Raw genomic sequence first — 144,179 nt, 5'->3', positions numbered from 1 at the left:
GACCAGGGGGAAACACCAGGCTGGCCATAGTGGCCATTTAGGGCGTGAACCAACGGACGGAAGACCTTTCTCTTTGTCTCTCTCTCTTTCACTGTCTAACTCTGCCTGTCAAAAAAAAAAAAGAAAAAGAAAAACAATGGACACTCTAAACATGAGAATTTTGTGCATTACTCAAAGTATACCAAAAACTTTTTATTTTTTTAAAGATATATCTATTTATTTGAAAGGCAGAGTTACAGAGAGGCAGAGAGAGAGAGAGAGAGAGAGAGAGAGAGAGAGAGAGAGAGAATCTTCTGTCTGCTGTTTCACACCCCAAATGTGTGAAATAGCAAATTTAGTGGCTGGAGCTGGGCCAATCCAAAGCCAGGAGCTTCTTCCAGGTCTCCCACATAGGTGCAAGGGCCCAAGCACTTGGATGATCTTCTACTATTTTCCCAGACAAATCAGCAGGGAGCTGGATTGGAAATGGAGCAGCTGGGACCTGAACTGGCATCTATGGGATACTGGCACTGCAGGTGCTGGCATTATCTGCTATACCACAGCACCAGTCCACCAAAATCTTTTATTAAATAGTTTTATTAACATAAGCAGTTCCAGTACCAAGCCCCCATAAAGAGTGTTATCACAGAATTCCAACATAGCTTTGAGGAAATGTGAAAATGAAACGTGCTAGAAACTCTATTAACAGTCTCATTGTAATTTCATTGATGTAATATTTTTATCAGACTAAGGCAGATCTCTGGAGATTACAGTACAGTGTTTAAGAACAATAAGAATCCATTGTGTACTTAAAAAATAATCTTTTACTACTTCATAGACTCAGATTTAAATTCAGTCACACAGCTCCTTTGGCCTGATAATGAGAGTAATATAATTAAGTGAAAATTCCTTCAGTATAGAAATAAATGCTAGGGAGATATGTGGACCTTCTCAATCTTAGAGAGTCGCACCAGGAGTTTGATGACACAGGCTCTCATTTATGACAAGGGGTAATTAATCTTAGAATTTGTACTGCATGAGTTCATCAATAGCCTCCTTCTCTGCTGTTGCGGACACTCAATATATGTGTCCAGAGTTTCAGTTGCTTGGTGTAGGGGTCAATAATTAAGATCAACTGCTATTAACTAGCTAAAGGGATCCTCCACTGTGTTGTTTGGTGCCAATTCTATTGCAAATGCTTTCAAGTGGCATTACAATGAGATACACTTCTCAGATACCTTCATATTTACCCACTTGCCTTTAGTCAAATACTATTTGTCTCTTATTTCCTAGTCCTTTTACTAGGAGCCCAAGATATACTAGCTGTGCTGCTAGCAAGTGGCTAGGGATCTGTGTATATTTCAATATTGGGCACATCTTCCAGAGAAAGCTAATTATCTATATACTGTAAAAAGCTTCACTTGTTACATTTTACCACTTTTGCTGTTCTTCAAGATCACCCTAATTATGGCTGCAACATAGCCACTGTTCATTTTTACACTATTGTTTTCAACGTATACCCATTCCATACACCATGCTCAAGCTTTTCTTCCTCTTTTCAGCTGATTAAATGGAAATCCTAAAAAGTTACACTTAAAACACTGGGAAGGGGGTACTGGCCGAACTAGGTGCTAAGATGCTCTCTGCTACTTTCTCATGCAACTTACTTGTGTAGTCTAATCTGATCAGACTTGATAGCAAATGTAGGGTTTCCACTTCATGGTGGAATTTTCTTAGGCCAAATCAGTTAGTATCCTCTCACACACAAGGATCAGTTAATCACTGATGCATGATAAAGGATTCATGATCACTTGTTGCTTCCTTGTTAAGGATCTTTATCAGGGCCCAATAACAAAGTAAGAGTTGCTTTCAAAGGCATATAATCTACTACATTTATGATTAGGTTTCAGTAGTAGTAAAGTTGTTTTACATCAGTGCTTTAGGAGCTATCCTTATGATCCTACCAATGGGATTGTTCATAAATTCTACACACCTTATTTGCACAGGAACAATACTCCCAATACATAGAGTCTGCAGGATATTATAGTCTAAGTGGCTCGATCCACGACAGCCTGGACAACTACAGGGACCTTTTCTACTCCAAACTCAAAAACAGCTGTACGTCTTTTGTGTCACTCAGTAAATGGATGACAGTAATATTCCCAGGTGCAGAATTAGATGCTTTCAGAACCTAAAGAGGCCTACTTCTTTAGGTAGCCATTTTGCTTCTGTTTTTACGTAGAGGAGTACAAATTCAACAATTTGCTGCTTATTTTGGCTTGGATATTGCGACACATTCGTAATCACTCTATCTCATTACTGAAGTTGCAGGTCCCCAAATCCTCATAGCATTGATTTCCCGCCTTCTGGAGAAAATGTCTCTTACTGAGGCCTCGAAGGTACCAAGCATCTCATTCTTACCTTGTCTCATCAGCATGATGCCACAGATGTCATGGATCAATATTTTTTGTTGGATAGTCAGGTGGTCAAGATTTGTTTATAAAATATTATGGTGAAAGAAGAATTCACCTCACCTTAGGAAAAACTGTAAATAAATATTATTGACTATTCCACATGAAAGAAGATAACTTCTAATTCTCTTTCAAACAGAATATAAAATAATGTGTTCACCAAATCAATAGCCTCATGCCAAGTATTGGAGGCCTGATTAATCTGCTTTAGCCACATACATCAATTATATACAAAGCTATCACTTAAACTTTTAGTAATCCACCAGCATTCTCCAGGATCAATCCAGTTCTGTACTTGTCAGATTGGCAAATTTAAATGGAGAAAGGTTGGAAACTATCATCACTGCGGCATTTAGGCCTTTAATGGTGGAAGTAAATTTTGTTGTCCCCTTGGGATGCAATATTGTTATGACCTTACTGTCTGTGATTGAACTGGAGGCTGTTTTCAGAGCCTTTTCATTTGGCCTTCCCCACTAAGGAGGTTACTCCAATAATCAACTATGCTAATGTTCGTTCCTGTGTTCCACTTAGTCACTGGGGAAATGATCAGAAGACGGGACTGTGAACCCAATGGAGTTGAATACAAGACATCACAGACATGGCTGTTAATGAGCCTGGCCTGTGACAACCTCACTTACTTTTAACCTAGCCTGCAGAAGGAGAAAGAGCACATTCCTGGTGATCTTGGCAAAAACTATATCCTCTGGAGTTTCTTGTAACATAGAGGGCATGTCAAAATGCTCACAGAAAGATGAAATTACAAGATAAGTTTATTTGGGGGCAAAAACATTTGAATTCATTCACTCTTATTTCATAATATGCATTTTCCAGAATTTTTTGAAGCCTTCTCATACAATCTTCTGTTCATCTTCTGCCCTACATAGTATGTCCATTTCAGCATGTTGACTTTCCTCAACCTCTTTTTATCTTTCTCGACCCTTATGATAATTTAGGAATTGATTATCCTCTCAATAAAGATTTTCCTTTCTCAAGACTTCCAAAAGTCAAACCAGCAGGACACTGGCCCTATGACATGGGATCCATTTCAGGATATTAAATGGTATTCTAGGAAAGTATATGCAATGAATTCATGCTTATCTGGTTGTCATTCCATCTCTCCCCCCATTACTAAGTACTGACAAAATTCTCTAGGTCTTACCAGTATGTACTAGCAAAGTCCTCCATCTACTTCCATTATGATCTATAATCTTCCTCCTTTATCATTTCTTATCATGTTGGGATGTAATCCTAGTTATGGGTCTTCAAGGATAGTAAGGGAGGCATTGGGTTGCCATAACGAAACATCATGAACTGGGTGGTTTACAAAACAGAATTATTTTGTCTCAGTTCCGGAAGCCAGACGTCTAAGACCAAGATGTTGACATGTTTAGTTTTTGCTGGGGCTTCTCTTTTTGACTGAGAGATAGCTGCCTTCTTTCTCAGTGTCCTCACATGGCCATTACTTGTTCTTATACATGTCTTATGTTTCTTCCTCTTATAAGGCAATTTCATTAGGGTTTTGCACTCATGACTCACATAACCTTCATTACCTCTTCATACTTTGTATCTACTAACACAGTCACATTGGGAATTACAGCTTCAATATATGAATTTGGCATGGAGGCATACAATTCTGTCTATATCTGAGGGACAGGTCTGAGGAAGCATATAGGGTTATAGAAAAAAACCCAGCTTTAATAAATCCACAGGGGACCATGCTAGTTCCTAGTATGAAAAAGGTGTGTCACTTCTGCAGAAGCAAAATACCCCAAGAACTTCATGCAGATGAAGCTATTCTATTTTAGGGTTCCACATTTTCTCAACTAGGTCCTTGACTGGTGTAACAGATCTGCTTTGATTAAGGTCTCTGGAAGGTTGCTAATATTTCTAACAATTTGTCCAGTTCTAATGTATGTGCTTGCTTCTGAATGACCCAAGCATTTTTTTTTAATTATTATAATCCCTTTAACTTTAATATTGGCTTCTAATCATTGGCAGCCTTTGCTTTTTCATTATTCTCTAATACAGCCAATTTGGTAATAACCTGTCAATACTGTTGCACTTCTAAGCATTAGGCCCCCTGTACCTTAAAAATGCCTAGATCACCCAGCTTGAATCCTTCCACCTGCAAGAGAATTTCCCATTTTCCCTGATTACTACTCATAACATCTTTAGCAGTCATAGCCTATCATATTTCAGAGACTATCTGTACCCAATATAATACACAAAATGGTGTTTTCTTTGCTACCTGGGCAAAGAGATTGTAAGTGATATAATTCCTACCTTATTGTCTATTTGCCCATATTACTCTTGCTATCACCCCAGTTAATAAGGCCCTCCAAGAAGTAGATATCAGGAAGAGCATCAGATGTGCAGAAGATGCATTGGAAGAAACTCACGTGAAGGACAAGGACAAGGATCGTGCAGAGGTATTGAGATCTCCAACCTATGATGTTGTAGAAGATGAGAAAGATTGAGAAAAGTCTCACAGAACAGCATGGTTCAATACAAGTTGGATCAGCCCAATTTGGGGATCCTTGAGCCAAAGTTGCTCCCTACAGGCATCTTGTATCTAGTAGTAGTGAGACAGCACTAGTAGTTCTATTGTGCTTAGTCTGTCTCACAGGAGACTGCACAAGAGAAACACAATCTCCTTGTGAATGGTAGTAGATCCATAGGGCTGATAGTGAATTATGCATCTCCAATTTGTCACTTGAAGAGATCAAAGTCATGCATTTCTGTAGCTGATATAATATTTCTGACAAAAAGTCAATTATGCAAGGAACTAAAAAGAAAAAGACATAAGGAAATCTATTCAAAGGAAAATCAGTGTGAAAAAAAGACTAAATCAAACATAAAATTAATAGGCAAAACTATACCATACTCATAGAATGGCGGATGTCCTAAATAGCACTCTGGCCTCAGAATCAGCCCTAAAGGCACTCGGATCTGGCTGAAAAGCCCATGAGAGTATTTCAGGCATGGAAAGCCAAGACACTCTGGCAAAAAGATCTCTGTGAGTGAGATCCCAGTGGAAAGAACAGGTCTTCAAAGAGGGAGGTGCCTTTCTCTGAAGGGAGGAGAGAACCTCCACTTTGACTATGACCGTGTCTAAACAAGATAAGAGTCGGAGAACTCAAGGGGCTTCCATAGCCTTGGAAACTCATGACTGGTGCATAGGGAGATTACTGATGCCATAAACAGGAGTGTCAATTTGTAAAGTCAACAACAGGAGTCACTGTGCACTTACTCCTCATGTAGGATCTCTGTCCTTAATGTGCTGTACACTGAGCTTAATGCTATAACGAGTACTCAAACAGTATATTTCACTTTGTGTTTCTATGGGGGTGCAAACGATTGAAATCTTTACTTAATGTACACTAAACTGATCTTCTGTAAAAAAAAAAAAAAAAGAAATTATTACTCCCAACTTGACTCTCACTGGGATTAAACATGACAATAGGTCTGATCTGATTTCATCATCATTTAAAAAAAATCATCTATTATTTTTCACTTTATGTTTCTGTGTGGGAGCAAACTGTTGAAATCCTTACTTAAGGTATACTAAGCTGATCTTCTGTATATTAAGATAATTGAAAATGAATCTTGATGTGAATGGAAGGGGAGAGGGAGTGGGAAAGGGGAGGGTTGTGGGTGGGAGGGACGGTATGGGGGGGGAAGCCATTGTAACCCATGAGTCGTACTTTGGAAATTTATATTCATTAAATAAAAGATAAAAAAAAAAAAAACTATACCATAAAATCTAGTAGATCATACACTTCAAAAGAGCTGTAGAGTAACATGAGTAAATTGCCTGATAGTATGAAGTCAAATTTCCTTTGAGTACAGGTATACATTTTTATAGGTATACATGTAATACACACACACACACACACACACACATATATGCATAAATGTGCACAGTAGAATTTCTTCAAATAATGAGATTTAAAATAGCTACAGGTCTTTAGATTATCCTATAAATGATCTTCCATGAACATTAAAAATATTGTATAACAATTATTATAGCTAGAAAGTGATACCATGTACTACCAATGAACAAGATTTTTGTCTGAGTTTACCAAAAGCCAAGTAAGGGTCAAAAACAAGCCTAAATCATTCCTCCAGGCATGGAGGATTTTTTTGAAGCAATGTAGGGCAGGGCCAAGACTTTCTCTGACAGGAATTCTAAGTTTACACCATCAAAATGACAAACAGGCAGCTGAGGTCCTAATATTTTGCTTCCCTTAAGGCAAGTTTGCAAAAATGTTAACTTGAAAATATTAATGTGCCACTAAATACATGCTTTAAACAAACAATTTAGAGAACATGGAACAAGTAATGCATTGTCCAGGTTTAACCCTTTAAAATAAACAGGTTACCAAAAAGTACTACGAGGTAATTGAATAGACTGGTTTCTTCTGTGACATTGTTAACTCTAAGCTGAAGGACACTTACAAAACAATAATTTTGACCTTGGAATACTTATCTTTAAATAATTATTTCAAATAGTAATTATGTAGAAGTGTCAGTTATCTCTTAAAGTTATTCCTAATTTCTAATAATGAAATAATATCATCTAACTATGAGTGAATATTTAGACTGCTTCTGTTTTCTAAGGGGACAGAGAAGGACACTCAGCTCATCCAAAAGTGGAATCAAACCATTAAGGGTTGATAAAAATTAAGTTAGGGCAGGAACACATTTCTCTTTATTCCAAATGGATATCATTATCCAGTATATTAGGAAATTATTCTTAGTGACTATGATTTTCAAGGTATCATTAAGGTAATATCTACTTAATATAAAAAGTCAGAAAGTTAATGCGAACCTACAATGAATTTTTCAGCTAAAATCATAATAAAGATAAGACTGAAAAATCTACCATTTATTGAGTGCCTGCTATGTATCAGGCAGTGTGTTAACCACAAAAGGCACCTCTCTTTCTCAACAATGCTATAAGTAATCTTGTGTGCATTTTATACAAATGGTTAACAGAAATACATTCTCTCAAGCCACTTCTCCCAAGGTCATACAGCTGGAGAGTAGAAAAGTCTGGAGACAAATTCTATCTGGGTCAAAGATCTTATGCTTCTTTTTTGTCTTTTGCCACTTTAAGCCTTAAGGATTATGTGGATATTTCTAGGCAAATATATTATTTTGCTTAACAACATGTCTACGTGTTTCTAACTACATAGTTTGAATTGTGTTGACTTCAAAATATATTATAAAATTATATAATTTCCGTTCTGAAATTATTTTGTGATTGTGGTGACATTAGCCTTTGCCATCCTTCGTAAAGTTGCTATGGTCTTGTGATTTCAGGCCAGAGCAATGTTAAAGTCATCAAATAAAATATTTTTGTCTTGAGATGTTCTATAGGTCATAGTGATGTGGATGACCATCTCAATCAATATCAGTTGTGGCCTGCTGCTTTCCAAAATAAACCAACCTCTATGAACTCTATTTTACTCACTGGTCTATGTCGAACTGCCAGTAGCAGATGTTTTCATCACTCAGAGTGATGCAACACTTTTTTCCTTCCTGCAAATACATTTAAATGAATCTGATATTAAACAAAGCTAAAGTTTTGCTCATCGGTCATACCCATGATATTTATCTACAGTCTCCATGCCTTGTACCTTTACACACTGTACTTCCAACAGATATGATTAAAGAGGTTAAAATGTTCACATTGAGAGACATGATGCCCTTTCCTTTACCTGTTGGTATTGCTTGTGTAACATCTGTAAGTTTTCTATTCTCACTGGTGTTCAAAAAACTGAGCAAGAACACTATGTCTTCTCTGTCTTTTTTGATTAAAAGCAATCCACTTTAGTTAGCAACCCGATTAAATCAGCATTTCATTGATAATTGATTTCCTCTTCATACTTCTTACTTCATACTTCATACTTCATACTTACATTTGTGACCATCATATAGTATTTGGCTCTCTAATTTTCACTGAGCACTTGTTAACCTGCTTGCAACTGCTGTGTTGCATTTAAGGTCTGAAATTGAAAAATTTGCTTTTCCACACAAAAAGGAAGGGATCCATTCTGTAAGATTTTATGCTTTGTTTTGGCATGCACCCCATCTGGTAATACTTGAGCACAAGTACTAAAATTTGAAATTACTTTGAATGTTATTGGGCTTCTAACATGTATTTTGAAATGTATTTCAAAAATACAAATATTCAGTTTCTAGAATTTAACATGTTATCTCATATACAATCTCTCAATGCTTACAGCAATGGTGACTTATATGATTTTGTGGGCATATCAAAAATCATTAAAAAGAAATTTCAATATTAGTTTATCTTTATGCAAAAACTGTTGAAAACTATGCAGTTTTTTCAAAATACACATTTTCTATGAATTTTTGAAAACCCCCCACAATATAAATTTTGTAAGACATAAATATAAATCTGTTTTTAAAACTGAAGAATATATATCTGAGAACATAAGTAACATAAATAAAATACATTTTGGATTCAAGAATATAACACATGACTATATTACTCTAAAACTGCAAGATAAATTGGGACATAATTAACTTTGTCTTCAAAATAACATCTATTACAGGGTTTATAGAAATAGAATAGAAAAATACATAAAACATTATTGAAAATAAAGCAATAATAGTACTGACTTTATATTAAGATTCACCATTGTACTTAAAGGTACTTAACACTTTTGCAAATGCAGACATAAAGTATCCAGAAACACACAATGTATGAGCTTCAAAAAAAAGAAAAAAAATGCAATGTGTTACCTGAGTTGAAAAAAGAAATGGGGAGAAATTTATGAAGAAAGGAACCTCGGAGGTGGCCCTTTAAGAGCATGCAAGCTTTCAAAATGAGTGGATGCAGAGTATACAACAAAGGAATTTAATGAATTATGTTTACACAGGCTAATTAAAATAATTTATAGGGTATTTAATTCCCCTTGCCCTTAGCATGGTTTACCTAAATTAAGTTTTCTTTAATACTGTAGCTTACTGAAAATCATAATAAAGTAAAGGATCCCAATTCATTATGTATGTGAAGAAGATAGAAAGGACAACAATCCCCAAAATCACATTTATAGCCCTCGAGAAAAATATACAGTACATATGCTTTAAGTATGCGTGTGATCTAACAATCAAAGCACTTTACACAAGTTTATGGGTCATAGCTAGTACATATGTCCCCTGTTTTCTGTCTAAGCATATGGAGAGCAGGGGCTGAAAAATCAGGTTAGGTCTCAGATACTCATGACTAGGGGAGATGGAATTGGAAGCAAACACAAGGCTCTACCTTAGGGCCAGGGCTCTGAATTTTTTTATAAATCTTTTTTTTTTTTTTTTATTTGACAGGTAGAGTTATGGACGGTGAGAGAGAGAGAGAGAGACAGAGAGAAAGGTCTTCCTGCTGTTGGTTCACTCCCCAAATGGCTGCCACAGCCGGCGCTACGCCAATCTGAAGCCTAGTAGCCAGGTGCCTCCACTTGGTCTCCTATGCGGGTGCAGGAGCCCAAGGACTTGGTCCATTCTCTACTGCCCTCCCGGGCCATAGCAGCGAGCTGGATTGGAAGAGGAGCAACTGGAACTAGAACCCAGAGCCCATATGGGATGCCAGCGCCACAGGAGGAGGATTAACCAAGTGAGCCATGGTGCTGGCCCCAGGGCTCTGAATTTTTATTATGCTCCTTTTGCCAGTCGTGTTTTGAGTTTCAGAACAGATTCAGTGTCTCATTGTTCCTCTTCTCCAAGAGATCAGAAGTATGGGGTCAACACTCATTGGATTATTTCCCCCAAAGAATAGAATAGTTTCTTTATCTTACTTAAAGTATTAAATCTAATACAGCTAACCAAATTTACCAAATTTAAGGTGGAATATTCTATGGACCAATAAGATCCACATGAAAGTATTAATTTGTAAGTAAGAGAAATGGAATATATTGAAAAGGCAAATGAAAGACATTAAAACTTTTTTTGTGCAGGAGGGATAACTAATGAGAATATTGCAATAGATAAATTAACCTGGCAGCTCGGTTTAGTTATCACCATAACACAGAGATTCAGGTGGTGGTAGGACACAAGTCAGTGTGAATATTCCTGGGACAGATGATGACAGGATTTTAGCCACAGTGGAGCAGAAGGAAACAGCTGATAAAACAGCTGACTTAACCTCCCTGTTTTACTGAGGAATGTCCTCTATGCCCAGCATTTCAACCACTCCCAGAACAGCGACTTTATCCACCTGCTACTTTGGGGTCTGTAGCTCAATCTTCTGCAAATTCTTAACATTAGGTCATCCTGACTATTTGTGTTTTCCATTTCTGTACCAGGCAATGACCATGTAGATTATTACAGTAACAAATAAATAGTCTTTACCTTCAACTGGATCTAATGATACCATTTGGAAGAAATTTTGTTTTCCCTTATTAGTTTCTTCTCTTTTATCCACCAATGCCTCTTTCCAGTGTAGACCACTTTCCTCTGCATATCATTTGCTCATCATCTTTCATATCACTTTTAGCCAATGAATTCAAACTAACTTAACAGAAAATAGCAGCCATCTGTCAAAGCTTCGTCTTCCTATATCCTGACTACAAATGAATTCTTACCATAATAAGCTGTTTCTCCTTATAGCTAAAACACAGAGCAATTTTGTTCCTGTTTCCAAACAAATCTTTAGGATAGGAGTAGCCATTGTGTAAGGATTTGAGCAAGTCTTTTCATGGGACTTAGCATGTATAGCTGATACTGTCTATTACAAGATATGTGGCTCCATATCAGGAATCATTCTTCTTCTGGGCACCCAAGTGGCCCAATTATAAAAGTTGCAAGCAGAAAGGAAGACAGGAAAGAGCTAACACTTTAGATCATAATAACATACTCCATTGGAGAACGATTGCCTTGTAAAAGATAAAGCATTGAGCAGCTACTAAAACTTCTCTCTTCTAATGGTTTTGGGTGTCTTTATCGCTAAGAAAATTTGTCCTCAGTAAAGAAATCTCTGTGTGTGTGTATGTGTGTTAGAGACAAAGACAGAGCTACACACACACACACACACACACAGAGAGAGAGAGAGAGAGAGAGAGAGAGAGAGAGAGAGATTCCCTACTTCTGTTAAACAGAATCAGAGAGGGGAAATACACTGTGGGACATAGCAAGCTCACACCCACACCCACTTGTTTTTGAGGTTTATTGTATCCACATCTCACTGGCCTGTTTCTTTTCCATATCCTCCCTTTCCAAAATGATTTCTTAGGATATGGATTTTCAAAGGTAACTTCCTACACCTACCCAGTAACTGACCTACATAAAACATTAGAATAAATATTACAGACATGGGGAAGAGTTTTTCTTGAGGATGATATTACTCTCTATGATTATGGGGAGGCGTATGAGTGGGAAACTGCATGGTAGTGATGAGAAAAATATGCATTTCTGAGAGGAGAAATATAATGGGCAAGTGTTTGGATGAAGTATGCATACCAGACAACTTAAGAAGACTGAATTTCCCTGTATTGCTTTGGAATAAGGAGAAACATCATGTTTGTGACAGCTTCCAGGATTTTTCTTCCATTGCTATACTATAATTTTTCCAATAAATGTCATACTTTAGCCTTATGTGGTGATGAAACAAAGAAATCTTGGAAGGCTACTTGTGCAACATCTGCCTCTATGTTTGCTTTTGGGCAGGAGTTCCACTCTGTTGAGTGAACTATTACCTGAAATGTCAGGTGAGGAACAACAAGAAGATGAGCAATGTGTCCTGAGAGACATGGGGGTACTTCACAGGAGAATGAGGCCTTGCTGTGGAGAAAGTTTAGGAAAAATACTAAGTTCAAAACAAGCAATATTCACTACTAGAAGTTACTTTAGCCAGAGGCTGGGGAGGGGTATGCCTGCATCTCCACACACGTTTCCATTTCTTAGGTGAAAGACACCATTTCTCATACTATAGACCACCTCACCTCTTCCTAGCGTCCATATTGCACTAATTACCCAGAAAGATTACCAAATATTTTATCTTATATTTTTTATTTAGGATTTAATTAATAACATGTCTAGTAAATGCAAAAACTAGTAAGAATAAAAAAAAAGGTCAATTGTAGCTTGACTGCTGCTCTTTGCAAACAGAATTTCTATAAGGACCACTTGTACCATTCTCAACCAAAGCAAGAGAATCTTGGGGAGTACCTGAATCAACTAAGCAGGTTTCTTTTCTTTCCAAATCCACGCCCATATCTTGTGTTATCACAACAGAAAGTGCATTTAGTTTGCATAATATAAATTCAATATATGTGTCTGCAGACAAATGTGTGCATTGAAGTACTTGGATATGGCCAATGATTCTATCCAGGTTAAGAACAGTAATTTCAATTATTATCTCTTGATTTTTGAAATCATTGCTGAGATAAATACAACACTGTAACAACTGCTTCAATAAATGGCCATTTTGACAATATTTATTTTGCTATGGTCCCTGTATTGATCCCTCTCTTCTTAGCTTCTCCAGCATGGATTCATAACAAGCAAGAAAGTGTTGTATACTCATCAAAATGATAGGTACCCGGGGCAGGTGTTTGGTACAGACGTGAGGATGCCATTAGAGAAACTAACATCAATATTGAAGTGGCTAGGTTCAAGTCTGATCTCGGTTTCCAATTCCAGATTCCTGCTAATGCAAACACTTGGGGGCAGCAGGTGATGACTCAAGAAGCTGGATCCACATCACCCATGTGGGAAAACTGGACTGAGTTCCAGGCTCTTGACTTCAGCTTGGCCCAATCCTGGCTGTTGTGAGCATTTGAGGACAAACCAGAGAATGGAAGGTCTTTATATGTATGTATTTCTCTGTGTCCCTCTGTCTTTCAAATTAAAGTCATATAAAAAATGTTATTCTGTCTGGGTTAAAAGTCTGGCTCACTTCTTGACTATATAATCTTGACTGGATAATATTACTTTTAGGTATGTTAATAAGTTTAACCAATAAAATGTGTGAATTATTATAAAGGTTAGATTATATATACATATAATTATATATATATAATTACATATATACATATATAATTACTGAGAATGTAATATATATATAATTACTCAGAAAATGTTGTATCTTGCTCTGATAACAAATCTCTAAACCTCAAGAATTCAATACAACAATATTTATTTCCTACCCATGCCATATGTTCAATGTCAGTTAGAAGCAGAACTTTTCTCTACGGTCAGTCAAAAACCCATGGTGATATTGAATTTCTATCTTATGGCTGCACCATTTGGAGCATATTGCTTTCTAAAAGGCAGGAGCAGGGAAAGAGAGAATAGAATAGTAAATGGATACCTCTTGAGTGACTCATACTTTTTATACATAAACAACAGTAGTACTAATCTCACAGCTTCCCTCAACTATAAGAGAGCTAAAAATTCTATGAAGCAAAAATCACATCTGGTAAACATCATTGCCTCAGAATGCCCTTTTGGTGAACAATTCTGTTTTTTTTTTTTGTTTGTTTGTTTCAAGATTTTATTTTTGTAGATTCTTCAATTTGGTTTTTTTTTTACTTTTATTTAATGAATATAAATTTCCAAAGTACGATTTATGGATTACAATGGCTTCCCCCCCATACCGTCCCTCCCACCCACAACCCTCCCCTTTCCCACTCCCTCTCCCCTTCCATTCACATCAAGATTCATTTTCGATTATCTTAATATACAGAAGATCAGCTTAGTATACATTAAGCAAGGATTTCAACAGTTTGCTCCCACACAGAAACATAAAGTGAAAAATAATAGATGATTTTTTTTAAATGATGATGAAATCAGATCAGACCTATTGTCATGTTTAATCCCAGTGAGAGTCAAGTTGGGAGTTGATAATTTCTTTTTTTTTTTTTTTTTTTTTTACAGAGGATCAGTTTAGTATGGATTAAGTAAAGATTTCAACAGTTTGCACCCCCATAGAAACAATTTTGGTTTTTATCCATTTTATGCAAACCGTACACAGGATCCTTAACTCCTCCGAGGGAAGACAACACAAAGATATTCATTCATGTTCCAATGAAATCCTGGGATCTTTGGATGATTTATGATTATACAAAGCAGAGGATAATTAGAGGTACATTTTGGAAAGATGCTTATATATAAAATGCTATAAATTGCCTAACTGTAGATTGTGATAAATTTAACTTGTACAACAAAAACTCTTAAATAAACCACTAAAACAATTCTACAAAACACTGTAGCTGAATAGCTAAAACAAAAGATAAATGGCATAATAAAAACACCTCATGGGGCCAGAGTCTGGCACAGCAAGTTAAGTTGCTGCTTGCTATATATACCATACTGGCCTTTCATATAACAGTATAAGTCCCTGTTAGTCTGCTTTCAATCAGGCTCCCTGTTGATTCACCTGTGAAAGCACCAGAAGATGGCCCAAGTGCTTGGACTCCTATCACCTAAGTGGGAGACCCAGATGCAGTTCCTGAATCCTGGCTTCACCCTGGCCTGGACCACTGTAGCCATATAGGGAGTGCGATCAGCATATGGAAGATCTCTTTCTGTCTCTTCCTATCACTCTGCCTTTCACATAAATACATAAATAAGTATTGAAAAAACTTAAATATCAATAAAGCCAAAACATAGAAGTAAAATGCAGCCATATGGTACAAAAACAAAACAAATAGCAAGTTGCCATATTTATAGCCAACTATATCAACAATCATATTACAAAATTGTCCACTTTAATTAAATCATAATCTAATTATAGTTAATTTTTAAAGAACCCAAGAAAATACTGCTTATATAAAATCAATTTAAATATGAGGACAAAAATAGAATAAAAATAAAAAGAATTTAAAAGGAAATATTGTGACAATATTAATTTTAAGAAAACTGGAGTGGCTTCATAGCTAAGATCAAATGATATTCTTCCTCTAATAATAAAGGTAAAATCACATGAAACCAACAGTGATAGAACTCAAAAGATAGCTAAATACATCCACAGGATAACTAAACACCATCCTCTTAACAACTAATAGAATGAGCACACAGACAATAAATTAAAGTATATTCATAGATGACTGGAACCACAGAGTAATCTATCCTGACCTAATTAGTGATTACAAAACTTCCCACCCAACTGCAGATGATTTGTTTTTCATATTCATAAAAAGCATTTACCCGATGGATAACATTCTTGGTAATAAAACAAGTCTCAAGAATAATCAGTTGTGTGGAAAGAAAGCTCCTTGACCAGAGTGAGAAAAAAAAAAAACTTAGGAAATATCTAAAGGGCCGGCGCCATGGCGCACTTGGTTAATCCTCCTCCTGCAGTGCTGGCATCCCATATGGGCGCTGGGTTCTAGTCCTGGTTGCTCCTCTTCCAGTCCAGCTCTCTGCCATGGCCCGGGAGGGCAGTAGAGAATGGACCAAGTCCTTGGGCTCCTGCACCCGCATAGGAGACCAGGTGGAGGCACCTGGCTACTGGCTTCAGATTGGCATAGCTCCAGCTGTAGCGGCCATTTCGGGGGTGAACCAACGGAGGGAAGACCTTTCCCTATGTCTCTCTCTCTCACTCTTTAACTCTATCTGTCAAATAAAGATAAATAAATGGAAATACCTAAAAATTCAGAAAACAGATAAAAGTTATCTAAACAACCCATGAGTTAACATTATATAATAAATGGATATTAAAAATTTTTCTGATCAGAATACAAGTGCAAAAATTTTGCAGGATGCAACTAAATAGTGCTTAGAAATGTTTACAACACTAAATACCTACATTAGAAAAGAAGAAACATTTCAAATTAATAACTAACTTCTCCCATAGTAAACAAATAAAAAAATCATAAATGCAAAAGAAAAAGCAGAAGAAAGGAAATAATGAGTAAAAATCAATGAAACAAAATTAAAGAAATAACATATAGGGGCCAGTGCTGTGGCACAGTAGGTTAAGTCACCACTATGGTGCCGGCATCCCCTATGGGAGCCAGTTTAAATCCCGGCTGCTACACTTCCCATCCTACTCCCTGCTAAAGCACCTGGGAAAGCAGCAGAAGATGGGACAAGTGCTTGGGCTGCTGAACTGAAGTGAGAGACCCAACTGAAACTCCTAGCTCCTGGCAGACTGGCCCAACCCAGGCCTTTGCAGCCATTTGGGGAGTGAACTAGCAGATGGAAGACTTCTCTTTCTCTCTGCCTCTGGCTCTCCCTCTCTATAACTCTGCCTTTCAAATAAATAAAGAAATCTTTTTAAAAAAATGCATGAAAAGGTAATAATATATAAATTAATGAAACGAGAGTTTGATTCAATGGAAAGATAAATAAAATTAGTGTATATTTTTGCAGACTAATAACATAAAAATTTAATTGATGTTACACAATTTGCAGTTTCAAGACTGATATAGGTACATCAGGGCCGGCGCCGCGGCTCACTAGGCTAATCCTCCGCCTAGCGGTGCCGGCACACCGGGTTCTAGTCCCGGTCGGGGCACCAGATTCTGTCCCGGTTGCCCCTCTTCCAGGCCAGCTCTCTGCTGTGGCCCGGGAGTACAGTGGAGGATGGCCCAGGTGCTTGGGCCCTGCACCCCATGGGAGACCAGGAAAAGCACCTGGCTCCTGGCTCCTGCCATCGGATCAGCGCGGTGCGCCGGCCGCAGCGCGCCAGCCGCGGCGGCCGTTGGAGGGTGAACCAACGGCAAAAGGAAGACCTTTCTCTCTGTCTCTCTCTCTCACTATCCACTCTGCCTGTCAAAAAAAAAAAAAAAAAAAAAAAGATATAGGTACATCACTACAGATTTCAAAGGATAGTAAGGGAATATGCAAATAACTTTATACTGTTAAGTTTCACCAAGTTAAATGATATAGACAAAGTCCTTGAAAAGTAAAATAAATGTCCATGCAGAGTAAAATTTAGTGTGTGTATACATACATCTCCTAACTAGTTTATATATTAGAAATACTGTATCTGTAATTTAAATCTTTATGGGAAAAATAGTAGGGGGTCAGATATTTTCAAGGTGAACTTTACCAGACTTGTGGTATTCAAGCCAGTCTTGCTCAGATTATTCCATAAAATTGAAGAAAATATAATCCAATATATTTAATGATGCTAGAATGACTATGCTATTAGTTGTAGCCAAAGACAATACATAGAAGAAATAATACAGACCAATAGCCCTCATGAAAACACATAAATTCTCAAAAACATTTTAGTAAACTGAATATTTTAAAATATAAAAATATAATATTTAATAACAAATGGCTTAGCCCTGGAATGCAAGGTTGTTTTAATATTAAAAAATCAATTGGCTTATTTTATGTTACAGTCAATATAATTTATCATGTAAGCAATATGATAAAATATCAGAATCATCAAAATAAATACAGAAAAAGTTGGTGACATAGATAATGTCTACTTCTAATATTGAAACAAAATACAAAAAATATCTCAGCAAACTAAGATTAGAAGGAATTTCCTCAAGTTGATAAAGGACTGACATGAAAAATCCTCAGTTTACATCACACAACTTTCGAAGGCCCTAAAATGACTAAGAAAGCAAGTATGTCCATACTCACCATTTCCATTAAACAACATCAGGAAGGTTTAGTCAGGATAACAATGTCATATAAGTATTCAGAAAGGAAGCATCTTCATTTACAATCCTCAAAATTGCTGGTGAAGAAGCTATGGAATCCACTAAAACATTTACTAGAACTGAAACCTGAGTTTCACAATTTTGCAGAATATAAAATTAACATATAGAATCAACCATATTTTTACATACTAGCAATGTACAATCCCAAATTGAAACTTATATATCATGTCCAATAACATCAAAAAATGAATACTTATATACAAATGTGATTCACAGGAAAACTATACTGAAAACTAAGCAATATTTCTAGAAGAAATTACAGAGTACATAAATAAGAGATGTAGCACATTCATAAAGTGAATAGCATAATAGTGTTAAGGTGTCATTTTTTCCACAAATTCACATATACATCTACTCAATCTGCCCCTAAGCCTATAGAGTGCTTTGTAAACATTGAAAAAGTGGTGCTGGTGTTGTGGTATACTGTAAGGCTTAGCCCTCTGCCTGCAGTGGTAGCATCCCACAATGTACCCACATGAGAGACCTGGAAGAAGCTCCTGGCTCCTGGCTTCAGATCAGCCCAGCTCTGGCCATTGTGGCCACTTGGAGAGGCAATCAGTGGATGGAAGACCTTTCTCTCTGTCTCTCCCTCTCTCTGTAGCTCTACCTCTCAAATAAAAAAAAAAGTTTAATATTTATATGCCAATACAAAAAATAAAAGTGAAAATAATGAAAAAAGAATAGTTTGAGAATTCATACTAACTAAACTGGAGATGTATAAAGCTACAGGAATCAAAATGTATTATTGACATAGATAGAGAAATACAATTATGAGACAAAATGGGAAATGAAAAAAAGATTCTTATAAGGGATCTTGATGTTAGTCAAAATCACAAAAGTAATTTGTGCTATTTTAGGTATTTGCCATTGGCATTACATAGACTTGTACATGATTTTTCATAGTAGCTTCATTTGTGATAGCTGCCTAATGGTATCAGTCCCAAAAACAAACTAACAGAATTGTCATGATATAGTAGTAGGTGTATTGTGCTGTTCCCCCAACCAACCCCGCCCCTGCCCCTGCAGTACAAAAACACTCATTCAAACTACCTAGAGACTTTGCTGAATCTATGTTAAGTATCACCTCTGGGCTTAGGTCAAAGGTGGCTTTCTAGCCTTGGGAGCTACTCACATTTAATAACCAGCTGATAAAGGAGTAAAAAGGCTCAACACCTTTGCTTTAGCGTGGGGCATCTTTGAAAGTACTCTGAAACCCAATACTCTCTGTGGGATCAGCTGAATGCATTATATATATTATATATATTAATATAATATATATATATATATTATTCTCCATCTTCCCAATCTTTCTTGATTCATTCTCTCACATTTTTGTTCCTAAGGGTATTCTTCCAAATAAACCTCCTATATACAAATGTACTCAGACTCTGATGAAAACATGGTTTCTCAGACATCATGACATATCAAGAATTACAGAATTGATCATGAGTTTTTCACAGCCTCAGTTAATGATGGTATTTGTCATTTCTGTCTTTAGATCATTTTCCAGGAGTCACAGTTTATATGAGAAGCAGGAAATATGCAATAAGCCTATTCTACCCTACATTTCCCTGTGGCTGGGAAAAATGTCTTATTCCCTTTTGGAATCCCTAAGTTTTAGGCAAAAGACTGGCAGTACTTGGTGTTCATCATGTATTACCCATCTGCTAACAAATACAGTTTAGAAGAGCCTAGGCATGAACATTTAGTTTAGCTACTTAAGACATCAAAGTTCCACATCAGAGTGCCTCATTTGGATTCCTGGCTCTGAGTCTTCCTGGAGCTTCCTGCCCTAGGAAGCTGAGTGGTGTCTCAAGTGGTTAAGCGCCTCCCACTCGCATAAAAGGCCTTATTGTTGCCCCCAGCCCACACAGGAAGCTGTGGATATTTAGAGAGTGAAACAGCAAATGGAAGCTCCCACTGTGTCTCCCCCTCTGCCTTTCTGTTTCTTCCTATCTCTTCTTTCTCTTTATCCCATTGCCTTCTTCCTCCCCTTCCCTCTCTTCTCTCCTCCACTCCCCTCCCCTCCTGTCTTTCCTCCCTCGCTTCTCCATCTCCTGCTCCCTTCCCACATCCTTTACTTCCCCTCTCCTCCCTTCCTCTCCTTTTCCCTCCTCTTTTTCCCTCTTCTCTCCCCACTCCCCTCCTCCCTCCCCTTCCCTCCCCTCCCCTTCCCTCCCCTCCCCTTCCCTCCCCTCCCCTCCCCTCCCCTTCCCTTCCCTTCTTCTCTCTCTCCCCTTCTCCCCCCTCCTCCTCACCTTGTCCCTCACATAAATAAATTTTAAAAACAATAATTGCTTATTTATCACATTTAGTGGAAAAACTTTCAAATACTTCCAAAATCACTATGAAGTTATACATCTCTGTAAATAAAAAAAAGTGAGATGGTTTGATTTTAAGGAAAATATGCAGAATTTTAATTTTAAATCTGTGAATTTAGAAAGCTATCTAGGTAGAAATTCTGCATGTGTTAGGAGACAGAAGGGGACTTTAGGTTAAATCATCAAATGAGGTGATAATTCTACTGATGGTGAGTGAATTGCCAAAGTTCAAAAACTTAGAAAAGCTGCTGGTTCAAATGCATTGTTAAATGAAGCAGATGCCTGTGCTGCTATTAGTACTGAAATTTGTTAACTATTCAAAAATGAAACGTAATATGTCTTTATTAAAAATGATGAAGTACTCTTGAGGGAAGCTTCATCAGATACATAATATTTATGAAAAAAATGATTTATCTTTAGCATTCCCTGATTAATACCACTTGACTGGGATCACTCCCTCACTTTGCATTTCGAGTACTTATACCAAAGCTAATTTGGGCTTGTTTGTATATTGCCTGGTAAAGTGTTTTAAAACCATTCCTGTATGTGTTTTATCTACCCAACCTAATTTTGAGCTTCTAAGATACTGTTTTCTATTTTACATGCTTTCACCCCATTTTAAATGTAAGAAATACTTATATTGGGCACAGTAGGTACCAGATATGGTTATAAGTACTTGTAAAAAATGTTTTAGTATCTTTTACAATAATAACAATAAGAGGTAGGTACTATTACGTTCTCCTAACAGATAAGGAAATTCAGGCATAGAGAAATTAAGTTACTTGCCCAGTGTCACACATCTAGCAATTGGCTGAGCCAAAATTTAAGCACAAGCAGTCTCTTCTCCATGCCTAGTCTCTTCTCCATAATTCTCTGCACCCTATGTCTTAGAGGTCTACATCAAAATCAATGCTAGCTTTCCTTCAGGGTCCTAAGTACACAAATACACCTACTTTTTCTCTACCCTTGAGAATTTACAGTGGTGTACCATCCTGTAATTCCGTGCAGCACTCTCTAACCAAAAGAAAATAAAATTTGTAAAACATTATCTTCCAGCCTTAAATAATTAATTTGTTCAACCTCACAGAAAAGTATAGTGTATTGATATGTATATCAAAAGCAATATTACGCAGTGTCCTGGTTTCTCATCAAATTATATGGTAAACTTGATTACATTTTTCTAAAAAATAAATTTTGATAAAATTTGACATTAAAAAAGTTGAAAAAGTTCAGTAGATATCATATACCCCATATACCCAGTATTCCCTAATTGTAAACTGTTGCATACCAATGAACAAGGATAAAAAGTTAGAAATAAATATAAATTGATATAATGTTATTGGCTGAACAATGGGCTTTTATGTATATTTCTAAAAATTTCCACTAGTAACCCTATTGCTGTTGGTGTTGTTCCAGATTCCCAACAAGGATATGGTACTACATTTCACTGTCTTGTCTCCTTAAGCTCCTCTAATCTATGACAATTGCACGGTATTTGTTAACTGGTCTATCTTAAGGATTATTCATTTAATAAATTCAATCTCTGCTATTGTTTTTATGGCCCACAATTAAATGATATGTAAAAACTTAAATCTGCGTGTCTTGGGCAAATTGTAAGAAGCAGACTGTCATGCTTTCACTTTGAACACAGTACCTAATCTGAGTGATGACATCTACGGAGACAAGGGTTGCTGAGAAGTCAATAGGATTATCAAGGTTTGTGGCTGAGAATCACAGTGGTAAATGAGTAACTTTGTTGACAGAGTTTATTGATATCCAATATTTGGGTAGCGAATATTTGCAAAATCAGAACAGTATCATGGAAGTTCATAGATAAGCAAATCTATACCAAAAGAGACAGAACTGGAACTGGAATGAGTAGGTTTTTTTTTTGTTTGTTTGTTTTTGTTTTTGTTTTTGTTTTTGTTTTTGTTTTTTTTTTTAAACATTAGAATGCCTGGCTACATAGGCCAGCCTGGGCCCAAACTAGGCAGTAATAGAATCTATTGCTTGGGATGACAACATTTCCAGCCTTTTGTTTTTCTTCAGTTCCAGGAGCTCACAAGCTGCATTCCAATTGCTTAGTGAGTTACACTTAGCTACTCTTTGAAGTTCAGTGTTTCAATGTGAAGCACACTGTTCTGAAAGTCATTCATGAAATAAGGTCTGATGTGCACCAGCACAGTCAATTTCTATGAGCATCTAAAATTCTGAACTCCACTAGTGTTTCCTCTGGGGCCCACAAATTGAGGGCACTCTATTGCATCTGGGCTGATCAACACTGTGAACAGCAGCAATTCTTAGAATGAGAACTTTAGGAATGATGCAGTCTTGGCTTTAAAGATAGATGAGACTTCAGAACTGACTCATTTAATAAATGAGATAAATTGAAAAAAGCTCATGCTACTTATGTATATGTCACAAATAATTTGCAAAACAGTTATTTTGCAAATCTTATTTCACTAAAATTTTCCTCAAAACTCTATACCATGAATTTTTGCCAGAACAGGACAGCAGAGGCTACTCTCAAGTTCAGAAAAAGTATAGGTTCTTTTGCTTCGACTGGGGCAGAACAGGAAGAAATACTGGGTTGTGACAATGAAAATACCCCCTCTTCTGCCCTGAAGAAACAGTTAATTTTCTTAAATGATAAAGTTGATGAGATTTAGAGACTTCATTAGTGAGGGAACAATTGCAAGCATTAAAATAGAGAAATAGGGGTCTAAAATAACTAAAAATGAAATGAGAACTTCCACAATAATTTTCTCCTCTGATTCTCACTAAAGATACAAGCAATTGTCTGTGTTTTCTCTTCTCACTCACCTGCCTCTCAAAATACAGCAGCTTTTCTCCTCACAATTATATTTCACAGGAAGGGTGTGAAAATAAGTGAGTTACCATTTGTAAAACACTTTAAAGTCAGAGGTGCTATACTTGATGATAGTGAGAAAGTAGAGGGAAAATAGGTGACAACTTGCTGAAAAATCTGTCATTGTCCATTTATGGATAACTTCAGGGTGGCTCATAGTAAGGTCTTTGCCCAAAGGTATGTGGATCTATTTACACAAAGTAGTGTGCTCAGCATTGCGTGAAGCACACTAACCACCTTTTATATCACTCTGAAAATGGCAACAGTTTCAACGAAGAACATTAACGAGGCTTTGCTGCCACACTGCTGTATCTAAAACAACTGGGAAGAACATATTTAGCCAAAAATAAACTTTTAAAATAGCATTAATGTCCACACATACACAATGAGCACAGGAATTACACTTTTGTACATATATTGCAAATTCAATGGGTCCTAATGTAGGTTTTACACATTCTCTGAGGTACATACCGTGAATAATATCTATATTATCCATTCAGTTTTCCAAGTAAGAATGGAGTACTAAGCCATGACTCCTTTTTCTTGCTTTCTTTTATCAGTCATTAAATTCAGATGTATCTCTAAGTCTTCATAAAAGTCAACTGCTAGTTTTTTTCCCCAAGTTCTTTTTTTTATTTTTATTTTTTTAGTTTTTTGACAGGCAGAGTGGACAGTGAGATAGAGAGAGACAGAGAGAAAGGTCTTCCTTTTGCCGTTGGTTCACCCTCCAATGGCCGCCGCGGCCGGCGCACCTTGCTGATCCGATGGCAGGAGCCAGGTACTTATTCTGGTCTCCCATGGGGTGTAGGGCCCAAGCACTTGGGCCATCCTCCACTGCACTCCCGGGCCACAGCCTCCCCAAGTTCTTAAACTCCAAGTCTGTGAGCCGGCTCCGCAGCTCACTAGGCTAATCCTCCGCCGGGTTCTAGTCCCGGTCGGGGCGCCGGATTCTGTCCCGGTTGTCCCTCTTCCAGGCCAGCTCTCTGCTGTGGCCAGGGAGTGCAGTGGAGAATGGCCCAAGTGCTTGGGACCTGCACCCCATGGGAGACCAGAATAAGTACCTGGCTCCTGCCATCGGATCAGCACGGTGCGCTGGCCACAGCGCGCCAGCTGCGGCGGCCATTGGAGGGTGAACCAACGGCAAAGGAAGACCTTTCTCTCTGTCTGTCTCTCTCACTGTCCACTCTGACTGTCAAAAAAAAAAAAAAAAAAAAAAAGAGTAAACTCCAAGTCTGTAATGAATCCTAATTGCCATCTATGCCTTTATATTAATCCCAGGATTTATTATTCAGAGATCTAAGAAACCAATAGAATATAAATATATGTGAGGAGTCTGTTATGAGGAATTGGTTCAAAAGATTATGTTGTTTAACCCAATAAAAAGATGGGCCGGGGACCTTAACAGATATTTTTCAAAAGAGGAAATCCAAATGGCCAACAAACACATGAAAAAATGCTCAGGATCCCTAGCCATCAGGGAAATGCAGAACAAAACCACTATGAGGTTTCACCTCACTCTGGTTAGATTGGCTTACATACAGAAATCAACCAACAACAGATGCTGGCGAGGATGTGGGGAAAAAGGGACACTAATCCACTGTTGGTGGGAATGCAAACTGGTCAAGCCACTATGGAAGACAGTTTGCAGAGTCCTCAGAAACCTGAATATAGCACTACCACAGGATCCAGCCATCCCACTCCTTGGAATTTACCGAAATGGAATTAAAGGGGGAAGAAAAAAAAGAGCCATTTGCACCTCAATATTTGTTGCAGCTCAATTCACAATAGCTAAGACATGGAAGCAACCTAAATGTCCATTTACGGATGACTGGATAAAGAAACTATAGGATATGTACTCTATGGAACACTATACAGCAGTAAAAAACAATGAAATCCGGGCATTTACAACAAAATGGAGGAAGCTGGAAAACATCATGCTGAGTGAAATAAGCCAGTCCAAAAGGGACAAATATCATATGTTCTCCCTGATTGATGGCAAGTAAACGAGCATCTAAAATGATACCCATTGAAATGAAATGGACACTATCAGAGACAATGACATGATCAGCCTTTGTCTAGACTGTTGAGGAACAACTTACTATTTTATTCCTTTTAGTATTTTGTTGTTGTTGTTGTTGTTGTTGCTCGGTTTGTTCTACTTAATACCACTGGTTGAACTCTGTAATCAATACACAATCAGAAAAGTGATCTCTGTTAAACATAGGAGTGGGAATAAGAGACGGAGGAGATATATAGCTCGGCACAGGCTCACTAGGACTTACCTCCAATGGTGGAACTAGAAATGTGCCAGGGGATTTCAACTCAATCTTATCAAGGAGACATGTACCAATGTCAGCACACTTGGAAAAGTGATAAGTGTAAGTACACAACTGATCAAAAAAGATAGGGTAAGTGTCGAAGAGATTTTACAAACAAGACCAGTGTAAGCAAATAATGAAGGATAGAATTAAAAGGGGGAGAATGATCCTGCAGGGGAAGCAGGACACACAGCAGACTCATAGAATGGCAAATGCCCAAAACAGCACTATGGCCTCAGAATCAACCATTGGGGCATTCGGATCTGGCTAAAAGGTCCATGAGAGTCTCATAGGCATGGAAAGCCACAACATGGTGGCAAAAACAAAACAATCTAAATGAAAGATCCTGGTGAATTCACATTTATTAAATAATAAAAAGAATGAAAAAAAAAAAGATTATGTTGTTTAAAAAACCCATGAGGAGATTCCAAGATGGCTGAATAGGGAAAAGATGTACTGCTTTAGGCGAGGGGAAAACAGCTGAAAAAAGTGGAGGAAGTGTATTCCCCAGGGGAGAGATGGAGCGAAATCTGCAGTGGAAATTCTTCAGAAGGAAGGGGACACCCTGGATCCATGTGGAAGGTATGGACATGTAGCAACAAGCACACACAACACACAATCCACACAGCCAAGAGCCAAATCACATGTCAGCTATGGAAAGCCAGGTGAGAGCAGACCGCAGCGGCTCATGCCACTGGTGATATTGCCAGAGGAAGAGTGCACACTGAGTCTGGACTGCAGTCCTAATTGGGGGCAGGCTATCCACCTACCCAAACAAAATATGGGCACAGTTATTTCCCTTTATTCCCCAATAAAAGTGCCTGGCAACCAGTGGTCGGAAAGGTACCATTTTCACACCAGTTGTGGCTTTGGCAGCTCTTGTGTATGCAGGTAATCCAGGGATTTTACCAGAGGGAAAAATCCGTGTTCCCTATTGATTGTATTTCTGGCTGGGAGGAATGACAGGCGGTTGGGCACCCATGTAAAAAAACTGTGAGATGCCCCCAGCATCTCAAAACATCAAAGGCTCTGGGGATCAAAATGCCAAGGTGGAGCACCCACAGGCAGCTGGTTCTGAGAATGTTTCTGCTCTCTCTGCTAGTGGGGCAGGGTGGATCTTCTTCACTCTGTGATTGTGGGAGCCTTATATGCTGTTTGTGGGAGCTCTGTGACTGCACAATAGGGCACAAGGTATAGCTGGGTCTCCGAGAAATCACTTGTGTGGCGCCAGAGGCTCAGAACTCCCTGATAGAATGGCGTGGGTCAATCAATACCGGGTCTTTGCTCACACCAGCTGCATATATCTTTTGTGCAGTTCAGGCAATAATGCAGTTGAGTGTTGAACCCACTTTGAGCTAAACCTGGGCATTGATCACCTTGGAAGAGAGGAGGTAAGGGTGTGATTACACCAACAGAGGTGATCATAACCTGCACATGCTGACAATAGAGGAGATGTACCACACTCAACCTGGGTGTCACCATGGATACTTATCCCACATTGGAACACTGAGATCTCCTTGGCCACACCCATCACACACCTCTGGGTATTCACACTGAAAGAACAGATACTCCACTAGGCCACAGAGCATTGTTGAAAAATAAAAACCATTAGAAGAGAAAACTCATAAATATTTCCATAAATACCTAAAAATAAATTCAGAAATTCAAGAAACAAGAATAAGGAAGGCAACAAGAAAACAAGACTCACCCAAAGGAACACAACACTACTTCAATATTAAAATGTAAATTAGAAGGCAAGAGGAGAATGTAGAGATATCGTACAAGTCTCAAAAGGAAAAAAAAAAAACTGTCAACTCAGAATACTGTACCTTGCAAAGCTCAAGTATACATGAAGGTGAAATAAAGGCCTTCCATAACACAAAGAATTGGAAAGAATTTGTCACCACTCATTCAGCCTTATAAATGAAGCCTAAGGATGTGTTACACACAGGAACAGAGAAGGAAACTCATCATGAAAACAAGGTGAAGGCTGAAAATCTCCCAGAAAAATGTACAAAGGAAATCCAAAGCAAACAATCAGAATATTAACGGAAAAATGGCAGGACCAAGTCGTTACTTATTAATAGTAACCTTGAACATAAATGGCCTAAATTGTCTAATTAAAAGACACAGACGGGCTGAATGGATTTTAAAAAGACTTACTTATTTGCTGTCTACAAGAAACACACCTCACCAACAAAGATACATGCAGACTGTAGTGAATGGATAAAAAAGGATATTCCATGCTAGTAGAAAGATAAGCAGGTGTAGCCATCCTGCTTGTGCTAAGAGGGAAGTTTACAGAAATTGGTGTCTATATCAAGAAACAGAAAAGACATCAAATAAATGATCTATCAGTACATCTTAAGCACCTAAAAACAACGAACCAAACCCAAAATTACTAGGAGGAATTAAATACTTAACATTAGAAATAAAGTTGAAGTGAAAAAAAAGTACAAAAGATTAGTGAAACATAGGCAGAAGTATGAAACAAGACCCATACTTTACACATTATCCAAAAATGAACTCCAAATGGATGAAGGATCTAAATCTATGATCTGATGCCATCAAATTACTAGAGGAGAACACTGACAAAATTCTGTAAGATATTGGCATAGGCAGAGCTCCTGAAAAGACCCCAGAAGCATAGGAAATCAAACAAAAATAAACAAATGGGATTGCATCAAGCTGAGAAGCTTATGCACTGTAAAGGACACACTCAGTAAAGTGAAGAAGCAACAGATGAAATGGGAGAAAATATTTGCAAACTATGAAATTGATACAGGACTAATATCCAGAATGTATAAAGAGCTCAAGAAACTCAACAACAACAAAACAAAAGATACAGTTAAGAAACTGGCTAAGGACCTGAATAGGAATTTTTCAGAAGAGGAAATTCAAATGGCCAACAGACACATGAAAAACTGCTCATGATCACCACCCAACAGTGAAATGCAAATGAAAACCACATGAGGTTTCACCTCACCCCAGATGGAATGGCTATCATATGGAAATCAAAAAATAAATAAATAAATGCTGATAAGGAAGTAAGGAAAAAGGTAACCTAATATACTGTTGGAGGGAAAGCAAACTAGTACAGCCGTTGTGGAAAACAGAATGGAACAGAGTCCTCAGAAAGCTGAAAATAGATCTATCACTTAATCCAGCCATCCCACTCTTTGGAATTTACCAAAACAAAATGAAATCAGCATATGACAGGGCTATCTGTACCCACATTTATTGCAGCTCAATTCACAACTGCTAAGAGATGGAATCAACCTGGATATCCATCAACTGATGACAGGATAAAGTATGGTTTATATACACTATGGAATACTATCCCTCCATAAAAAAGAATGAAATCCTGTCTTTTGCAACAAAATGGACACAACTTGAAACCATTGTACTTAGGCAATAAGCCAGTACCAAAAGGGCAAATACCATATTTTCCCTGATTTGTGGCAACTAATATAGTGCTAAAATTGTAACATATAGGAGTGAAATTCACAGTCAAATTTTATGACTGTTTACATCCCTTGACTCTATCACTGAGCAATGATTATTTTTCTTCTTGCCATTGGTTGAACAATTTACTTAGTATAGAGTTAATCTTATAAGTATAAAGTAAACTGCAACTGGATCATTGTAAAAATTAGGAAAGGGAATAAGAGAGGAAGGGAGAAGAAAGGTTGGAGAGTTTGAGAGGAGGAGGGGAGGGTGGAAAGTACCACTATGTTCCTAAACCTGTATATATGAAATATATGAAATTTGTTTACCTTAAATAAAAAAATTAAAAAGAAACCCAATAAAATCATCTATAAGCCAGAAACCCAAGAAAGGCAGTGGTATGATTTCATATGAGTTGTAAGGTCTGTGAAAACCACAGAAGATAGGATGTCCCAGCTCAAGCTGAGAGGCAGGAAAAAGAGTGGAATTCTCTTTCTTCCCATCTTTTGTTATGTTTAAGCTCTCAATAGATCAAGTAAAGACAATCACTTCGAGGAATGTCATCTACTAACTTAGTCCACCAGTTCAAATGATAATCACATCCAGAAACACATTCACATATATACCAGGTAGCCATGTTTGAACTTAGTACCTCTGTGGACAACTCAAGTTGACACAACATGAACTGTCACATGGCTCAACCTTACAACTCATTCTAATAACTGTTACCAGAATTCTGTTGGCTCACACACACATATGCACAAACCACATATACACACACCATATCTGATGTAATTCCTCCAAAATAATCTGTCATTATTCCAAAAATGTTTTTCACCAAGCTTTTTGAACTCAGTAAGCCTAGCACTGCAGCTGAGCATGCCCTATATTGCTCATGTGTCTCTGAAGATTGATTTCTTATTTTTCTTCCACTTCAGGCTTAAGTTCTGATGATAACCAGAAATTTGCAATTCTCAAATATGTCGTGCTTTACAGTATTATTATCATTGAACTGGCCCTTTTATGACTATAATGGTATTTTCCCATTTCCCTATGTAGGAAAAAAAACCTTGCCCTAGTTAGGTTAGGACATTTTGTACAGTTTTTCGGGATTAGGAGGGTTTTCTCTCTTTTTGCTATACCTTCCCCTGATACTTTACTTACAGGATTGTATTGTAGTTATTCATTTATGTATGTATGCATGTAAGTAGGTATGCACTTACTTATTTATTTGCCTGCCTTCTCCACTGTGAGCTCTTTAAAGGAAGGGTAGTTTATCTCATACCTTAATCCCCAGAGCCTATCACATGTCCTGCCACATAATTCATACTCAATGAATATTTAAGGAAGTAAGGGAGGGAGGGAAGAAGTGCATGGGAGTGGGGTAGGAGAAATGAAGGTAGGGAAGAAAGACTGGGAGATGTCTCGCTTTTATGTAATGCAAGGTGAACTTCAAAATGTTTTTTCCTGGGAATCACTTTTATTATGGTAGACCTGGAATTTAACACAGCATAATTTAGATGACAAAATTCACTCAAATTTTCCTACTTTTAAAATAGCATTATTTACACATATTTCACTTATATTGCTGACATCATTGGTCATGGGAAAAATATGTCCTGAAAAAAGGACTTTAAAATGTTCTCTTTATATATATATAATATATATTATATATTTTATATATATAAAATATATATTTATATATATTTTATTTATTTATATATTTATATATAAATATTTATTTATATATTTATAAATATATATTTATATACATTTATATACAAATATATTTTATATATAAAATATATATATTTATATATATATATAAAATATATATATATAAAAAATCAGTCCTGTCAACAAATATGTTTTGAACATGAAGTATCTAACAAAATGATTTTGGAAGCATATCTTATTTGTAATTTATATGAAGAAATGTAATGCACAATAGCAGCTTCTTCCTTATCATGATAAGAGCCCAAGATCTAGAGACATCCTTGGTTTAACATTTAAAATTGAGAAAATGCAGTAAAGAGATTTGAGAGAAATTATTAAGATAGTACACATGAAGATACTTCATTTCACAAGGGAAATATTTTTGAAACATGTAATCCTGTCATATTGGGGGGTGGAGGCATTTCCTAACACAATAGAGAGATGAACCAACCACTTAGAGCTATCCTCTAAGTCTTTGTGGGTTTCTAAAAGGCAAGATGTAGGTACTACAAAAAATTCTTGGGAAAATGGAATTAAAAGATTATTTTGTTGCAAAGTATTTTGAAAATTTGTGCACTGCATTGTTTTTGCGATATATGGATTTTCCATGAAAATCCCTTGCATACTTCCCAAATCTGGAGCATATAAAACATAAACAAATTTATAAAATGTAAACCACATAAAGTTCCCCCTTATCACTGCCCTATTAGATATTTATACTTAAAATATATAGGATATGAAGTTAAAGAATATGAAGACTGATATTTATTTCAAGTTTTTGAACATGTATTATCAGTGTCTGAATTTCAGTAGTCATGTCCCTTTGGGATGGTGGCATATTTCAATGTAAATAACAGGCTATCATTTAAAAATCGATGATTTTTAAGATTAATATTATTATACTTCTCTTAATGAGACAGTGCTTGAAGCTCTCTCATATGGCTCCAAGATTAATTCTGGATAAGGATTATATTAGAGAAAAAGCTCTTTTCCCTTCTAATGTCACAGTTCCTCATTCTTATTTCCTTTCCATCACTGTTACTTTCAAGAAATTAAAGTACTGGCTAGCATACTACAGCAATCATCACATTATTATATGGATGCTGAGAAGCACCACCAGCAGCAGCCCATAAGCAGGAGTCCAAGGACTTGCGAAGCTGTGGAGCCAGTCGTACAAGGGCAGAAGAACTGGGATCCTGCAAATTTTCCTTTTCCTCCATCTCATTTTCTTTTTATGCCTTCGCTGGGTTAGATGACACTCACCCACAACAGAAAGAACCATGTGCTTTACAGAGGCTACCAATTTATATATGAACTTGATCTGGAAACACCCTCATAGATATACCCAGAAATAACAGCTAGCCAAATCTCTGGGACCCCTCTGGTTCAGTCAGGGTAACACACAGAAAGCAGAAAGCAACTATGGTGTATTGCCCACATCCACTATTAATGTGTTTGAGCATAAAAATTATATGTAAAAATTACATATAAATTTCAGGAAAATAGAAAGAAATATAATATCAAAATGGAGAGCAGATATTGCGAATTACTGTGAAATTCACTAACACCTCTTTTTCTTACTTTTCTATCCAAGTATGATTGCAAAAGAAGCAATGTATCAACCATAACCCAAGAAAATTTGGTGACAGAGGTTCATCCTACAAAGTAAGTCATACAGATCAAAACAGAAGGAACCCGAGGAATGGCAGAATTTAACATAGGTAGGAGACTCAGGGAGAAAATAAACAGCTTGGGGTTCTAAATTCCAATTAGTGAGGGAATGAGAGTACTTCACAAGGCTCCTAGACAATAGAATTAAAAATATATTTGTGATTATTTTAAAATTTACTGAATATCAATGAAGTTGAACATAATTTTATTTGATTATTGTTATCAGCTCTTGCCTATTTATATTCCTGCTGAATTATGTTTTTTATTATTTTTATTTGTTGAACTATATTTAGTAGAGCATTAAGCCATTGACTACAACGTGAATTTAAAAATATGTCAGAAACCAAAAAAGAAAGTCAGGTAGGAAGAGGGAGGTGCAGTGGGAGGGAGCAATGAAAGAAGGAGGCGGGGAGAAAAGGAATGTCATTATATCCTTGGAATTATATCAATGAACTGCATTGAATCAGTTCTCTTTGTATTAATATTATATTAACATGAAAAAACAAATCAGAGTGTATATTTTAAAAATGTAAGTTTATTTTGGTGTAAAGTATTTTGAAATGCATATAGTATGTTTTCATAATACATATTTTTCACTAATTATTGAAAATTCCTCCTATAGTCCACCCAATTAACCTTCTTCATTTTAAGTTGCCCAGGGATAAAGATCAATGATAATACTGGAGGAATAGTTCTCCAATGGGGTTGAGTAGCCAGAGAAAGTAGAATCAGATAGGGCAAGGGTTAAACCATAGCAGATGCTGTGGCAAACCTCTGAGAGCCCACTCAGCTTCAGGACTGAGCGTTCTGCTCACTAACTGCCCACACTGTTGCCTGCTGACCTCTCAGCCTGGTGCCTTCTCAGGAATCATGCTTAATTGAAGGAAGCTGCCTTACATGGTTCCACACCTTCTCTGAAAGCAACCCCTATCCAGTGACTGGTTATTATCAACATACAAAGTGCCACCCCCTCACGCCCATTGAAGGTATCTCTGAACCACGATTCCATTCAGGCATAACCAGTGGGATTGTTTAACGTCCTGCCCTGTCTCCTCACAGTTCAGCTTATTCTGCCCACCTTTCTTGCTCATTCTCTGTAAGTTGCCTCATGTAAGTCTTAAAGCAGCCTAGTTCCAGGGGGACCTGACACACACAGGGAAAGGGAGGATGTAACTGACAGGCACATGCATGATAGAGGAAAACTGTACATAGTGTTCTTATTGATCAAGATGAGAAATAAACATTAACAAGACTGATTTTGCCTATAAAGTCTGCCGTTCCCAATAAGCGTCAAAACCTAAGTTTTGCAGAAGGGAAAACTGAGGTCCAGAAGAAGTGGAAAATAATTAAGCTCAACAGTGATTTAGAGGAAAATTATAACCAAAGAACCAGCTCATTTTTGTTTGTTGTTTTTTTTTGGTTGTCTTTTTTTTTGGAGGGGGGGTGGATTTTTGACACTGGAAGAATTCATATTGCTTTTCTTGAGCAGTGGTTTACAAATCTAACTCTGCATCAGATTCACAGACCAAAACTTTTGTTTGTTTTATTCTTGCTGATTTTTTAAGAAAACAATTTGCCAGAGCCAATCCCAAACTTATGGAGGATCTGTATCTATGGACTTGTACCTGTGTTCCAGAACTGCATAACTGTGAGACAAACTGAGTGGCTTAAATAAGAAAATATTTTCTCACAGTTCTAAAAACTATAAATTTAAGATCAAGGTGTTGGCAGGGTTCATTCTTCCTGAGGGCTGAGCAAGAAGTCTTTTCCTTGGCTCCCTCTAGCTTCTGGTGGCTTGCAGACATTCTACTTGTATGTGTCTATCCATTCATCTTCAGTTAGGGGCCCATCCTGCTCCATGAAGTACGATTCATCTTAACTAAGTGTATCTGCAAACACCCTATTTCTAAATGAAGCCACATTCTGAGGTTCTATAATTTAGGACTTCAATATAAGAATTTTGGGAAAACACAATTCAACCCTTTCCAGAAGTCTATAATTTATACATATCCCATTCTGATTTTAGACGAGAGAACAAGCAGGACGGAAAGAAAGGGAGAGGAAAAGAAAGATAGCTAAGCAGTTAAATAAGAAAAAGGGAATTAGTATTAAAATAATTTGCCTCTGGTTTGAAGCTTTAGGTTTAGCAATATACAAGGTTGCAGGAGGTCTCAGTTCCATCTTACATTTGGTAGTTTTAATTCTATTCTCTCACATCTTATTGGGTGCACTTCACTCCATTCCATTACTGCCTCTTTAATGGCCAGCACCATCAGAGAGGCTCTCACTTTTAAATCAGGCTCCCATTAGCAAGGGTTCTGTCACTTTGATAATTTATATCTAACTGCTTTAACATTCTTTGATTTTCCTATGTTACTACTATTTAGTATTATTTTTCTTTCTACTTGAGCTTTTCATAACCAATATAAGCCATAAAGTACACATTATCCAGTGCTATAAAGGTGCTGCTTTAAACAGTACAGTACCATGACAAAATATCTAATTTTAATCTGGTCTCAATGAGTTTACTAACTGAGGTAAAAGTTTAAAGCTAATAAATATTTATGTAGTCACATAACTGATGTAAGTGATTTTAATGTCACATGCCATTACTTTAAATAGCATTTGAATTCACTTTTCTCTTGGTTTTCTAGACTGTACTTCTGAATGTCACATCAGATAAGATAAATTTCCATTGCCTTCCAGACATGGTCTAATAAAAGGGAAAGGTATCATTTTTGGAAGATAATCAATACACTGACATTTTTCAAGAGTGATGCTTCATAGAGATTTAATACCTCAATAAATAAGCAAAGCCTAATATGTAATACCACCTCTATAATTTAAGAACACTTTTTCTCAGGACTCCCAAAAGAGTTAATTTTAATTAGTAGCCTATTAGAAATTTAAACACCATGGAAGACATTTATAAGATTTTTGTGGAAGGAAATCATTACGTTCTTATTTCCTCTATCCTGAGAGACAAATAGCCAACTATATTTTTTAAAGGTTAAACTATCAGGAAATTTTTAAAGGAGAGTTTTATTTGTTCTATTAATAGTATGTTCTATACAAAAAAAATTACATTCTTCAAGAAAATAGAAATAAGACTGACAAAGATCACTGTGAACTTCTTAAGAAACATGTTTTCAACATTGAATAAATTTTTTTCATCCTGTCCATGAAAGGAAAATAAATCTCTTTGGGACTTGTCTGCTTGGTCTTCAACTTGAATAGTTCAGCCTGCCCATAGCCTGTCAGTTCCAAACTTGTTTTGTTATCTAATTCTGCAGAATTAGGGAATAATTGTGAGAAGTAAGAGGACAAATTTGATTAAGTGTTTTCAGAGCTAGAGTCATCCACCTCCTGGGATGATGGTTTAAATCTAAATGGAATGTAGAGGGAGGATGAACAACATCCAGAAGCCAATACTACAATCACTATGATTCTTCTTTTAATCACCACTCTCATATTTTTGTTACATTTTCCACACTCTTTCCAGTGTATGAAATTATGTATAAAATCAAGAAATCAAAACAATTCAAAAGTAATGAAACTAAAGAATATTTTCTTTCTTCACTCTCCATTTGGCAATGACACTAGCTTTATGTTTCTATCAGAGTATATCAAGTTCCTTCACCTACTCAGGTTTTGGGAGGATAGTGGCAGTTTTTTGTTGCACTATATGATTTCTGGGCTTCTGTTTCACATTTACAAATTTATTTGGGTTTGAATCTCCTGGGGGTGTCAGAAGACCTGACATTCCTGTCTTTAGAATCTGTTGTCTTTCAAACAGTTTCACCTGATGCTGTGAAAATTCCTTCCAAAATCCTTGTTTATCCACTCAGCAAATCTAGTTATGGTTATTTGGTATAGTTGCAGGTTATGCAGGAAAATGAAGTGGAGACTATGAGCTAAGCTATTTATTCCTATCAAATGCACATACGTGAAACAAGCTAAGCAGTATTCAGAAAAACCTCCAAAATCAAAGGAGTATATAAACCTTTAAGCCCTAATCATGTACCAATAACATTATGAGGATGGAAACTGACACAGCACCTCTTCTTGCAGGAAATATCACAGCTTTCTTTATATATATTGAGGCAATTATTTGATCACACTAAGCCAAGATGAAAGCTCACAGCTACATAAACTTTGCTTCTTCATCAAGCTCACCACCTCAAAGCTCTGACGCACAGAAGCACAAAGGTCTACTTATAGGACTATGCATCTTCCAGTTAGAGAACATTTGATTTCGTATCTTAATCATTTGCAACAAAGGATTCCTTGGCCACTGCTACGTAGATAAGTGTACATTTGTACAATCAGATTAGTATTATTTGAATGAAATTGTTCAGCATTGCTGAAGTGTAAGTCAAGGTCATCCTAAAAGCACTGAATGTAGAAACTGTACAAGGAGAATCAGTCAGCAAAAACTGAACAGAGAGAAGCAGCTACTTCAGCTTTCCAAAACCTGTCCCCAGAATAAGCAGAGAGATGTATTCTTCTCTTGGCAAGCAGGTAGATAAACAATTCAAAAATAAATATAGAAATCCAATGACTAATACAGTAAGACACACTAATGTTATACTTTAAAAATATGATGGTTCCTGACTATAATACATTTAATAAAAACTATACTAAAATTTGCATTTTAATCTTTTCCAGGGCAAGCAATTTGTAGTGCCATACACTCTCAGTGGATATCAGCAGTGAACTACAGCTTCTAGTCAGACACATGATCACCATACATAAAACATGCTTTGGGTCATATAATTTTGCCCAACTGTAAGCTAATGTGTTACAAGCATGTTTCAGTTAGGCTAGGTGAAGCTATGATGTTTAGTAGGTTAGGTGTAATTGCATGTTTGATGTATTTTCAACTTACAATTGGTTTGTTGGGACAAAACTCCACCATAAGTCAAAGAGAATTTGCAGTACATAAGAGTATTCCAGGGGCAAATGCTGTGGCACAGTGGGCTAAGCCTCCACCTGCAGTTCCGGAATCCCATATGGGCACCGGTTGAGTCCCGGCTGCTCCTTTTCTGATCCAGCTCCCTGCTAATGACCTGGTAAAGCAGCAGAGGATGACCCAAGTCCTTGGACCTCTGCACCCACATGGGAGACCTGAAAGAAGCTCCTGGCAACTGGCTTTGGATCGGCGCAGCCTGGCTGTTGTGGCCATTTGGGGAGCGAACCAGTGGACTGAAGAAATTTCTCTCTCTCTTTGTTTCTTCTCTGTCTGTAACTCTATGTCTCAAATAAATAAATAAAATCTTTGAGAAAAAAGAGTATTACACATAACTGTAGCATAATTTTATTATTCTGTAATTTTTAGATATAAATTTATCTTTTATTTTTACATTTTTTACTTTATTCTATAAGTCTAATATATTATTCATATCTAGTAACTTTTAACTCTAATTTAAATTTCTTGTTGGTATATCAAAATGAAGAAAGTTTGAATATTAAATCCCTGCTTATATCTTGAGCAAAATCTCATATCCAGTTGGACAAATTTCCATGAAATTCATATAATGTTTTATGCATTTGAAAATTTGGTTAAATAACTAAATTATTTTGGATGGAACACCAGAAAAATTCTGAATAAAAAGGCAAGAGTCAGTTGATACAGGACTTTGAACTAAAGGTCAAGAAACATACTTTAATTTAAGTGATTGGAAGCTAAGAATATTTTTAATAAAGACATAAATTACATGATCACATATGCCTTTTATATGACTCACCTTATGATAGTGGGGGAATGTATCTTGGTGGAAAAAAACAACATCAAGGACAATGACAAGTTGATGATCCATACAAGCTGCCATATAAGGTTAGCAAAGACAACACATATGAGAAAGGGTTGAGAGGATGCTTCCTGATAGATACCTTTCACTAAGACTTAAGAAACTTAAGTTGGTACACCTCTTGATTGTAATTTCTACATTATTCTATATTAGATATACAGTAACCTTGAGATGTTATCTCAGTATAGTATATAAACAGGATCCTAGGTAGAGATATCAGAGCAGGTTTTTGAGTAAAATAAATAGGTACTTGAAAAGAAACTAAGAAACAGTGTCAGAGACACAAGCTGAGGTCAGGAAGGTTTGAGGATCCTGGAAGATAAGGTCAGCAACACCTAATGTTTAGAGTAAAGCAGCTACTGAAAGCAGTGGCTTCCTCAGGTTCCTCTACTTCCTATTTCATCAAAAAGCTGACAAAATCATAACGTTAAAGGGAAAATATGATCAGTGAATATAAACCTCTGAGAAACTCTTGGTGATATTAATAAGATGGGATCACATCAATAAATTTTTAAAAACAATCCATCCCAAATTATAACATAATGTTCAAATATGGATTTTAATGAGACTTAAACAATTCAAATATCAAATTGAAGATAAAATCTTTAAATTAAACAATAAATATCAGGAAATAATTTATAGTATATGTGCAAAACTTTCAAGTTATTAAAATAATTATTTACATGTGTATAAAATTGAAATTCTGTGCAATATTGATACAGATGTAATAGCACAAAGGGACAGTTCACAATTAGACCTGAAATAGGTTAATTTTTATAATAAAGATAATATTAACATTCACTAAGCAATTATAAATTGTTCAATGACTAGCTTAGGATACTGTTTTTCCATTAGGAGAAAAAATATTAGAACATCGATTAGCAACACACACACACATATATATGCCAATATATGAATAAAATGAATGTTCAGGAATTAAGATCTAAACGTATAGCAGCATAAACCATAGTGTAATGTTTTATGACCTTCAGAAGCATGCCAGTCTATATAACACAAAAAAATTTGATTACAAAAATTTTTAAATCTCATATAGAACACTATAAAATGTTTAGCAATCCACAGCATCACAGGAGAAATATTTTAAATATAGAAAAGATGAAAGATATATGTCATTGACTTTAAAATCTCCTACAAATTTGTTAGGCAAACCATTGTATAATAGAATTAAAAATATTATAAAGTAGAAAGCAATGTATCACATAGCCAATGACTATAGAAAACGTGACTGATTTTACTAATAAGATACTTTTCTTTTTTTTTTTAACTTTTATTTAATGAATATAAATTTCCAAAATACAACTTATGGATTACAATGGCTTCCCCCCCATACCGTCCCTCCCACCCACAACCCTCCCCTTTCCCACTCCCTCTCCCCTTGCATTCACATCAAGATTCATTTTCGATTATCTTAATATACAGAAGATCAGCTTAGTATACATTAAGTAAGGATTTCAACAGTTTGCTCCCACACAGAAACTTAAAGTGAAAAATAATAGATGATTTTTTTTAAATGATGATGAAATCAGATCAGACCTATTGTCATGTTTAATCCCAGTGAGAGTCAAGTTGGGAATTGATAATTTCTTTTTTTTTTTTTTTAACAGAAGATCAGTTTAGTATACATTAAGTAAAGATTTCAACAGTTTGCACCCCCATAGAAACACAAAGTGAAATATATTGTTTGAGTACTCGTTATAGCATTAAATCTCAATGCACAGCACATTAAGGACAGAGATCCTACATGAGGAGTAAGTGCACAGTGACTCCTGTTGTTGACTTTACCAATTGACACTCCTGTCTATGGCATCAGTAATCTCCCTATGCTCCTGCGTGGAGAGCGTGGGAGCCCACAGTTCGGGACACCAGCGGCAGACTCAACACACCAGCACTGGAACGCGAGGTGAGCTGAACCTCAATAGCCCGAGACACCGGCAGGCAAGCGGAGAGAGGAGACTAGAGGGAACGACCCCAGGCGGGGGTGGGGGGGAAGTTCACCAGGCTAACTGGAAGAGAGAGAGAGAGAGAAAAAAAAAAAAAAGGTGACTGGTATGGACACGGGTTTCTCTCTCTCCGCTCACCTCTCAAGGGCGAGCAAGACAAAGAGCAGGTGCCATCTTGGACATAAGTCATAAGCAGAGCGACCTCAGGTCTGCACCGGCCCTGAGCCTAGCAGAAAAACCTGACTCTGGGCGGGGCGAATTAACAGGAGATTAGGACCTAGTAAATCTGTGGTGCTAATAAGATACTTTTCACAATCAGATACTCAATAACAAAGAAGCATAGTTCAGATGCAGGAGTACAAGGACATAATGTCCTATTCTGCTTTATCCATCTCCCCTGAACAACAAATTCACATACCAAGTGGCCCTGTTTAGTGCCTAACTTTTAAATGTCTCATTTTTCTGAAAGGCAGTATCAAACTTTGGTTTTTAACTCATATACTAGCTTTTATATCTCTGTCTCAACTTCCCTTTGTCTGAGGTTAAGCACTTTAACAGCAGAGATTTTGCCATAAAGAGTGGAGAAGATGGCACTGAAGGAAGGATTATACCCTATTGAATGAATGGTTCCCTGAACCTTTTGGGATAAACAGGCTGAAAATTGTTCTGTGTTTATGAAATCCTCCTTAGATTTCTGATTATGCTCTTCTCTTTTCAGAAGTGTTCTTTGCTATTTGATGTCAGCTTTGAGAAGCAAAGCTTCACTTTTAATTAGTCTACTTAAAATAAAACTCATCTGGAAGAAGAGCGGTCTAGTTCAAGCTATTCTTTTTTGTTTTTGTTTTGTTGTTGTTGTTTTGCTTTTCTTGTTGCTTAGAAATACACTTTTAACTCTTGAAGAATATTAACCCAGGGATCAGCCCACATTTACAAACACATGAATAAAATTAGAACCTAAATGCCAAAAGTAGAGGGATGTGAATGAGCAAAGGGTTTATATTTTGAGGTAAGGATTTCATCTCAATGGTTTGTGGATGTGTTTTCCAATCTAGCATGCATTATTTATGATGTGGACAGTTGTTAGGAGCATATATTGTTCACAGCCAATAAGCGGTAACAAAGCAATAGACAGAGGGTCATTAGTTACACTTGCTCTTTCTATGCACTGGGTTTTATTTTTGCCACATGAAGCTACTTGGAATTTAACCACAGATTTATAGAGGATGCACTGCACAGAATAGCATGGCTGCAGTTTTCCTAGAATTCTCTACAGCACATTTTACTAATCCATATAGGTTTAGCTTTTACTGCTTCCGGGGCTGGGAAAGTCAAAGTTCTGAACTCAGAAGTGAAGATAGAAATGCTGATTATTTCTCTCCCCTTGGGAGTAACCCTCTGGCCTCCAGGCAGTTCTTTTAAAAATAGCTTCTGTCTGCCTCTTGCCATTATTATCACAGATACAATTCCCATTCTGACTGTCCATAACAGAAATCAGTCTTCTGTATTCAAGAGCAGCTCATCTGTGCACAAGTTGCTTTTATATAAGTCACTGTAGTATATGTCAGCTTGAGTTGCTGGTGTTTTCAAAAAGTGTTTACTTTGGGTCTCCATTACATATATGGAGAAAAAAGCAATAAAAAGAATCTCTGTATCTCTGTGCACACTATCTTACTTCTTCACAGAACCTATCATCATTGATGCATTGTCAGCTCAAATAAATATCAGAAGGAAGGTTCCTATATTCACCCATGAAATGTAAGTATCTCATGGGGTCTATGCATAAGTTGCCCTTGTGTATAAGATGACCATTTTACCAAGGAAAATAAATAGCACTATCTGAACTGTGTATTTTCAACTGAAAAGAAAGAAATAGCTAAATGAAAGTGAGCATGTGGTTCAAGGACTATAAGCTTTCTGAAATGGGGCAATGTGACAAAAATATGCATATCATTTTTTATTTTATTTTTTGCCTAGAAGCTTTTTAATAAAAGTACGAAAATTTCATGCATTTCATATATACAAATTCAGAAATATAGTGATTCTCCACACCCTACTCTACCTCTCACCTGCACCCCCATACTTGTTCCTCTAACCTCTATTCCCATTTTTATTTTTTACAATAATCTATTTTCAATTAACTTTATACACATAAGATTAATCCTACACTAAGTAAAGAGTTCAACAAATAGTATAAAAAAATCCTGTTACTCGAAATTAAATAGCTCCAAAAAGAATTAAATATCTTGGAATAAATTTAACCAAGGATGTCAAATATTTCTACAATGAAAATTATAAAACACTAAAAAAACAGAAGAAGACATTTTAAAAATGGAAAAATCTCCCATGTTCATGGAGAGGAAGAATCAATATCATTAACATGCCCATTTACCAAAAGCAATTTACAGATTCAATGTCATTCCAATCAGAATACCAATGACATTCTTAACAGACCCAGAAAAAAATCATGCTAAAATTCAAGTACATTTTAAGTAGAGATACAGAGGATGTGCAAGAATTGACTAGCAAATGAGGAGAAAAGAACAGAATAATTAATGGTACATCCTTTTGGTAGTCTCTGGGTTGGCAGGCAATACTTTGAATCTGGGGACTGAAGAGGCCCAGTGATGCTTGATCCTAAATGGGAAATAGCATGGCAGAAGATGAAGCAAAGATTACAGCAAGAACTAGAGCAAGCAGAACGTTATGAGTCAGTGAATGAAACTGTTATTTTCTAGGACTGAAGAATTTGTTATTCCATCCTGTACCCGCTTTAGTGACAAATCTAAAACTTCCTCAAATTCATGTATGCAATTTACCTGGATTTGATTAACAAGTTCTACTATATTTTGGATTTTTAGTGAGCATCCAAATCAACTGACATTTAGATACTTTTTTTTATTGGTTTTGTTGTTATAGGGAGGTTCTTGATTATTGATTCACTGTTCTTAATATTGGTCTGTTTTGATTTCTGATTTCTTCATGACTCATTCTCAGCAGGTTGTGTGTTTCCAGGAATTTATAAATTTCTTCTGTTATCCAATGTGCAGCCGATGTCCAATTGTTACAGTCACTTAAGAGACACTACACATAATCTCTTCTTTCATTTCTGATTTCAATTATTTGAATGTTCTCTGACTTTATTGTGGTTGTTGTTAGTATAGCAGTTAGTTTGTTAATGTTTTCAAAACACCACCACTTGATTTTGTTGCTTTTCCACATTTTTAAAAATCTCTTTATTTCTGCTCTAATCTTAATTAGTTCTTTCTTTCTGCTATAGGCATGATTTATTATTCTTTTTCTCATTTCCCATGATACAAAACTGCGTTTTGTTATTTGAAAACTTTCTTCTTTTTAAGTGTATGCTTACTGTTACAAACTTTTCTCTTGGAATTGCTTTGCTCCACCCTTTAAGTTTTTTATGCTGTGTGTCCATTTTCACTGGTCTCAAGGTTTTATTTAATTTATTTCTGAGTTCTTCTTTTTGACCCACTGGTTATTCATTGGTGTGTTGTTTAATCCCCACATATTTGTCAGATTTCCAAATTTATTCCTACTATTGATTCTTTTTTTTTTTTTTTTTGACAGGCAGAGTAGATAGTGAGAGAGAGAGACAGAGAGAAAGGTCTTCCTTTTGCCGTTGGTTCACCCTCCAATGGCTGCCATGGCTGGCGTGCTGCAGCCGGCACACCGTGCTGATCCGATGGCAGGAGCCAGGTGCTTCTCCTGGTCTCCCATGGGGTGCAGGGCCCAAGCACTTGGGCCATCCTCCACTGTACTCCCGGGCCACAGCAGAGAGCTGGCCTAGAAGAGGGGCAACCGGGAAAGAATCCGGTGCCCTGACCAGGACTAGAACCCTGTGTGCCGGTGCCGCAAGGTGGAGGATTAGCCTATTGAGCCGCGGCACCAGCCACTATTGATTCTATCTCATACTTTTGTAATACTTAACAAGATTTCAATTTTCTTATCTTGGTTAATACAATAGAATGTGACTTATCCTGGAAAGTGTTTTGGGAGCACTTTAGAAGAATGTGTACTCTTTTTTTTTTTTTTTTTTTTTTTGAGAGAGAGAGACAGAGAGAAAGGTCTTCCTTTGCCGTTGGTTCACCTTCCAATGGCCGCCGCGGCTGATGCACCATGCTGATCTGAAGGCAGGAGCCAGGTGCTTCTCCTGGTCTCCCATGGGGTGCAGGGCCCAAGCACTTGGGCCATCCTCCACTGTACTCCCGGGCCACAGCAGAGAGCTGGCCTGGAAGAGGAGCAACCGGGACAGAATCCAGCGCCCCGACCGGGACTAGAACCTGGTGTGCCGGCACCACGGGCAGAGGATTAGCCTATTGAGCTGCAGTGCCAGCCAAGAATGTGTATTCTGATGTAGTTGAGTGCAAAGTTTTGTATAATGTCTGTTAGGAACATTTGATCTATAAGATATGTCTAAGATGTCCTTATTGATTTATTCTGACACATTAAAGTCAGATATTAAAGAATCTGAATAGTTTTTCATTGCTGCTTATTTATACTTTTATATGTTAATGTTTTTATATTGAGGTACTCTAATGTTTGATGCCTATATATTAATACTGGCTATAATCTGATTATGAATTGATGCTAATCATAATACAATGAACTTGTCTCTTCTGACAGTTTTTTGTTTGTTTGTTTGTTTTACTTAAAGTCTACATTGGCTGATTTAAGCATGGCTACTATCCCTGCACTCTTTTGGTTTCCATTTGCATGAATATATCTTTTTGCATCCCTCACTTTGGGCCTACATTTGCCCTTTAACAATAAGAAGTCTCATTTAAGCAACATATGGGACCTTGTTTTCCTGTTTTTGAACTTATTAATCTACTTCATGTCTTTCAGTTGGAGAGTATGATCCATTTGCGTTTAAAGTGATGAGTGATCATTATGGAGCTAGCATACCCTTGTGTTATGTTTTGTTCTCTCACTGTGCTATAAACCTTTTATCCCTTTAGTCTTCTTCTGCCCCCTTCTTTGGTGATTATTTTGTTTGCATATGTGTGTGTCTATGTATACGTGTCTGTGTTTGGAAGGGCAGTAGAATTCTTTGAATTTTGTCTTTAATATTTTACGTGCTGAGTAGAGATTATTTTTTCTTTGTGGTTACAATAAGGCTTACAAAAAAAAGCTTATATTCATTACAGTCTATTATTACAGTATAAAAGACTACATTTTAATTTTTCTCCTTCTTAAACTTATTTAAATTTCATGTCTGAAAATACTTATATTTTGTTTTTGTTGTAGATAGATATTTTGGGAGCCAAGGACTAATAATTTTATATTTTTTTCAGTGTTTTAAATATATTAGTTTCCTTTATTCTGGACTACATTGTTTATGATTCAATTTTACAATTTAATCTCTAACTTTAGCAATTGTCCCTCTGTATATGTCTGTTCTCTCTGAGTGCTTTTGAAATTTTATCTTAAGTCTGTTTTAAGAGGATTGATATGAGAATTCAATATTTCAAATAAAAAATACAATGGAACACTTTAACAACAGACTTCGTGAGGCAGAAAAAAGATCCTAGCTAGAAGATAAGTCTTTGGAAATATATGTCAGACCAAAAAAAAAAAAAAAAAAAGAGAGAGAGAGAGAGAGAGAGAGAGAGAACAAGAAATTAGAAAAATTAAACCCAGAGTTCCAGAGTTTTTTGGGATACTATCAAGTGAACCAACTTTTGAGTCTTAGGAGTTCCTAAAGGTGTGGAATGAGAGAATGGATTAGAAAGTCTACTGAGTGAAATAATAACACAAAACTTACCTAACTTGGAGAAAGAAAGGGACACCCAAGAATGGAAAGCACACAGAACTTCTAACAGAATGTCTAAACCTGAAAACATCTTCACCATGACACATTATAGTTAAACATTCAAAAGTAAAACATAAAGAAAAGATGTCTACAAGAGAAACATTACACTACTTTCAGAGGATCTCTAATTAGATTGACAGGAAGATATGACGAAAGTAAATGCATATGCACCAATTACATTGTGCTTGGCTATTTAAAACAAATGTTAATGGATCTAAAGGGAGACATTCTCTCCAATACAATATTAATGGTGGATTTCAACACCCCACTTTCATCAATGGACAGATAAATTAGACAAAAGATCAACAAAGAAACCACAGAGATAATCAACACTATGGACCAAATGGACCTTATTGGTATCTACAGAATATTCATCCCAGAGATGAAGAATACAAATACTTTTCATCAGTGCATGGAACTTTCTGTATGATAGACTACATGTTAGACCATAAAGCGAGTCCCAGAATATTAAAAAAAAGTTAAAATCACACCATGTATCTTTTCTGAACACAATGGCAAGAAGCTGGAAATTAACAACTCAAGCATCTCTAGAAAATACGTAAACAAATGGAGACGGAACAACATACTCCTGAGTGAACAGTGGGTCATAGAAGAAATAAAAAGGAAAATTAAAAATATTCCTAGAAACAAATAAAAACAACACAACATATAAAACCTTATAGGATACAGCAAAAGCAATGTTAAGATGGAAGTTTATAGCAATAGTGGATACATCAAGAAATTGGAAAGACACCAAATAATGAGCCATCAATGTATCTCAAAAACCTAGAAAAATAACAGAACAAACCCAAAAATATTAAGAAAGAAATAATTAAAATTATAGAAGAAAAAAAAACAAAAGTGGAACAAAAATACAAAGAATCAGTGAAATCAAGAGCTGTTTTGAAAAAATAAACAAAATTGACATACCATTGGCACTACAGTAACCCAAAAAGAGGGAGAAGACCCAAATTAATAAAAACTGAGATGAAAAAGGAGACAATAATGGCTAACAGAGAAATAAAAAGAATTATCAGGAATTACTATAAACAGCTATATTTCAACAAATTGAAAAATTTAGAAAAACAGGAAAGATCATTTAACACATGCAAACTATCAAAATTGAGGTAGGATGACACAGAAAACCAAAACATATCAATACCCAAAATGGTACTTTAATCAGTACATAGACCCTCCTAGTGAAAAAGCTCAGGACCAAATGGCTTACTAATGAATTCTAATAGACTTTTAAAGTAGAACTAATTCCAGTTCTTCTCCAGATATTAAAAAAAAAAAAAAAAAAAAAAAAAACAACTGAAAGGGAGAGAATCCTCCCAAATTCCTTTTATGAAGCCAGCATAACATCATTCTAGTTCTAGAATTATGTTCCAGTCCCGGTCAGGGTGCCGGATTCTGTCCCAGTCGCTCCTCTTCTTGTCCAGTTCTCTGTTGTGGCCCGGGAGTTCAGTGGAGGATGGCCCAGGTCCTTGGACCCTGCACCTGCATGGGAAACCAGCAGAGGCACCTGGCTTCTGGCTTCGGATCAGCGCAGTGCACCAGCCACAGTGCGCCCGCCACAGCAGCCATTGGGGGGTGAACTAACAGAAAAGGAAGACCTTTCTCTCTGTCTCTCTCTCTCACTGTCCACTCTGCCTGTCAAAAAAAAAAAAAAAAATACAAAATCCTTTGATGATAAGAACTATAAGCAAATTGGGTATAGAAGGGACATCCCTCAACATAATTATGACAATTTATGACAAAACCACAGGCAGCATCCATATTGAATGGGGGAAAGCTAGATGCATTTCCACTAAAATATGGAACCAGACAAGGATGCCTACTTTCACCACCGATTTTAAATATGTTCCTGGAAGTTTTAGCCAGAGCCATTAGGCATGAAAAAGACATCAAAGAGATACATACTAGAAAGGAAACAGTCAAATCATCCCAGTTTGCAGGTGATCCTATATAAAGGGGAACCAAAGACACCACTAAGAGAATATTGCAACTCATAAAATATTTTGGTAAAGTTCAAGATATAAAGTTAACACACACAGAAAAATAGCCTTTGTATACACAGATAATTCCATGGCTGAGAAAGAACTTTGAATATCACACCCATTCAAATAGCCACAAAATTTAAATATGTTGAAATAAACTTAGCCAAAAAGGTGAAAATATCTATAATGAAAATTACAAAACATTAAAGAAATAGAAGATACAAAAAAAGAAAACCACAAAATTCTTCCATGTTTATTGAATGGAAGAATTAATATCATCAAAATGTCAATTATACTGAAACCAATTTACAGATTCAATGTGATCCCATTCAAAATACCAATGACATTCTTCTCAAATCTAGAAAAAAATATTGCTAAAATTCATATGGAAACACAAGTGACCCCAAATACCTAAAGCACTCTTAAACAACAGAAACAAAGGGAGAGGATTAAAATATCAAATTTCAAAAATACTACAGGGTGGTTATAATCAAAACTGCTGATACCTGCACAGAAATAGTTATGTAGACCGATGGAACATGATAGAATCCCTACCATGCATCTACAACCAACTAATCTTTGACAAAGGAGCTACAATAAATCCCTTTAGAAAGGACAGTTTCTTCAACAAATAGTGCTTGGGAAATTAGAATGGCTCTTATACAGTAATCAACAAAGTAAATGCTGGGGCAGACGTGGGGGAAAACGTACCCTAATCCATTGTTGCAGGGAATGCAGACTACTACAGCCATTGTGGAAGACAGTATGGAGAGTACTTAGATAGCCAAAAATAGATCTACCATATGACCCATGCCATCCTTGGCAATTAATTCAAACAAAAATAAATCTGCATGTGAAAGAGTTATTTGTACTCCCACGTTAACTGAAGTTCAATTCACAATAGCTAGGATATGGAATCAACCCAAATGCCCATCAGCTGATGACTATAGAAAGAAACATATACACTATAGAATATTACTCAGAAAGAAACATATACACTGTAGAATATTAGTCAGCCATAAAAAGAATTAAATCCTGTCTTTCAAAACAAAATGTTTGCAACTAGAAACCATTATATTTAGTGAGACAAGTCATTCCCCAAAAGATAAATCACCATATGTTTTCACTGATTTTAACTGAGATCAAAAAATGTAGTATATAATTATCTGCATTGCAATCTGCATAAAATTATTTCTGTGTATAAACTTTTGAGAGCAAATGGCTTAAAATCTAAATGAAATTAATTATTAACTTTTAACCAAAAGGAAATATTTAAATGTTACATTGTCATTGGCTCTATTTCATTGAAATAAATTATGAATGAATAATTGACAAAAAAACTGTATATAGGTGAAATGGTAATTCACACATTCAATTAATTTTTATAGCCATTGTCTACATTCCCAATAACCTATGACCTTTTTGCTTTTTACTTGTTAAACTTCTTATTTGGTAAAGTATTAAGCCTTTTTACTGTGATGTAAATTTAAAATATATCAAAAACTAAAAAAAGACAAAAATGAAAGTAGAAGAATGGAGAGTGGGTGGGAATGAAGGCAGGAGGGAGGAAGGGAATATTATTATGTTTTCAGACTTTATCTGTAAATCATATTGAATCTGTTAAAAATTAAATAAAACTAAATAAAGAAATAAAAACAAAGCCAGAGACTTGATAAGATGCTTTTTAGTGCAGATTTCTGTATTTTTCTTATACATCCATTTCAATTAATTTGTTAAAAATGTAGACTTACATCAGATTTGGAAAATTATCTGCTACTATTTTTTCAAATGTCTTTTCCTCCTCCTCCCTTTCTCTATTCTTCAGAGAAAACAGTTACATGGGTATTGGTCAACTTTTAACCTACAGCTGAGGAAATAACTGGGTACTCTTAACCAATGCCCTTCGAATTGTATTTTCTCAAATTGAATTCTGGGAGTTTGTACCGGGCCCCTGTAATTATTACTTCTCCTACTCTTTGGTAGCACTTTTCTTAGCTTCTAATTTCCTTATATCCATGAACAGACAAGTACTCAACTAAAGACTTTAAGATTAATCTCTTCAGACCTCTGTGGCATTCATTCTTTGTAGCTCTCCCTTTGTATGTGTGTGTGTGTGTGTATGCGTGTGAGTATTTGTGTGAAGTACTCTTCTTTCCTGAACTCTTCCCTATAATTCTAGTTCTCTTGGCCTCCCCTGAAGCCCTGTTCTCTGTTCAATCAAGGAGAATTGCCAGGATCTGGATATACCCTTGTACTTCTCTTGGAGTAAAAATTTAGGGCAATCATTGCCTTGACCTTGTTTATTTAACCATTCTTAGACATTACGGTCCAGCACCTACTAAAGTTCAACGTATGCAAATTACTATTTCATGCCTTTTCTGGCTGTTTCATATCAGAGTATAAACCTAACCCTCGACCTCTCACTGCACCTGAAGAAACGACCTTTATTGTTCTAAGTTTTATTGTTAACATATGCAGAAATATCTGATATGTCTAAAAGTCTTTGTTTTATTTATTTGATCACAAAATGGTATCTTAGTTAACAGCTGTCAAATCACAATCAAATTTCTAAGAACAGGATAAAATTTAGGAATATAGAAAAATGGTAGTTATATACATTTCCAGTTCTTTTTGTCTTACATTAGTATGAATATTAAATAGGTATTTTTACAAATCTGAGATTGTACGAGTGAATGCATAAACTTGTATAAATCCATTTTCTTATTTTTTAAATTTTTGCATGATATCTGATGTTACATGGGAATGCAACAGACTTAAGTTTTTCCTTTGTATTTTCTTTATGATTTTCTAAGATGATTCTTCTGATTATTTTAAATTCAGTGCCCAATTGCTTTAGCTTCTTGGTCAAATAATCTTTCTGGCACAATACTCAAAGCCACAATACCTATCAAGACTTAAAATAGCTTCAGAAACGCATTTATTCTCACAATATCATGAAAGCACAGCTTAAGGAAAACTACAGGAAGAAAGAAACTGAGTATCTAGTGCATGCCTGAAGCATTAGGCTTGAAGTAGTGTCAAAGTGAATATATTTGGACAACTTTGCTCCCTATGCTGCCGGCATAAGATCTAAAAATATTTCAGTGACAAGTTCAAATCATTTATCCCCAAACACATACATTTACCTTTTTGAAGGTTAACATTCTGATTGCCTCACTTAAACAACTTGAAATCAGCAGTAAATTGAAAGGCATATGTAGTTACTATCATGGTGTCATTATACATTACAGAGTTCCTCCAAATACATTTTAGATACAGATGTATTTTCATTCAAATAATCTTAAGAACTTTTGGACCATATTACCACCTTAAATGGCTGCATGTTCTGCAGTGTCTGCTATCTTCCTAAGTGATACTGCTTTCAGTTAGGGTTTACTCTACTGCAGCCAAACTTAACATCCATAATTCAGTACAGTAAATTTACAGTAGAAAGCATAGTCCCTGTTACCAAAGAGCTTAGATTCCAACAGTGGAGACATATACAGGAGCAGGTAATCTCAGCGCAATATATTTTCTCCTATGAGAGACATAAGCAAAGGGTCTTACAAGGCATGGAAATGAGGCTATCTAAGGTATCCTGTTGTCAGTAGCAAGTAAAAAAGGGTCTGATAAAGAGGACATAAGGTGCTACAGATGTATTGCTTGCTAGAGCATGCATGTTGATGAAAATGCAAGATAATCCAGAACACCATGCCTGCACATCCACACACTCTCTCTCTCCCTCTCCTCCTCCCCCTCCCTCTCCCCTCCCCCTCCCCTTCCCCCTCTCCTCCCTCCCCTCTCATACTCTTTCTCTCTCTCTCTCTCTCTCTCTCACACACACACACACACATACACTATGGTAGCAATTAGGAATGTCAGTGTATACATAGCAAATTAAGAAGTAGAATTAGATTTTCTACAGAAAAATGTAAGGGCTTGGAGATACTGTGATAGCATAAAAAGAAAAGACCTACAGGTTTTAGGATATGTTGTGAAGAAACTGACATGTCAATGAAAATGCTCAAGCTTATCATAATATACAGATTGGAATTCCTAGCTAAATAAGACTTTAGGGTTAAGTTGGTTATCAGGAATGAACAGAGTAAAAGCTGCTGATTTTGTGGCTTACAGATAACAAGAAATGGTTTTAAGAAAGACTCAATTTGAACAGGAAAGATTGAAATAAACTTATGATGAGATATTTGAAGAGTTTTTTTTTTTCAAGTTTAGGGATAAGAACACACAAAAAATTGAGTAAAATATTTACATCCAAAAAGAATGACTATGTAAGTTCAGACACTATTCTTCAAACCTTAAAAAATATCAATATAAAAAATATAAACCCTTAAGGACTTATAAATGCAAGTTTAAGACAAGCAAATATTGCTATTTTCATTCTGTCCAAATATAAAAATAACATGTATATTGCTAGTTGTTAAATCAAATATAATAAACATATAACACATAATAAACAATAAAATCTCTGTTTAATGAAAATTAGAAATAGGTAAGTCACAGAGAAAGCCTATAGGAAAAACCATCTATTTTCAAAGACATTAAAGGAAATAAACAAAATTGATGAAAATGATTCTACAGAAAAGCTAACAACTCTCAGCTTGACTGGAAATGCACACTATTATTATTCAAACCCTTTTATCTCCACAGATTTTTATATAAGCTTTAGTTTCTACATAGAAACTACACTTGACAAAGTAAACCTACCTTAGCAACAGTAATATATTACAAATATAACATATGCTTTGCATACAGTTGAAAGAATTAGATATAAAATATCACTTGTATGCTCTGAATAATGTTGTACATAGAATGTGTGGAAAATTCCAGAGATATTTAAAATAGACTTATAAAAATGGAGCTTGCAATCTTTCTGAGAAATAAGTGTGAATGTCACAGGAAAAAATGCACTTATTGTGGAACATCATCAGAAAAAAGGAGATAGTTTTTTTCAAATACCTAAACAGTCCAACAGACCCAGAACAAAATAACGAGCTTAAGAAGATTAGGAAAGGACAATCTGGTACCCAAGTTTATATAAAGAGAACTGATGTCTTCCGCATACATCAGGGTAAGGGCTGTTTTCCAACTTTTGCTTTTCTTTCTTTCCTTTTTCTTTTTCTTTTTAATTTACCAATATAAATGCAGCTCCAATTGTCACTGACAATTGCAAAGATGAGTGATATCAATCCAGAAAATACAATCATGTGGCCAGATCAATGATGATGTCTTCAGGAAAGACAATAGTGTACATTGTGACTTTATTTCTGGTAACTTCCTGCAAATCAAATAATTTGGTAAAAAAATTCTACTTGTGATACTTGTCAATTACAGTAATTCTGTATAGTCTGTCAAAATAAAAAAAACTAACATTCTATAGGAATAGGAGAGAGAGGAGGAAGAAGGATGGAAATGCAGGAGGGGGGTGGGATGTTCATAAATTTGTATATATGAAATGCATCAAGTTTGTATACCTTAAATAAAAGGTTTCTAGATTAAAAAATAAAAATAAAAAACTAACATTCTAAATGCTGAATAATGTTAATAATAAAGTTTTATTACCAAGCTGGAAGAAAGGAAAATAATCATCACTTCAAAGTCATGTTACCTTTATTTATGTTCTTGTATGTAACTGATGAGAAGATGAGGAGGATTTCTAAGATGGCAGAGCAGGGAGGGAGCTTACTGCTTAGTAGAGCTTACTGTTCCAATCCAGGAGAAGGTAGTTTAAAAAAAGTAGAGAGAGTGCAATCTCAGGGAAGAGTTAGGGAGAAAATGGCTGAGGAAATTCTATGGAAACTAGAGGGACATGATGGGTCTACGTGGAAGGTGTGGACAGGTACATTATTCCAGTAGCTGAGAGCCTACACACCAGTGTTGGAAAGTGAGGTGCAACCAGACCACAGCAGCCCAAGCCACTAGCACTAAAGCTGCAAAAAAAGCTTAGAGGGAACCCAGCTTAGAGCCCTATGAGGGATAGTGTACCTACCATGCTAGAGGAGGAAAAAAAATAAAGAGGAGGACGCATTTTTCTCTCCCCAGTCACTTTGCAATGGCGTCCTATAACAAGTTGATAGAGCAGGAACCATTTTGGACATACATATCAGCTGGGCCAGCTCGTGCCCCTGCCGAGCAACCAGCAGAGTGGAGACTACTAACTCTGGTGAGGAGGACTAACAGGGGCTGGGAGCTTGTGACTATGGGAGGCTTTTTTTTTTTTAACTTTCATTTAATGAATATAAATTTCCAAAGTACGGCTTATGGATTATAATGGCTTTTCCCCCCAATAACGTCCCTCCCACCCGCAACCCTCCCCTCTCCTGCTCCCTCTCCCCTTCCATTCACACCAAGATTCATTTTCAATTATCTTTATATACAGAAGATCAATTCAGCATATATTAAGTAAAGCTTTCAACAGTTAGCACCCACACAGAAACAAAAGTGAAAAATACTGTTTGAGTACTATGGGAGGCTTTTGTGCTGGGATTGTTAAAAAAAAACTGAGGCTGTGAGGGAGGAATCATGGTGTGGCTGAGACATTGGGCAGTCGCTGTGGAAGACTACACAGGCTCAGAGCTTCCTGGTTACCTGGTAAGGAACACTGCTGGGAATCTGAACTTACACTGAGAACTGCACAGAAACTTTGTGTGGTCCTTGGGGCAGAGTGGACGAATATTATATCCGATGGGGCTAGTGCTCAGGCACTGGATCCTTTAACGAGATGAATTCAGCTGAATAGAATAAGCTTCTCTTCTGATAAAAAAAAAAAAGGTGGGGGAGGGACAGGAGATTTACCATGCCAACCTGGGTATGTTACCTTAGACACACTCTTCACCCTAGGGAACTGAACAGAGCTCCCTGGCCACACACACTACAAGCCTTTAGATGTTCACTGCAAGCAGACACGTCACTGAAATACAGAGGCATGGTACAAAGATAAAAGCCACCACAGCAAAAAACAAATTAGAAACCAATGAGTAGCTCCACAAATGCTGAACAACAAATGTCAAATTCAAGAAATAAGAATAAGGATGAAAATACGATGGCCCCAAAACGATGTAACATTTCATTACTAGATTGTGAAGGTGATGAGATGGAAGAAATGCAAGAAATGGAATTCAAAAAATTGATCATAAGAATACATACAAGTAATTAGAAGCAAATACTAGAACTACAAAATCCATATAGGTCATGAAAGAAAAGTTCTCCCATGAAATTGAGATCTTAAAGAGAAATCAAATTGAAACAAAGGATATAATAGAAAAAATAACAGATGGAGTGGAAAGCACAGGAAATTATACAGTCAAACAAAAAACAAGAGCAATTAGGAAACTAAAAAATAGGATACTATCAAATGACCCAGCATATGGATTCTAGGAGTTCCTGAAGGTGTGGAAAAAGAGAAAGGATTAGATGGCATATTTAGTGAAATACTAACATAAAACTTCCCTAGTTTGGAGAAAGAAATGGACATCCAAGTATAGAAAGCACATAGAACTCCTAATAGATATGACCAGAAAATATCATCACCATGACAAATTGTATCAAACTCACAATTAAACATAAAGATTCTAAAATAGGTACCACAGAAACACCAGATTACTCTCAGAGGATCCCCAACTAGACTCACAGCAGACTTCTCATCAGAAACGCTGCAGGCTAGGAGAGAATGGAGAGATATATTCCAAGTCTTTTTTTTTTTTCTTATGAAAACTTTTTATTCACAAAGAACTATACACTTACTTCTATTTGGCATAATTCAATAACCAGACTGGCTAGAGGGTATCAGCTTCATTGTGCAGAAGAGCAGAGACATTGTTCCCATATTTATTTAAAAAAAAATATTTTTCAGAGGGGGAGAGAGGTTGATCTTCCACCCATTGGTTTGTTTCCTAAATGGCTGCAACAGCTGGGCTGGGCCAGGTGAAAGCCAGCAGCCCAGCATTCTCCATCCAGGTCTCTCACAGGGGTGGCAGGGAGCCAGATCAGAAGAGGAGCAGGCTGGATCCGATTGGTGCCCTTACATGGGATGTCCACATTGCAAGCAGCCACCTTAACCCACTGTGCCACGACCCCAGCCTGTCCTCGTATTATTATGACAGATCTGAGGTACAAGGCCTGTGTTTTCAGACTCACAACTGTTTTTCCATGACTTGGTAATACATCATTTTAAAGTAATCCGATTTCACAATGTTTTACAGTATAAGAGTGACATCTTCTGCTAGGTGAACTCTGGAGCCAACCATCCTAATTAATTACCTCACAACCTGGCATGTTTTAATGCATTGTTTTACTGCTAACTCATTTCACAGCTATGTTTAAGGACTCCATGAGCCAAAATTAAAGCAAAGTTGATTTGAAGGGACCCAGGAACACAGCCCTAAAGCAGGTTTTCCTGTTTAACTTAGGCCTGGCACATCCTCACCAACTGCTTAGATCACAAGCTGAGGCAATTTAGGGCTGGACCGCTGATGAAAGATAAAGATGTACTGACTGACTAACCCCTCCCTCCCCAGGATTAATTTCCCCATAACTCTTGTTGCTGGCCTATTATGTCATCAACAGTATAAAATGCAAGACTTCTGGGTCTAGAATATGAAAGGAAAAGGTCCAACTAAGCTGTTTATTTGGGGCCTTAAAAAGCCACAGTGCAAGAGAGAAAAAACTGTCAACCCAGAATACTATATCCTGCAAAGTTCTCATTTATGAATGAAGATGAAATAAAGACCTTCTATAGCAAACAGAAAATGAAAGAACTTGTCACCACCCATCCAGTGCTACAAAAGATGCTTAATAATGTGCTGTGTATGGAAACACAGAAACATGATCATCAATATGAAAGAAGGTAAAGGCAGAAAATATCTCAGTAAAAGTTCAAAGGAAATTCAAAGTAAAAATTAAGGATATTTTTTGGAAAAGAAGCAGGGCAAAGTTATTACTTATCAAGTCACCTTGAATGTAAATTACCTCAACTCTCCAGTTAAAAGACACAGAATGGCTGAATGGATTAAAAAACAAAACTTATCTATTTGCTGCATAAAAGAAACACATCTCACCAACAAAAATGTACAAAGAATGAAAGTGAAAGGATGGAAAAAGATATTGCATGACAACAGAAACCAAAAAAGAACTGGTGTAGGCAACCTAATATCAGATAAAAAAGACTTCAATGCAAAAAGTATAAAAGAGACAAAGAAGGGTACTATGTAATGATTAAAAATTCAATTCAACAGGAAGATGTAACTATTATAAATGAATATGTACCTAATAATAGGGCACCTGGCTATTTAAAATAAATGTTAATGGATATAAAGGAAGACATAGTCTCCAGTACAATAGCAATGGGGGATTTCAATGCCCCATTTTCAGTAATGGACATAACAACCAAACAGAAAATCAGCAAGAAAACAACAGATTTATGGACACAATAGACCAAATGTACCTAACAGATAACTGCAGAACTTTTCATCCAACAGTTGCAGAATATACATTCTTCTCACCAGTGAATGGAACTTTTTTAGGATTGATGACATACAAAGCCATAAAGCAAGACTCAGCAAATTAAAAAAAAAAAATCATACCATGCATCTTCTCTGACCACATGGAGTGAAGCTGGAAATCAGCAACTCAGGAATCTGCAGGACATATGCAAATACATGGAGACTGAACAACACGCTCCTGAATGAACAGTGGTTCATAGAAGAAATAAAAAGAGAAATCAAAAAAATTCTGGAAACAAATTAAAATGACAACAAATATATCAATACTTATGGGATACAGCAAAAGTAGAGATAAGAGGAAAGTTTATAGCAATTGATGCCTACATCAAGAAATTGGAAAGGGACCAAATAAATGAGCTATCAATGCATCTCAAGGATCTAGAAAAACAACAGCAAATGAAACCCAATACTAATAGGAGAAAAGAAATCATTAAAATTAGAGAAGAAATCCACAAAATTGAATCCAAAGAAGCAATGCAAAAGATTAGCAAAACAAAGAGCTGTTAAAAAAAAAAAAACATTGAAACACCATTGGCCCAACTAACCAATAAATGGAGAGAGAAGACCCAAATCAATAAATTTAGAGATGAAAAATGAAATGTAACAACAGGCACTACAGAAATGAAAAGACACTACAGAAATGAAAAGAATCATCAGAAATTACTACAAAGAATTGTATGCCAATATACTGGGAAGCCTAGAATAAATGGAAAGACTCCTGGTTACCTACAACCTACCTAAATTGAGGCATGAAGACATAGAAAACCTAATTAGACCCATAACCAAGATGGAAACTGAATCAGGAATAAAGCTCCTCCTCACAAAGAAAAGCTCAGAACTCGATGGCTTGAATGTATGGCAGAATTCTACTAAGCATTTAAAGAACTAACTCCAATGCTTCTCAATTTATTCAAAACAATTGAAAGGGAGGGAATCCTCCCAAATTCTTTATATGAAGCCAGCATCACATTAATTCCTAAACCTCAAAATGATGCAGCAGAGAAAGAGAATTACAGACCAATTTCTCTGATAAACATAGAAGCAAAAATCCTCAACAACATTCTAGCCAATCAAATCCAGTAACACATCACAAAGATTATTCACCCAGACCAAGTGGGATATATCCCTGATATTCAGGGATGGTTCAAAATTCTCAAATCAATAAATGTGATACATTACATTTACAAACTGCAGAACAAAAACCATATGATTGTCTCAATAGACGCAGAGAAAGCATTTGATAAAATACAATGCCCTTTCATGATAAAAACTCTAAGCAAATTGAGTATAGAAGGAATATTTCTCAACACACTCAAGGCAATTTATGACAAATCCATAGTCAGCATATATTGAATGCAGAAAAGTTGGAATTATTACCACTGAGATCTGGAACCAGAGAAGGATACCATTCTCTGTAATGCCATTCAATATAGTCCTGGAAGTTTTAGCCATAGCCATTAGGCAAGATAAAGAAATCAAAGGAGTATAAATTGGAAAAGAGGAAGTCAAAATATCCCCATTTGATGACAACATGATTCTATATATAGGGGGTCCAAAGACTCCACTAAGAGACTATTGGAACTCATAGAAGAGTTTCAAAATTTAGCATAATATAAAATCAATACACAAAAATCAATACCTCTGTATACACAGTCAATACCAGAGCTGAGAAAGAATTTCTAAGATCAATCTCATTCAAAATGGCTACAAAAAATGAAATACCTTTGAATAAATTTAACCAAGAATGTCAAAGATCTCTATGATGAGAATTACAAGGCATTAAAGAAAGAAATTGAAGATATAAAAAAAGAAAAAATCTTCCATATTCATGGATTGGAAGAATAAATATCATCAAAATGTCCATTCTTCTGAAAGCAATTTAGAGATTCAATGTGAAACCAATCAAAATACCAAAGACATTCTTCTTAGATCTAGATAAAATGATGCTGAAATTAATGTGAAGGTCCAGAAGACCTCAAATAGCTAAAGCAATCCTATAAAACAAAAACAAAGCCAGAGGCATCAGAATACCAGATTTCAAGATATAATACAAGGCAGTTATAATCAAAACAGCCTTGTACTTGTACAAAAACAGATGGATCAACCAATGAAACAGAATAGAAACACCATAAATCAATCCAAACATCTACAACCAATTTATTTTGACCAAGGAGCTAAAATCAATACCTGGACAGTCTCTTCAACAAATGGTTCTGGGAAAACTGGATTTCCACATGCATAAGTATGAAGCAAGACCCCTAACTTATACCATACACAAAAATCCACTCAACATGGATCAAATATCTAATTCTACAATGCAACACCATCAAATTTTTAGAGAAAATTGGGGAAACCCTGCAAGACATTGGCACAAGCAAAGAGTTCTTGGAAAAGACCCCAGAGGCACAGGCATTCACAGCCAAAATTAACAAATGGAATTACACCAACTTGAGAAGTTTCTGTGCTGCAAAAGAAATAATCAGGGGACTGCCGCTCTGGCACAGCAAGTTAACGCCCTGGACTGAAGTACTGGCATCCCATATGGGCACTGGTTCTGGTCTCGGCTGCTCTTCTTCCAATCCAGCTCTCTCCTATGGCCTGGGAAATCAGTAGAAGATGGCCCAATGCCCTGGGCCCCTGTACCCACGTGGGAGATCTGAAAGAAGCTCCTAGCTCCTGGCTTCGGATCAGCACAGCTGCAGCCCTTGCAGCCATGTAGGAAGTGAACCAATAGATGGAAGAACTCTCTCTTTGTCTCTACCTCTCTCTGTAACTCTGTCTTTCAAATAAATAAAATAAATCTTTTAAATAAAGAATAAGGAAAGTCAAAAAGCAACTGCCAGAATGGGGGAAATTATTTGCAAACTATGAAACTGATAAAGGATTAATTACCAGTATCTACAAAGAGATCAAGAAACTCCACAACAACAAAACAGACAACCCAGTTATGATATGGACCAAGGACTTAAACAGATATATTTCAAAGGACGAAATCCAAATGTTGAACAGACAAATGAAAAAATGTTTGGAATCAATAGCCATCAGGGGAATGTAAATCAAAACCACAAGGAGCTTTCACCTCACCCCAGTCAGAATGGCTTTCATGCAGAAATTAACAAACAACAAATGCTGGCATGGTTGTGGGGGAAAAGGTACCCTAATCCACGTTTGGTGGGAATGTAAACTGGTAAAACCACCATGGAAGACAGTAGGGAGAAACACCCAAAATCTGAATATAGACCTACCATATGACACAGCCATCCCACTCTTGGGAATTTACCCAAGGAAAATGAAATCAGTAAGCAAAAGAGTTATCTGCACCTCCATGTTTATAGTAGCTCAATTCACAATAGCTAAGACATGGAGTCAACCTAAATGCTCGTCAACTGTAAACTGGATAAAGAAATTATGGGATATGTACACTATGGAATACTATACAGTGGTAAAAAATGAAATCTGGTCATTTGCAACAAAATGATTGAATCTGGATAACATCATATTTAGTGAAGTAAGCCAGTCCCATTGTTCTCCCTGATCTGTGAGAACTAATAGATTAACTAAAATGAAATCTGTAGAAGTAAAATTGAGACTTCAAGAAGGGATAACTTGAGCTGCCTTTGTCTTGACTGTTGAGGAACAGCTTCATCTTTTTGTTTTTTTGTTTGTTTTTTCTTCCTACTATTTGTTGAACTCTTTACTTAACATGGAGTTAATCATATGTGTAGGGGGCCGGCACTATGGCTCACTTGGTTAATCCTCCGCCTGAGGCGCCGGCATCCCATATGGACACTAGTTCTAGTCCCGGTTGCTCCTCTTCCAGTACAGCTCTCTGCTGTGGTGTGGGAGGGCAGTGGAGGATGGCCCAACTGCTTGGGCCCCTGAACCCACATGGGAGACCAGGAAGTAGCACCTGGCTCCTGCCTTCAGATCGGCATAGTTCTGGCCGTAGCAGCCATTTGGGGAGCGAACCAATAGAAGGAAGACCTTTCTCTCTCTCTCTCTTTCTCATTGTCTATAACTCTACTTGTCAACTAACTAAATAAATAAATAAAAGACCCTGATGTCTAGGTTATTGTTTAAAAAAAAATCATATGTGTATACAGTCAATTGAAAACAGGTATTAGTATAAATAAGATTGGGAATAAGAGAGGGAGGAGGAAGTTTGTAATTGTGAAGCTGTATAGTTCTGCATACATTCCTATGGACTTCTAAGTGTACAGTTTAAAAACTGATCATGGGACTCCAAATCCCATTAAAATTGGTGGTAAAAATGCCATCTTCATTGTTAAAGTTAACATATTAAGTGTTAAAGTGAACATATAGACAGGATTAAGTGTTAAAGTGATCATATAAATAGGATCAAGTGCCTGGTAATAATAATAACAGAATTAACAAGGATAGAATGTTCCAACTTGGAAGCAGTTCACACAGCAGACTCATAGAATGACAATTGTATTAAGTAACACTCTGACCTCAGAATCAGCCCTTAAGGCTTCCTGGTCTGGCTGAAAAACCTGTGAAGGCATTTCAGGCATGGAAAGCCAAGACACTGTGGCAAATATGTTTTACCTGAAGGACTGCTGTGAGACCCCAGCAGAAAGAATTGGCCATCAAAGAAAGATGTACTCTTCTCTACAGGAAAGAGAGAACTTCCACTTTGTTTCTGTCCTTATCCAAGTACTGACAGAGTTCGTAGACTCAAAAGGCTTCCAGAGCCTAAGCAGTTCATGTCAAGAGCCTCAGGTGCTCACGAACACCATACATAAGAGTGTTAATTGTTAAATTAACAACAGCAGTCACTGTGCACTAACTCCCCATGCAGGACCTCTGTCCTCAGTTTGTTTTATTATGAGAGGTAATTGTAAAACCTGTTCTCAAAGAGTTTTGTGTGTGCATGTGTGTGCAAATTGTTGAACTCTTTACTTAGTATAGAGTTGATCTTCTGTGTAAAAAGTTAACTGAAAGTGAATCTTAATGAAGAATGGGACTGACAAGGGGAGAGGGGAGAGCAGGAGGGGTAGAGTGTGGGTGGAAAGGGAAGGTATGGTGGGAAGAATAACTATATTCCTAAATTTGACTTATAAAATTTGTATTCCTTAAAAATAATTAAAAACAATTTAATTTAAAAAAGAAAAAAAAGATGATACAAAAGTATAAGAAGCTCATCGACATCTCTAAATCCTTACTTAAAATATTTGATTCTTAATTCCCATATATAAGCAAAAAAGTTTTACAAAAAGAAATACAGAGATATATAAGTGGGAAATTCCAGAAAGAGTTTTATTTTTGATTAATCTTGGTTTGGTTCTTCTGAAACAGAGGCATGTGATAACAGATGCACAGTGTGGAAGCATTTATGACTAACCTAAATGTTAGGAAATGTTGCATAAAATTAAATTAATGCTACCAATGCCTAAGGTAAGCCTATGTATAAGTTAACAGGTACATGAGAACTGTGTTCTATATAGCAGGTAGCTGCAGCTCAAGTAACCTGAAAGAAAAGGTATGAATGTTTCCTTTATTTTAACTTGTTTTTGTGTGTCACTGCCATACTAAAAATGACTGAAACACATATTATTATAAGCTATATAACATCTTAAAATAACTAAAATATATTTTTAAAAATACAAGATATACAAAAAGCATTTACTCTGTGGTCAGTTGTTGTCATAAGCCATTGACAATTCCTTGCACTGATTTTTTAAAATGCTCTTCCACTTGTGGAATTCAATATTCCTGCAGAGCTGAGCCCTAGTCACACATTAATGCTTGATATATTCTCTACAGTATACCAATAGACTCTCTTCTCTGCGACCAGAACAACCCTATGGTGTATAATAACTGAGAGCAAGTCATTCATGTGTGGAATTAAGGGAGACTGAGATAGAAAATACAATTGAGTTTAAAATGAGAATGTTCACATTGTGCTTTTTAAGGTTTAATTGCTGCTAAGATGTTGCTATCAATTGTATTTTTAGGTACTATCCTCTAGCCTATGACAAGATGTATAGGTTTTAATATCAGTGATACTTTGTAAATAAATAATCACTTTCATCTCCCTTGCCCTCCCCCAACTGCTCACAGAATTTTAAAGCACATTTTTAGAGTTAGCCTCAGAATGACCCTCCAAGGAATGGATCTCTGGACATCTGGGAAAAGGCCATAAATTGAAGGGGGATGCAGGTTATGAAGGTGCAGTATTATTTTTCTTAGATTCAGAAACTCCAAGAGTAATATTTGGCTCATGAAGACTAATGATTACCACTGTAAACTTAGATAGGATTAAAGCAAAAGGATAATCTTGCAATGACTATTCATAAAAGTATTTTCCGTTAAACAATGAGCAAAAAACAAATTTATAAAAATGTATTTGAAATGCAGAGGGGGAAAGAAAGGGAGCACTCTCATCCACTGGCCCACTCCCCAATCTCAAAATGGCCAGGGCTGGGCCAGGCTGAAACCAGGAGCTGGGAACTCAATCCAGGTCTCCCGGATGGGTGTCAAGAACCCAGTCACTTGAGCCATCACCTACTGACATCCAGAATCTACATTACCAGGAAGCTAGAATCAGGATCAGATTTTTTTTTTTTTGGATAGGCAGAGTTAGACAATGAGAGAGAGAGAGAGAGAGAGAGAGAGAGAGAGAGAGAGAGAAAGGTCTTCCTTTTCCGTTGGTTCACCCCCCAAATAGCCACTACGGCCAGCACGCTGCTCTGATCCGAAGCCAGGAGCTAGGTGCTTCCTCCTGGTCTCCCATGCGGATGCAGAGCCCAAGCACTTGGGCCATCCTCTGCTGCATTCCTGGGCCACAGCAGAGAGCTGGACTGGAAGAGGAGCAATCGGGAGAGAATCCGGTGCCCCAACAGGAACTAGAACCCGGGGTGCTGGCGCTGCAGGTGGAGGATTAGCCAAGTGAGCTGTGCCGCCGGCCCAGGATTAGATTTAAGACTCTGGAACCCAGGCACTCTTATATGGGATCCAACTATCCCAACCAGTATCCTAAATACTAGCCCAATTGCTTGCTCCAGGGGAAAAATAATTTTAAATATCCATTCAGTATGCTTCAGGCATTGAGAAAGGTACCAAGAAATGTTTAAACTTGAGCCAACATTCAAAAAGAAAATTATGTATTGTTTTATATATATATAATGTAACACACACACATATATTAAGTAAGGAAATGGCACTCAAGAGTCAATGGTCGGGGCCGGCACCGTGTCTCACTTGGTTAATCCTCTGCCTGCGGCGCTGGCATCTCATATGAGTGCTGGGTTCTAGTGCCAGTTGCTCCTCTTCCAGTCCAGCTCTCTGCTGTGGCCCCCAGTGGAGGATGGTCTAAGCGTTTGGGCCCCTGCACCCACATGGGAGACTGAAGAGGCACCTGCCTCCTGGCTTCGGATAGACGTAGCACCAGCTGTGCCATCCATTTGGGGAGTGAACCAACAGATTGAAGACCTTTCTCTGTCTCTCTCTCTCTCTCTCTCTCTGTCTATAACTCTACCTGTCAAATAAAAAAAAAAGAGTCAATGCTCTTAGTTTTCTCTTTTCTTAAAGATGTATTTATTTGAGAAGCAGAGTCACAGACAGCAGGAGAGATAGAGAGAGAGAGAGGTCAACCATCTGCTGGTTCACTCCTTAAATAGCCACAACAGCCAGAGCTGGAGCAATCTGATGCCAGGAACCTCTTCCTGTTCTTTCACTCGGGTGCAGGAACCCAAACACTTGGGTCATCTTCCAATGCCTTCCCAGACTATTAATAGGGAGCCGGATCTGAATTGGAGCAGCCTGGACTTGAACCAGAGCCTACATGTGATGCTGGTGCCACAGGCAGAGGCTTAACCTACTGTATCACAACACTGGGCCCTCTTAGTTTTCTCTTATGTCTATATCCTTAATTGTTAAATTATTGGAATAAGATTTATATTATACATGGAGTCCAAGTTAGAAGAACCCTTTAACGAGAATTTAATGGATCACTTCATTGGAGTAAGGAAGGAAGTGCTGAGCTGGCCTTGCAAAACTGAGAATTTATTTATCAAAGTGGACAGAGAAGGAAATTTCAGGATAAGCAATAATTATATGCTTCCATTGCCCCTAAACTTCTCTTGGTTCCTTCCTACTACTTTCTTTGCTTATGTGACATTTGCTTTTAAAGCAAATAAACTTTTATTTGATGATGCTTTAGTAACTTAACGGATGGAATTTGGAGTTAGAATCTCTCTGGAACACCACTGATATCAATACAAATTACCCATCCATAATTCCAATTTGGAGGTGGGTGGTTCAATAAAAGAAGAATTCTTGTCTTAGTGTGAATTCTGCTGGATATCTGTAGATAATCAAATGGCAGTTTCACCCAATTTAGGGAAATGCAAGCCCAGAAAAAGACACCCACTGATCAAACTAGGAATTAAGATTTGGATTCTCCCAGAAGGCATTCAAATTCTACTTCAAAGGGGCAGAAAAACACAGCTGGAGGAGTGGAGAAATGATTCAATAAGTAAAAGCAGCCAAAATTATTTGAAATCAAGCTAATATTATCATATTTGCAAGATAATTACCACTGCAGACAAAACGAACATAATCTTGAAGGAGGAACCCTGGAAGCCAGTGTTACATGCATGTCATAGAAATAACTCACATAACAAACAAAAGCTCTGGGCATTTGCATATTAACATCTATTAGTCATTGTTCGAGGGCTGACTGTGGAACACATACATGTGAAGGTGCTGACAGCATCTGCTACAATGTAGCCTTGTATTGCTTAGATTCATTTATTACCTAAATGCACGTCACACTGTTATTTATTTTTCAAGGAGATGGTTGTATATAATTTCTTCTAAAAAGTAAAAGGAGGAACGTTATAAAACAAGAATGCTGTTGCAATCAGCTTTGGTCTTACTAGCAGTGCAATGAATATCCATCTGTCCACTCTTGCATATTCTGTACTCTATTCTTCACAGGACAGCATTCCTGAGAGCCTAGCATGCTTGCTATGGTTTCTGCATTTGTTAATTTACAGATTTCAGCAGGCACAGGAACACTCCAATGAATCTTCCGTATTCCAGAGTCTTTCTCAGTCTCCACAATGCAGCAGCAATCCTATCTTCTCCTGCTAATCAGAGTCAATCATCCTCTCCATTATAGGAAGCTTCATTTTTTTTTATAACAATCTTCCAGGAATGCAAAGTGGCCAGTTAGCATGCATGGATTTTGCTTTAATGGAATTCTCTCTTTCTGGAAGAAACATATGTTGGAAAGCAGAAACTAGTCGCATGCATGAAAGCAGATCACAGGATATGGTGTTAATGGTGAATGGGGTTAATGATGTCTCTCAATTTCTATACCTAGGTATTCTATCTATTGGGGAAACAACAAAATAAAATGACTGAATTCAAAGTATATACTGAGTCTTGAAGGTCAGCATCTTTACTCCCACATATCCTTCTAGGGCTAGTGATTTACTACAGAACACTGGGGAAACTCTGAAAGCCATCCCACTCCTGGGAATTTACCCAACCAAAAGAAATCAGAATATAAAAACATGATCCATATTTCCATGTTTATTGCAGATCAATTCACAATAGTTAAGATATGAAATCAATCTAGAAGTCCATTAGCTGAAGACTGGACAAATAAACTGTGGTGTATATGTATGCATGTATGTATGTATGAATACATGTATGTATAGAATATACTATAGAATGTAGAATACTGTACAATGGTAAAAAAATAAATAGAATACTACACAATGATAAAAAAATAAAATGAAAACCTGTCAATTGCAACAAAATGGATGCAACTGGAAACCACTATACTTAGTGAAATAAGCTAGTCTCAAAAACACAAATACTATATGTTTTCCCTGATCTGTGGTAAATAATAGAGTACCTAAAAGGTAATCTATTGGGGTGAAATTGACACTCTGACAGCCCTTGGTTCAAATGTTGAGGAAAAGTTTTGGTGTTTCTTTATATACTATTTATTGAACTCTTTGGTTAGTGTAAGGTTAATCTTACGAGTATAAAGTTAACTGAAAATAGATATTTGTAAAAAAATAAGAATGAGGATAGGAGAGGGAGGAGGAAGAAGGATGGAAGTATGGGTAGGAGGGAGAGTATGGTGGAAGGATCTGTATATATGAAATACATGAAATTTGTATTCCTTAAAAAATTTTTTTAAAAATTAAAATCCAAAAAAAGGAGAACAGGAATTTCTCCCAAATGAATGGAAATTACAAAGAGTTCAGGATGGCTAATGAATCTAAAAAGAAATTTAAAAGCTAAATTAAAAAAAAAAATTGGTACTTTTTTTGTATATATTGGTTTTATATTCTGCAACATTACTGAATTGGTTTATCAGTTCTAACAGCTTTTTGGTGGAATGTTTATAGTTTTCTATGTATATCATTATACCATCTGCAAATCACGATACTTTGATCTCCTCCTTTCCAGTTTCAGTGCCTTTTTCTTTATCCTCCCTAATTGCTCTTGCTAATATTTCCAGTATTACATTTAATAAAAATGGGGGAAAAAGTATACCATCAACATAGCAGAAGAGTGCTATCTTCTCCAAATTATCCAACACATGTCCCCTTCATGCTGAATTATGTCAGAGAGAAGTAAATACCCTGAGATTTAATACCGCTGAGGCATGATTGTTGAAAGCAAAGTAAGAGTTGGTTCTTACACATGAAGATTACTGAGAAGAGTTTCTCATACCAGTTTTATAAGCAGCACTGATCACTTCTAACACAGACTCAGAAGTTAGCACACCAGCTAAGAGTATAACTACCATCCATTGATTCATCTCTTCTAAATAAATCCTGAATATATTTTTCATCTGGATGCATGCATATATACAGGATAAATTCCCACAAGTAGGATCACAGGGTCAAAGGGTAATGAGAATATATATTTTGCCAAATTCTAAATGAAAGATCTCCGCGAGTGAGATCCCAGTGGAAAGAACAGGTCTTCATAAAGGAGGTACCTTTCTCTGAAGGGAGGAGAGAACTTCCACTTTGACTACGACCTTGTCTAAATATGATCAGAGTCAGTGAACTCAGGGGGCTTCCGTAGCCTTGGCAGCTCATGACAAGAGCCTAGGGTGATTACTGATGCCATAAACAAGAGTGTCAATTTGTTAAGTCAACAACAGGAGTCACTGTGCACTTACTCCTCATGTAGGATCTTTGGCCTTAGTGTGCTGTACATTGAGATATAATGCTATTACTAGTACTCAAACAGTATTTTTCACTTTGTGTTTCTATGTGGGTGCAAACTGTTGAAATCTTTACTTAATGTATGCTAAACTGATCATCTGTATATAAAGAGAATTGAAAATGAATCTTGATGTGAATGGAAGGGGAGAGGGAGCAGGAAAGGGGAGGGTTGTGGGTGGGAGGGAAGTTATGGGAGGGGAAGCCATTGTAATCCATAAGCTGTATTTTGGAAATTTATATTCATTAAATAAAAGTTAAAAAAATTAAAAGTAGAAACATCACATGATCTATTAATTCCCAATAGATATATGGGGATATTTATCCAAAAGAATTAAAGTCAGGAACTAGAGGAGATACCAGCATTCACATGTTGACCAAAGTATTGTTCACAACAGCCAAAATATAGATACAACCATGACAGGAATGGATAAAGAAAATGTGATAGGTACATACATACATATAAGAGAATTTGACCTTTTTATATTTCTTCAAAAATCTTGTAGAATAAGGATATAAAAACTGGCCATTGGTCTAACTCTAAAATATGGGCTGTTTTTTAAAGGATTTAAAGCCAAGAATTACTTTTTATATTGTTGAAGGGTTGTAAATAAAGTACAAAAAGTAAACTCAAAAGGAAAAAAGATCAGCATATGACCAATAATGACTAAATTATTTATTATCAGGCTCTTTGTAGAAAATGTTTGTCAAATCCTGTTCTGAAAGGTTATCATTGAAATCACCTTCTATTAAATGTTTGATTGTTTGCCTGAAAAACAATTACAGTCTGGTGCTTTTTGAAGAAGATCCTTTTAGCTTATTACAGCCTAGATTTTATGTAAATTTTTTTCAGCATTTCAGTCAATAAATTATACTTTGTCATAAAAATTAGCCAGGTAATCTAGATCTTTATATTTAATCACTCATAGTTTTCAAACCTTTCTCTTTATACACTTTAAAATTTGCCATTTCTATGGTTAGTTCTCATTGGTTTTTTAGTTAGTATTTTTTTGTTTCTCCCACTTTAAGTTAGGTAAATGTTTACACCTATTTTATGTCACAATTTTATAAGGGAGCAAGTATACTATAAATGATATGGAACATTATATTTAGCACAGTGTGGCAGTATATGTTAGAATTCAGGGAAATGGTGAAAAAAATCAACAGAAACCTGATTCCTTGGGATCCATCTCTTTCCCTTTCTCTCTCTCTTTCTCTCTCTCTCTCTGCCTTTCAAGTATAGTGAAAATAAATATTTTTAAAAAGGAAAAATTTACACAAAATATATACACAAATATTTTATGTTAAATAAGAAATATCTCCAAATATTTTAAGCCTTTCTTGTATAATGTGTCACAAGATCTTAATTAGAACTTCCTTCCAACTTCAAGTAATATTCCCTTTGCTTTTATGATACAATCAACTGGCCAAAGCTCCTAGCCCAGTAATGTGTTTCCAATTTTCATCCCAAAGAGTCTGGACAACTATAGTTCTTCCTGTCCAGTGGTACTGTACTTTTCCATTAACTTTCATCACAGGACACTGGAGTGCCAAGTTGTACATAGGAGATCTTTTGCATTTGATAAGTACTGTTTCTCACCTCCATTGTATTCCCACATCCAACTGCTTATCCATAGTCAGGATCAACCAACCAAGTCCCTAAAGTCATCCTCTTCTTTCCTTACAATCTTCTGACATTAGGAGTTCAATATAGGTAAGTTCAATGTCCCACTAGTTCCAGTTATATGGAATCAGGTGTCCTTTGACAGTATCCTTCTTTTCTCAGAAATTAAGATGTCTAGATTGGGGCAGGTGCTGTGGTGCAGAAGGTTAAGCCTCTGCCTGCAATGCCAGCATTCCACATGGGTGCTGGTTCAAGTCCTGGCTGCTCCACTTCCCATCCAGCTCCCTGCTAATGTACCTGGGAAGGCAGCAAAAGATGGCCCAAGTATTTGGGCCACTGTACCCACGTGAGAGATCTGCAAGAAGCTCCTGGCTCCTAGTGTTGAATCAGTTCATCTCTGGCCATTGTGGCCATCTGGGGAGTGAACCATGGGATGGAGGATTCTCTCTCTCTCTCTCTCTCTCTCTCTCTCTCTCTCTCTCCCTTCCTCCCTCCCTCCCTCCCTCCCTCCCTCCCTCCCTCCTTCTCCCTCTCCCTCTCCCTCTCCCTCCTTCCCTCCTTCCCTCCTTCCCTCCCTCTTTCCCTCCTTGATTCCTTCCCTCCCTCCCTTCCTCCCTCCCTCTTTCTCCTTCTCTATACTTCTGCAAATAAGTAAATGAATCTTTAAAACTGATGTCTGGATCCTAAGAGCAAAAATGTGTACAGATAGCAAGCAAAAATGCAATACTGGATTATATGGGACAAGAGAAGAAAAACTTTCATTACCACCTCTTGATGCCCAAGATCTATGAACTTGTTCCAGTCCTACAAGATGCTGCCACTGGGATAGCACCACATTTGGGTCTTCAACAGTGTGGTGGAATGAGAAGGCCAAGCCAAGAAGGCTGCTGGCAAGTGAGCATCAGTTACTCAGGAATGGCTTTAGAAACCCCCTGGGAAATCCCCTGGCAATGCAGCCTGCCTGGAAACGGGCTGTGACTGGTTAGGGCATAAACAGCCCCTTGACCGGATTAGCTGCCTCAGCTATATAAGCTGCTATACTAACTGAAATAAACGAGTCTTCAAGCTGCTCACCTCTAGCTCCCAGGGTCTGGGTCTATGTCGTGGCTCCACGCCTCTTGCTCCCACCACACTCCTTCTCTCTGGACGAACCCCCAGCAACACCTCTGTACAATTCTGTCAGTGATGTTACTTCAGGATGATGAAGAATCTTTTAAGACCAGTAAATTTCGCAAGCATCAGCTCATTGCCAGGCTTGATTTTCTTTAAAAGAACTTCCTTTTTCAAAACCAGTGCTGTGAGGAGAATCATAATGGTGAGTGAGGCATTTTATAAGCTTATAAAAGACTAACAGAAATATTCTTGACAGCAAAACAAAAATTCTTATCTAGAATAAGAGTATGTTCTCATGAGAACCAAATGTTCCCTTCCATAGCAATAATCTAAATAGTCGATGTCAAGAGGTGATTCATTTATATCAGTGGAAAACAGTGTCATAAAAGGAATTCAGCATTAGCTGAAGTTGAATCATCCTTGAAAAGTTGAAGTTCATATTGTGGAGTATAACCACAACTTCCATCCCTGCAGCCATGGGTACTATGCTCACAAGCTAATTCAGCATGGACAATGGGCCTGGGATGAGGTTCACTGGCACATACACAAAATGCCTTGTCTTTTCCACCTGATTACTAAGATCTTATCCTCTGCTCTGAAAATTTACCTGCACATTCACATGGGACACACATATCTTCACACTCAATGTCCACTCAGAGAAACTATCTAAAACTCTAAGATCAACATGTTCCAATTGTGTGTCTTCCAATCCCTGATCATCCAGTCAAATCACTTGTCACTGCCTCTGGATTGCTATAGATCTGTATCTCTGCCCATGCTTCCTTTCAAATAAAGTTAACAACCAGGATGCATTTTAAAATCCAGCTGATTTATGGAGGATTAAGATGGCTGAATAAAGAAGGTCTTCAGCCACCTCAGTCAGGACAAAATTTCAGAACAAATAGAGAACTGCATTTGTAGAAGATTATCGATGGGAGAGCCTTAACACTAGGCTGTTGCTGCCACCACTCCTACCCAGTTCCCCAGACAAAAGATACCATTTTGCAAGGGAAAGGGTATATATGAAATACTAGAATTGGGGAGACTGAATGAAGGAACACTTTAGTAAAGAAGCGACGAGAATCACAAACAGCACAGATGCTTAAAACCAGCACAGAGAAACAAAGCACACTGCTGCTGGTGCCACTGCCTGCTTCCAAAGCCCACCACTGCTAGCCTGGCTCCCTCACCAGGAAAAGGATTCCATCTAAAACGTTAGAACCAAGGATACTGATGGGGTGGGGGACTTCAGGAAGGAGAGCTGAAAACAGCACAGGGACTCTGAAGTCTAGTAGAGAGAGAGGTACAAGGCATGCTACCCACTATTGCTGTGTATTGCTGGGGGACAGTATCTTGCCTAAAGAGGTAAGCAGAAAGTACTGCCATCCCTACCTCCCCCTACTGCAACAGATGGGCAACCCTAACTTTGGGAGACTTCCTCAGTCCCCACTGACTTTAAATCAAGTCTAGATAGCAGAATAGGTCCAAGAAGGAACCCACACTGCTTCCCTCTGCCCCCAAAGTGCCAGATCCACGCTGCTTCTAGGACACTGCTAAATTTCATCTGTGTTACAGGAGAGAAAGCAACTCCTTTCTACCAGAGGCCCCAATAGAGGACACAGGTACTCTCCAGGGTAGACAGCAGGCTCCTGTGAATGCTGCAGCTGCAGGAGTTCTGTGCACAAGCTCTGGAGCAACACTTTTTTGTTGTTTGAGGTCCAGTGAATTTCCCCTTGTCTGCTTGGTGTTATTTGCCAGTATAGCCCAAAGGCAATCCAGAATACCAGACCACATGAAGCCCTTTCTGTAGCTCTTACACAGAGTGATAAGGGGCCACAACACAAGCCTCAGCATCATCCTTACATGTCCTGAGGAAACTGGGAGCAGCCTCACTCTGCCCTGCAACTCTGGCACTATTGCTGCTGGTTCTATAACACCCATACTAACTCTTACTCATCTGTGGGATCTAGAGTGCCCTATTTGCATTCCCCTGACAGGCTGGTGACTGCCAGTCCACAGTCCCCAGAATAACTGGCATTCATCCCGTGGGATCTGGGTAAGAACTCCACTGCATCCTGCAGCTCTAGGACTGACTGTTAGTACTATATTCCTCAGAGTCATCAGAATGTACAGTGTGGGATCAAATAAAGGGCCTATCTACATTCCAGTGCTCAAGACACAAAACTCCCAGTGTGCAATCTTCAGTATAAACTGTAGTCACCATGTGGGACTGGAGCAAACTCTACATCTCCCAGATGTGTTGCTTGGGTTCCTGGTGCCATAAGCCCCAGGATTAATCACACACACATGGCAAAACCTGGGAAAGATCCTGTGCACATTATGTATTCCAAGGGCCACAGCTATTGGTGCCACAAGACCCAACATCACTCAGGCTTGCAAGAAAAGTTAAGGGGACATCCTCCTATGTGTCAACAGCACCAGAAATACAGCTATAGCCATCACAAACCCTACCGTGACTGACACCAAACTCTCTGGGGACCAAGGACACACACCATTGGAAGCTCATGCCCGCATTTCAAATCATATTGTTACCTCTACAAACTGCTGAAGACTAGACAACTGTGGCACTTACAGACACTGGTGACACTGGTTACCACTGAAGTACATGCAAAAATTACAAGACCAAATGTAACCAAGACCAAATCAATAACCCAAGTGACACTGCGCATACCACCTAAACAATAGTCTTTTCCAATGTAATCTATTCTATAAAAAAGGAACAATTATGCCAGATGTGCAACCATCAACATAGGGACATAGAAAACATGAAGAAGTAAGGAAGCAAACACCTCCAAAAGAATGTTAACAGTTCTACACACACATTCTAATCTGAAAAAAATATACAAATTTCATGAAAGGGAAAATAGGAAATGAAAAATAATGATTCTAACAAAACTTAGTGAGATGCAACAGATTACAGATAGTTTTAAAAGAACAATTGAAGATGTAAATGAGAAATTCAATGAAAACATAGAAATCATTAAATAGAACCAAACAGAAATTTTGAACCTGAAAGTTTCAATCAATGAAATAAAGGATATAATTGAGAGACTCACAGCAGAATAGACCAAGTAGAAAGAATTTCTGATCTGGAGGACAAGATTTCTGAAATAACGCAGTCAGATAAAAGTAAAAAGGAAAGAAATGAAAAGAATGAAGACAGTCTGTACTAAATCTCAATCATAATGTGTGATCTTTTTTTATGTGGTTTGGATGCAGTTTGCCACTATTTTCTTTAGAATCTTTACAACTATGTTCATCAAGGATATTGATCTAGAGTCTCCTTTTTGTGTTATATCCTTGTTCAATTTTGGTACCACAGTGATACTGACCACACAAAAGGAATTTGACAGAGTTACATTCTATTGAATATCTTGGAATAGCTTGAAGAGTATTGGAGTTATTTCTGCTTTAAATGTTTTATAGAATTCAATATTAAAGTACATTAGTTCCTAGACATTTCTTTGCTGGAAGACTTTTAAATAGTGTTTCAATCTCATTGCTTTTTATGGGTCCCTTTAGATTGTCTGTGTATTCATGAGTTAATCATTGTAGGCTATGTGTATCCAGGAATTTATCCATTTCTTCAAGGTTTCCTGTTTATTGGCATATAGTTTTTCACAGCATTTTCTTTTTTTAAAATATTTCTTTATTTATTTGAAAAGTAGAGTTAGAGAGAGGCAGAGGCAAAGGGAGAGTAAATCCACTGATTTACTCCCCAGAATGGCCGCAATAGTCAGAGCTGGGCCGATCTGAAGCCAGGAGCCAGGAGTTTCTTCTGGGTCTCCCACGTGGGTGCAGGAGCCCAAGCACTTGGGCCATCTTCTGCTGCTTTCCTAGGCTATTGCAGGGAGATGTACCGGAAGTGGAGCAGCTGAGACTGCAATCGGTGCCTTGTATAGGATGCTGGCACAGTGTCTTTACCCACTATGCCACAGTGCCAGCCCCACAGCAGTTTCTTGTGACCCTGTATTTTGGTGGTGTTGGTTATAATGTCTCTTTTTCCAGCTCTAATATTATTTGAGTTTTTCTCTTTTTTTCTTTTAGTCTGACTGAACACTTGTCTATTTTATTTATCTTTTCAAAAAAAAAGCTTTTCATGTTTTGTATTTTTTTCTTTTCAATTTCATTTACTTCTGCTACAATTAGTATTATTTCTCATCTCTTGCTGATTTTTGGTTTGGTTTGCTCTTGTTTTCCTGTCTTCAAGATTCATCATTAGATCATTTATTTGAGACATTTCTTTTTTTAAGGTAAGCAGTTGAAGCTATAAACTTCCCTATTAACACTGCTTTTGCTGTATCACACAGGTTCTGATAAGTTTTCATTTATTTCAAAAAGTTTGATTTCTTTTTAATTTCTTCAATGACCCATTCATTAAATAGCATATTGTTTAATTTTCATGTATATATTAATATTAACTTGTTAGTTTGAAGTTTTATTTCTTTGTGGCTTGAGAAGATATATGATGTGATTTCAATACTTTTAAATTTAGTGAGACTTTATTTGTGGCCTAATATATGTCTAATATATGATGTAACCTAAAAAATGTTGTTGGGAAGAATGTGTTGATTGGAAGAATGTATTTTCTGTAGCTGTTGGGAGAAATGACCTATAAATATCTGCCAGGTACTTTGCTCAACAGTATGGTTCAAGTCCCACGTATTTTTCTTCATTTTTCTGTCTGAATGATCTGTCCATTGTTATAAGTGTGATGTTGAAGCCACCAATTATCACTGTATTGGAGTCTATCTATTTAGGTCTAGTAGTATTTGTTGCATATATCTGTGCAGTCTTCTGTTAGGTGTGCATATATTTATTATTGTTATATCTTCTTGCTGAATTTAATCTTTTTTCAAAATACAATGTCCTTCTTTGTTTCTTTTTATGTTTTTTTTTTTTCCTAAAATCTGCCCTCATGATAGCAGGATAGTGACTCCTGCTTATTTATGGTTTCCATTTGCCTGGCATATATTTTTCCAGAATCACTTTCAATCTACAAATATCTTTATTATTTGTAAAGTGAGTTTCTTATAGACAGCATATAGTATGGTCTTGGCTTTTTTGTTTTGATCCATTCAGCCAGCCTAAGTCTTTTGGTTGGAGAGTTTAATCTATTTACATATAGACTGACACTATCCTGAATTCTAGACATTTATATTCATATTATATATGGCTGGTGAGGAAACATTTTATAATGACTTTGATAATGTCAGTAAGAATTGAAGGAACATTTTTCTAACTATCTCTACCTATACCCAGTTCAGGTGCATTTAGTGGAACATACAGCAAAATTTTTAGGTGCCATTATTATTCACTTTTTAAGAACTAAATGTAAGACAATACGACATGAGAAATTCAAAATAGCAAATTTATATGACTTCAATGTCTTTCTTTTATCACCAATTACTAAAAAACTGATACTTTTGTGTATCAATTTATTTCCTACTACCCCCAGACAAGTTCATGATGTATTGAATTAGTTGTTACTGGTAGTCTACTTCCTTCTGATATTGAGAAATGTAAGACTGCAGTGCCTAACAGCAAGATTTCTCTGTAGAAAAGATCTTTTTGTTTTATTCTGTTTAATGATTAGCATGCAAGTTATTTAAGTCATGCATTCAAACAAATCTTATTCTTTAAAAAATTATTCCTGGTTATAAATCTTGAGGTTATAGTTATACACTTTTAAGAAATAACTAATTAAATTTGGTCGCATTTAGAAATTACTTATATGCCATTAACAATTAAATCTTATTTATATATTAATTGTAATCACATTTTAAAGTACTCCAATGGTCTGAGTGGCAAAATTTCCCAATAACTTAAGCAATTCTTTTAACGCTAGGAAATTAAGTTTATAAGTATGTAGAAGTAGTTCTACTAAATATTCAACAGTGTATTCCAATTTAATAATATGTCAACTGAAATACAACAAATCTAGGTCGATTATTTTTAAAGAACTTTAAATTCAAATAAGCCTTCCCAAAAAGCTAGCATTTTGAAACTGTGTTAAATATTACAAGTAAATAGAATGTTAAATATGTATTTAGTTTTATATGAAAGTATACATCAAGAATATGGGTTTGAGAGTATGCTATAGAACAGTGGTTAGGTCACCAGCTGGGACATGTACATCCCACACTGGAGTGCCTGATTCAAGTCCCAGCTACTCTGCTTCCAATGCAGCTTCCTGCTGATGCACATCTTCACAGCTGTGACGAAAGCTCAAATATTTTGGTCTCTGCCACACATATGGGAAACCCAGACTGAGTTCTAAGCTCCTGGTTTCAAGCCAGGCCCAACCCTGGTAGTTGCAGACATTTGAGGAATGAATCAGGTGGAAGAACCTCTCTCTTGCTCTCCCCCTCTTCCCTGTATTGGCCCTATTTTTTCCTCCCACTCTCTCCTTCTCTGTCTCTCATCACCACCTTCCCACTGCTCTCCCCCTACTTTGCCTTTTGAACAAATAAAATATAAATTTTGAAAAAAGAATATGAGTTTATCTCAACTAAATATTTGTAGAGTGAATTTGAAATCTTCCTAGGATTAATGGATGTTAAATCTCTATCAGGACAATTGTGTATCATCTACTGGCAATTTTATTAAACAATTTTTTTAAAAAATGATTATCACTTCAGGCAACTTAATAACCATGTTATACTGCCCTTACAGCCTATAGCAGGAAGTTCATAACTCAAAACAGAGATTGGCCAGCGCCGCAGCTCACTAGGCTAATCCTCCGCCTGCGGCGCCGGTACTCCGGGTTCTAGTCCCGGTTGGGGCGCTGGATTCTGTCCCAGTTGCTCCTCTTCCAGTCCAGCTCTCTGCTGTGGCCCGGGAGTGCAGTGGAGAATGGCCCAAGTGCTTGGGCCCTGCACCCCATGGGAGACTAGGAGGAAGCACCTGGCTCCTGGCTTTGGATCAGTGCACTGTGCCGGCCATAGCAGCCATTTGGGGGTGAACCAACGGAAAAAGGAAGACCTTTCTCACTGTCTCTCTCTCACTGCCTAACTCTGCCTGTCAAAAAATAAAAATAAATAAATAAATAAATACCAGAGATTTCTCTTGGGGACTTTGAAAATCATACAGCCCAGGGTCTTGGTCTGGTCATAGCAGTTATAAACTATCTAGGTTAGTGTGGCACTTGAATCTATTGAAATTCTCTTGACTTAATGATATTTGGATTTGGTAGAGTCCTGTATGTTTTCCAAATTCATTGTATTGCTAAAATAATACAACCCTAACAGTATTGTTACATCTAAGAAGATCCTGAAAAATCCAGAAATTCTGTGAATCTTTTAAGATTTTTTTTTTATTTAAAGGTCAGAGTTAGAAAGAGAGAGAAATATCTTCCACACCCTGGTTTATTCTGCAAATAGACAAAATGACCAGCACTGGGCCAGGCCTAAGCCAGGAACCTGGAGACAGGAGCTTCATCCAGATCTCCCTCATGTATGGCAGGGGCCCAAGCACTTGAGCCATCTTCTACCACTTTTCCTAGGCTATGAGGAGTGAGCTGGAACAGAAGTAGAGCAGCCAGGACACAAACCAGCACCCATATGGAAGCTGGCATCATAAGCAGTAGCTTAACTCGCTATACAATGCCAACCCTAATGTGAATCTTAATTTTTACAACTATACATCTAAACAAATTCTCTAATTGTAGTAATTGAGAATTTAGACAGTGTCAAGAGGTCATACTATTTATTGGCTTTCATCTAAGACATAGAAAGGTTATATCTCCCAGTAAAATAGTAAGAAAATATAGATTATCTTACATACTATATGTTTTCTGAAAAAGACCCCAAATCACTGGACTTGAAACATTAGGGAATTTATGGGGGAAGTGGGTCATAAACAGACTCACTGGTAGAGCCTAAGAAAATGGTACATCTGCTCAGAAACTAATTAGAATAAAGTTGCTAATGAATTAAGGCTAGAATGAAAGTTAAGATATGTGGAATCTGTAGACAAAAAGGTAATATTTATCTATTTACAGATTCTTGTTCAATACATAACTTTGCCAAGTGCTTCTGAGAAAGAGTGGATATATACAACTCAACCCAAAAGAAGAATTAAAAAGAAAAGATGGGGGAAAACGCTTAAAACCAGAACCTTCCTGCATTCACTGCAGATTAATGGTCTGCAGTCACTTATGAAGAGACGGATAATATGACGGCCCTCATAGCAAAGGTAAAGGCTGACTGTGGCTTGAGGGAAGGAAAAGAGAACAAACATGCTATATTGTGAAAAGAGGCAGACCATCCTCCTTTGCTTACACTATAGGAACCCTCCAATTGTCTGGGAATGACAAGAGCACTGAAAAATCCAGGAAAATATAAGCAACACAGATTTTCAAGAGTGGCAGGAAACATCACATGGTCTACACATGTTATTGGAATCCAAGAAGAAAATATAGAGTGCGGCATAATAAATATAAAACAATCAGTAATTTTCCAAAGCCAATAAAATATAAAATTCTAGGCCTAAAAGTTCAAAGAAGGACATCAAGGTAGATACACAGGTATGCATACATCCACGGATACATACAGATGCACCTGTTTGTGTATTATTCAAACTGCTGAAAACCTAAGTTGAAGAGAACAACTAAGGCAGTCAGATAAAGACAAATTATAACAACAACAACAAAAAATAATTACAAAGAGTAATACATTACTAAAAGAAAAATAAATCTATAAGCCCAGGGATTTATATTTAGTAAAAACAACTTTAAAAAAGTAATGGAGAAACAGATAGTTGTAAGTAGATAAAAACTAACAGAACTCATTAACAGAGCTGAAATATAAGAAATGTTAAAAGTTCCCATAAGATGACAAAAGGAATACATCTAGCAGACACTTAGATCTACAAAATGAAATGAACATCTTTAAAATGGCTAAAATGAAGGTGAGACACGTATTTTACTTATTGTAATTCTTTACAAAGAACTATTTAGATTTGAACTATGATTAATTAAAGATGTATATTTTAAATCTTACAAAGAACCATTAGTAGATTTGGGGAAGTGATACACCTCTTCTCTATCTTAATTTTGATGATGGTCACATGAGTCACATGATTTTATATTTGTAAAACTGATATAACTGGACACATTTTACTCTATGTAAATAATATCTCAATAATCCAAAAATAATCAGGAGGGACCTGTTATTGCTACTTTTCCAATGATACTGTGGGATTCATAATTTCAGGACCAAGGACTACTTTAATAAGATTTACAACTCTGAGAAGTCAGGAAATAGAACATTCTACCTGGAATGATGGAATCCATTATCCCAAGCTCCTTGTCAGATAAGCTTAAAACTCAGACTGTTATTGGAGGGCACTACAGGATTGTGAAATCTTAAACAACACAAAGGAAAAAATACTTTTTAAGGTTCAGGAACAAATTTTATTTATATAATTTTAAAAGCTTTGTGGTCCTGACAAAGCATAACAGTTGCAAACTGCAGTTAGACCATAATATGGTTAGTACGATAAGCATTATTCTTTTAGTTGCTCTATATAATTTTCCTAGCTCATTTAAGGTATTGCCAGAAAAAAACACAGGAGTGTGGAAAATCTGAAAGGGGTGAAGGTGGAGGAGAAGAAACGCAGCTAATGGAAAGGGACAGTTCTTAATTGTACTTTGACTTCTGATACAAACAACATGCCTTATTGGACAGCTGCTGTGGGAACACTGGTGTTGAATTTCCTGACATTTCTGAGAAGCAAATCTAGTGGGTACAGCTAGATTAACATAGTTTAGTGAGAATGCTGGGGTTTTTTGGTCTCTTCTGACATGTAAGAGAGGCCAGACTAATATTAAAAGTCTGTTAAAACAAATATTCTAAGCCAATCTTACTGTTCAGGGAACAAATCCCAGTACTGATCACCACTTAGACATACCTCTGCTTTCTTCAGCCAGACATCTTGCCTCGCTTTGGATAGGGAATGACCCAGACCAGGGAGATGTTTGTTTTAGTCTATTCTATTTCATTTTGTTCTGTTTTTTTCATAATTATATCCCCAGTACCTAACATAGCATTTGGCACAAAATATATATTGAATATATTTTTGTAAGTGAATGGTTAGATGAATCGACTAACAGCTACCCTCAGTTAAAATATGTGGGACTAATAGACACAGATGGTTGCCAAGGATGTGGCCATTCTCATTACATCCCTTGTGTTTTAATATAAAATCTTGGTGGTCTCAGAGAAACACTTCTAAGAGCTGGAAACACCAGACCTAAATTGTGTGCTAGAACGAACTGCTACATTCAGAACCCTTTGAATGTCTTTAGTTTCTTTCTTTCTTTTTTTTTTTTTTTTTTTTTTTGACAGGCAGAGTTAGACAGTGAGGGAGAGAGAGACAGAGAGAAAAGTCTTCCTTTTTCCGTTGGTTCACCCCCAAATGGCTACCACGGCCAGTGTGCTGCGCCGATCCAAAGCCAGGAGCCAGGTGTTTCCTCCTGGTCTCCCATGCGGGTGCAGGGCCCAAGCACTTGGGCCATCCTCCACTGTCTTCCCGGGCCACAGCAGAGAGCTGGACTGGAAGAGGAGCAACTGGGACAGAATCTGGTGCCCCAACCGGAACTAGAATCCAGGGTGCTGGCACCACAGGTGGAGAATTAGCCTAGTGAGCCGCGGCGCCAGCCTAATGTCTTTAGTTTCTAACAATCATATGGAAATTATCATAAATTCTTTTGAATAATAATTACTTTTAATAGAAACATCTAAATACATTTTGCCTCTTTCTCAAAGTGGTAGGGAAAGAAGATCTTACCTTTCAAACAGGCAGACCTAAATTCCGATCTCAACACCACTAGTTATTAACTGAAATACAGTAAGTCATTTATCCTTTCTACACCTTCATTTTACTCATTCATAAATCGGAGCTGATAAACCTACCCAACATAATATTTAACACTGGTCTGAGTTCCAGCTTCTCTGTTTCCAGCCCAGGTCCCTGCTGATGTGCCTTGGAAAGTAGCAGAAGATGGTCCAAGTAATTTGGGTATCTGCCACCCAGGTGGGAGACTCAGATAGAGCTGTAAGCTTCTGGCTTTAGTCTGGCCCAGTCCTAGCCATTGAACCTATTTAGAAAGTGAACCAGCAGATGGAATCTTTTTCTCTGTCTTTTCTGTCTCTGTCTCTCACTCTATGCCTTTCAAAAAAATTAGTCCTGAAAAAAAAAAAAAAACCTGACAGGTGATTTTAAAAATCACAGATAAACTATTTAAATTTTTTAGTACAGAATCTAGCTAACTTAGAACAGCACATGCTTTATATATTTTAATATTTCCAGAAGTTGGTTCAGGGTTTATGTTCCAAAAATATTACTTACGTATGAAAGAAAATCTACCCTCTCTCTTCACATTTTTTGAAGTATCTTCATTTTTGTGTTTATTATTTTTAATTTTTAATTTTAGTTTTTAAAAGATTTAATGTGATTTGTAGACACAATTTTAAAAACATAATAATATCCCCTCCCTCCTTCCCTCCCATCCTCCTTCCTTTTTTTATTTTTTAGATAACATATTTTAGATTTACATTACAGTAAAAATGCTTAATATTTTACCAAATAAGAAGTAAAAAATCAAAAAGAACCTAGTTTAGTTGGAATACAGAAAATGGCTAGAAACAATAATTGAATGGAAAAATGACCATTTACTACTACAGTTTTAATTATCTGTGATTACTTTAACATTTAGAGTAAATGGGTGAAATGGTCATTTTTCATTACATTTTATACCCTGTAGCTTGACAATGATCATGAGCTCAAGTTCTGTTCAGGTATAGAAAATATGCATCTAATGCAGATAGAGCAGAGAAAACAGGAAAACCCTTTGCTCCCTCTGCAGGCAATGAACTTGTCTTTGTACTCCTAGTATTTGATTACCCTTCCTCACAGCCTTTGAATGAATAGCTACACAATATGTGGCCATACAGTTACTGGGTTTTTTGAAGTCATTTCAATAATACTGCCAAGGACTTAAAATCACAAAGTTTTTTGAAGTGTTTCTTCACTTGAGTTTTATCTGTCTTGTTTTCATAATAAATACCTAGGAAGAAAAGAATGCATTCATTCTTAATTGCCTTTCATAATTCAGCAATCATATTTTTTCTATCCATTTGATATGCACATGGATGATGTTTTATTTTTTCAAAAAGCAATATATAAATTATTAATATAACCTAATTTCCCCACCATCATTGAAATAAGAATTAATCCCTTTATTAAATAAATATAGAATTTCTTTAATAGCTTTGGAGGTATTCTATACCATGGTAATTTTTAAAATACTATATGGTTAATACAGCAGATGGAATATGACACCTATCAACCATTTAACAATTTCCTATTAGTCTGGAACAATAGAGTGTATATTAGAATGTCTTGAGTTGTTAGTGCTATCTGGTTTAAAGTCAAATAATTTTAATACAGATCAGTTTTAACACAAAGATCTACACAAAATCTATCCAACAAACCTTTCTGTGATGACAGAAAATTCTTTATCTATGCTCATTAATGAAGTTGTCACAAGCCACATAAGACTGTCAGTCATTGAAAATATGGCTAATGTGCCAGAAACTGAATATTTGAAAAAATATTTTGATTTATTTGAAAGGCAAACATATACAGAGATAGGATGTCCATCCACTGATTCACTTCCAAAGTGGCGTTCAGAGGACCCATGCTGTGGTGTAGCAGGTAAAGCCACTGCCTGCAATGCCAGCACCCACATGGGTGCCAGTTCGAGTTTCGGCTGCTCCATTTCCGATACAGCTCCCTGCTATGGCCTGGAAGAGCAGTAGAAGATGGCCCAAGTTCCTGGGCCTCTGCACACAAATGGGAGACCCGGAAGAAACTCCTGTCTCCGAGCTTTGGATCAGTGCAGCTCTGGCCGTTGCGACCATCTGGGAAGTGAAGCAGCAGATAGGAGACCTCTCTCTCTCTCTCTCTCTCTCTCTCTCTCTCTCTGCCTCTCCTTCACTTTCTGTATAACTATGACTTTCAAGTAAATAAATAAATCTTAAAAAAAAAAGTGGCATTCAATGGCTGGACTTGGACAATCTAAAGCCAGGAGCCCAAAACCAAACCCAAGTCTCCTACATGGGTGGCAGAGAACCAACTACTTGAGCCACCACCACTGCCTTGAAGGACATGCATTAGCAGGTAGCTAGAACTAGAAGCAGAACTAGGACTTTAATCTACTAGGCATTCTGATATGTGAAGTTGTTCCAAGTAGTGTATTCACCATGCCACATGCCTACATCTGAATATATTTATTTCAATTCATTTAAATGTAATAATCTTGGGTAGTTTCATATTAGACATAATAATCCATATTTTTTATTTTTAAAAAATTTATTTTATTTTTTTAAAAGAATTACAGAGAGAGGTAGAGACCGAGAGAGGTGTTCCAACCACTGGTTCACTCCTCAGATGGCCATGATCCGAAGCCAGGAGCCAGGAGTTTCTTCCCAGTCTCCCATGTAGGTACAGAGGCCCAAGGACTTGGGCCATCTTCTACTGCTTTCCCAGGCCATAGCAGTGAGCTGGATCAGAAGAGGAGCAGCCGGGAATAGAACTGGCGCCCCTATCAAATGCTGGTGCTTCAGGTTAGGGCATTAACTTGCTGTGCCACAGCGCCGGCCCCGTTAGAATCTGTATTATATGTTAGTTCAGTATAATCTCATATGAAAGCAAAGCTCATTCCAAGGGATTGTCTCCCATTGAGCCTTTTTATTTTTTCAAATATTAAAAAAACTGGAAAGGGGGTATTAATGTAACTTTAATACTACTGAGAAAAAATCATCATTAATAAAATCACATACTGGAATGAAAATTTCTTAACTACTTTGTGTTAGGTACTGTGGAAACAAATGTATGATATGAAGCCTGTCCAAAGAAGCATACACACTAGTAAAGAAATAGACATATAAGCAACTATAATGCAGAGTAGTAATATACCTAAGAATTGCAGCAAAATTCCATGCTCATTGCTATCGGAATATAGAGAAGAAGAAACCAGTTCTGCCTAAAAATCCTTCTAAAGTATTATTAGAAAGAGAAAGCATATAACTAGAATATTCAGAATATGATGGACCCAGGTTTTATTCACCAGATGGTGATGATAAGTTATAAATTATATTACTACAGAATTTTTCAATGAGTTATAGAGATTCAACAGTCATATATATATATACACACACACACACATATACATATTTGTTGATCAAGAAATTAAGTATATATGCACATATATATGCACACATATACATATATGATTAAATGATGAAGAAAGCACTATTTCTGGCAACATTTTAAATTCTTTATTTACAAATTAGTGCTACCTGTCCCCACTAGTTAGATAAAATCTGATTGATTTTTATTAAATTTGCAGTGACTATTTTTAAACAAACTTATGTGGAAAATAAGCATGTAAATATGAGAAGACTTCAAACAATTCATGGAAATGGAATTAAAAGATAAATAACTCATTTGGGTGCATAAAGATAAAGGCTTACTAATTTGATGCTAAGGATGGAATATGCAATCTTAAGAATAATTGAGCACCTGTTTCTGCGGTTGTATGGGCAGCAACCCCATGTATATATGCAATGGTAATATATTTTTTCCATGAAGTTTTTAAAGTACTTTCATATACACAATGTTAACAACTGGAAAAAATCTGCAGCTGTGGTTAAGAGAAATATTTTCACAGGTATTTTGAGATAAAATTCACAGACCATAAAACCCATCCACTGGCAGGGCACAATTCAAAGCTTTTTAGTAAATTTATTGACTCATGAATCCATCCCCACAATGCATTTTTTTTTTTACAGGCAGAGTGGACAGTGAGAGAGAGAGACAGAGAGAAAGGACTTCCTTTGCCGTAGGTTCACCCTCCAATGGCCGCCGTGGCCGGCGCGCTGTGGCTGGTGCACCGCGCTGATCCGATGGCAGGAGCCAGGAGCCAGGTGCTTCTGGTCTCCCATGGGGTGCAGGGCCCAAGCACTTGGGCCATCCTCCACTGCACTCCCTGGCCACAGCAGAGAGCTGGCCTGGAAGAGGGGCAACCGGGACAGAATCCAGCACCCCAACCAGGACTAGAACCCGGTGTGCTGGCGCCACAGGTGGAGGATTAGCCTAGTGAGCCGTGATGCACTTTTAGAACTTTTCCATCACCCTGAACATTTCCCCAATCCTGCTGGCAGTCTTCTCCCTTTCCTAGTACTCCAGATTAGACATTCACTGATCAGATCTCAATAATTTATCTCCTTGAATTATACCCTATAAATGGTCCCTTCAGACAATTTTGGAACTTTTCTGTCTTGCCCAGCTTTTCCTCAGAAAGTTAGGAAAACTTGAAATCACTATGAATTCTTATGAGACCATGGGAGGAATGGAGTGATGTGGGAAACAATTTTGAATTAGGAAGAGGGTTGTTTCATTCACTATAATCTTGGGTGGGTGGGGGTAGCAAACTCAACTGTATAGCTTGTTCTTTTCTACCCATGAACACAGTGACTGCTGCTACAGATAGACAGCTGCCATTCAGTGCCTTTGTATTCGAGATGCTATCCTCTTTTCCTCAGCCATTTCATCATGTCGAGTCAATAAGTGGAAAGCAGAAGAAAAAAGTCAGAAACAATAGTTTTCTGGACATTGTACAGTTTTCTCAGCATGCACTTTATGCCAGGGAATGCTTTCATTGATATTCTTTTAAAAAGCATTGATTACTCACACTTCCATATATGTACACACACACACATAAAAAGTCAAGTGCCACTTACGTAAGAATAGAGTCTCCAAGTTCACTCGGGCTTAATTTTTCTTCTCCTCTTTCCTGCTAAATAAAAGCATGTGAGATATGTCAAGCCAGTGTGTCCTGCTGTGAGTTTCTTTGCATTCTTTTTTTTTCTTTTTAATCATTTTGGGAATGAGAAGAAAGTCATGATGAGTGATTTGTGATTTATCTCCATTCTGATTAATGAGGATTTAAACTGCAATTTCTGCCATTATGAATTAAATGTCACAGTTCATTAGAGTAGAGCCAATTCAGTCCATTCTAAGTTTATATCCATGTTTCCGATATTAAATTCTTTCTTCAGGATTTATTAACTTGGCATCAAAATGCCCCAAGTGTATCTTTTTTCAATTAAAGAAGAAAATATCAAAGCATAACTTTTTCAGTGGCATTAGTGTACAAGAAGACAGGTGTGAGCTAGTAAATCAAAATTATCTCTTGGTTTAATTCTCATGATTTTAGAAATAATTTGCCATTACATGTAAGGAATTGGCATGCTAGGAATTAGTAAATATAAATCAGTTTTTTACTTGTGCTTAACAGTATAGGCCATATAGATTAATATTCTATACCCCGTAAGACAGGTTTTTTTTTAAGATTTTTTAAATTTATTTTGAAAGTCAGAGTTACACATACAGTGAAGGAGAAGCAGAGAGAGAGAGAGAGGTCTTCCATCTGCTGGTCCACTCCCCAGATGGCCGCAACAGCCGGAGCTGCGCCGATCCAAAGCCATGAGCCACGAGCCTACTCCGGGTGTTCCCCGCGGGCGCAGGGGCCCAAGAACTTGGGCCATCTCCCACTGCCTTCTCAAACCATAGCAGAGAGCTGTATTGGAAGTGGAGCATCTGGGACTCAAATCGGCACTTAGATGGGATGCCGGCACTGTAAGACAGTTTTAATTATCCGGAGATATAAATTAATTTTACAGGTACTTGTTAAACTTTGGCTTTAATCAATGTGGGAGTTTTACAGTTATACTAGAAATGTTTATTGTTATCTTCGTGTTAAATGCCAAATCTGTTACAAAATGATACTTCCATTTACCCTCAAAGTAAAATGTATATAAGTACTATAAAACCATTTTAAATGACTGAAAATATAATTAGTTGATTATTTATATTGCACATGTTTCATGTATTTCTAAGGTTTTATACGTGGAAACAAAAATTTCAACTTTTTTAACCTAGATGGTTCATACAGGGTGCTTCATATTAGTTGATTAAAGAACAATCTGTGGAGGATAAAATAATTTGGGTTTTTGTGTTTGATAATTTAATGTTCTTGTAAAGTTTCTCAAAAGATTTACTCAACAACCCATCTTCAGAAATCATTCCTTGCTGGCTGGCGCCGCGGCTCACTAGGCTAATCCTCTGCCTGCAGTGCCAGTACTCCGGGTTCTAGTCCCTGTTGGGGCGCCAGATCTGTCCCAGTTGCTCCTCTTCCAGTCCAGCTCTCTGCTGTGGCTTGGGAAGGCAGTGGAGGATGGCCCAAATCCTTGGGGCCTGCACCCGCATGGGAGACCAGGAGGAAGTACCTGGCTCCTGGCTTTGGATCAGAAATCATACCTTGGTTTTTATAAACATCACATTAATTGAATCATTTATTTTGCAGTGGGATAATCCACCATTTCAGTGTTTACAAAAAGAAAATAGCTCTATTGCTATTTTTATCAAGGAAATAATAGGTAGGTAGTTTTATATGATGACCATAAACAAAGGAATAGACATGGGGATATAAATAATAATTATGTAAAGTACTACCTTGGGTTAGTAATAGTATTGCTGAATAAGTGTGTTCAGGTAAGTGCCAGAGCTAAAAATAAAATCATATGCTTTGTTCACAAGTTGGTAGCCTTAAATCTAAGGGAATAACAGTATCCATTTGGAAAGCAAGACATCATTTATGATAGTTTTTATTGTATAATGTGATCCAAAGTGTCATCAGAGTTTGTTCTGTTGACAACAGTATACCAGAAAACATTACTTGCGGTTAATTTAATAGAAATGTGTGTCAACACTCACAATTCTTGTTGACAATTTTTTCATTAACTAATGCATAAAAACTGCATAAACATGCAAATAATATTTTAAGAATTTTGCTAGTGGACAAGATTGTAAAAAAATTACTTTATCGATTTCTGCTTGTCAATAGCATAAAATAAATGGTGACCTTTTCTTCATTACACAGCTCAAAATTACTGGTTGTATCCTGAACTGAACTGAGCATGTGGCTCTATATTAATCTTATTCATGATATCTATTTTAGAGCCCAAAGTAATCATTAAAGGGTCAAAGCATTTGAAAATGACTGGTAATTTTAAAATGAAGTAAGGTGCTTGGCATTCCTTTCCTTATGTGGCTATGAGTTAATACTGTTGATTACATATTTGGTCTCGAATGTGTTAATGGGACTTAGAATAATGAGGTATTAATGTCTAAGAATATAATTAATATAATGGCTTTATGTTCAATGTCTGTGAAATAACTTTTTCAATTTACTAAATGTAAAGTTCAACAAATTTATCACAAAACAAACACATTTGAAACTAACATAAGCATCAAGAGTTTGAAGCTTTGATACTGCTTTCTTACTACTTAATATTTCTGCCATTTCACAATAACCATCATGATTATAATTTCTTAGATTTTCTTTTATAGACTTCTCATGTAAGCCAAAACACCTTATCCTCATTTAACGTATTTTGATCCTCATAGGAATTGTGTTATATAGAATGTCTTCTCTAAATCTAATTTTTGTCTCAGTATTATATTTAAGGAAATTCCTCACTGCTGAAAGTTTACTCATTTTAATAGTTATATACTATTCTATGATTGAGTATACTTCACTTTTATTGCTTGCTGGTAATGTACATTGGATTTGTATCAATCAATACTGGTAGAGTTATGCCAAGGTAACAGGATTATCAAAATCTCAGTGGTCAACTCAACAAAGGTTTCTTTCTCACTCATATTTCATGTTTATTGCAGACAGGCTTGTAACTTACCACCTGAGTTGCCATTCTTACTCTGAGATTAGTCTGACAGAGCAGCTACTATCTGTAATGTTGCAGGAGGTAGCCAGTAGTCAGGAGAAGTGGGGAAGAAATTGGAAAAACTTTCACTATCTCTTAAGCTTCTATATGGAAGTAGTACATCACTTCTAATCACTTTTGACCAGTTAAAAAAAGTGAATCACATGACCTTACACGATTTCAAAAGGCAAGGAAAGTAAAATTCTCCTGAAAAGATTTAAAATGGATATTAGAGAAGAACAATACAGTCTACCAGCGACTGTTTTTCATGTCTTGAAATACTTGATTTGTTCAACTTATATAAAATAGTAAGAATACATTCACCCCTAACCATAAGACAACCCAAAAGTTCCAAATAGCTTCTACTTCAAACTGAAAGTCCAAAATCTCTACATAATATGTGAGCCAATCTCTGTGTCATGTTAGTTTTTGATCCTGCTTGATCCAGAGACATAAAAAGATGTATAACATAAATGCACCCACTATATGTTGATGGAATATGAAAAAGACAATAATGAGAAATTTTTTGCTTCTGTAAGGGAAGAATGGAAAATCTGTATCAGCCATTGGCCCATAACAACTATTAAGTTCCCTCCGGCAGATACTTAAAGTGATCCCTAGCTGGCATTGTGACATAGCAGATTAGATCACTGCCTGCTACACCAGCAACCCATATGAGCACCTTTCAGTCCTGGGTGCTGCACCTCCAATCCAGCTCCTGGCTAACGGGCCTGGAGAAGCAGCAGAGGATGGCCTAAGTCTTTGGGCCACTGTCCCCACTCCTGGCTTTAGTGGCCTAGTTCCTGCCATTGCAGCCATCTGGGGAAGGAACCAACAAATGAAATTTTGCTCATCTTTCTATCTCACTCCCTGTGTGTGTGTGTGTGTGTGTGTGTCTCCCCCACCCCTTGTAACATTGCCTTTCAAATAAATAAATAAATATTTAGAAACACACACACACACACACACACAGCCTCTAGATGGAGAATGGGCTAAGTTCATTGAGTAGACTGATTCTGATCTCTGGTTTCAGACATCTACTCTCTGATCCAAAACAAGAAGCTAAGAGTTTTTCGAGGTCTCCCACATTGAGTATCAGGAGAACAACCACTTGGGCCATCTTCACTGCTTTTCCCAGGCCATTAGCAGGGAGCTGGACCAGAAGTGGAACAGCTTGGACATGAACTGGCATCCGTATAGGATGTTGGCATTGCAGGGGGAGGTTTTACACAGTAAGCCAAAACACCCAACCCCTAAAGTACACTTCTCAGATTTGCCATCATTCTATTTTTTCATCCCTGTGCTTCTCTATCTAGTTTATTTTATGTCAACCTCTCAAATCTGTATTCTGGATAGTCAACCAGACCCTCAATAGGAAGACACATCCTAATTTGTTTTTCCCACATATTTTATAAATCTTAATTAGCTACTTTCTTTTTCTAAAAATTTTTTGAGAGGCAGTATCACAGAGAGGGAAATAGGGATGGAAGGAGGAAGAGAGAGAGTACAAGAGAGAAGAGAGTGACAGAGAGAAAGAGAGAGAAAGACTGAGAGATCGTACATCCACCGGTTCACTCCTCATATGGCTACAATGCCAGGTCTGGGCCAGACCAAAGCCAGGGGCCTGGAAATTAATCAAGATTTCCCACTTGGGTAACAAGGGCCTAAGTGCTTAGACAATCTTAGGATGCTTTCCCAGGCACATTACTAGGAAGCTGGATCCAAAGTGGAACAATCAGGACCCAAGTGGGCAACCATATGATATGCCAGCATTGCAAGTCCTAACTTAACCAGCTGTGCTACAATGCCAGCTCCACAAGATTTATTTTCTGTTTCATCAGACCAATCAATGATTGTAGCACAGGCTACTAAAAAATTATTTCTCTGAGAGAAAGAGAGACAGAAGACAGACTTCCCATGCCTGAATACTTCGATTCACTCCCCAGCTGTCCATGATAGCCACAACCCAGCAGCAATTAAAGCCATATTGACAGGGACCCAAGGATCTGAGTTACTACCACTACCTCCCAGGGTATGCATTGGCAGGCATCTGGAGTCAGAATCTAGAGGTGGTTATTGCACACAGGCACTCCAAATATGGGATGTATACATCTTAACCACCAGGATAAACGTCCACAGCAACCTCCTGTTTTAAAGAAATATTTATTTGAGAAACAGAACAGGGGGCACTTGTTTTTATTTGGCCTTTGCCAATATGACAAGTTTAACTGAGCTTCAGTTAAAATTCCTTTTTATTTCTTTTTTTTTTAACTTTTATTTAATGAATATAAATTTCCAAAGTACAGCTTATGGATTACAATGGCTTCCCCCCCATAACATCCCTCCCACCCACAACCCTCCCCTTTCCCACTCCCTCTCCCCTTCCATGCACATCAAGATTCGTTTTTGATTCTCTTTATATACAGAAGATCAGTTTAGCATACATTAAGTAAAGATTTCAACAGTTTGCTCCCACACAGAAACATAAAGTGAAAAATACTGTTTGAGTACTAGTTATAGCATTAAATCTCAATGTACAGCACACTAAGGCCAAAGATCCTACATGAGGAGTAAGTGCACAGTGACTCCTGTTGTTGACTTAACAAATTGACACTCTTGTTTATGGCATCAGTAATCACCCTAGGCTCTTGTCATGAGCTGCCAAGGCTATGGAAGCCCCCTGAGTTCACTGCCTCTGATCATATTTAGACAAGGCCATGGTCAAAGTGGAAGTTCTCTCCTCCCTTCAGAGAAAGGTACCTCCTTCTTTGATGACCCGTTCTTTCCACTGGGATCTCACTCGCGGAGATCTTTCATTTAGGTTTTGTTTTTGTTTTTTTTTTGTTTTTTTTTTTTTTTTTTTTTTTTTTTCCCAGAGTGTCTTGGCTTTCCATGCCTAAAATACTCTCATGGGCATTTCAGCTGAATCCACATGCCTTAAGGGCTGATTCTGAGGCCAGAGTGCTGTTTAGGACATCTGCCATTCTATGGGTCTGCTGTGTATCTCACTTCTCATGTTGGATCGTTCTCTCCCTTTTTTATTCTATCAGCTAGTATTTGCAGACACTATTCTTGTTTATGTGATCCCTTTGGTTCTTAGTCCTATCATTATGATCAATTGTGAACAGAAATTGATCACTGGGACTAGTGAGATGGCACTGGTACATGCCCCCTTGATGGGATTGAATTGGAATCCCCTGGTATATTTCTAACTCTACCGTTTGAGGTAAGTCAGCTTGAGCATGTCCCGAATTGCACATCTCTTCCCTCTCTTATTCCCACTCTTATATTTAACAGTGATCAATTCCTTTTTATTTCTAACATAAAAATCATTTGATTATGATATAATCCTTGTGACAGTTAACAATAGCAGCTTAAAATACAAATCACTTAAAAGAACAATTTCAAAAGCCTGTAAAAATGCAACTAAATGAATCTAAAAAAGAACTTTTGAAATTCACGCATAGATTTTTCATGAAATCAATTTTCCATGAATTTCTGAAGATTTCTTGTACTACAGTCATGAATTTGCTGACTGGTTCTAACCTAGGATGGGTATGGCTGATAGGCTCACTAGTGTGTGTCTGCAGACAATTTTCAGTTGGCTGCAATGAATACTTTATCTGGCAGCTTGCTGCTTTTTAATAAGGTAACAGAAGTTGAGACATAGCCAGATATGACTCATTCAGAAAGCTAATACTTATTTATTCACAAAATAGCAATATTGCAAGAGTTTCAAGGTCCAGTGCCCAAGAGATGTTTAATCTTCTGTTTGCCTCAGATTTGTTAATGTCTCAATTGTCAAAACAAATTACATGGTCAGTACAGATCCATGGGGTAAAAATAGGCCCTGTCCCTTTTTCATTAAAGATTTGCCCACTTATTTGAAAGGTAGAGTGAGAGAAAGAAAGATACACAGAGAAAGAAAGATATCTTCCATTTGCTGGTCACTGCTCAAATGGCCATAATAGCCACTGTCAGGCCAGGCTGAAGCCAGGATCCAACAACTTCCATCCAGATCTCCTACGTGGGTGGCAGAATCCAAGCACTGGAGCCAGTATCTGCTTCTTCACAGGTGCATTACCAGAGAGCTAGATGAGAAGCTGCAGAGCACTGCAATATACGAAGAGGGAACCCTATGTGTTGGCTTAACCTGCTGTGTCACAATGCCCACACCTAGGCTCTGTCTCTTACTGGCAATTATGGACAGCATTGTCACCATTTTACATTCTACATTATTTTATCTATATATTGCTGGATTTAATTTGATAATATTTGCTTAAGATTTTTAAGTGTAGGCTTGTATATGTAAGAAATGGGCTTATATTATTTTATGAATTGAGAAAATTTCTGATTTTCTGTAATCTAGATTCATTTGTACAACATGGCATTATTTGTTCCTTAAATATGAGAATATATTTGCAGATTAATTTCCACCACTGCTTGCATGGCTAGTCCTTTTCCATTACTTTATATTCAAATTTATAAATTCATTACTTTTAGTGCATAAGCTGCATATATCAAAAACCTGTTTAAAAAAGTTCAAGGTGATGGTCTTTATCTTTTTTTTTGGGGGGGGGGAGTTTATCTTTTTTTCTTTTAATTTGTAAAAATTTTTAAGTTATACAAGTTTCATATATTTCACATATACAAATTAGTAACACAATGCCACTTCCCAGCCTACCCTGCATCCTACATATACTGTAACCCTTCACCTCCTCCCTCTCAAGTTCCCACTCTTATTTTACAATGATCTATTTTCAGTAGACTTAATAATCATCTAGTTAACCCTACTCTAAATAAAATAGTTCAACAAATAGTTTAAAAATAAAAACAAAACAAAACAAAAATCAAAACACTGTACCTCAAGGAACAGACAAGGGTTATAAGTAATCATTGATTCTCAAAATGTCTATTTCACTCAAATACATTACATTTCAGGTACTCTATTAGTTACCTCGGATCAGAGAATACATATGATATCTGTCTTTTTGGGAGTGGCTAATTTCACTAAGTACAGTAGTTTCCAGTTCTGAGCATCTCGTTGCAAAAAATAGGAATTTTTATTTTTTTACAACTGAGCAGTAATCCATAGTGGATATATACCATAATATCTTTATGCAGTCAACAGTCGATGTACATCTGGGTTGATTCTATATCTTAGCTATTGTGAATTGTGCTGCAATGAACATGTGGGAACAGATAAAAATTTAATATACTGATTCCTTTTAGTTTGGGTAAATTCCCAGGAGTGGGATGGCTATGGTAGCTCTATCTTCAGATTTCTGAGGTATCTTCAGAATCTTCAGATTCTGAGGTATCTCCATTCTGTCTTCCACAGAGGCTACACCAGTTTACATTCCCACCAAGAGTGGACCAGGGTACTTTTCCACCCAACATCCTTGAGTAATTTGTTATTTGATGATTTCTGTATGACAGCCATTCTAGCTGGAATGAGGTGAAAACTCATTGTGGTTTTGATTTGTATGCCCCTGATGGCAAGTGATTTTGATCATTTTCTCAAGTCATTAGCTGTCCCGTCCCATGGGACACTGAGCACCTAGAAGGAGAAATGAAAGGGACAGGAGACACAAAGATGGCAGCAAGACAGGTGCTGATCAAGCTGAGATTTTTATTTTTTCAAGCACACACTTATATATCATAAAGGCAGGGTGTCGGGTGGGGGAAGAAGGGGCGTTTAGGAGGGCAGGATGTCGGGCGGTGGAAGGAGGGAGAGCTTATCTTGTAGCTGCAATGCTTGTGCAAGTAGGGGAAAGGTTACAAGGTCTTAAGGCATGAGGTCACACAAGTTGCATTATCAGATAATCTGGTCTGGCCTGTCTATAGAGCCCTGCCTTTCCACTAAGAGGTCACATGCTGCGTGGTCCCTGACAATTAGCCACTTGAATTTCCTTTCTTGAAAAATGCCAGTTCAAGACCTTTGCCCATTTCTTAAATGGATTGTATATTTTGTTGTTGTTGAATTTCTTGAACTGTTTATAAATTCTGGATGTTAACTCTTTATCAACTGCATAGTTTGCAAATATTTTCTCCCATTCTGTCAGCTGCCTTTTAACTTTGCTGAGTGTTTGTTTCGCAGTGCAGAAGCATCCCAGCTTGATGTAATCCCAACTATTAATTTTGGCTTTGACTGCCTGTACTTCTGAGTTTTTTTCCAAGAAATCTTCACCTATACTATATTTCGCAGAATTTCTACATTGTTATCTAGTAATTTGATGGTCTTACGTTGTAGATTTAGGTCTTTGATTCATTTTGAGTGGATTTTTGTAAGGTATAAGATAGGTAGGTAGGTAGGTAGGTAGGTAGATATAGATACATAGATCTCTGCACGTGAAGATCCAGTTTCCCCAGCATAATTTGTTGATCAGACTGTCCTTTCTTCAGAGATTGATTTTAGTTCCTTCATCAAATATAAATTGGTTGTAGATACATGGATTGATTTCTGGAGTTTCTATTCTGTTCATTGGTCTACAAGTTTGTTTTTGTGCCAATACCAGGCTGTTCTGATTATAACTGCACTATGGTATTTCTTGAAATCTGGTAATGTGAGGCCTCCAGCTTCATTTTAGTTATATAAGATTGCTTTAGCTATTCTGGCTCTCATATTTTGTGGATGATCCCATGAGACTGCCTGCCTAGCCCATGCAGTTAGCCTGATGGCTAGCAGGTGGCAGAAGCCCCAGGCACATTTCCCCTCACCCCTGCCTTCTGCCTATCAAGTAAACTGCTCCCAGGTGTGGCCCAGGCCCACCTGGAAAGCTTCCCTAGCTACATGACCCTCAAGCTGATTGGAGAGGCACATTGGCACCAGTGTCAGTGCTGTCCTGTAGAGTTAGGGTTGCCCTGATTTAATTACACCCCTTTTGCCTGCCGTTTAAAAGTGTATGTGGTCGTGGCCGGCGCTGCGGCTCACTAGGCTAATCCTCCGCCTTGTGGTGCCGGCACACCAGGTTCTAGTCCCAGTAGGGGCACCGGATTCTGTCCCGGTTGCCCCTCTTCCAGGCCAGCTCTCTGCTGTGGCCAGGGAGTGCAGTGGAGGATGGCCCAAGTACTTGGGCCCTGCACCCCATGGGAGACCAGGATAAGTACCTGGCTCCTGCCATTGGATCAGCATGGTGCGCAGGCCGCAGTGCGGCGGCCATTGGAGGGTGAACCAATGGCAAAGGAAGACCTTTCTCTCTGTCTCTCTCTCTCACTGTCCATTCTGCCTGTCTAAAAATAAAAATTTTAAAGTGTATGTGGTTGTTAATAAAGATGTACATGGTCACTGAAGCCAGTCCGTGTTGCTTCTTTTGGAACAACAGCATCGCTCCATTGTCCTTGACAGTGCAGGCTTCACAAGATGAGTCCTCAGTGTCTCTGTATGAATTTTAGCTTAATTTTTTCTAAATCTGTGAAGAAAATTATTGGTATTTGATTGGAATTGCAATCAATCTGTAAACCGTTTTTGGTAGTATGGACATTTTAATGATGTTGATTCTTCCAATCCATGAACATGGAAGAGTTTTCCATTTTAAATGTCTTCTTGTATTCCATTCTTTTTTGATTTTAATTTTCATCACAAAAATATTTTATCATCTTGGTTAAATTTATTCCAAGGTATTTGGAGCTCTGTGAATGGGACTGACCTTAAAATTCTTTCTTAGACATGACACTGTCTGTGTATACAAAGACTATTGATTTCTGTGTTGATTTTATATACTGTCACTTTACCAAGCTCTTTCATGTGTTCCAATAGTGTCTCAATGGAGTCTTTTAGATCCTCTATAAAATAGGATCATGCCACCTGCAAATAGGGATAGTTTGACTTCCTCCTTTCCAATTTATACCCCTTTGATTTCTTTTTCTTGCCTAATAACTATAGCTAAACCTTCCAGGAATATATTAAATAGCAATGGTGAGAGTCGACATCCTTGTCTGGTTCCAGATCTTGTGGGAGTACTTACAGCTTTTTCCCATTCAACAGGATGCTATCCATGGGTCTGTCATATATTGCCTTGATTATGTTGAGGAATGTTCCTTCTATACCCAATTTGCTTAAAGTTTTCAACATGAAAGGATGTTGCATTTTATCAGATGCTTTCTCTACATCTATTGAGATAATCATATGGTTTTTGTTCTTCAGTTTGTTAATGTGATGTATCACATTTATGGATATGCAAATATTGAACTATCCCAGCATAGTGGGGATAAATCCCACTTGGTCTGAGAGAATGATCTTTCTGATGTGTTTTTTGATTTGATTAACTAATATCTTGAAAATTTTCACATCTATGTTCTGTTCACCAGGGATATTGGTATGTAATCCTCTTTCTCAGTTATATCTTGTTCAGGTATAGGTACTAAGGAGATGCAGGTTTCATAGAAGAAGTTTGGGAGGATTCTCCCCCTTTCACTTGTTTTGAATAGCATGAGAAGAATTGGAATTCAGTCTCAGCACACAAGGCCTCCGCAGCTGCCAGGTCTGGAGGTTTCTCTCCACATTGCCAGCCTGTCCAGTCAACAGAGAGGTAGATATTCCCTGAGACAGCCCCACCTTGGGGTCTTTACCCTGGGAGGCTGTAAGCACCCCACTGTACCATGTGGATCCCCAGCCACCTCCCAGCAAGGCTCAAAGTCAACGGGAACTGCAGACCATTCCCTCAGCTAGAATCTCTATATTACACGCCCACCCAAAAGCCTCTGGCCAAATGTTGCTGCCTGCCCCCCCCCCAACTGCTGCCAGAACTTCTGATTAGGCATGCACAAGGGCTTCAGTAGCTGCCACCCTAAACCAAAGTGGCACTCTCCCTTTCTCAGCCAGACAGTGGGTGCTGTTTTGGGGAAACTGTGGGAAAACAAATCTCCCCCTCCACTTCCACTAGGTCCACGGGCAACAGTCAGCAACCGCCAGCCCCCAGGGCTCCATTCCAGATTCATGCCATGCTCTCCCTCTGGTTCTCTCACCACAATTGCTGCAGTCTAGTCTCACCCCCACTTCCAAACTGTTACCCGCTGCAGCTCTTGGCTGCCTCAACTGTGCTTGTGGCCATGCTGCACATCTGCATTCTTCACACAGGTTCATACCTTTTCACCTCCTCCCATAGGATGTCCAGTGATGTTTTCTCTTCAATTCTCCTGAGAGTGCACTTCCTACACTTTGCTCTTCACTGTTTATCCTTGGCGCAGCAAAACATGTTGCTCCCTAATCCATCATTATGGAATCTCTTGATGGTCTTTATCTTAAATTTAGGACATTTACCACCATTACTTTTTGTATAATTAACTGACTATGCTTAACCCTTCTCTTTTCCTATCTGATATTTGTTTGGCCCTCTGGTTCTGTGTTACTATATAGAAAACTAGATGTAAGTGGGGAAAAGTATTTTTGTTCACATTCTTTATTCTAAGTAATGTGGAAATTTCACACTTTAAACTCTTTAGTCATCAGCTAGTACACTGCAACATATATTTGTCACTTATTAGAATCTAAATTTTATCTGATTTTTCCTATCCTTAGACAATGCAAGGATGTAAAACACTTTAAATCCATTTACTACTATACTGGATTATATGCATAATATATATATATATATAAAGGATTATATTATAATCCTTTGCATTAATTGTATATTTAAACAACCAATGGAATCAGCAATACTTTTTAAATTTATATTCACTTAGATGTATACACATATAGTTCTTGCCCCTTATATTCCTTCCAGTATCACTGAAATATTATGCAGTTCATTTTTCCTATACTTGGAAATCTTCCTGTATTTTATTTACTGAATATCTGCTGCTTATGAATCATTTAATTTAGGTCATAAAATGCCTATTTCAGGGCCAGCACTATGGTGTAGTGGTTAAGCCATCACCTCTCACACCAGCATCCCAAATGGACACAGGCTCAATTTCCAGTTGCTCCAAGTCCATTCCAGCTCCCTGATAATGCATCTGAGATGAGCAGAAAATGTTCCAAATTCTTGAACCCCTGCATCCACATGGGAGACCCAGAAGAAAATCCTGGTTCCTAGCTTTGGTCTGGTTGTAACCATTTGGGTGTGAACCAGTGGATGGAAGTTCCTCCCCCCCTCTCAAACAAAATAAATAAATCTTTTTTAAAAAAATGCCTATTGTATCTTCACTGTTATGAAAAATACTACTGAGAATTGTAGTTTGTAAGTTATTTGCTTTATTCCCATTGTCTATGTCTTTCATCATTTCTACTGATAAGTCGGCTGTTAACTACAATTGTTGCTCATTTGAAAGTAATATACCTTTCTTTGGCTGCTTTAAAGATTTTTATTTACTTATTTATTTTGTCCTTCAACTTTGGGCAATTTTATTACAACATGCTTAACTCTAAGTTTCCCCTCCTTTCCTACTCATCCTCCCCACTTTCTTGTCTTCCTTATTCCTTGCATCCTTACTTTTGCTTTTATTTCTTCCTTCTGTAACCCTCTTGGAACTCATAGGGCACATGAATTTGTAACTCATTATCTCTCATCATTTTATGAGAAACTTCATATTCCTTTTTTGGTAAATATTATATTTACATCACTTTCCCTTATATTCTAGAATTAAAATGCAAATATTACAGTTTCTCTCTGTGTCTTTTAGCTTCAACTTTATCACATCTTCTATCTTTTTGTGTTTCCATGTTTTATATGATTATTTTCTTTAACTTGTCTTTTGATTTCCTATTTACTCTGTTTTTTTTCCAATCTCTTTATTTCAATGAATTGGTAATACAGTTTAATTATTCTAATTTCCATACAGTTACAATTTAGTTATTGCTTTCCTAGGGAATTTTTTATCTGTTATTCATTTGGACATAGGATAATAATTTAAATTCTGAGCTTATAACTTCAACCCCAGATTCTGGAAGTCTTGCTATTTTTTGCCCATGTTGTTTATCTTGTTAGATGCCGTGATTTATTACACAAAAATTGTATCTATCAATAGCTTGAAAATATGGATGGTTTCTTTATCTAGCCCCAAAACAAAACACATTGGCTACTATAAGGTAGCTGGTAGCTAAAGAAATCTAGCAAACTTCAGAAGTTGAGAAAATGAAATGAGTCACAGAAAATAAACACTGATTCCAATGTGCCATGTTTTTAAATACAACTTATAATTCTTAAAACCTTATGAGGCCGGTGCCGCGGCTCACTAGGCTAATCCTCCGCCTAGCGGCGCCGGCACACTGGGTTCTAGTCCCGGTTGGGGCGCCGGATTCTGTCCCGGTTGCCCCTCTTCCAGGCCAGCTCTCTGCTGTGGCCCGGGAGTGCAGTGGAGGATGGCCCAGGTGCTTGGGCCCTGCACCCCATGGGAGACCAGGAAAAGCACCTGGCTCCTGGCTCCTGCCATCGGATCAGCGCGGTGTGCCGGCCGCAGTGCGCCAGCCACGGCGGCCATTGGAGGGTGAACCAACGGCAAAGGAAGACCTTTCTCTCTGTCTCTCTCTCTCACTGTCCACTCTGCCTGTCAAAAAAAAAAAAAAAAAAAAAAAAAAAAAAAAAAAAAAAAACCTTATGAGACATTAGGTGGTTAAGGTTACATAATACTCCACCGTTTTCCCTAAACAGAAGTAGAATGAATGGCTATAAGAGTGTATCTCAGTTCTGCATAACAGTTTCTATTTCTGTTGCTCCTAAAAGCATGATTCTTTAAAAATATCAATAAAAACATTTTGCTGAGAGAATAAAGCAGGATGCCTGTGCAAGACTGCATACTCCCTACTGGAAAGATATTTGCTGTTCCATTGGTTCTCTGTGAGGTTCATTTAACACTGTGTAGCAAATCTCTTTATGTCCAGAAAAAAAAGATATAGAAGCCTTAGGCATATTCCTTCAATAGAGAGATTTATAACAGTTTAGGATTTGCGACTTAATGGTGTAAAACTTCTCCCACAAAACTGTTAACTGAGAAGCAAGTCTACATCAAAATGGTTTTCATAAGGGGTCTTCATACATTAACAAGCTCCATTACTCCAGAAATTTGATTTAGGATACCCAGAACAGAAAACAAAAGACCACAAGCTACACTAAGCATGCTACTACTCACTAATATGAAAAAGTGTCTAACTGAAGAAGGTCCTTGTTATCAAAGACTAATTAATTCAGTGATGTTGAGAATTACAAGCACTCTAGTAGTCATGTCCATTTTGTCCATTTGGTGTCTCCATTAGCTGGCAATAAGAGATCCTCAATAAATTTCAATGACTGGCAGAAACCCCATATTGCTATCTTCTATTCATCAGCCAGTAGAGCAGCCTTCCCAACTCAGACAGAAGGGTACCCATTTGATTTTAAAAGGAGTCCAGGAAAGGCACGCCACTGCCACCCCTCAGAAACCTTTTCCAAATCCCCCAGCATCCAGCTGGGCTCCTGAATACAGGCTGCTCACCAGCTGCTTCTGCTTTCCACTGATCTGGCCAGAAATGAACTGGCTGTTTTCCATTAGAGCAGGCTCACTCCTTAATCATTTCTAAAACAGCAAAGGGGCTGTTGCAAATACCCTAAGTTCTGATGTAATATTTAGATTTATATAGTTCAAAGAAACACACAAAACAACCTTTCAATAAATTTCACCTGATGTAAGTCTTTTCACAATGAGTTTTCAAGGAGGTAAAAATAGGATTTTCATGTAATTATTGCCAGGATGTCCTACTTTATACTAGCATTAGCTTGTTTCTGAGTTCACATTTCCTTACCATGACTATTTCCTTGGCATGTTCTTTCTTGTAGTAAGGCAAAAGAGGTTTCGTTATTTGCACATTAAAATTGAAATAGAAATATACTATTATTTGAAGTAGATAGAAGTTTTTGTACCTATCATTTTGCTGTGGAGAACATGAGAACTGTCTAGGAAATTCTGAAAGGTAACTTCAGAGATAAATAATATATACAGTATCTTAAAAGAAGGGGTTTAAAATTCCAAGTTACAGATACCATATGAGAGATTTTAATTTTTAATGGTAATATCCCTTTTGTAACCAAAATATAGAGATATAGGAATATTTTACTAAGAAAAATTATTAATTTTAAAAGAACTTTTTCAGTTTTTTTAAATAGCTCAATAAATGCAGAGCCTTTTTGTTCACTGATATATCTCAACTCTTAGAACAAGTCTGGTCATGTGACACTCACTACAGATATAATTTTGATTATTTTTGTCTATTTTTCACAAATGACTAATTGATAGTAGACCCTCAAAAGGTGGCTACTGGGTTCAGGAAGTTGTTTCTTAAAATGAATACATGAAACACTTTTATATCAAAGGTTAGTCTTACATATTTAACAAAATCATAAAGTAGTCTTCCAAACTATTCTTCAATGATAAGGTCTTCTTAGATATGAGAGTGTTGCTAAGAACTATCAAGAATTAAACCTGCAAAGGGAAGTTGGCCTTTGAATTAATGGTTCATCCCTTAGTGAATTTTGTCTTCACATTAACAATAAGCTTTGATTGGAAAATACTGGTTTTTGTAATGGCTATGCTGAAAACATTACCTGTGGAACATGATAAACATGTGTTCATTACCTACTTCTTTCACCACAGTTTACAATTTAGATTATGGCAATAACTTTTTATATATATGAATATAAAATCAGGCAAAATCCTTAGTCTTTCCATTTAGTATCAAATAACAGATATATAGCAATTTTTTTATGTTAGAAAATATAGTTTGGTCTACTGATTAAAAGAGGATCAATTGAGGCATTAATAAACATTTATGTTTATAATTTTTTGATTATTTCTTTAGAGAGAGAGACTGACAAAGCTCCCATTCACTGTTTACTCCCCAGTGCCTGTGATAACTAAGACCCAGCCAGAGCTCATGACAAGAGCCTAGGTTGATTACTGATGCCATAAACAAGAGTGTCAATCTGTTAAGTCAACAACAGGAGTCACTGTGCACTTACTCCTCATGTAGGATCTTTGGCCTTAGTGTGCTGTACATTGAGATTTAATGCTATAACTAGTACTCAAACAGTATTTTTCACTTTATGTTTCTGTGTGGGAGCAAACTGTTGAAATCTTTACTTAATGTATGCTAAACTGATCTTCTGTATATAAAGAGAAATGAAAATGAATCTTGATGTGAATGTAAGGGGAGAGGGAGTGGGAAAGGGGAGGGTTGTGGGTGGGAGGGACGTTATGGGGGGGGGAAGCCATTGTAATCCATAAGCTGTACTTTGGAAATCTATATTCATTAAATAAAAGTTAAAAAAAAAAAAAAAAGACCCAGCCAGGCCAAAGCCATGAGCCAGTAACTCAATCAGGTCTCCCATGTGGATGGTAAAGACCCAGCTACTTAATATACCATGCTGCCTCCCTGGGTCCGTGTAAGTAAGAAGTGGAGCCAGGAACAGTTCCTCATCACTCCTATATGGGATACAACCATTCCAAGTGGCATCATAACTAGTAGGCCCATGCCCACTCCCCTAATAAACATTTTAATCATCACTCGAAATAAGACTTCTTACCCCAGCCAAGTACCAAATTCAGAACCAATCAAAATCATCTTCTGCCCATGCTTCACATATCCAAATACATACTGCCTAATACATTTATTATAGAATACTTGTATGTGGCTATTTCTGTCACTTGGATTCATAATCAATAATGGCAAAGTTTCATCAATAACACTAAATATCTTCTTTGGTGATTAATACCAACCAGACCACAGAGTAACACTAATTCAACTCTCTTGTCGTATGTCCTCCAAATAAAAGAAAACTGCATCTCCATGCCAGGAAGATTTAAAGGCTGTGTCTTTGTGTCATTGCTGACATTAGAGACACCCCTTGGGATTGCAGGGGATGTTTTAAGCAGTAAGAACACATGAGTAAGTTAACTGATAATATAGATTAGAAACATCCTGCAGGAAGCATTTTATAGCCAAGTTATCTTCTACTAGCAAATGTGAGTACTATTAGTTTATTAGCCACTAAGTCTGTTAATAGCATGTTTACAGGAGAGTATATTTAGATCACTTACCTTCTCTACCACTATGCCCACTCTCAGTCCTGCAAATAGGACAGAGGGACATTGCATGACAGCCACTTAACTTATTTTTTCCCAGTAAGAGAAGATATTCATTATTCTGTTAAATTGTGCTCTGAAGAAACTACTAACATAATTTTTTGCAAAAAGATAAGTTTTTGAAATAGTGCCAAATGTATATTTCTTGTCTTTTTTCACGTTCCAATGATTTTAGAAATATTCATATGACACTTGCAACAGTTTGTTATATATGGTGACTAATGAATGCTTTGCAATCACAAATTGTTCATGATAATCCTATTGGATGGATAGATGACTAGATATAGATCTAGCATTTGTGAAATATAAAACTAATCCTTCACTATATTATATACCTCTAGATACTGCTTCAAGAGAGGCATAAAACAATCTATGTGCTATCTTAAAATATTTAAAATATTTTGTATTTTTCATTATAATTTATTATATCAGATCCATCACAGTATTTGAACATGACAAGTATTATAATTTCATTTTAATATTGACTTAATACATACAGTATATATATGTACATATAATTAATCACCCAAGTAATGTTTTCCCGAACTGAACTAATAATTTAAATACAACATAAAACAAGACAGCATTGTGACAGAGCAGGCAAAGCCACTGCCTGAGATGCCAGTATCCCATATGGCTTTCAGCTCATGTCCTGGCTGTTCAATTTCAGATCCAGCTCTCTGCTAATGTCCTAGGAAAACCTGCAGAAAATGGCCCAAGTGTTTGGGCCCCTGCTACCCACATGGGAGATCAGATGAAGCTCCTGGCTCCTGGCTTCAGCCTGCCCGAGCACTGGCCATTGTGGACATCTGGGATAATGAACCAGCAGATGAAAAAAATCTCTCTGTCCTCTGACCCTCCCTCCCTCTCTCTATAACTCTTTCAAATTAAATAAATCTTTAAAAAATGAAAAGCAAAAAAATATAAAGATAAGATAAACTACCTACTACTACTACCTAATTCAAGGAGAGTTGTCTAATTTGGTTTTCTACCAGCAGAACACTTTATGTGAAAAAAATCTTAAATAGGAGAAGATGGTGAATGTATAGGAATAAAAATATTTTATATAAAAAAATCATTAATAACCTATAGATTTTTGTTGTCACTATTCCTCCTAACATTGCTAGCTCAGCTTCTGAACACCCAGTCATGGACACTCATAGTTAACTATATTTTCTTTGCTCTTGGACCAACTTCCAGGCAATAAAGTCGAAATTATGTTTGCTCTACATTGTCATTAGGAGGAATTTATCAAGGTCAGACAAAGAGACATTTTATTTTATAGTGAGATTTAAATATTTTGAAGTAAGGCATGTATCTCTCTAATACCCTTGCCCTGGTCTAAAAAAATGTTAGAAGTAGGTGGTCCTCCTCTATCATGCTGAGGCAGTACTTGGTGCCCAGCCCATTTATTATTAGTCACAACCCTCCAGAAAAATAAAATCAATAGGATATGTATAAAATGAGATTTACTATTGAGAAATTAGACCACATATTCATGGAGGCTGAATAGTCCTACAATCTTCCATCTACATATGGAGATCCAAAAAAGCCAGGGATGTTTTTCCATCCATGTTCAAAGGCCTGAGAATGACAAACACTAACACTGTAACCCTCAGCTGAAGTAGACAGGCACAGAGAGAATTCAACCTCCACATTCCTTTTTGTTGTCTTCAGGCCCTCAGTGGCTTAGATGATGCTCACCACATTAAGCTTGGAAACCTGCTTTACTTAGTCTACCAGTTCAAATACTGATCTCTTCTAGTATGCCAGTTTCTTGCCCTCACACCTCAAATCACGGTAGCTTTGAGCAAGAAATCTTGCTGAAACTCATTTTCTCTAGGTTAATGAATTTATCCCATTCCTTTCACATGGAAGTTGTTGTCTATAGGTTGATTTTTTTAGAAATACTTTCTCAAATCTCCTCTTTCTAAATTCAAATGCCCATATATATCTTTTATCTAGCTGAGAAGTCAATGTCACACTATTTTTGGTAACTGTTCTCTATCATACTGGTGCTATACTAACACTCAGACACAACTGGACTTTAAAACCCCAGTACATCTATGATTAGGTAATTATTATAATTATTTGATACTCCAAGTGTTACTCTAATGCTAACATTAAATATACAAAATTATAAAATGATAATACTAGAAAAGTCTTTTGAAAATAATTTTCTTAGTAAAGCAGAACATATCAGAAAGATGTAGAAAAATTCCAAAAATATGATCAAACCTTAGCACTAGAGGTTGATCCTAAAGCTCAGAGAGGGGCCTATACACGTACCTTTTTAATGTAATTATATCTCACCAGGCAGGATTACACAACAAAGAAAATATTCCCCCAAAAAAGTGTTCAGAGGAAATAAGTAAATTAGGAACAGGATGGAAATTCACCAAGTGGTTTTCAGATAGATAAACAAACATGTCCAGAAGAAATACAGGTAATTCTTCTAGTCTATAAAGAAGTCATTTAGTACTACAGGCTGTCAGCATTTGCAATATCACCAAATGAGTAATTCTCCTTGCTCATGGCTCACAGAACAAATTAACTGTTACGTTCTACTGGTAAAGTAATACCTGAACCCTAATCTGGTGAATTTGACTTGCAATTAGATTTGAGTCATTTTCCTTTGTTCTCATAATAATAATATTACAGTGAAGCCTAAGTCTTCAGACTAATGAATTTGAACATACCTACATTATTGGAAAGACTTGAAGTGAAATGATATTGTAGCAAACAGTGAAGTTCTTCTAATGAATAGATCCTTAAAGTTGAAGTGTATACTTTCTTTTCTAGCAACACTCCCTTAATAAAATTTCAAGTTTTTCCTCACAGAATTAAAAGGACTATTTTCAATGTCATGTAAGACAACCCAAATACCTGATCCCATTTTCAGAAGTTCCAGCTGTCTGACAGCCTAAAATCACAGAGATGTGCCTACTTTATTTGGTAAAGTTTGCTTTTAAAGGAAACTGATATATTCAATTTACAAAGCATCTTAATTATAAATTTATTACATGTCAAATTAAGTTATGCTGAAATATTAACTTTCAGAAGAAAAAGGATCAAGATCAGCCACTCTGACATCTGGTCTTCATGAATTAATGACTAGTACTCATTCAAACTGATTAGGTAGATACTTTTATAATCATTAAACCCCCAAGTTTGAGAGAACTTTCAAGTCTATCTTGCCGATCTCCTACTGAAAGCTATAATATAATTCATGTTTCCGAAACCTTTGTGTTCTGTGAAAGTACAGAACACAAACTTTTTGTGGGGTAAAAACAGGTTAAACATGGACTTCTGGAACCCTACAAAAAGTAGAGACTGCTGAGTTATGGTGATAAAGGGAAAATTTATAGAAACTGGGAAGATACAGAAAGAGTATAAAGCTAAGGTAGCTGAGGGTAAGATTAAGTGGAATGTTGATGACTTGGACAACATTGTACTCTGGTTGATGGGGTTCACTGCCTCAATGAGCCTTGAACTGCCTGGAACCAATACCACATTACATACTTGGAAAAATCACATGTAAGTCCATCCACCTCTCATATTACAATGAACCATTTTTCTTTATATGAAAGAAGAAATTGAGCATTTATCATACTACTAGGCATTAAAGAAATGTGTTATAGCCATGCAGAGTCCCATAGCATCACTTATAAGTATTGTTCAGTCTGAGAAGACATTTCACAACTTCTATAATCAAACTTGGCCATGATGATCAGCTCTAGCTTTTGGAATATTCTTCCTTTATTGACTCAAGATGTTCCCTGTGTTAAATGCTGGCTTTAGGTACAACCTTCATTATTTGAGTAGAGCTTTAATCTTTTAAATATTAACCTGTGTATGTGTGTGCACGTGTGCACACAAACCTTTAGCTAGGATATAAAAGAGTTAAAAGAAATTTCTATCCAGCCTATTATAGATAACACAAATCTATACTTTCAATTCTAGGCTAAAATTTGTCTCTTAGAAAAATATAATCCCTAAACTGTTAATTAGGATCTCATAGGGGCTTCTGAATGAATGAGATATGCTATATACCATTCTCCTTACCTAAGTCTGACTCCATGCTACTTCTCCAAGTGAACAATCTTCTTTAAGTCATCTCATACAAATCTTCACCACACAGGCAAACTCTTCCTCATTCCTAAATTTGTCAAAAGCCATTACTAATAAGTCATCTCCATTTTCCTACATGCATTTAATCTGTTCTTTGACAAAACAATCCACTTTCTCAGTTTCATCTGTTGAAAATAGAGTGATTAAATCAGTCACAGGTATTTATTGGATTAGTACTATGTATCAGAACTGTTTTAGGCACTGGGGATTCAGAATGGAAAAAAAAAAAAAGAAAGAACAAAAACAAAATCTGCTCTCAAGAAGTTTACATTCCAGTGAAGGAGATCAAAAACAAGGAAAGTGTAAGGTACATTTCATCAACTGTAAGATGTTGACGACTATGAAGGGCCAGCACTGAAGTGCAGCAGGTTAAATTGCAGCCTGTGATGCCAGCATCCCACAAAGGAGCACCTATTTGAGTCCCAGCTGCTTCATTTTACTTTTTTTTAATATTGATTGATTTATTTGAAAGTCAGAGTTATGGAGAAAGGAAAAAAAGGGAGGGATGGAGGAGGGAAGGAGAAAGAGAAAGCAGACTTCCATCTGCTGGTTCATTCCCCAAAATGACTGCTAGGACAGAGGCTGGGCCAGGCCAAAGCTGGCAGTCAGGAGTTTCTTCCAGATCTCCCATGTGGGTAGCAGGAACCCAAGCACTTAGGTTATCCTCCACTGCTTTCCTAGGCACATTAGCAAGCAGATAGATCCCAATTCACCAGTCAGTTCTTGAACCAGTGCTCATATGGGATGCCAGTCCTATAGGCAGCAGCTTTACCCAATATGGCACAGCATGAGCACCAACTGCTCCATTTTCAATCAATCCCCTAACGAATGTATCTGGAAGCAGCAGAAAATTGCCCAAGTGCTTTGGGAACCTGCCACCTTCATGGGAAACCCAGATGGAGTTCCAAGCTCCTAGTCACAACCTGGCCCAGACCCAGCCACTGTAACCATTTGCAGAGAGAGTCAGTGGATGGAAAAGATCATTTTCTCAATCCCTCTCTGTCTCTCATTTTCTCACTCTACCTTTCAAATAAGTGAGTAAATATTTAAAAAGATATTATTGCACAAGAGATCCACCCCTGTTTTAGGCATCTTATATACAATTAAACTTTAAGACTATATAGATTTAAAAACCATTCAACTAAAAACGTATGCCTTAAAATGAAATGAAGTATTTTGGAGAAAAATATAGCCAAGGACTTTAGGGAGTTACAACTTTTAAATAAACTATTGAGTCCTAAAGCTGAACTATGTTTTTGCGACTTTTAACTTCCCACTACACTTCCCAGCCTAAAAATCAGGAAGGCATCCCAACTCAGCACATCCCAAAAGTGCTCCCTATTAAATATATATTCTCAGCAAATGGCTTTCCTGTGGATCATATGATTATTTTCTGTCATGGTTAGTTAACACATTCTATCAATTCTGTCTCTAAAATGTTTCCCATCTCCACCATTTCTCCCAGCCAATGCCCTTCTTAATGTACTAGTTGGATTCTTTGATACAACTTTTCTCTGTCTAACCCATACTGCATACCACTATATTTCTACATGATGCAGGTCTAATCAAGTTACACTTATTTGGAATTTAAAAGGAAAAAAAAAACTTGGCTAGTATTTGTTTAAATGATCAAGTTCAATTTCTTTAACAAGACATTTATTTCTCCTCTTGATAGAATTTCAGTCTCTTAGTCTAACCTCACCTTGCTTCTACTCCCTTCACTCTCATTACAATGCTCTGGTTGCACCAAATAATGTTTTCTGAAATGGCATTTATTTATGTACATTTAAGTTTCTTTTCATGCTGTTGTCCTTAACTGGAATCACTTCCCTGCTGCAAACACCTACACTCTCATGATTTATTTTTTCTTTGTTAGTCTTTTTTCCTGTGTACCAAACAAATTCCTACTGTCTTTATGTTTACTATCGTCATTACTTTTATTATATTGATCATTATCCCTATCTATTATGTTTTTCTGTTCCACTCACTACATAGAAATTTCTTGAATACATCATTATTATTGTTATTATCATTCTTATCATTAGTTTCTTTGAATTAAAACATCTAATTCTGAATCTTAATTCCATTATTTAAAACTTATGTGACCTAAAAGTACATAAGCTCTCTGAACCACAGTATCTTACATGTAAAAAAAAAAAAAAGAAAAAGGTAGATAAATGATTATCGAAAACAGGGGAAGTAGTCAATCACAGAGTTTAATAGGGCTACTGAACTCATTGGTTATTAAACACAATGCCTTTTTATGTGAAAAAAAAATATTTTAAGTGTCACTCTATAACCCATGGATGTCTGATGTTTTGGAACAGTGAGAGCAAAGGAAAAATATTGTATATACTTTAAGTAGTAACATACACATTGCATCAACGTTAAACTATTTAAGCATTTTTTTAATTTAGTGTAGTAAAATAAAAGCATTTTTATTTTAATTTTTTTATTTAAGAGGTACAGTTACAGATAGAAGGAGAGGGACAGGGATGGGCAAAGGGACAGAGATAGAGAGTGAGAGAGAGAGATCTAACTTCCATCTGCTGGTTCACTCCCCAAATGGCATCAATGGCCAGGGTTCACCCAGGCCAAAAGCAAGGAGCCTGGGAGCTTTTTCTATGTCTCTCATGTCAGTTCAGTGGTCCAAACACTTGGGCCATCTTCCACTGCTTTCCCAGGCACATTAGCAAGGAGCTGAATAGGAAGTGGAACGGTGAATAGAATTGGTGCACATACACTCTGCCAAACCCACTATACCACAATGCTGGCCCACCCAATAAAAGCATTTTCAAAATGAATATTAAAAACAGTCACAAAATCTCTGAGGAAGATGACACTTTACACTGGTTGCTAGTTTGAAGCTCATACAGCATTCTCTTCTTTTCCTGACTACAACTGCGACTGTCTTCATGAAGCCATTCCACCTAGCCAACTACTTCTTTATTTTTATTTATTTGAAAAGCAGACAGATGTCTCATCCTCTGGTTCATACTACAAATGGCCACAACAGCTAAGCCAGGCTGAAATGAAGGGATACTTGCACCTCCATATTTATAGCAGTCAAAATATGCAATTGGCCAGGGGGATCCACTGGCAGATGAATGGATAAAGAAAATGTGGGGTATATACACAATGGAATATTATTCAGCTATAAAAATTAAATTCTAACATCTGTTGCAAAATGGATGCAACTGGAGAACATTATATTGAGTGAAATAAGCCAGACACAGAAAGAAAAATGCCACATGTTCTCCCTTATATGTGTGAGCTAAAACTAAAAATAGATTTTAAAAAAGCCTGTGTGTATCATTATTGCTGCAAATATAGTTTTGCCAAACTTTATTTTATGCATTTGTCAAATCAATGGTTAAAAATGTTATAATGGGGCTAGCGTTAACAGGTAAAGCGCCACATGCAACACCAGCATCCAATATTGTTCAGGTCCTGGCTGCTCTGTTTCCAATCCAGCTCCTTGCTAGTGTCCTGCAAAGGTGGAGGAGGATGGCTCAGGTGTTTGGACCACTGCCACTCACATAGAGGAAACAGAGGAAGCTCCTGATTCTTGGCTTCAGCCTAGCCCAGTGCTGGCCATTATGGTCATTTGGGGAGTGAATTGGGAGTATACAGCATCTCTCTCTCTCTCTCTCTCTCTCTCTCTTTAACTCCTTCAAAAAAATTATACTATCAAAGTTTTAATGATCTGTGATTACTTTGAAATTTTCTGTAGGTAGATGAAATGGTCATCTTTCCATTTGATTAGTATTTATAGTCCTTCCTATATCTAGACTAAGCTGGGGTCTTCTGGCTCTACATGAGGAACTTTTTACTAAGTTGAGCATTAAGCCCGTGACTGTCAGTAAATTAAAAATATTTTATCTCAAAAGAGAAATAAAAGAAAAAAAAAAGGAGGGAGGAAGGAGATATCATTATATTCTTATAATTTTATCTATGAACTATATTGAATCTGTTAAAACTAACACTAAAATAAACAGTCATAAAATATTAAAATATAGTTATTACAATACTCAATCCATATGGAAAGCATATAAGAAAATATATATAAATATATAGTATATATAAAAAACATGTCAAAATTAATCAAAGCAAAATATAATTGCATTAAAAATAAAAGATATATAAATCAGTTATAGTGAAATTAAAAAGGTAAAAAGAAGCTATCAATAGTACACTATATTATCACTAGACAATCTACAGATTATATAATATATTATATCATAATACATTAATAATATATTATTGTATTAATATAGTGTATATTATTATAATATATTGGTATAGAATATTAATTTATTTTAATATTGAAATATATATTTATGTATTATATGTATTAAATTATATGATATATTATTAATATATATTAATTATATAGATATATAGGACACAAAAGCCTCCACTGAGAGACTATTAGAAATCATTAAAGAGTTTGGTAAAGTGGTAAGATATAAATTCAATGCACAATAATCAATATAATCAATAGTCTTCGTATGTAAGAAAATGCCATGGCTGAGAAAAAACTTTTAAGATCAATCCCATACAAAATACTTCCAAAAAGAGTTAAATTCCTTATAATATATTTAACCAACAATGTCAATGATGTCTACAATGAAAATTATAAAACATGAAAAAATAGAAGACAAAACAAAAAAATGGAAAAATCTTCCATGTTCATGGATTGAAAGTATTAATATCATCAAAATGTCCATACTACCATATCAATTTACAAATTCAATGGAAATTTACAAATTCAATGGAATTCCAATCACAATATCAATGATATTCTTCTCAGATCTAGAAAAAATGATGCTAAAATTCATATGGCAACACAAGAGCCACTGAATAGCTAAATAATCTTACACAACAAAAACAAAGCCAGAGGCATCACAATACCCAATATAGAGACATACAATCAAAATAGCCTGGTACTGGCACTAAAACAGACATGTAGACCAATGGAACAGAAAAGAAACTCCAGAAAGCAAATCACCCATTTACAAATAACTTATCTTTGACAAAGGAGATATAATCAATCCCTGGAACAAGAACAGTCTCTTCAACAAATGGTGCTGAGAAAACTGGATCTCTGCATGCAGTAGTATGAAACTAGACCCCTAACTTACACCTTACACAAAAATCCACTCAAAATGGGTCAAAGACCTAGATCAACAAACCGTTGCCATCAAATTACTAGAGAACAATGTGGAAACAACAAGATATTGGCACAGGCAATGACTTCATGGAGATCTCAGAAGCACAGGCAATCACAGCCAAAATTGACAAATAGAATTACATCAAGTTAAGAAGCTTCTGCACTGCAAGAGAAACATTTAGCAAAGAGACAACCAACAGACTGGGAGAAAATATTTGTGAACTACACAACTGATAAAGGTTAATTATCCACAGTCTATAAAGAGCTCAAGAAACTCAACAACAACAAAGCAAACCATATAGTTAAGAAATGGTCTAAGGACTTGAACAGGTATTTTTCAAAAGAAATTCAAATGGGCAACAGACATATGAAAAAATGCTGAGGATCACTAGCCATTAAGGAAATGCAAATCAAAACTATAATGAGGTTTCACCTCACTCAAGTAGAATAGTTTTCATATAGAAACTAACAAACAACAAATGCTGGTGAGGATGTGGGGGAAAAGGCACCCTAATCCACTGTTGGTGGGAATGTAAACTGGTGTAGCCACTGTGGAAAACAGTATGGAGATATCTTAGAAATCTGAATATAGAATTACCATATGATCTAGCCATCCCACTCCTGGGAATTTACCCAAACCAAAAGAAATCACCATATGAAAGTTATCTGTATCCCCATGTTCATTGCAGCATAATTCATGATAGCTAAGATATGGAACCAACCCAAATGTCCTTCAATTGTTGACTGAATAAAGAAATTATGGTACATATACATTAAGGAATAGCACTCAGCTGAAAAAAAAATGAATTCCTGTCTTTCATAACAAAATGTACACAACTAGAAACCACTATATGTAGTGAAATAAGCCATTCCCCAAAAGACAGATACCATAGGTTTTCTCTGATTAAAAGGTAACTATTTAATAGAGTATCTAAAACATAATGTATTGGAGTAAAACGGACTTTTTGAGATTCGATGATTGTTTACAGCCCTTGCCACTTCTGCTGAGGAACAGTGTTTTAATTTTTCTTCATACTAACTGTTGAACTCTTTTACTTAGTATAGGGTTAAGCTTATGATCATTAATTAAACTGAAAGTAGGTCTTTGTAAAAATTAACAGCTGGAACCCAAGAGTGAGGGGGAGGAAGATTTGTAGCATTTGTTGGAGGCAAGGTAGGGTGGGAAGTATCACTATGTTCTCTAAATCTGTATATGTGAATTATATGAAACTTGTATAAGAAATGAAATTTAGAAAAAAATTAACACAAAAATAGATTAATAATCAGAAAATCACCAAGGATGCACATCTACAGAAGAAAGCATGTGAAAAGGTTGCAAAAGGGCTCTCATCTGCAAGTCAGAGAGAGGCCTCAGAGGAGCCCAACCTTTCTGGAAGCTTCATTTTTGGATTTCAAGTCTCCGGATCTATGAGAAAATAAATTTCTCTTGTCTAAACAATGCAAACTGTGGCATTTTGTTATGTTAGCCCTAGAAAACTAAAACAGATATTTTCATAGCTTGAAAGTCTGGGACTTGGTATGGTAGTTTGGGTCTGATACAGTTGTTCTAAGATAAGCTCTTTCAACCTTTCTGCAGAACCGACGTTACTGTTTGACTTTCATAATAAAGGCACATTTTTTAACTCAAGCTCTGAAGGTATCTGATGTTGTTTCAGCCAGTTAGTCCCATTCTAGACATAGAAGAAACAATAAAACTGGTAACTTGAATCTGTAATAAATTCTTGCTCTTAACCTCAAAGAGAATCTCTTCTGTCATGTGTAACTACTTTATTCAAGGTCGAGCATAAAATTATTTGAAAAGCAGAGCAGTTTACTGCATTAGATCTAGACAATGAATACATAGGAAATAATTATATTTACTCACATCATTTTAAAATTATGAAATGCAGCTGCAGGATATAAGAATAGACCTGGAATCAGAGTTCTTCGGGTACAAAGGTATAGCCACTTGGCATTTCCTTCAAAATTCACAGAGCTAAACACTCAAGACCCTGCAGAAAAGTCTTCAAAGATAAATTTTCTTCTTTTTCAGGGCCTACCAAACTTCCTGCAATGTCCCAAAGAGCTCAATTTTTCTCCTTTTCCTCCATGGCATCCTCAGATCCTTCTACAAGTCATTCTTCACAAAGATATCCAAGAGCAATTCTGTATAATAGTTATAAAAGCCAAGAGCCACTTCTAGTCTTAGTTTGGAATTACAAAATTCTCCTTGGTCTGGGTTACTATGTCAGCCTCCCAGCAGTACAGTTGTCTCCTACCATAATATCTGAAATATCCCCTAATGATAACAGGAATATGAATGGACAAAGTAGGGGGGAAATCAAAGATTTCCTGAAAAGCAGAAAATGGAGCAAAAAAGAAAGAAGGTGGTGTTCAGTCTGATTTACTATGCACTACCTGGGGAAATGTATATAGATTACAGAAAATTGCTTTAAATATGACATATAACAATAGAATTGTAAAATAATTTTAAAAATAAATATCTCACTAAAAGTATTATATAATAGCTCCTAAATATTTACCTCCCAAAAGCACTGTTATTATTTAAACACTTAAAATAAATCTTAGAAGCATGGATTCTTTATTTCCAAATGATTTTTAACTGTAGTTATAAAACTTCTCTGAGTTTTTACTATATAATTCTTACCATCCTGAAAAATCCATTTCTCTCTCTTTTTAAAGATCGAAAAGGGACTTTGGTAGAAGCATATTTTGAAACCCTCCTGTAGGGCATAAAAATAATGATCCAATATCTTTTAAATTCTTTGGTGAATTCTATATATGTAATATTTCATGAAATGCAATAAACATAATTAAGAATTTTATTTATTGCCTCTGTTTTATATGTGAAAAGTGCTTGGTCTTTTTTTTTTCCTACCACAAAAAGAACTAGATATTTCTAACATTTTAGATCATGACTAACAGAAATTAATCACCAAATGTAAACACAAACTTTGAGGTGCTGGCCAACAGGGGAACACAATTTATGCATGCATAAACTGCATGACAGTTTGAATAACAAAAAATTATAATGAAACATCATAACCTGTATCCAAATGTAGCTTAAAATATGAAAAGAAAAATCAGAATATATTTGAAATCACATTCTTTCCACTAAATAACTCCCAAATATTTTCTTGTTTTCTTTTTCTTAAGAGGAAATAATAATAATCTTAATGTTAATAATGATAATAATAATCATCTTAATAACTTCCTTTTCCAGATAACCAGATCTGATTTAACCAAGCATGATGAGATTTCTGGAGAAATGGCACATTTGTCTCAATTTTGCCATCTGTAGCAGGCAGGTAAAGATGAAAGCAAGTATCAGCTATAGAGACTGCTATTTTAACATATTTGTTATTGATGAGAACTCTTCTTATAAATGTAAGTTTTCTAAATCCACATGTTTTCCTCATAGCAGTCGTATAGAATTAGTCATCTAATATAACTTTTTCACTAAAATATGTGCATATTAACAGCACACTTATTGAAAATAAATCATTTTATTTAAAGCATTACTTATTAAAGCCTCACAGAAAAACATTATTCTGAATATTTAAAAATGTATCGATACAAATACAATAAACAAGAGCCACTTTCTATCTATTACGGATCATCAACATCTGTTTCTTTGCTTCTAAACATCCATCTACAAGGCATTTCTTTTTTCATACATTTATTTATAAATTTATATGTTAAGGAAGTTGAAGAAGCAGTTTATTTAACAAATTTCTGCTATTAATGAATCCTTTTTAGCCACAGAGCTAGGTGCTGGCAATTTAATGATCACAAAGTCCATCTTTCAGAAGTTTGCAATCTATCATGTGTAGCACATGAGAAAGCTACGAGTCATTTGATCACAGATTATTCATAGTATGTGAACTATGTGCCATGATGAAAAGGAATAATATACTGTAGGGAAAAGCCCACGTATTTCCAAGAAAGGAACACTCAACTTGAGTTTTAATGTATGAGTAATTGTTAAATAGAAAAAAGATAAAAGGGAGAACATTCTAGACACAGGTGGCAAGAAATGTAAAGAACCTAGGGTAGAAGAAAGCATAGTGAATTTGAGAGAGTGCTGAAAGTTCATCAGATCTACACACAGAAGACCATGGGAGAAAAGGGACCTGGTCAAGGAAAGCATGAAGCAATGCAGAATCTCACACCAGAAGTTCTCTTCCACTCTCAAAGAGAAAGCATTGAATAGTTGAGTCAGATCTGAGTTTCAGTGCAACTAAAAATAATAAGTGAACTTTTGCTACAGTCTAATGACAGATGATGACAGTTTGGGAAATGGTGATGGATCTGGAAATTGAAAAAGGGGGTGAAATTGGAAGAGGTAGAAGGTAGTAATCAGAACATATATCCTGGTTTGTAAAAGGGGTACGGTTAGAGAGAAGGACGAAGGTGATTCCCAGGTCCCTTCTTGCACAACATAATGAGTGGAGATGCCATTCACAAAGAGACAAAGCAGTAAAAGAGGGTCACATCTTGATCTATCATGGCAGATCATGGGAAAACTGAGTTTAAATGGCTTTAGGCCTTTTCATCAGTCAAAGCACATTCAGGAGACAGAAATCATACCATTAGTTTCAACAGAGAGAATTTAATATAACATGTAGTAACTAAATTAAAAACTATTAACTAATCAAAGGGCAAAGAAAAAAACTGAGACACTACAAGAGTATAAACTTCAGGAAGCAGCTACCATTCTTCCAGATAAGAGAATAAAGATAACAGAGAGAAAATTTAAGATTTTAGAAGAAGGTCCTGGTAGACCTGAAAGTCTGACCTCAAAGATGGAGACACCTTTGTTGGCCTGGAGTGAGGTTTGCCGAGCTGAAAGAAAGGGCTTTATAGACCTGGGACAAACACCTACATGGAGAGGGCAGCTGGTATTGGTTTCTCTTGAGTTTAGTCTACTTCTCCAAGTAGGGAAAAATGTGCAAGGAGATTTAGCTACCACTGTAGCAAGGAACCGCTGGTGCTGGTGTTGGGTGGTGAAGAAGTAACAACACTGAGAATAAACCCAAGCAGGAATCAAACACACATTTAATAAAGAAGAAGAAAAGAGATGTTAAGTCTCTTCTACCATCTTCTCATATCCCACTAAAAGGAAGCCATCTAGTTAAAAAGAAATGGGATTCTGCTCACAGTATTAGAAAGTAGAACACTGAAAGGGTGAGTTTACTGCTGAGAGATAATAGCATAATACCTGACACAACATCTAGGTGCAAATGACAATCAGGCAGGGGAAATGTGATCGTGGAATTCATGTGTTGTCTGAGTTGGAAATACATAAATGTGAGAGAATATATACATGTGCGAGTCATTGCGTTACTGAAATCATGATGCTGGAGTAACACTGCCTGGGAGAGGGAAGAACTACTAGGCCTGTATCTTGAGAAAACTGACATTTGAATAGTCAAGGAAAGTTTTCTAGAGGAAACTGGGAAAATACGACCATAGTTGTTGGAGAAAAAAATAAAAGAAGGAGAATATTATATCAAATTAAAAACTGGGGAATAACGCTTAAAGAAGAAGGGCAGATTCAACAGTATGAAAGCTGCTGAAAAGTCAAATTAAGTGATGACTGCAAAACAACTCTAAAGTTTAGAGACCTGTAGATCTTGGCAAATATAGAAAGAACTACATGGGTGGTAATATGAGAAAAAGCTGACAAGTGAATTGAGAGATGAACAGAGTCAAGGAAATTGAGGAAGCAGGAAAAGACAAAATTCCATAATAAGGCTATGAATGAACAAGACAATGTGAAATCCAGTGGGAATATGGAATAAAGAAGGCAAGCTTCTTGGTTTGATTTATACATTTAATGAAATTATCCAAATGCAAAACAGTTGCATATATAAGATAATGAAGAAAAATTTTGGAAGGGAAGGCACTCAAGAAGGTATATTTTCTAGTTCTGGAAGAAGTAAAATTTTAAGGCGCAACAGGATGGAATGCTATAAACATAAAATACTCCTGAAAATAGGGAGCACTGTTTCCTTTTTAAATTTTTCAAACTAGAAGGCAGACCACAGACTAAGCAAAAGAGTAGTGCATGTATAAAGAATATATTGTATCAAATTTCTCACATCAGCCAAAAGAATACAGATCTATCCCTCCAGTCCTTATGCAATTTAGGAATAAATTGAACCCTGGTGATAGAAGATCTGTATACTGAAAAGTTTAACATTTTGTGGAAAGCAATTGAAGAAGAAACAAATAATTGGAAAAATATGTTCATGGATTGGAAGAAATAATATTTTTGAAATATACATCCTATCCAAAATAATATACAGATTCAGTAGAATTTTTATCAAAATTTCAATACAATTTTTTCATAGAAATGGTAAAGCAATCCTAATATTCATCAGCGAATGTCAAAAATCCCCAGATAGTAAAGGCAGTCATTATTGAAAGGAATAAAGCTGGAGGCATCAGATGCTTTGATTTCACACTACAAGGATAGAGTAATTACAGAATCATGGTCCTGGCTTAGACACATGTATCCATGAACAGAAATGAATCTATTCATGTGTGGTCAGTTGATTTTTGACAAAAGTGTCAAGAACATACAATAGGAAAAATGGCTTTGTGAAAGCTGTATATACATATACAGAAGAATGAAACTGAATGCTGATCTAACAGTATATGCAAAAATAGACTAGATATGGATTAAAGACTTAAGTATATAACCTGAGACTTCAAAGTATAACATGTGGCAGGCAGAGGGGAGAACTATATGACATTCATTAGAACATTTAGTATAGAAAGACTTTAAAGGTGTTGAGAAGGTAGAATTTTCAAAATTTATTTTTTATTCTTGTTTCTCTAGGGAAGAACCTACTTGCATAAGGACTGGAGGGACAGATCTGTACTCTGACTTTTTTGGATAGTTCATTGTTAGTATACAGAGCTACAACTGACTTTTATGTGTTGATTTTATACCCTGAAATTTTACTAAATATATTTATTAGTTTGAATAGTTTTTGGTGAAATCTTTGTCTTGCCCAACTGCTCTGCCAAGGACTTCCCATACAATGTAGAATAGACGTGGCAAGAGTGGGCATTCTTTTCTTATCCCAGATTTTAGAGGACAGTATTTCAATCTCACCATCGGGCATAATGTGAGCTCAATTATAATAACTCATTGACCTTTTCCAATTCCAGAAAACTTAAACTCCTGCTTACATGAAGAACTTGCCTACATCCTGTGAGCTGGGTGGTCCTGGTTCCTAGGACCATCCTTCAGAAACTTGGCCTGAGGGGATAGCAGGCTATAAATCAAATGTGCTACCACTCACCTAATCAGAAATGTAATTTCAGATTTTTTCAATGTCATCTAGCTTCACAGATTCTGTTTACTAGGCAATATAAAAAGGTTTCTCTAAAATCACCCCCTCAATTTTACCTCTAGCCTTATAATTTCATTATGATTACTGAGAACACACAAAGTTGCTCAAAATTAGATAAGATTGTTCTTTGGTTTGAGTTCCTGATATGGTATTTATTGCTATCCAATTCTCCTTTTTCTGACTCTTCTTTTGCCTTAATGATTCCTAGATAAAATAAGGTAAATGAAGTTAATTCTACTTGAAAATTAGCTTTTTGCCTTTTGTTCTGTATGTTACCTTATCCTAGGTATTCACATATTCCATAAGAAGTAATTGTTCCTAATTTTTTAAAAAAAAAAAAAAAGATCACTTTACTACTCCACATAAAGGCAATAGATTTTACTTATAGGAAGTAAAAAAATCCTACTCAGTGATCAGTGACAAATTCATGATTTTGTCTCCTTGTACTAATACTGGTTCCTTCTCTTGTTTTCTTATCTTTAAACTATTATCTTCTAAAGTCATAAAATATTTCCTAACAAGAAAACAACAAAATGTTGATATTTTTAACTTTACTACAAATTGTTACATGCTACACAGACACATGAAATTTGCAGGGTTCCAAAAAAAATGCTGTCTTTTTATTGGCAAAATGCAATTACACAACTAATTGGCTGTTATATTGCAGGGTGATACAAGTTTGGCCCACAGCTCTGCTCCTGCTGGCAATGTAGGAGCTGGTCTACTTGTGCACCCCCTTCAATATGTTTTGTTATTTAAGCCAAGAGAATGGTCACTCAGTTGATGTGCTTGGCAACTCCAAGACACAGATGCTGGGCTCTCACGTTTATCTTTTTTCCAACAGGAGCAATATGGAAATAAGTGTCTAATTTCTTGGCTAAGAACCAATCATACCTCTTACTGGGTTTGGTTGTGGGATTTTGCAGCAGGCACAAACTTATCTTTGTGCTAGTTACATATTAAATGGCTGAACATTGCTTCTGATTAATTGTGATGCTGAACTCCTTACAGATTCATTTTAATTACACATATTTCTTTACTGGATAACTCCAGTACTCTATCCATTTTATACCCTAGCCTATTATTTAATGGTATTTATGCCCCTAAAGTTTTATCACCCTTCAGAAGTAATGAATTAAGTATAAAATATAGAAAATGTATATCACAATATGGCTAAGTCTAATTCATTTATTGAAGATACAATGTAATCATCAAAATGTCCATACTCACTTTGGACCAAAGATCAGTTATAGTCTTTTAAATGAAAGATCATATAAGTTACTTGCTGGACGGGGAGGGGTATACAGAAACAAATTATTACCAAAAATGTCCAAGGACCATAACTGGGTCTGCTCTTTTAATAAATTAATAAGTATATTCTGAAATGGTGACACAAGAAAGGAGCAACTAATTTGCAGGGGGTTTAGCATTTGGGCTCTGGAAAGTACCACCTAAGTGGTAAGGACAGATATACTAAAGGAGGAAGTGGAGTAGGGGAGTTTCAGATTATATTTTTATGACAGCTTCTAGGTTTGAAAGATGCTTATATACCACCCTGAGGAATTCTGGCTTTATTCTTATACTGTAGGCAGTGGAAACCCCTGAACGTTGTGGAAAAAAAAGTTTATATGGTAACTTTGTGCTTGGAAAAATAACTTTGAGAGTATGGGAGACATATAAGCTTTAAGGTGATAGAAATAGAGGACATTCCAATAGAAAAATCAATATCAGCAGGGTAAGAGAGAGATAATAAGACTTTCAGTTAAGACAACAGTAGTAAAAAGGATGGTAATTAGCAAGGTTTCCAAAAATATTTTAAGAATCGGTATTACTGTGAACAGTTTGCTGAATGCTTTTTTCATGACACCTTTTTTGCATTCCAACTCTGCCTGAACAACTCGAAGAATAGAAGAAACCTAACATTAGGTCCAGAAATAAATCAGAATACTCTTCAGAGCGTGAATTCTCTTGAGAGACCAATAACAGCATTCTGGTGTCTGGGAAGCCTAGAGAGGAGAGGAGACAGTTTGAGCCTGCAGGCACCAGTGGTCTGTAAGGAAGATTACCCTGCCAGTCCCCACAGGAGAAGTCTGTCTTCACTCCTGCACCCACCCCCTTTCCACCAGGAGGCCTGAGACCTGGGAGCCAAAATGAGAGGGGAGGTATCAGTGTTGACAACCCTTTTGCAATTAACTTGCTAAAACAAAGATAAAGGCAATATTAGTTTCGAGTATTTGGTATAGCCTCAAAAGCCACCACCACTTTGCTTCCTAAGTAATTCTTGAATAACAGAGAAAATAAAAATAAAAATCACTCCAAAATTAACCAAAAACCTAAACCCTATCAAAGTATAAGGTACGAAAATAAAGCTGTGTGAATAAGAATGTTTTTAGCTAGACAGTGTTTTGTTTAGAAAGACTGACAATGAATCATGTATGTAATATGAATGCCATATGTAAAGATAGAACAGAGGGAAATTAGTAAAGTACTCTCAGTTGAAACAGAAAAAAGACAAAACAAGATAAAATTGTAAAAGAACAAATGAAAGCAAATTCTAGTTATTTGAAAATAAGCAGAAAAACTCTTCTTGATAAGTCTGATAAAATCCAAAGGAAAACCCAAATAAACAGCTAATAGAGTATTAATAGATATGTAATCACAGATACAGAATATGTTAAACGTATCAGGAAAAAACACTTTACGTAACTTGATAGCAGTAAGTTTGAAAATCTAAAGGAACTGTAAAATATTTTTTGAGAATTTGCAAAATCAACCCAAGACAAATTAAAACATCTGACAAAGCAATTATGGTGGGAACTGGAAAATTTTCTTAGATACAGAAAAGTTCATTAACTTTTGTAGGTGATATCTATTTCAACTTAAATAACAAATACGTCTTTTAAACTCTTAAAAGATACAAAAATATTCTACTTTCCAAACTCATTTTATCTACATATCATGTTGACATCTTAACTATGTTTAAACAAACAAATTATATAATTTACTTTATAAATAAAATGTGAAATCTCTAAATCAGATTCAAATTCTAAATAAAATTCAATTAGGTTCAGTAAATATGTCAATAAATGATAACCTCTAGTTCAGTAAATATGTCAATATATGATAACCAAGTGGAGAATTCTGGAAATGAAAGATGTTTCAACATCTCTCTTATTTCAAGTTATGGTTTTAAAACATTAAAACTTATTAGATTACTATAACAAAAGAATAAAGAATAAACATTAAAATTTCAAAATACTTAGGAAGGTATTTTCTCCAACTATCTACGATTATTATGCCATTTCAAGGTAAAACAATGAGCAAAAGGAATATAAATATGACAATTACTATTTTCTAGGAATATCAAAATATCAAAATTTCAGATACTTGATTACTTCTGTTCAAATATTAATGAGGAATAGAAAACTGGAAAATACAAGATACATATTTAAAAACAAATAATTATCTTTTAGAGATTTTAATAAAGCACTTACAAACATAACAAATACGCAAAAGCCCATAGACTTTCTATATTAACCAGAAGCACTTTGAAATAGGATTGGGAGCCGGCGCCGTGGCTCAATAGGCTAATCCTCCACCTTGCGGCGCCGGCACACCGGGTTCTAGTCCCGGTTGGGGCGCTGGATTCTGTCCCGGTTGCCCCTCTTCCAGGCCAGCTCTCTGCTATGGCCAGGGAGTGCAGTGGAGGATGGCCCAGGTGCTTGGGCCCTGCACCCCATGGGAGACCAGGAAAAGCACCTGGCTCCTGGCTCCTGCCAGGATCAGCGCGGTGCGCCGGCTGCAGCGGCGGCCATTGGAGGGTGAACCAACGGCAAAGGAAGACCTTTCTCTCTCTGTCTCTCTCACTGTCCACTCTGCCTGTCAAAAAAAAAAAAAAAAAAAAAAAAGAAATAGGATTGGGCAGAAAAAGTTCTCTCAGCAAGACTGAAAGCAATGTATTACACCAAACAAAAATATAACACCTATTCACCAAACTTTATTAAAAGAAAAAAAAAAAAGCCTGAATGATTAGAGAGAAATATCTTTCTGAAAAGAACAAGTATCATTAAAATGTTAATAATACACAGATTATCAATTTCAGTAAGATTCTCAAAGTCTGATTTAAGAGAGAAGAATGATTTTAAACTTGACATGGAGAATATAAGTGAATATTTTACAGATAATTTAAAAATAAGAATGACAGTAAATAGCAATTTTATTTATCTTGAAATAAACTGTTGGCTTTGCAAGCACAAAAAAATATTAACAGTATCCCAACTCATTTTTCAAACCTTTCACATATCTAAATTGTAGCTATATCAGATACACAAAAATATATAACTTCACTCATAATGTAAATGTAAAACTTCTAGATAAAATGTGGACAAATCTCACTGAATAACAATATCAATATTTCAAAACCAAATGGAATATTCTGGAAAGAAGAAAATATGAAAAGATATCTCAACATTAAGAAATAGCCATGAGAGGCCGGCGCCATGGTTCACTTGGTTAATCCTCCACTTTCAGCGCCGGCATCCCATATGGGTGCCGGGTTCTTGTCCTGGTTGCTCCTCTTCCAGTCCAGCTCTCTGCTGTGGCCCGGGAGGGCAGTGGAGGATGGCCCAAGTGCTTGGGCCCCTGCAGCCACATGGGAGACCAGGAGGAAGCTCCTGGCTCCTGGCTTTGGATGGGCACAGCTCCGGCCGTGGCTGCCATTTAGGGAGTGAACCAATGGAAGGAAAATCTTTCTCTCTGTCTCTCTCTCTCTCTGTCTATAACTGTACCTCTTAAACAAAAAAAAAAAAAATACTTATGATACAAATGATAACGGTGACACATAGATAGAAGCAGGCTTAAAGGGGCCGGCGCTGTGGCACAGAGGGATAAAGACCTGGCCTGAAATGTGGGCATCCCATATGGGCACCAGTTCTGGTCCCAGCTGCTCCCCTTCTGATCCAGCTCTCTGCTATGGCCTGGGAAATCAGTAGAAAATGGCCCAAGACCTTGGGCCCCTACACCCACATGGGAGACCTGGGAGAAGCTCCTGGCTCCTGGCTTTAGATCAGTGCAGCTCCCGCCATTGCAGCCATCTAGGAAGTGAACCAGCGGACGGAACACCTCTCTCTCTCTGTCTCTACCTCTCTCTGTAACTCTTTCAAATAAATAAAATAAACCTTAAAAAAAAGAAGTAGGCTTATAATTCATTAATAATATAACATATATCTCAGAAAAAGTAAGGGAATATGTATAAAAGTTCTGTAACCAGAATCAACCCCCCCTACCAAATAAATATGAGTCACATGAAGAAATCACTGTTATAACAATTACAACATACATAATACTTCCAACACAAAAACAGGTGGAAAGAAATTTGTGTCCAGGGCCTGTGTAGATCTGAACTGAGACACTAAAAGGCTACATGAATAAAAATATTCAAGAAACAGAGAAGCTCTCAAAATGCCTTTGAATGATTTTAAATCCTAAAATTAAATTATATTGGTATAGGATAACCAGTTCCCCTAAATGCCTACCAGAGGTATAAATATACATTGCTCTAGAGAGAAATAAATCATCCTGGCACCAAAGTATTCTTTAGTTTCTCATATACTTCATCTAGTAACCAATCAAAACTAACAGCGCACATGATAAAAACAAGATATTATGAGTAAAAAACTGACAAAAACTCAATTTGGTTCACTGAAGACTTAGACTTTGAAAGAACTATATATAACATATATTCAAGAAAAGATGGCATAGAATTAAACTTTTGACAAAAGATTCAGAAATTAGAAAAGAAATAACTAAATGAAAATTTAAAGAACAAAACAGCCACAATTAATTATTTAATAAGTAACTTATTAGCATTTAAGAACAACTAAATAAAGAATTAGTGAATGGAAGATAAATCAGAATAAAATATCCACACACACAAAAAAAGAGAAAGTAATAGAAGTTAACCAAGAAGAGTCAGAGATAGAGGGCCAGGGAACATTTAACAACTGTATAATTAGCATTCCCAGAGGAAGACAGAAAACAAAGCAGAAATAATGTATGAAGATCTATGTTTTTAGCTTTTTTCAAAACTGATATCAAAGGTATCTAAATATTAAAGCAAATATTCAAGAAACACCTATATATAGCATGCAAGACTTTAAAAATTCTATAGATGTGTATTTAAAGTCCCAGGCCACAAAAAAGACAATTTCATAGCAGCCATGTCAGTTTATAGGACTGTCTAAGGGTAACTTAACACTGAAAAGTAACCCCACAAATGAAAAGATTAAGTCACAAGACAACAAGCATCTTGAAAGGAAACAATTACTAAACTAGAGGACTATACCATGAAAAAGATATCCAAAATGAGAAATCTACATGCAAGCCAAAAGTTGGAAAATTTCTCTACCAAACCTATTCTACAGGAAATACTAAAGAACATTCTTCAAAAAGATAAGTGATCACAGACAGAAGTTCAGATATGTAAGAAAAAATAAACAAAACCCATACATAGGTGAATTTAAGAGAATATTGACTATATAAAGCAAGAACAATGTGTTCTAGAATACTAAAAATACATGAAATAAAATGTGAAACAAAAATAGAACACCACTGGTAAGCATATGGAATATACTAAAGTGCTTTAATATACCTGCATTACCTAACAAGAGGTGAAAAATGCTTATAGGGGCTGGCACCATTGCATAGCTGCAGTGTCAGCTTCCCATACAGGCGCCAGTTCTAGTCTTGGTTGCTCCACTTTTGATCCATGCTCTCTTCTATGGCCTAGAAAAACAGTAGAAAATGGCCCAAGTCCTTGGGCCCCTTCACCCTTGTGGGAGAGCGAGAAGAAGCTCCTGGCTCCTGGCTTTGGATCAGCCCAGCTCTGGCTGTTGTGGCCATTTGGGGAGTGAATCAGCAGATGGAAGACCTCTCTCTTTCTCTCTCTCCCTCTCTTTTTCTCTCTCTCTCTCTCTCTCTCTTTCTCTCTCTCTCTTTCTCTCTCTCCCTCTTTCTCTCTCTCTCTCTTTTTCTCTCTCTCTCTTTCTCTCTCTCTCTTTCTTTCTCTCTCTCTCTTTCTTTCTCTCTTTCTCTCTCTCTTTCTCTCTCTCTCTTTCTCTCTCTCTCTTTCTCTCTCTCTTTCTCTCTTTCTCTTTCTCCCTCTTTCTTTCTCTCTTTCTCTTTCTCTCTCTCTTTCAAATAAATAATAAATTTTTAAAAAGAAAGCTTATATTATATTTTGATAAGGACAAATGGTTTATTCTATTAGGATAATAAGAGAATAAGAAAAATACAAAACTACCAACCTAATAGGAGGAGAAAAAATGAATATTAAAAATAACCCTCAGTTCATAAAGTGGAAAGAAAGAAAAGAGAACAATCAATTGACGGAACAAATACAAACAAAATAATGTGACAGTAGGCTTAAACCCAAATATATCACCAATTACATAGCTGTAAATAAAAGACTACTTTAATTAAAAGATAATAGTTGTCAGGATGGATTAAAAATAACCAAAAATCATCATATATTTCTTGGAAGAAAAATTAAAAAACACAGAGATAAAGAAAATACCGAAAAATTATATATATTTTGTATTTGACAGGTAGAATTATAGACAGTGAGAGAGAGAGACAGAGAGAAAGGTCTTCCTTCCATTGGTTCACTCCCCTAATGGCCGCCATTGTGCCGGTCTGAAGCCCAGAGGCAAGTGCTTCCTCCTGGTCTTCCATGCGGGTGCAGGGACCCAAGCACTTGGGCCATCCTCCACTGCCCTCCCGGGCCACAGCAGAGAGCTGGACTGGAAGAGGAGCAACCAGGACTAGTATGCAACACCCCAACCGGGACTAGAACCTGGGTTGCCAGCGCCACAGGCAGAGGATTAGCCAGGTGAGCCATGGCACCGGCCAAAAAATTATACTTTGTAAGCATTAACCAGAGACACTGGTTAAGCAATATTAATGGCAGACAAAATGGATCGAAGGCATAACCATTACACAAAAGAAAGAGGAACATTTTATAAGCATTGAAGTTTCATTTTACCAACAAGTTATATCAATTCCAGTTTTTTATATACTGACAGATATGGCATAAAAACAAATAAAGCAAGGATTAATAACTAGAAGAAACAAAAAATTTAAAAAGGATAATGAAAGGTTTTAGAACAACTCCTTTGCATAGAAACAGGACAGAAAAAAAATCAGTAACAACATAGGATCCTGAAACAACAAATTTAATAAACTTGACCTATTGGAAATATGTAGAACAATGCAACCCACATCTGTAGAACACTTATCCTATTCAAAATGTAGATAAACATTTTTTAAAGATTTATTTTATTTATTTGACAATGTTACACAGAGAGAGGAGAGGCAGAGAGAGAGAGAGAGAGAGCGAGAGACAGAGGTCTTTCATCTGCTGGTTCACTCCCAAGATGGTTGCAACGGCATAGCTGGGCCAATCCGAAGCCAGGAGCCATGAGCTTCTTCTGGGTCTCCCACACAGGTGCAGGGACCCAAGGACCTGGGCCATCTTCTACTGCTTTCCCAGGCCATAGCAGAGAGCTGGATAGGAAGAGGAGCCGCTGGGACTAGAACCGGCACCCATATGGGATGCTGGTGTTTCAGGCCAAGGCTTTAACCCACTGCACCACAGCGCCAGCCCCAGATAAACATTTCTTAATGTTGGCTCACACAAGCACCACAAATACACAAAAACTTTAAATAATTTTTTAAATGTTTAAGGGTAACATAAGTAAACTAGAATTTAACCACAAAACGATATTTCAAGAAATTCCATCTGTCTGAAATTCAAAAGCCAAATTAAGCTTGTAAGGTATCTATGACTCAAGGATGAAGTAAAATAAAAATCAGAAAATATTTCTAAATGCATGATAGGTACCGGCGCTGTGGCACAGCGGTTTAACACCTTGGCCTGAAGAGCCGGCATCCTATATGGGTGCGGGTTCGAGACCCGGCTGCTCTTCTTCCAGTCCAGCTCTCTGCTGTGGCCTGGGAAAGCAGTAGAAGATGGCCCAAGTCCTTGGGCCCCTGCACCCAGGTGGGAGACCCAGAAGAAGCTCCTTGCTCCTGGCTTCAGATTGGCCCAGCTCTGGCCGTTGTGGCCAATTGGGGAGTGAACCGGCGGATGGAAGATTTCTCCCTCTCTTCCTCTTCTCTAACTCTGACTTTCAAATAAATAAATAAATCTTTAAAAAAATGCATGATAATGAATATACTTGACATTAAAAATTATCTGTGTACAACAAAAACTTTGCTCTGAGGGAAACTTACAGCCTTAAGTATAAATATTTAGAAGAAATGCTGAAATTATCCAAAAATCTAAAGTAAAAAGGGATGATTAATAGATTAAAATCGAATTGTAAACAGAAAAATCAGAAGTGACTAAAATGCAAAACACACAATAAAGGTTAGCAAACAAAAGGGATTTATACAAAAGTAATAAAATTGGTAATTTTCTAAGTGAATAAGATAAAAAGTGACCAGTCACCCAAATAAAGAAATAACAGGCGTCATCCATAAGAATACAGAAATTAAAACAAAAATAGATATGGAAAAAATAGATTCATAAAGAAGAAAACTAATCAAACAACAGTCTCCTCAAAATACGACTTATTAAAAAGGGCAAAAGAAGTTCATCAGATATCCAGACATTGCTATCAACACTGAGTAAATTCAACCTCTAACTGAAACCCTCCAGAGAAGACAAGTATGTCAAAGCGTTAGCCAGAGAGAGTGGGTACACACAGACACAGGAGGAGGCCCGAACTATGGAAACTGCTCACGGCTATGGAGGCTGAGAATTCTCCAGACCTGAGTCGGCGGCAGGGGGCGGCTCAGGGTAAGTCCGAGGTCCTCAGAACCAGGAAAGCCGATGGCGAAGCTTAGTTTTCTCCAATAGTCTGAATCCCGCAACAGAACGCCTGGAAACCGGGCTGCCTCAGCACAGAGCAACTGCAGCTCAGCCACAGGGGAGAGCGAAAGCGCCCTCCGGCTACATTCAGGTCCCCTCTGGGCCACCATCATAAAGGCGGGTGCCCGCCCACTTTTAGGGCGGGTCAACCTATTCAGTCCATGCGCATGCGCCTGTCACTCCCAGACACACATGTGGCAGACCAGTTTGATCAAATGAAAACCACCTGCGTTTGCCCTTTCAGTAGAAGGGTGGGTTCAGTGCCGAAAGAAGCACGGGGACGAAATAAGGATTTACCAGCAGCTGAGGTCCCCTTCTTCCAGTCGGGTTGACAACCAAAGTCAACCATCACAATCATGTGACATAAAAGCACGAAAAATACATGCGAATAGGAAAATATATGCCAATCTCAATAGTGAATATAGGCCGGCGCCGCGGCTCACTAGGCTAATCCTCCGCCTAGCGGCGCCGGCACACCGGGTTCTAGTCCCGGTCGGGGGGCCGGATTCTGTCCCGGTTGCCCCTCTTCCAGGCCAGCCCTCTGCTGTGGCCAGGGAGTGCAGTGGAGGATGGCCCAGGTGCTTGGGCCCTGCACCCCATGGGAGACCAGGAAAAGCACCTGGCTCCTGGCTCCTGCCATCGGATCAGCGCAGTGCGCCAGCCGCAGCGCGCCGGCCGCGGCAGCCATTGGAGGGTGAACCAACGGCAAAGGAAGACCTTTCTCTCTGTCTCTCTCTCTCACTGTCCACTCTGCCTGTCAAAAAAATAAAAATTAAAAAAAAAAATAGTGAATATAAATTGGTTCACTCCATAAAAATTAACAAGGCACAGAATGCATAAAAGACATATTGCCGGGGCTGACTCTGTGGCATAGCAGAAAAGCCGCCACCTGCAGTGCGGCATCCATATGGGCACTGGTTCAAGTCCAAGCAGCTCTACTTGCAAGCCAGCTCTCTGCTGTGGCCTGGGAAAGCAGTAGAAGATGGCCCAATTCTTTGGGCTCCTGCACCTGCATGGGAGACCCAGAAGAAGCTCCTGGCTCCTGCCTTCAGATCGGCACAGCTCCGGCCGTTGCTGTCATCTGGGGAATGAACCAGCGGATGGAAGACCTCTCTCTCCCTCTCCTTCTCTGCCTCTCCTTCTCTCTCTGTAACTCTGCCTTGCAAATAAATAAATAAATCTTTAAAAAAACATATTGCCAACAAATTTATCCTAGAAATAAAAATTTTGTCTACATCTTAAACACAACGTAATCCAATACATTCACAGATTAAGGAGGAAGTCATTTGCTCATTACACCTGATGAAACAGTTTTTGATAAAATTCAATATCAGATCTTGATTAGAAAATGAAAACGTGGAGCCACTCTGTGGTGTAGTGGGCTAAGCCTCCACCTGTGGTGCCAGCTGCTCCTCTTGCTATCCAGCTCTCTACTGTGAAGTAGAAGATGCAGTAGAAGATGGCCCAAGTACTTGGGCCCCTGCATGAGCTCCTGGCTCCTGGCTCCTGGCTCCTGGCTTCAGATCGGCTCAGATACAGCCACTGTGGCCATCTGTGGAGTGAACCAGCAGATGAAAGACCTTTCTGTCTGTCTCTCCCTCTCTCTGCCTATAACACTACCTCTAAAATAAATAAATAAATAAATAAGATCTTAGGGGAAAAAAAAAACACACACACACAAAACTGTGAGGCTGGTGTTGTGATGCAGCCAGTTAAGCCATAGTCTGTTTTGGCATACCATTGTTGAGGGGCACACAGATTAAAACACAGCGAGACTCTGAGATCAAATTAGGAGTCTTTGTTAGCCAGCTGGTGACTGCCTTTCTCACAGAGTTAAGTCTGAAGAAGACAGACCAGAGTTGCTGGGGGTGGGGGAGTTGGGGGTGGAGAGGGGGTTTAAAGGCAAATCTACATTCTGTTAGCAGTTATTCACGCAGGCACGGTGAGCAAGCGGGAAGCAGTTAGCCAAATCAGCAATCAACACCTATTCCTGCCTGATGTCAGTGGTTGGCGCCAGATGTCCGGCACCTGATGTCCTCTGGTGCCAAAGGTTTCCTTACTCTTCAGTCAACACAACCCACACACCTTTACTTTACTTTCACTGTCTTGAAGTTTTGAATGTTTAGAATACCTCACCTTGTCACACCATGTCCCAGAGCAAGTTTGAGTCCTAGCTGCTCCACTTTCAACACACCTCCCTGCTAATGTGCTTTTAGAAAACAGCAGATGGCCTGAGTGCTTGGACCCTGTACCCATGTGGGAGACCTAGATGGAGTTCCTGGTCTGGACTTCCACTGGGCCCAACTCCAGCCATCACAGCCACTTAGGGAGTGAACCAGCAGATGGAAGGTCTTCTTTTCTCTCTCTCACTTGTTCTCTCTCTCTCTTTTTACCTAAAATAAATACATCTTTAAAATAAAATAAAACCACATGGCCATCACGGGGGCAAAGGGGGTTGTATGTATTAGAGCCGTGGTTTGATTCCCAGATATGCTGCATATGACCCATCTCCCTGCCCAAGTAAGTGAGCCCAGGACACCCAAGACAGATCCTGGTTTTGACCTTGCACAACCTTAGCCATTGAGGAGGGAACCAGTGGCTGGAGGAACTCCTTCTCTTTGTGTCATTCTGCCTTTCAAATAAATAAAATAAAAGCTTTAAAAAATTGTAATTAGGGTTGAATTTCCTCAATTGAATAGGTTATCTAAGTAAAGACCAAAAACAAGGAATCCACGAGTTTAATTTTCTGGTCACTCTTTTTTTTTGTTTTCAAGATTTATTTTATTAATTTGATAGGCAGAGTGCCAGAGAGAGAGAGAGAGAGAGAGAGAGAGACCTTCCATCTGCTAGTTCATTCCCCAAATGGCCACAACAGCCAGGACTGGGCCAGGCTGAGGCCAGGATCCAAGAGCTTCTTTCAAGCCTCCTATGTGGGTGCAGAGGCCCAAGCACTTAGACCATCTTCTGCTGGCCTCCCAGGCATATCAGCAGGGAGCTGTACCAGAAGTGGAGCAGCTGAGACTTGAACTGGAGCCCATATGGGACACCAATGCTACAGGTGGTGGACTAACGTGCTATGCCACAACACCAGCCCCTACTCACTATTTCTCATCAACACTTATTGATTGCTTGCATAATATGTCAAAAGAGAAAAAATGAAATTCTAGAGATTTGTAAAATATTCATATTTGCAAGTTGATGTGGCTATCATAAAAATAATAGGTTATTTATGAGAAATAAGTTTAGCAATTTTGCTGACACAACAGTAGTACTAGACTGTATCTCAAATTTAAGACTTAAATAGTATATAAATATGTTAAAGTATATGACAGCCCAAAAATCAAATAAATAAAATAAAACAAAATATCTAGCAGATTTTGACACAATTTAAATGACATTATTGATAAAATTAAAGACTTTTTTTTATAAAGATTTTATTTATTTATTTATTTGAGAGGTAGTTACAGACAGTGAGAGGGAGAGACAGAGAGAGGTCTTCCATCCGTTGGTTCACTCTCCAAATGGCTGCAACGGCAGGAACTGCACGGATCTGAAGCCAGGGGCCAGGAGCTTCCTCCTGGTCTCACATGCAAGTGCTGGGCCATCTTCCACTGCTATCCCAGGCCACATCAGAGAGCTGGATTGGAAGAGGAGCAGCTGGGGCCAAAACTGGCTAATCAATCACAGAATATATATTTACATACTTAAAAACTCAATAATGCAAAGTGTTTCAGCATTTCCCACATTAAATAAATTTTGAATGTTATTTCAGTCAGAACCCAAGTGTGTGTGCTGTTATATGTGTTTGTCTAAAATTTTGAAATATTTCAGAAAAATACAAAGATCAACAATGATTAAGACACTGCTGAAGATCAAGTAAAATATAGAAGGAAATGCATAAATTAAATATCAAAGTATGTTACAAAGTTAAACTAAGACAATATAGTATTTGAAAAAAGTAAGGAAATACTCCCATGAAATAAAATAAAAGCTTATATAACTGTTTAATTTTTGATAAGAGGGTACTTCTGAGTCAGTTCTTTAAATAAATGAGGCTGCTCAATTTGGTGTCCACATAGGGCAAAATATATCTTTATTTCTATATTACACTTTATACAAAAAACTACAAGTGGATTTTTGGATCTAAATCTGAAGGGAAAATAATAAGTATTTTAGAATTCAAATACATAAAATGTCTCTATAGCTTGTAGAAAAAATATTTCTTAAACAAGGCACAAAATGCAGCAGTCATAAAAATATTTGGAAATTGACCTACACAAAGCTGGAGTACCCATGTATTAAATGACAGCATTAAAAAGTAAAACAATAAGCTGTAGAGTGGAAGAAAGCTTTGCATCACATTAAACTGATAGTGTCTATACCCAGAATAATTTAAATATTTTAAAAATAAGTTCTATGAATCAACAACGTACTTTCTAGTCTGTTCATTATTTCTTTCAAACTTGTTTGTTGATGATAATAGCAGAGTTAGCCCAACTAACCTCATTCTCTATTATAAAAATAACTGAAAAAAACTTACATATAATTGTAGTCTTTGCTATATATGTTAGATGACTGTACATGATCCAAATCTTTTATTTATATAAGCCATTCCTCAAAAAAGCTGCAGGAAAATGTGAATAACTAAGCAGAACATATCAATTAGTAAACATAAACTTTAAGGGGGAAATGGATTTCTTTCATGATAACAACTAGACAAGCAAAGTTGGAATATGCCAGACCCTAAATGTGCATCATATGATTTGATGATTAAAATAACACCAGTAGAAATAAAATAATCTTTCAACAGAAACAGAAGGTGAAAATCATAAAAATATTTATTCTGATAGTAATATGTAATTTTAATGAAACTCCAATAAATTTGCCACAGAAATTATTGAGTGTTATATGTGCGTGTGTGTATTTTTTCTGTAGATTATGGTATTTTCACCTTTTAAAATCTTTTCTGACGGAGAGACTGCATCTCCCAGCAGTAGTCAATTCTTCGGTAGCAATAGCTCAGGAGGGAGCTTATATTCAATAAATAAAATGACCCTGACCAGAGACATAGTTCTTCTGCCTGGCTCCTACTTTAAGAAGGTAATATTCATGCGGCGCCGGCACACCGGGTTCTAGTCCCAGTCGGGGCGCCGGATTCTGTCCCAGTTGTTCCTCTTCCAGGCCAGCTCTCTGCTGTGGCCAGGGAGTGCAGTGGAGGATGGCCCAAGTATTTGGGCCCTGCACCCCCTGGGAGACCAGGAGAAGCACCTGGCTCCTGCCTTCGGATCAGCGCGGTGCGCTGGCCGCAGCGCGCCAGCTGCAGCGACCATTGGAGGGTGAACCAACGGCAAAAGGAAGACCTTTCTCTCTGTCTCTCTCTCTCTCTCACTGTCCACACTGCCTGTCAAAAAAAAAAAAAAAAAAAAAGTCTTCTTTCTCTTACATCCCATGATTAGGTAGTAGGCAACTAGGGGCTACCTCAATGGCTTTGACCTATGATAATTTTTCTAATTTTCCAGACCTAAACAACTTATCCTGCCTTATCTTTCCTGTGGAAACCGCAATACAGGCTCCAATATTAATCTCTGCCTCCCTCTGTCTTCTGCATCCTGATAGCCCTAGAGGATTTACATGGCTTTTTGAATCTCATGCCATATCCTCTGTCTCTAAGACTTGTGATCATAATAAACTTTGCTTTCTTGAGCCTCTACTCTCTCTTGTGTCCACGCTGGATTAGTCATCTCATAAAATAATACAAAATATCAAGGAATTCAAATGTAAAACTCATATGAAATATAAATACGTAATAATATCTAAAACAAATATAGACAATATGTTCATGAGCTGCTTGACTTGGTACATTATATCCAAGAATTTAAAACATCTCCAAACATTCTGTCTACCAAGCATCTTTCTACCTAGCTGTCTGGTGTCCTTGATGTATATCTATCAGATTTTATGATACCCTATCAGAAAAAAAAATCATACTGTAGAACCAAAAAAATAAGTATCTAAAACATGTTGTTATTAGGACAGAAATAGGGTAATTGGTTAGAATACAACAGAGTAGAACAGAGTCTACATATTGACCCACATGTGTTGTATATACAGTGTGTGAATGTGGCAATTTAATATGTGATAAAGGTAACTTTGTGAATAAATCACTTAAACAACAACATAACTTAAATATCTATCTATTTGGAAAAATAGAGCAGATTAAAATATTATTTCAAACTCAACAGTGCCAATTAAATTTATATTTCCAATTAAACTATCTAATTTATAATTTCTAATTAAAGTATATGTCTAAGCAGAAAGGTATAACAAATACATTTCCTTTGAAAACCTCTAAAATTGTATGAAACAAAACTTTATTTACAAAACTGGGGTAGAGATTACTATAAGCATGACACAAGATTAAATCTCATAAAAAGAAAATTTTCACATGATCAAAGTACTCAAATCTTATGGGTTATAGTTAAGTATAACTATGGTTAAGTATTACCACATATAGCAATATGTGGAAGACGAAAGTATCACTTTGTAATATAGCATCTTGTTTATAGATTAAAGGAGAAAATACATATAATCATCTAAATATAATAATAAAATTTATTAATTAAGAGGAATTCCTCAACCTGATAAACATACTCATCAAAACCTCACAGCCTAAATAGTAATTTTAGGATTTCATGGATTTTTTTGTAATATCATAAGAAAGAAAGAATTTTTTCTATTTAACCCTTAATTGGCAACCTCAGAAAAAACAATAAGGCAAGAAAAATAAATGGACATGCAAGGAATGAACAGGAAGAAATACATCTACCATTACTAATAAATAATATTAGGGGCAGATATTGGGGTGCATCTGGTTAGACTGCTGCTTGGGATGCTTGTATCACTTATCAGATGGCTAGTTCAAGTACTGGTTACTCTGGTCTGATCCAGCTCCTTACTAATGCACATGGAAAGTAGGGGATAATACTAAAGTACTAGAGTCCCTGCCACACACGTGGGAGAGCAGGATGAAGTTCCTGAATTCCTACTTTGGCTAGGCGCAGCCTTGGCTGGTAAGGGCATTTGGGAAGTCAACCGGTGAATAGTTGACATCTCTCTCTCTCTTTCAGCTACTTTACCATAAATAAATAAATAAATAAATAAATAAATAAAATAATACTATGTAGTATCTGGAAAACCACAAATAACAAACACAATTTTAGAAATACTATCTCTTCCTAGGAAATTATTGTTATAGGATTAGTCATGAAACAAAGACAGATAAACATTAGAATGCATTTCTTGCCCTTGAATCTCAATGGGGTCTGTCATCCTATTGCCTTCATAACCCACCCCCCAAGGCCACCTGAAAGGCCAGTTGCTCAAGTTCTAGGAATTCCTCTCCTCCTGCCGCCCCCTAACCCCAGCACCATCCCTAGCCATCCCAAAATGTAGGGTCATTTGGGGGTCAGGGCCTTCTGTCATGTGTTCCATCAGTGTGCACACAGGCAGTTGGCCACCAACCTCCACGAATTCATTTTCTCTGAATAAATTTGATCTGGCTGTAAATTTGTACACTGCTTCCTCTCTATTCTGTGCCTCTTTTCCTAACATTTTGGTGCCCCATGTGAGGAGGTACCAATCTGCAACTCTTTTTCTAACAATTGGTAAACAAAGATAAGGGGTTTTCAAAAAAAAAAATAGAAAATACATACTATGAAATAATCATGTATGGATATCAAAAATGTTTTGTACCAAACTAAGCTTATCTTTTAATCTCATTTTGTCATGAACTTTTTGAAGCATGTTCTCATGCAAGTACTCATATACACATTTCTATAAAACAGCAGCTAATAGAAAACACATTTTATTACTTTTACATGATTTGAGAAATCAAACAATATTAGCTTCCTCTTAAAGGATATTTTAGTTTTTGTGAAAAAAAATTTGAAAGACAGAGGGCACACAACAGTTGTTTTGCTCTCCAAATGCTACAACAGCTGGAACAACACACTAAAGCCAGGAGATGAGTACTCAGCCTAGGTCTCCCACCTGGGTATCAGGAACTCAATTCCTAGAGCTGTCATCTCTGCGCCTAGATCTTCATTGCAAGAAGGTGGAGTATGGTGAATAGCCAGCGACCAAACCCAGGTACTACAATGTGGACAGGGGCATCTTAACTGCTGAGCTAAAGGATCTTTATTTCCCTTAAGGATCTTTATTTCCTTCCGCCAGGACCAAAGCTGAATTGTTTTCTTTCTTTTTAAAAAAGATTTATTCTATTTATTTTTACAGGCAGAGTTACTAAGGTGGGGTTGGGGAGTGAGGAGGAAGACATGCATTTTTCATCCACTGGTTCACTCCCCCAGAAGGCCACGATGACCAGGGTTGGGCCAGGCTGAAGCCAGGAGCCAGGAGCTTCATCCTGGTCTCTCATGTGGGTATAGGGCCCAAGGTCTTGGACCATCCTCTGGTGCTTTCCCAGATTAGTCAGCAGGGAGCTGAATTCAAAGTGGAGTAATCTGGACTCGAACAAGCGCACATATAGGATGTCAACTCCAAAGCTGAATTTCTTCTAAGTCTCGCAAACTATTTTGATAATACAATCCCTGGAGACCTTTAAGTCTCAATACAGACCAGAGATTGTATTTGTGATCTGTGCTTTGAAAGTAATGGACTCTACTTCTTACTGCTTCAACAGCTGGTGTTCTCTAGATAGGTCTAGTAATTGAATGTGTTCTGAGTTGGACAAGTATTATGTTGTCATAATCGCAGGTCTAGATAGTACTCTTGGTGACTGCAGCAACCTGGATAGAGAAGGACCATCCACAGGTTCTTAGGTCTTAACAGCCTAGGACTCCAACTCCCCACCATTACCTTAAGACATTAACAAAAAGGTTTGGTCTTCTACTGGGACTTCACTCTCAGACTTACCTCTTTGAGTCCTTCTATTCTCTGAATTCCTACCTAGCAATCTGTATCAATTTTGTTAGGCTATGAATACTCTTTACTAGTGTTTTCCTTCTTGGCTTTTGTTGTTACCCATAACAAGAGAGTTGGTTATTATAAAAATGCCTTTAATACTTTTAAAGTGTCAGCAGAATAAGGGGTCTTCAGAAAGTTCACAAAAATGCATGCTATGAAAAATTATACATACATTTCAAAAGTTTTTACAACAAAAATAAACTCATCTTTTAATTCTGCATTTCCATGAACTCTTTAAATTACTATTACATAGGTAGTCACATCTTCCATATTCATTCTTTCTTTAGATTCAAATATATGTAAATCCTAGTAAAAGCATATAAGCACCACCATAAGTTTGCAAGGCAAACTTCTCCATATTACCCCCTAGAATACAAAGCTTATTAACATGAAATTTTTACATCACGTTTGTGTGTCACAGCTACCTCTCTACCATGGTCTTTCTGGCTTCAAAGCTACTTGTGCTCCTAACTGAAATGCTGTACTTTCTATTGTAGTAAGATGTTCAAATATATATTTTAGTGAAATTTAAATCATTTGTAGTTATTCAACAATGAAAATGAATGAAACTTTTCAGTGTATTCAAATAGCCCAATATACCTATAACCTTTCCAATAACTTGAACATGCAGTTAAAATTATATCACTAACCATTTTGAAAGTCTTTCTTTTCACTTTTTCCTTTCCACTCACATACATTAAGGGTTTTCTTTCTTTGTAATCTGTTTAATAGCTACCAAGAATCAGAAAAACATATGATATTTGTTTTTTTAGGTCTTGCTGATTTCACTAAGCATTATGGTCTCCAGTTGCATTCATTTTCTTGCAAAAGACAGGATTTCATTCTTTTTTATGGCTAAGTAATATTCTGTCATGTATATAGATCACATTTTCTTTCTCTAGTCATCAGTTCATGGGCACGTTGGTTGATTCCATATCTTAACTATCATGAATTGAGCTGTCATAAACATGGGGGTACAAGTAGTTCTCTCATCTGCTGTTTTCACTACCTTTGGGTATATTCCCAGGAGTATATATCTATTTTTCCGATTTCTGAGGACTCTCTGTACTGTTTTCCATGATGATTGTACCATGTAGGGCCTTTTTACTCTTTTAATACTGTTAATTGTGCCTTTCTTCTTTTTTCCTTATCAATCATGATAGAGTTTTTTCTAACATATTAGCCTTCGTAAAATACTGTTTATCCTGTTGATAAATACTATTGCATCTTTTTCTATTTGTCTTCTTATCTTTATTTTCCCCCTTGTTCAACTCTTTCTGCATTTAATCAAAATGTGATCTTCATAGCTATTTCATTTTCAGCTTTTGTTCTTGTCTACTACCAACATTTAAAACCATAAATGTCCTTAGAAATTTTCTTTTGGTTATTTCACAAGTTCAATGTGAACTATGTTTTATCATCAATGAGGTTTTAAGGTTTAAACTTCTTGATTATATCTTCTAAAGTTACATATTTCTGTGTTTCCAAATTCTCAACTATGAATTCTTAACATTACTTTTGATATCAATTTCTATCATAATTGAAATGTGGTTATTGTTCAAGTATATATTTTCTTCTTTTGAAAGTGACTGACTTGCTCCCTGGCCATAAAATGATCTTTGAAAATAACTACCGCAGTTCTATACAGGGTTATAAATACATGAATGAAATCAATCATGTTAGTTACATTGTTCAAGAGAATATTCCATATCATAATTATTTCTTTGTTCATTTTACCTATTAATAATTATTCAAACAATGCTAAATAAAGCTCTTTGATAGGTACCAGTGCTGTGGCATAGTAGGCTAAGCCTCCACCTGTGATGCGGGCATGAAATATCAGCACCAGTTCCAATCCCAGCTGCTCTTCTTCTTAGCCGTCCTATCCTATCTCTGCTTATGGCCTGGGAAAGCAGTGGAAGATGGCCTACATGCTTGGGTCCCTGCACCCATGTGAGAGACTCAGAAAAAGCTCTTGTCCCCTGGCTTCTGATTCCCAGCTCTGGCCATTTAAGGAGTGAACCACAGGATGGAAGACCTTTCTGTCTTTCCCTCTGTCTGTAACTGCTTCTCAAATAAATAAGCACAATCTTAAAAAAATACTCTATGATAGTGATTTTGTCCATTTGTTCTTATATTTGTATCGATTTTGTATATATTTTTTAGAATATTTTGGTACACAAAGTTAAAATAGAATGCTCTGCATGAGCTTTTCTCCCTAACAGATTTTATATTTAAATGTATTTGTTTCAAAGTAAGATAGTCATATTAGCTTGCTTTCAGTAGGTATTGTTCTAGGTTTTTGCTTGTTCACCCTGTTACATTTCATCTTGTGTTTTCTTATATTTCAGTTTTGTCTCTTATAAACAACCTGTGGTTGGGTTTTGTTCTTTCATCTCACCGTGTTTATTTTGTTTATTGTTCCTTTTTGTGCTCTTATTTTGTATACATTTTGGCCCTAAGAGATTTCTGCCAGTTCCTACCACCTCTGCAATATAATAACATGTATGTTTTGTATAGGTTCTAGTTATATGTTGCAGCTCATTTCCCACCCGCTCCTGAAAATCTTTCATTTCTCTTTCAAATCATGCCTGGCACCCTGGGGAAGAAGCTTTCTACCCACCTCTCCCTTCCCTTTAGATGAGGTTATTTTAGGTTCACTTCTGTCTACTGATGTCTGTTCTCATGTACTAAAGCCACATAATTGTATATCCCATGTGCCTCATGCAGACCCTCAGACCAAATACCCTGTAGAGCAGGACACTATTTAGATAGCATTGCTTTTAGATGTCTGCTTGGAATTTTCTCATGTTATCTATGTAACATGACCCCGCCTCTAACTAGCACTGCACACCTTGACATTAGCAATCTTTTCAGTTACCAAGACAGTTTCTTATTAGTGGGGCGATTTCTTGTTTACGCTGGTACAGAACATGTCTTTGTTCTGTAAAGTAGTTCAAAGCTCCTAGGAGATTAACTAAGTATATAATTTCATGTTACGCACACTATCTCTAGCTCTGATATTCTCCAGACAATTCTGTTAAAAATCAAACAGAATTCCACATATATACTTACATATATATAGTTCCATATACAAAGATATAGTTAATTTATTTCTCCTCTTT

General features: G+C 36.9%; 1 protein-coding gene across 4 annotated transcripts; it reads right to left on the bottom strand.

The window, feature by feature from the left end:
* Positions 1–39,898: 39,898 nt before the first annotated feature.
* On the bottom strand, positions 39,899–132,227 carry LOC138844874 (uncharacterized). 4 transcript variants are annotated; one of them, XM_089312342.1, is made up of 4 exons: positions 131,973–132,227; positions 87,351–87,406; positions 71,482–71,702; positions 39,899–40,276 (listed from the first exon to the last, which is right to left on the bottom strand). In XM_089312342.1, exons 1-3 carry the CDS (start codon positions 132,183–132,185, stop codon positions 71,651–71,653), a joined length of 321 nt encoding a protein of 106 aa, XP_089168468.1. In that variant the 5' UTR covers positions 132,186–132,227; the 3' UTR covers positions 39,899–40,276; positions 71,482–71,650. The 4 variants fall into 4 exon arrangements, 3 of the variants coding, with proteins under 3 accessions (XP_089168468.1, XP_089168469.1, XP_089168466.1); XM_089312343.1 differs by lacking the exon at positions 39,899–40,276 and adding an exon at positions 66,011–66,799 and having other exon boundaries at positions 87,351–87,403; XM_089312340.1 differs by lacking the exon at positions 39,899–40,276 and adding an exon at positions 66,012–66,799.
* Between the last annotated feature and the right edge of the window lie 11,952 nt (positions 132,228–144,179).

Source organism: Oryctolagus cuniculus, chromosome 13 (assembly GCF_051225735.1).
Source record: "Oryctolagus cuniculus isolate XC-2025 breed Fujian yellow rabbit chromosome 13, ASM5122573v1, whole genome shotgun sequence".
In the NCBI taxonomy this organism is placed as follows: domain Eukaryota; kingdom Metazoa; phylum Chordata; class Mammalia; order Lagomorpha; family Leporidae; genus Oryctolagus; species Oryctolagus cuniculus.
This window is presented reverse-complemented; position numbering and strand designations above follow the sequence as displayed.

Excerpts from the sequence above, each read along its gene's own strand:
- LOC138844874 (XM_089312342.1), bottom strand. The coding sequence starts at position 132,185 with ATGATGGTGGCCCAGAGGGGACCTGAATGTAGCCGGAGGGCGCTTTCG. Across the intron at positions 87,407-131,972 it reads GCCCCCTGCCGCCGACTCAG|CAGGAAAGAGGAGAAGAAAA; the intron begins GTCTGGAGAATT and ends GCTTTTATTTAG. Across the intron at positions 71,703-87,350 it reads CTTGGAGACTCTATTCTTAC|CACTGGTTTTGAAAAAGGAA; the intron begins GTAAGTGGCACT and ends TTCTCCTCACAG.